The following is a 109517-nucleotide window of genomic DNA, read 5'->3' as shown; positions in this document are numbered from 1 at the left end:
CAGAACGTTGGTCATTACCAAGCAGAGTCATCTTTTTCAGTCCTTCATTCTAGATCTCTTTGGAAATTTTCTCAGAAGAATTCAAATTCACTCAATCGGTATTTGAAATCATACAGCGAGAGCATGTGTCATTTCAATTAAATCTATGGGGAAGTATTGGTCTTGTGATGTTCACCAGTGAAATGTCTTCATTTCCGGTTCTTTTTTTGAGCTATTTTTTGAATTTGGCAGGTATAGTCCACCACTCCGTAATTCAAAATTGTTCATCTCGGTGCTTGTGCTTTGCTGCTTCATTCAGTCACAGAGCTTGTCCACACTGGGTTTTAGCTAACGCAGTTTCATTTCTCTTTCTTGTCTCTCCCAATCTATTAATGACTTGTATCTAAAGACATTATCAGAAGAATTAGCATATGACCTGTCCCCAAGTCACCTGCCGTTTCATCCTGCCATTGAAAGACCAGATGAAGCATCTGCACTGATTCTTTACTGCCCTCCAACCCTGACTGAGATGCCAGCTAACCTTTCTGTGGAAAATAATTTGAAAATTCATCAGAAAATTTGGAGAGATTTCAAGCCGTAGTCAGGCAAGGTCCATACTTCACCAGACGCGTTGCATAGACAGCATATGAAACAGCCACCCACATGCCTCTGTGTGATGCAGAGTGTATTGATCAGGCTGCACAGCCTGTCACTGTTGCTGTGACAGAGCTGTTGGCTGTGGGGGATGCTGCAGCACGACTCTCCTTCTCCACATTGATGCTAAGTGTTTGTGATTTGCTTCACTGGACACGGTGGTTTGACTGTGGAAAGGAAGTGGTTTGCTGCTATAATCACAACACATTTTGAGTGAGCATTTATTTTTGTTTGTTCATGTGCTCTGCCCTGATATATTCCACTATTTATAGGAGTTTTTATCAGAACATTAAAAGCTTTCAGGGGGAAACCACGCTTATGCCCTGGTTCTCCTCTGAGACTGTGTATTGTATGTGAAGATTTATGTGATCTGTAAAATGCTGTAGCAGATGCACTTCCTACGTTCACAGGCTGTATTGACAGAACCCCTGATCTGCATTCATAGTGATGTAAAGAGGAGGTCTTTACAGAGCTACATCTTCCCAACAATGCTTACAATACTGAGATGCTGTGTATACATATATTCTCTCCTCAGATAAATGTTTTTTTAATCAGAATTTAACATAAGAATGCACAATAATGCAACTAACAACAGTGGTAGTAGTTAGAATAGTGAAGTAAACTATAATAAATATACATACCGGCAAGCATACACATACAGTACACAGGTGACTCAGTTGCGGACGAAATTCTTTGATGGAATCAGAGGTAAAAGACTGTCTGCTTGTGAAGTCGTAATGTTATTCCACATTGTTTGTTGTGGTACGGTGTGAAGTAAGAATCTATTGAATAGACTACGGGTTCCCAGTTGAATTCCTAAGGAATCATATGAACATCTCCAAAGTTCAAACAGCCTGTCGACACGTCACACTTCCTGAGCCAGGAGTTGATGTAGTTCTTGGTGCAACTGCCAGTCAATGTAGTTTTGAGCCAACTATAAATATTAAAGCTCTGCCAAATGGCATATTGCAGTGCTTCTTCTGTAAGTAACCCAATGCAGTTTATTGAGTAGATGGCGGAGGCAGTTGCTCACTGTGACCTGCTGTGCTGTTTGCAGGACAAAGAGGATAGAGATACTGTATGCAAGCTAAATACAGGGTCTCCATGAAGTCTCTCTATTTAAAATGTGAATGTAAAGAAAAATAACCAGAGAAGATTGAATTCTATATAGTTGCTGAAGAATGTCTGTGCAATAAATACTAGTGATATAATACTAGTAATGTAACCTAGTTACACGTGTATTGAATGAGGACTGTTCTGGAAGTCTTGAATAGCAACCTATGGCATCCAACTATAGAACCGCAAAGGACGTTATAATAACATCTGTCACGGTATTAAGCCTTTGAGTAGTTTCATTTGAAAGTGTCCACCTCGTGGATTTAATTCCATTTTAATTCCCAGAACGCCTCAGCCTCCTGGACTCATTAATCACTGTTGCTTAGTAACACAACGAGTCTTTTGGGGCTGCACGCGTGAAGACCTTTATAAACATTTGAGTTAAACGGATCAATCGCAGCCAGAGTTCACTTCGTTTATTTGCTTCTCAGTCTCGTTCAAATGTAAACTTTCCGTGTGTCTTGTCTCTGGACTTGAAAGGAGTCTTCCATGCTACAGAATGTATTTTTCTGCCTGTGCGAGTGTGCGCTGTGTGTCTCATGTGAGACTGAGGTGTTCATTATCACCGGATGTGAAGCAGTATCCGCTTCTGTAATTGGATTCAAGTGTGGTTTTCTCAATCAAATGCCAGGGTAATATAAGATTCTCTGTTATGAAGGGCATGCTAACATTTCCAGCTGCCAATTTAGTAGGTGACACACACTTCTGTCGTGAAGATGAGACGGATCGCAGCTCAAAATAACGACACAAACTATCAACAAATGGAGGAGATGGTGGTTGTGTATAGGCCATGTACACTATGTTAACATGTTTCTCACCGTGCAAACGTTGGCAAGAGAGAGTTGAGTTAGCCCCTCAGGCTGTGTTTCCACATGCAGCCGTGCGCCCACTCCTCTATTTACATGTTTAATTTACATATTTAAATCTCCCTATAGATTAAAATGTGTTTATAGGAGGATAGGAAAATATTCATTTATAGGAGGAGAGGGGGATGAGTGGAGATGAGGGGTGATTCATGTTTGTCACAGGTTGTTGAGGAATCACGCAGCGGCTGATCTTGTCTGGCGCAACAAAATGGAGTTTACCACAAGAAAGGATCCTAACATCAATCCTGAACATTTACATTCACAGCGCACACGTATTCACCTGGAAGAGCACAAACACCCAGGCAATTCCTAAGACTTAGCTGTGCATGATGATGATTCTTCATGCAACATGATAACAAATTGCCGATTTTAACAAGAACAAAAGAGGTACATTTACATTAGGTCATATTTAGGATTACAATCTGGAGTCTTTTGGGATTAAAATGCATTTTGTTGCATGTGATTCCGTGATTCATTACCTGCTGTTATTCTTTTGTCCTTCATCGTCCCTGTGAGCCAATGCTACAACGACAACACTGATGGTGTCGCATTACATGCACGATTCCTTTTTTGGTTCTCAGCCTTCCCGATAGCATCACAGGTTGCTCAGATGCTGGATTCTGAATACCGTATTTTCCGGACTACAGAGCGCACCGGAATATTAGCCGCACCCACCAAATCTAAGAAGGAAAATGGATTTTTTTCATACATAAGCCGCACCAGTCTATAAGCCGCGGGTGCACCGTTGCTGTCTGCGCCGCAGAAAATGCATGAGAATCACTTCTAGCGATCCTCTAGCACTAGTTTTGAAAACGGGGTCCAGTGTCGAGACTGACTCATGAAACAATCTTGCCAATGTTCTGAACTCCAGTCATGAACTCCTCACATCTTATTTACATTTAAAGTGTTCAGAAAGCGCTCCAGTAGATCGTCTCTGTTAGCAGAGCTGCGGACACGCAGGCGAAATCAGCGCAATTTGAGCACTTTAAAGGTAAATAAAACGCCCGTGATGTCATCGGTTTGATGTGACGAGGCTCAATATTTTTGCCAGCAAAGAGCATGCTCATTAGACTGTAAAAACTCGGGATGCTCCGAGAGACAGGGAGAGCACTCAGCTGAAACAGCTGTCTTCAAGCTCTTTCATGAAAGTTCTCACTCTGGACGGTTGCAAAAGTTTCAGATTCAGGTGGTGGACCGCGAACGCTGCATCTGACACACACAAGACTGCAGCGGATTCGGCCGCGGTTGATGCCATCTTTAAACGACACCTGAGAAAGGCTGCTCATCTGGCGAGGTGAAATTAATGATTATTTCTCGGGCAATATGCTTCGCATTCCGAACGTCACGCTCAGACCGGCGAGTGTCGCGAGTGACCGCTGGTTCCTGCAGTTTCACTTTCATGAGCACCAGAAAACTTGCTGTGCTCCATCAAGTGCTGGTGTTTTAAATATCGTATTGAATTCGTGGCGTTGACGCCTTTTAACGTGCATGTGCTGCAGGATGCAAACTTGACATGACAGACTGAAAAAAGCTTCCGCATTAGACACGTCGTTGCCAATCGAGCGGCGAGTTGGGAGGGAGGAGCGGACGCATCACAAACCACGAGCGGTGCCTCATCAGAACGGCTGCTGTCACATGTGATCGGATTTTGTGACCGGCAATGACAGGCAGTGGTCGACATTCACAGATCACAACCAGTTCAGCCTTTCATAATCGGTGGCCGATTGATTGGAATATCCCTGTAAAAATCCATATATTAGCCGCAACGTTATATAAGCCGCAGGGTTCAGAACGCGAGAAAAAAGTAGCGGCTTATAGTCCGGAAAATACGGTATATAACTTAATAACACACACAAACGACATCAACATTGCAATATGGCTGTTGAACTTGAAACACAATCCCCTTGTGTTCTATTGACTCAACTGTCTGACCCTTCAGCTGTCACCGCTGGAGCTGTGGAAGCATGACATCATTCAGTGCAGGTCAAATACCATGTTGCTGACCTCACACCATAGAAAGCAAGCACTTGTCTCACGCTGCGTAGCATCGTTTTGACACTTAAGATTGACGTCATCTCTGCATGCATTCATGCATTCGGTTATTTCATATGACTAATGAAGCACAGATTTACAAAGTGCAACTGAAAATACTTTCAGATTTCAATAAAAAAAAAGTTCCCTCCAGCAAAGAGAGTCGACTGGCGGCTGGTATTATCGACATGCTTGAGTGTCTGTCGCCTGCTTGTGTATACGATGACTGGTGTGATAGGTTTGAATGAGTGAGCTGAGATTGTGTAAAGAGGAGTCAGTGAGTGTGTTGTGATGATGTGCCATTACTTGCATTAATGGAACCTATTTGTGCGTCGGAATAGCAGGTCAGAAATAAAGCCTGTCCCTCGCCGAGGAGGGTGCATTATTGGCCTGGCATTCATCTGTTGAATCAAGTACACACACACCAACATATGCACTCCGCCTGCCACAAAATGATTTACTGCACCAGCTACTCTGCCAGCCATCGCAACAAGTGAAAACTGTCTCATCACTTACACTTCCTTGTTTGTCCACATTAAAGTGGAAGTAAATGAATCAATAGAATCACTGATGGGACGAGTCACGTGTGTTTAGTGCTGAAGATTATTTGAGATCATTCATTCTAGCACAGATAAAAAGTCTGGTGAGTGAATCTGAGAACATATGAATGTCTGAGATTTATAGTATAAAAAAGCATGCAGACCCTCATTTGCAGAAAACAAAAAAGATTGAACCTATTTCATAATGTTAAATAAAGTATTAACCATCAGGCCAAAGTATAATGCAATAATAGACCAGTGTGTAGGGTGAGCATGTGTGGAGCTGATGATATCACATGCCAGTGGCCACTGATGTGAGGATGTAGACAGAAGTCCCTCCGCTACATTCCCACTGCGAGCACTTCAGCCGGCGACACACTGCTGCCAAGGTTGCGCCAATTGCACGCTGCTGTCCTTGATGAGATCCCATTTCCTGAACAACCCCGCTCCCCTGGCATCTCCTTCGCCTCTCCTTTGGCAAAACAAGCTTGTCTCAGGGCAGTCTGGCTCTCACTGACCTCTGCTGACCTGTGTTTGAAACTTTGCTATACTTGTAGCTGTAAAAAAACAAAAAAAAATCGACAAAACACAGACAACAGAGCTAGAACTACAGAAAGATGCCAATATAGAGCAACATCTATTGAGTTCTGAAGGTGAAAAAACTCTTTGCTGAAGCTTCATTTTGCTCATCCTCCCGATCGGTCCTTACATGCACGCATCACCCGTTCATATGGGCTCCAACTGTGGAGTGGTCAAAGTCACAGGAGGTTCCTGAAAAATGTCCCGTGGTCAGGTGACATTGCCGTGCAACTTTAAGGTACAGTAGGAGCGTACTGGCCTGTTGGAGTGGTATGAACTATGAACACAGCCAATTGAAGGGAATGACGCCACCTGGATCACTGGCAGCAACATCTAGTGATGTGGGTGGGAACAAACAGACCAAAGCAACAAGTTGTCAAAGCAACACCACACTGTACCAAGTGTACTTGTAGGTTTATCCAGGAGCAGCTAGTCAGAGACAGAGTGGGTTAAAAGGTCGACCAGATATGGAGGGACGAGTCTGTTTGACACTTTAAATACGAACAGAAGAATTCTGAAATCAATTCTTAGGCCATTAGGCAGCCAGTGGAATGCAGCTTAAGTCGTAATACGCTTTCTTTATGATCTGGTTAAGAATCTGGCTGAGGCCTTCGGAACAAGCTGCAGACAAGACAGGGACGACTCCAGTTGAGACCTGGTAAAGGCTTGCACCACCGTTTCCAGTTGCAATTAATGACATGACCAAATTATTTAAATCCAAACAAATTCTGTCTCTGACAAAATCAAATATTGTTCTTATTGTTGAATATTGTTGAAAAAGATCAATTGTCTAATTAGACCCTCCGGGGTAGAGTCTTCTTCACAATCTTGTCAATTACGGTTGTCTTTCCTGTCGGTGTTTCCGTCGGTGCCATTGTGAGACCGTGGTTTATTGTCACAACAATCCTCCAGCAGAGTAATGACATGCCTCTACACAAAGCTGCCTCCCTGATTTTCCTTCAACTAAATGAACAGCATCTCCAAACAAAACTTGTTTTTGTCTGTGTGGCGGCGTGTTGACGCGCGGGCAGTTTTTAACGATGAAAGCGGGAGGCGAAGATGTAAACAGTTACAGGCATTGTCTCAAATCCCGCAGGATCCTCTTAGTGATTGGCAACAAAAGATGAAAGGACATTTACTGATAGCGTGTCCAGTGCACGCTGGTTTGGCTTGCCTTCATTTCTCCTTTGACACACACACACACACACAAGACGCGAAGCGACTGCTAAATGATTGTCTCTCTAATTGGCCTGAGATGGATGGGATAACTGGCGCATGAAAACACCGACTTAGAATTGCTTTTAATTTTAAATATTACTACTTTACTGCACATGTTCCAGGTCCTGATGGAAGTCAGATCAAAGTTTAGGTCAAATAGTTCCCTTCCTACCCCACTTGCACGCTCCCTCTCCCACTGATCTGATAATATCAGCATATTATTTACACATAAATATGTTAAACTGCGATTTCTCATCCGAGTAAATGAAATATATTTTGAAGCCGTGGGACTCAAAGTGGAAATCACTGTGTTGGCAGAGCAGTGTGTTTCTTTTTCTGTACTCTAAAAAAAGACTTAAGAGATAAGGACTTAAAAGCATATGATTCGGGAGGCTTGGCAGGCGATCTGTTACTGTAAAATTTCTGTCCAACAAAATAAAAGGGGCCTTCAACATAGTTTTGAAGCAGTGACGAGCCAACCTTTCCAATGGGCTGGGATGACACATTCCAGGGGGATTTTGGTACTAGTAGTTACTGTCCCACAGAATGACAAAACCTCTCCTTTCAATTCATCTGCTGTTTGAAGAGGACATCGCCAGCTGACCAGACTTTTCTTCCATACAGTATGCATGTTTCAAAAACCCATGATGCAGTAAGTCCCTCAAGTTATTGAAGTTATTGCTTTATAAAGTAGCCCCCTGTTACAAGTATTATCCCACAGTGAGTTTGAGACTGCTGCCAGCGCAGCTCTGAACCCGCCCACCACCTTATTAGGAGCCCAGCGGAGGAGGCTCTCCATCTGGGAAGATGAGAGATGTAGTACATTGTTATGATCTTAATGAATTGACTGAACAACCTGAACAATACACACTAACAGCCCTGTACATAGATGAAATGATCTCTGAATTATGCTGGGGCGGTTTGTCCGCCATCACAGGCCGATAGAGAGCGAGAGAGAGAGGCACTCAAAAGTAGTTTATGTTGTTTGTGGACACAGATTCCAGTAATGCAGAGAGCATCGACACTGCTGTCTCCTCCTCGCACATGACCAACCACAGCAGTATGATTTTAAAAGACACTCACATCACTAGATTTGGTCCTCTTTAAGTGTTAATGGGGTTTCCATCCACCTAGTTTTATTAAAAATTTCGACAATGGTGAAAATAAACATTAATGGAAATGATAGAAATTTGAAAACAGGAGATGGAGTTTCTCCGTATCAAATAAAAAAATGAATGTCTTATTGCTTTGAAACAATGACATCACAACCTTGACCGCCTCCCTGAAAGTCGCCACTACTCTTCAGGTCAATATTAACACAAAGTCTCCCACTGTCATTATAAAAGCAGCGAACAATTGTTGAGACAGCCGTGCTGCGGACATCTGGGCAACACACACTCTCTTCAGTGAAGCCAGTCACAAACACAAGTTTGAGATTTTGTTTGGCAGACCACAATCGAACTTATGGAATTGAAATTCAAGCTGTGTAGAATGACCTTTGGATTTTTGGATTGTGTTGCACTCTCTGAATGCTTGTCCAGTTAGAATTCATCTTGTTTTTCAACTTCAGCTTCAACTGTATTCGATGCAGTGGGTAAAATGTCTTTGTAAATGAATCAAACATATTGGCGATGACACTTTTGCAGTGGGCATCTTACCGCACTGAACTCCAAGAAGTCATTGCTACATCTGTGAGCACCCCACGTTATTCCACCGAAAAGTGTGAGAGATGTGAGAGTTAATGGAGAGTGGAGCGCTCTGCGGCGATGCACACTCTGTGAGCAGACTTCATCATGAATCCCAGGTGAATATTGTTTCCTGATTCAATGGCAATGTGGAGACATTCAGAGGAGATGTGGGTGTTAGGAAGCTCCAGTGGGGCTCAGTCATCATCGTCCTTATCAGTTTGAGTATTGCCATAGTTCCCCTTGCAGACGCAGCCCTCCATGGCTGGCTGGGAACTGGATGGAAAAAAACAAGCCTGCCAGCAGCAGCGGAAATTTTTAATGAGTCTGAACTGTATGCAGATCGAGATTCTCACTCTAGCAGCCAGGAAATAACGCAGACGGACGCAGACACAAAGCACAGCCATACATAAGCCTTTAACCAAAGACAGTGCAACTGGACTGCACCGTCACTAGGGTTGGGACAATATGGGTTTCTCACGATTTGATGTTGCGCGAGATTTGGCCCATAACAACGTTAATATCTCAATATCAGTGATATCTGATTCTGCATAGTGGGGAAAAAATCATATATCAGAATAAATGGAACTGTAATAAAAAAAAATACCCTTGAAAAGGAAAACATCATGTAATGATGCTTTTATTCAATGCACAATGTACACAGAAAATGAAAGGTGCATTTGCCGAGGCCCTCACTGCCTCCAGTCTTGTAAACACAAGCAATGTACAACTGGACAAAATAAAGTGCATGAACATTAATAACATGACAAAAGTGAGTAGCAATGGTTCTCTGAGTCCATATATTGCAAATAACTCTTGTGCGTCATGCAGTTCAAAGAAGTTTCCAGAAGCCAAGATGCCATCCGCAGATAGCAACAGGAAAGGGTGATGTCGCAGTGGGAACACTGCAGTGCATTGTAGGCCCACTGGAAAGTTTGTTTGCTACACCGTCAACTGCCAACTCTCTGCGCTGTTCGTTTGTTGAAGTCTGTCTGTTAAACTTTCATCATGATGGAAATGTGATGTTCTATTAACTGTCACACTCGTTTTTGGAGGAAGGGCGAAGGACCCCAGTCCCAGAGGCAACAGTGATGCGATGTATAGTCTGCGGCTGAGAGACTTCCAAACAGCACCTCAACACAGTCACTTTACACGTTGGTGTGTTCATGGCAGTTTTGGCTGGAACGTTTGAATAAACAAGGTCTGAATCAAAGCACGCGTGTTGCTGTTTCGGTAGTAGCAGTGCCACTTGCGTAAGCAATGCTAACGTTATAGTAGCCCACATCTCTTCACTCATCGAGGATTGATTTTGAGTGTGTTGAAGCTTTTTTGACATTCCCTACACGCTTTAACCAAATAATGAATCCAACCATGGGTTGAGCTGCCTCACAAGTGCCACGTGGCACTCCAGTTAACATATATGTATATACATATCAAGGCAACAGACAAATGTCTTCTTAAATTTATTGAGTGTTTTCTAAGAATATTGAGTTCATGGCATGAGTTCATCAAATTCAACCTAATGGTCTGTGTTCCTGATTTCTCCTGCTCTTTTCATTGTCCTTAATGTTTCCCTCTCAATCTTACGGGGTTCAGTCAAGCGACGATAGCCATTAGCAGTGCTGGTGTTGATCACATAACAGCAGAAAACCTGAAAGATGGAGCAGTTTCCCTCACTGGCCAGAGAATTTGGAGATGGAGGGTCTATGCAAACATGAGATACTGAGTGAACTGGCATACTGCGACGCGCTTGTAAGGAAATACAGGTTTTAAATTTGAGCTCAGAATGATGGCTAACCCACTCTGTGTGTTGTAATAAAATACGGATATTTGCGGTCAGTGAGTCGATTATTTGTATATTGCAATATCGTTTTTTTTCCTCCCCTTTAACCATCATAATATGAGACAAGACATTCAGACTTATGAACAATTCATGAGTGCAGTACTTGCTATGTCTAGCCCTAACCTACCTGCCAGTCAATACCTTATTCCTAGGCTAACAGTACAATATAGACACATGGGTGAAGGACATGTGAGCATAGACTGACCAGCTCATAGTTGTACAGGAACTGTGTTCGCAGTGTAGCGAAGAAGACGTAATATAATAGTTATACGGTCGTATAACTTGCCATAACTTGTCGTAACATTTATAATGCTCTGGAGGAGGTTGAAATAAACATTGACTCATAATGTAATCCCCGCGGTGAACTTGTAAATGAGGTGCTGAGTGGGAATCCTGAGCTGCAATGCCTCATTTGTCCATGGGCAGGAGCAGGGATAAATATTGAGCTGTTAGCTTTACGTGTCAGAGATCGCTATTAAACAGTTTAGCTCTTGGCTGAACCTGTGTTGATTTGACGGCCATGAAGAGAAAAACCAGGCTCCTCCATACACTCAGCACCGTTTTAGACAAACGCTGCACAGAGCAAACAGCAAACCAGGTACAGTAGTAGGCCTTTTAAAGGACAAGTATGTATGTAATATGTATGTATACGTGGATTCAGCAAACAAGCTCACCATTTGTGGAGGCACTCACAACCAATTTTGTTGTGCTTTTTAGCAACTATATAATATAGTTTGATCAATTGAAAACATTTATAAACATTTACAAATTTTCATGCCAAGCTGCTATTCAGGTGGGCGAGATTCACTAGTAAGAGAAAGTAAGACGCACAAAAGCTCCCCTTAAAACGGTCCACCCCTATTTACGTCAGTAATTTGAAGTAGCAGTCATTGCTGTGATGATGCATTCCAGGTCTGTGAATGGCTCATTTCTATTCTCCACCCGAGACTAACACTAAGTGGGAGAAGAAAGAAAGAGCAATGTGTCACAGACCGATGGCAATGAGGTGAGAGCGAGTATAGGACACTGCAAAAGATCTGAGTCGCCCTCCCACTGGGGCTGTTAACCAGACGATAACACAGGCAGCCAATTACAGAGGAATCACACACTTAGCACCAGCGGTGGCTCACACGTTTACAGGAAGCAGGGGAGTGTGTGGGTGTTGTCTGACTCTGCCTCGCTCTCATGAATCATTCATGTGTGCTCTCCCACCATTTCCCTTCCCAGTCACCTTTAGCTCCTCTCTAGGCCAACACTGTTCAGCTATAATTTCACTTTAATTTCGCTGGGTTGTGCCGACTCGGAGCGGAAGCATCTTCCACCACGTTTGGCCAGGATTGAATCAATCTTCTCTTCAAGCTGCCGTCATCGCAGCACCGTGGACAATCCCTCAGATGAAAGTCTGCGAGAGGCCATTAACTATGCGCTCACTAATGCAGTTAGTGAGATGACGCCGAATCCATCTCGTGATTTAATTGTGTTACTCATGACTGGTACATTTGTAAGATCCACCGCAAACTTGTTATTGAAGTAGGGCATGATTATATACGTATATAAAAAAATACTTAAATAGAATTGGGATTGAAAGCTAATCTTGGCATAGTGAAGCCAAGATCATGTACTCACTTGGCCACACCCTTTGGGCTGAATGTGAGTCAAGAAATCAAGGTAGTAGTAGTTTTTTTTTTTTTTTGTGGAAGGAGAGAGAGCATTCAGAGTGACTCTGGGAGGAGTGGAATTTGGTCAATGCAATAAGTCTTTTCAGCTATGATCCTAGGTCTGACCTCATCGTCCCCTTTCTTGCTTTGAAATTATTTGAGGCTGCTTTAGGTTTTTCCCTACAGGGATGATCACTTGTGAGTTCTGTGAAATCGCTTCTATTGTCTCATTGCTTGTCGCCTGCCTCTTTAACCAACACATTCACACTCATAAGGTGTCATAATGCATTTGGATCTTCGGCGTTCAATTGAAGCATGTTGTGCGTCGCATAGAGTAAAGACAGATTAGAGTGATGGGGTGATACTTCTTTCACTTTGAATATTCATTTGCATCACTTGCTGCAGATTGATGCTTCCTGTATACAGCGACTCGATCTGAGATAAGCAATTTAGCACAGATGAGTGTGTAATAATAATAATAATAATTCTTATTCTGATTATCAGAATCAGGAAAACTTTATTCATTATTATTATTCATTATTATTCAGAGGGAAATTGCATGATTATGATATTATTATTGGGTTATTATAAATTTCCCATGGTCAGTTCATTAATTCAAGGTATTATTCTCAACATAACAGTTTCCTTTGGACTAAAACACAAAGGTGGTGCCCTGAGGTTTTATTAATATTACTTTGAAAATAGTGATGACAAATTATCTCCTTATTGGAAATCAATCAAGTATAGACATAAATAGCACTTTTTTTTTTTTTTTTTTTTTTTTTTTAACACGTTAATCCAGCACGACACAATGCATTCTGTAGGGAGTTGTGTGTGTTCATGTTGTGGCTGTACGACAATGAAAATACAGTGTCAGCGGTAGCACTATCATGGAAGAGGCTAGGTCTTCTGTCGGCTACCAGACGTGATTTGTTGTTATTATTTCAGCAGTTTATTTTGTGACAGATAGGAATTTTTCTTTTGATTTGCTTGCTTATTCCAGTGTGGTTGATGGATCCATTTCATTTATTTAATTATCTGACACAACAAGCTGCAAGTTCAGTTCAGTGTTCAGTGTTATTGTTGCTCAGAAATATTTTTGCAATGGTTGGGCATTGTCGAAGAACAAAGCAAAAATCTGTCTGGAGCTCAAAATGATACGTATATATTAAATTTGGAGCAGCACCAAAAATAAAGTGCATTTAGTGTACACACAGCTATCAAACTTTACGAGGGTCTCAGCCGATGCAGGGCATGTTAAACCTTGTTCACAACCTCCTTTGATAGGATACATGTTGACCTTTTTCTGATGCTCTAAAATCAACACTATCTTCTTAATTCAGTGAAAAACAAGACCTTCATGAATATTCATGAGGAGTGGAAGGAGTTTAAAGTATGATGAAGCGAGACCTTTCTAAATTAAACATGCTTGTTTCATGATCTGAAGGTTGCTCTACCTTGCTGCGGGAAGCCACATCACGATGAGCAAAGCAGGGACACTGGCATGTTTAAAAATTGAATTTTTCGTCTTTCACCTTTAAAATGCTCTTTAAACTTAGAGCGCTCTCAGGGAATCAATGGTGAGCGATAAAAAGCTCATTCTCCCCAAGACCTGAATTTACTTCACCTCTCCAACTTCTCTCAGACATCACTGCTGCGCGTTTTCAAGGTGGACCTGAAGCACAACATAAATGTTTGATGAGTCAGTTAAAAGCTGTTGCTATTGAGACCTGCCGTCTGCACTGACTGGCACTGAAGTTACAATGAAGCCGGGCACTGTGGGAATCTTTATTTCCCACATGACCAGAGAGAGGAACATATGGCAGAACTCTCTGTGGCTCAAGTGGTCGCTGGACTGTGGCAGAGTGTCACTGTTATTCTCATGTGGGAATATCGGGTTTGATCTGCCCAAAATCTGGCTGCTTATGTTGGTGTGTGCCGCTTTACTTCACTGCTGCATGTGTAACTAGGAAAGAACTGGGGCAGCCAAAATTCTTGATGTTGCTTTCTATTTGATAACTGCTTAAAAATACCCAGTCAAGGTTTTCATGACAAACATCAGATCCCGTTTAGCTGGAATTGGGAACATTTTGAACTCAAAATGTTTCCTCCGCACACCATTGATTTTGATGATGATTGGTTGTCTTATGAACAAACAGATAACCAGTCTAATATTAGGGGAATGGCCGTTGTAAGTACCAAATCTGTCCCTTACTGAATGTGTCCTACCTGACGTCACATCTGGCAGATACCATAGTTTTTTTCCAATATTTTATGGAGCTAGAGAAAATTGAAATGATGGATTTGATGGTACTTTCTACGACATGCGTAACATTTCTATCTGTAAAATGCGACGTTTGCATGGGGTCGTATGACCTGTTCTTCTTTGCGGTCTGCGGAACAATGCACGTATTGGTCAGTGCTTTCATTTGATATTGCACCAAAACCAAGTCGACTAACTCATCGGCAGACAATTATAAACCACTGAAGATATTTTTATTCATTTCCCAGGGAAAAATGTGCTTCCATGAAGGAGTTTTAACCTTGACTGAATTGGTCCTACCTCTTCCTGGTTTGCTGAACCGCGCGTCACGATAGGCTGACATGTACAGGGTATTGTTTTTATTTGATATCGCACCAAAATAAGAATGGACACCTTAGCAGACAATTCTGCACATTTGAAGATAATTGTATACATTTGCCATTGAAAACAATAACCCATGCATGTCAACAAATCACGACGCATTGTTCCACAGACCGTAGAGAAGAGCAAACATATACTTCACAAACAATATGAATGTGGTACAAAGCGCCATCAAATCCTTTATTTCAGTTTTCTCCTCATCATCCCGGACAGGTAGGACATTTGGTAACCTAGTCTGTGTGGTACGTGGCAGCCAATTCTTCCTGACTGCCAACTTCTTGCTGCAACAACCATATGAGCGTTAACCTAGTCGTGGGTCCTCTGCTCATGCTCCTCATGCTCTCTCTCACACACACTCCAGATACGCTAGCTACATACTGTTATAGTACCACAGTTCCACAGTACTACAGAAATGTATTCAAGCCGATTTATTCTCGACAAAGACTGGGTCAAATTGAGTGATAACTTGCAGCACCTCCATGAAATTCCCATTATCAGGTGGTCCAAAAATTCCACTGTGTCCCCTGAATGGTAATTCACGCTCTGCCAACAGCCTCAGCCATCCTCTTTAAAACCTCCATCCACTCGCTATCAAATTGTTTTTCTTCTGATTGTATGCATCCAGCATCAGCACAGCGTGTGGCATAAGCCACCATGGCCTTTCTGGGGCTCTTCACGTTCCGCAAGGCGCCTGGTTGCATTTTTCCAGTCACTGTAGCCGACTGTGAATGCAGACTGGAAATCAATGTCACCAAGTAATTTACATGCTGAACAAAAGTTCCTTTTGAGGGGGAATAATACAGTGGCTGAGGAGTGCAAAACACAACAACTCTTGAAAATCGTTTCAAATTAATTTCCAAAACCTCTTCAGCAAACATTTTTTCCTGAGTTTGTAAGTGTATTGTAAGTTTGTAAACAAGTTTGCACATCTGTTTTTACACTTAAATGGACACATCTGCATTTAGTTGACTACCAATGGAGATCCCCCGCCATTGATGCAAGTGGAACATTGCAGCAACCATTTTTGGATCATGTCCGTAATTTGGTCCCCTCCATTTCCATATGATTCTTTGAAGAATCTCGGAAAACACCATTTACAAACTTGGAAAGACACTTACAACTCAGGAAAGAAAATAGTTCTTGTTCTTGAATTTGTTGTAATGTCGACATGTTGCAAATGTGGTGTTGTATTTTGGCATGCAGCCACATGTCCATCTTTGTTTTTGCATCTTTCAAGTCTTATTTTAGTCAAGTAGTTATCTTCGTCAATTTCCCAGCATGCGGGATCCGTGCTACAGCTATTGATGGCAGGACTGCTGGGGCCTTGTGTGCTCTCTGCTACAACAAGTGATGTGGTGGTGGCTTGGGCAGTGTGATATCTCACCACCAAATACTGATTATATTAATGTGCTTCTTTTCCTAGATGTGTTTGAAATTCAGTCTGTTGCACGCTTGAGTTTGACACTCCTTTGTTGTTGCAATCGTTGAAAAGTAGCCTGTAGCTCATGTGACAGGTGAGTGAGGCGAAGTTGTTTTTAGTTGTTGTTATTAAAAGCTATTATACATGAAGTTCTTTCAGGTGCAGAGGAGACACCACTAAAGGCCCATTTATGCACAACATTACATACAGAGGCGGATACGGCCTCCTGTCCGTGCCCTGCATTCATTTCGTCTGCATTTCTGCACGTTTCCACAGAGCGTATGGATATGGGACCTAACGTGGCAGTTATACAGAAAACTGTGTTGTTGTTACTACCCCATACGTAACTCTGCTGAGACAGAAAGAAGACATAACAATGCCGGAAATTCTCCGTTCTCCACTCCCAATATATTGAACAGCCTCTATTGTGCAAGAGGTACATTATCAATACTTATTCCGCAGACGCCATATTGGTTTTGGAGTTTGTCATAGTCTTAAACTTTTGACTGTGAGCTGCTCCTCCTGTTGGATATATTGGTGAACAGCAATACCAACGTAAATGCGCTGAGAGACCTGGATCTACCGCTGAGCTTGTTGCTGCTTCGTGGAGCACATCCGGGAGTTTTATCGCATGAGAAACGGGAAGTGTGGTTTGTGACAAGCCTAGGAAGTAAGCACTAAATCTGTGGAAGGTGAAGCGCGATATAGCAAGGGAACAAAACACTGCAATTACTATTGTTTGGCTTATTTCGTTGGTACCATGTACTTGGGTACATGTACTGTTTGAATCACCACAAATCACCAAAAGATACTAACAACGAAGCGCCTGTGTTTAGTCTATTTTTTCCCCAATCTTCCTCAAGCTAGCAGCATTTTCAGTGTATTCTGAGATCAGTCTTCGGACTCACACTCCAACCCCCACCTTCACCTCCAACTCATTCACACAGTCAGTGCACATAGTGTAACACAAACCATCTTTCCCCTGTACTTTGTACATTTTGTATACTTTGTTAGCCTTGACAGACTAATCTTCTGGGTTTGACTTCTGCTTCAATAAATACTGGCTCCAGAGAATCGAGGAGTGTATAGCAACACCGGATGGAGTCAACACTGTGGATCTTGAAATTTGCAGCCAACAGCCTGCTGCTATTGCTCCATACTGGTAGACAGGATTCCAATCAGGTTTTAAGATGTATTTTCATTTTTTTCTTGGTGTTCCATTTACTGTGGGCCATGATCACAACAACGTCGACAAACCATTATGCAGTAGTCAATGCACAATAAGAAACTTCACATTAGTACTCATAAGACTGAGGCTGATCTAACAGTAAAATAAACAGACTGTAGATGTATGTTCTTGTATTATTCTTTGAAGCTATATTTCAGAAACTTGATGAGACAATATTTTGCATTGCAAATATAAGAGCATTTACCCTAATGGAACTAGACATCAAGAGGGAGAAAAGGGAAATGTGTCTGTAATGAGAATTTCTTAAATTCTTAAAAGTTTTGAGTCGAAGTTGTACCATAAAAACTAGACAAATTACTAAGTTTTTGTATTCTATTTACCATATCTTGTGTTAGCAGGTTTGTCGTTTCGGTTTGTCAGGACAAAAACCCTCCCGGTCCACCTGAAGATGTTTATGAACCATGTGCATGTAGAACACAGAGCGTGAACTAGGTGAGGCTGCTTTTAGCATCCATTCTCAGAATCACTCTCACACCGAGAAGCACTGTAAACTAGAGCTTTTTTATTTATTCATATCTCTGCTGCTCTTTCCCTCTGTTGCACTAAGGGCACCGAACAATGTATCACTGCACGGTAGCTCTCCATTTGTCTCTCTTCATTTGATTAGATCATACCCCATTTTGTAGAAGTAGCAACTAATGAAGGGTTTAATTTCCATCATGACTAAGTAATCCAGTCTCATTTAGGAGTTAGTGCAGGCTGCATCTTGTAATGAAGCAGTGAGAGGTCCATGTAACCTCATTTATTTCATGCTGGAATTTCAGTGAACACACATTAGCACGGCATGGTGCGAGGACCAAGACAGTCAAAGCACCAGAGGATTTACGATGTAAAACGTTTCATTCATGTTGTGAAATATCACCATGAAATTGTTACACCAAGACCATCAACGTTCCATCTCTAGGTGGACAGATGTATCAGGGATTTTCTCCAACACCCACACACACACACATATATGTGTGCGAGCCAATACTTGCGCATTTGAATTTTGGCCCATTGAAGGACCCGTAGAGACGTCTTGTACTTCTATTATTCTTTTTTGAATTGCTATATTGAGCTTAAGTGCCTATTAGAGACAGCCTTGTTTTATTTCAGAATTTTATTTATTTAACTGAATGGCTGTATTTGCATTACATTTTTGAAAACGGCCTTATTTTATTTATTTAACTGTATTGCTTTTTGTTTTACATTTTTGAAGACAGCTTTATTTTATTTATTTCACTGTATTGCTGTGTTTGTTTTATGAAGCACAGTTCACCAGTAAAAAAATGGATTTCAAATCTTCTCTTCTTACTGTATTCAATTGACTACAATTTTTTAATATCCTAGAACTCAAATTCTTTATCAGGAGACCTTTAGCAGACATGACATGAAAATGCGATACATTTGATAAATTTTTTAAATCGTCTGACAGCAGTAATATATATATATATATATATATATATATATATATATATATATATATATATATATATATATATATATATATATATATATATATATATATATATATATATATATATATATATAAAACAAAGACATTGAGCAAATTCCTCTTTATCTCAAGTTGCAAACGAAGTCGACATTTATGAAGAAGGTGGAGGCACATACGAGAAACGCTTTCATGGATGTCACTAATTAATAAAACCAAAATTGAGGAAGCATCATCTTAACTTAAGTGTAACAGAGAAGCCACATGAGGTCACATGAACTCCCAACTGATGCTGATCTAAGCTGTGTGTTCCTGTTCAGATGTTCCCATCCTTCCTCTGTGTTCATATGGCTGTTGTCATTCCTATAGTGGACAACTTAAGGTTCACAGTTTTATTCATTCAAAAGGAGCATGTTGGTGTATTTGTTCGTGGAAGAGTCATGTATTCAGGTCAGTGAACACAACTTCAATGAACATTCATTTAGTTTTTGATGGCCATAGGACAGGGGTGTCCAAACTTTTTGCAAAGGGGGCCAGATTTGGTGCAGTAAAAATGTGGGGGGCCGACCTTGGCTAACGTCCTTTACGTACAACAACAATATATTTAAACAAATTTTAGCAGGCCATTACGCGTTTCACATTTGCTGTTTTATTATAATTTCAACAAGCTTAAGCATGTGTTTTGGTTCATTTGAAACATGCATGTCACATGCAGCTGAATATTCACGTAACTTAAGAAGTAATTGTACTCTTGAGTGCAAATTACATGAAACATGAAATATATCACCATGGCAGTTCAATGTTCAGTGAAAGGTCCTCAGTGAAAGGTTTGCAATGCTTTGCGATCAGTGCTGCTACCTCGTAACTAGCCTTTGTGGCATTCTCGTTTGACTCTCGGGCTCTTGCGAAATACTGCTGCTGTGAGATTAAACTAGCTTCAAGTTGCTTCAATTTCTCGCTGTGTTCCTTCCCTGTAATCTTGTCGTACATGTAAGCGTGTCTCATTTGGTAATGTCGCTTGACATTGAACTCTTTAAAAACAGCCACTGTCTCTTGGCAAATGAGGCAGACACAGTATTACGTATTTCAGTGAAGAAATAGTCCAATTTCCACCTATCATTGAAGCGTCAGCCCTCGCTGTCAACTTTCCTTTTTTTGTTTATTGTCACCATTTTAGAAAATTGGGGGTAAAGCGTCACACGCGGTGATGTCGCTCAGAGTGCTGCTGCCCTCTAGTGGGTAAATGAGTAACAGCATTAAGTATGTGAGCTACTTCATATGCTGGTAGCAGTACTGCTGCTGAATTTAATAAGTCTATGTGCGGGCCAGACGTTATTGATTTTATGACAGAGGCTGCGGGCCGGATGATATTTGACCACGGGCCGCATTTGGCCCCCGGGCCGGACTTTGGACATGTCTGCCATAGGAGGACGAGTCTTCAACAAACGCAACACCTGTAACCTCGGCTATGTCTTTGATGCTGGCCAGAGTGAAATGTTTGGTGCATAGACCTTTGGGCTGTATAGGGAGACTTAATCTGCAGAGCCTTCACAGTGGTGTTACAGCCCATTACACGCTTGTTGTCTTTCAAGGCAACGTTGGCGGTTAAAAGTCAGTCCATTAGTCAGTCTGTCAGTGGTGTTAATTAGTATGGGGCGTCTGATCCATCCCACGAGCCTTCGTGGGTTCCATGAACGTGCTTTCTAATGGCATAATGAGCCACACCTTGAACACATGAAATATTAATTTGAAGCACTATACTCTTTGACATGCAACCTTGGTGTCTTGTGTAGGTGAACTTCATTAAAATGCACCAGCTGGAACCTGCTTATCTGCTGGTGGGTGGTGTGGACAACCCAGCTCCCATAGTTGGGGTCATGCAGGCTTATGTCCTGAACCACCACAAAAGATCAAGTGGGCATCATGTTGAAGAAATAGCAATACCTAGTGGCGGCTGAGGACCTCCTCTTCAGGGTGGTGGAGAACATGCTTGTTCCTGTCATGATTGGTAGAGCAATGGACCCAAGTGCAGTCAGTGTTGGTCGACAGATGACACAGAACACATGATTAAATGTAACAATGTAATCGATGGATGGAACAAATAAATAAATAGACAGACAAGTAACTATTAACTAAAGGCACCTCAAACCAAAAACGGATGACTACACAGGGACTGGGGAAGAATCTGGAACACAAGAGAGGCGGATTAGAATCACAAGCCTGAAAAACTGGGAGAACAGAAAACACACCCGGAGTTAATCTCGACGAGGTGGCAATAAACTAAAAGCGCTCGGTGGTGGTGGTGGCTATTCACACGCACGTGCATGAGGGGTAAACTAGGCGGATATATATATAACTGAAAAGTGAGACTAATAACTGCTCACACGCGGAATGAATGGGAGTTTGGGAAGCTAATGGAAAAGAGTTGAATTGGAATTCGTGCACAGGAGGAATTTAGAAAAGTCAAGGGCGAAAGTGAGTACACGGAAGTCTTGGGAAGAGTTACCTGAGTGGAGAGTGGAAATCTACCGTCTGGCAAACGTAGCTGGCGTCGGGAGATACATATCCGTGGAGGGATTGATGAGGCGAAGAGCACCAGCTGTGTTTGCCTGTGAAGTTGGATGGAGACAGAGAAACGGAAACGACAGGGAGTAACAAAATAAAAGCACGAGGCAGGGACGCGGAGGAAATACAACAATAAAAAGAGACGGATTAAAGTGCGGACATGTCACTTCCTGTCGTACTCTACTCTTATGGTTCAGAAGTAGTCACTAGATTGTTGCCAGCTGCTTGATACCATAGCTGCCACTCATTGCACAACTGTTACAGCATAATCACTTCTTTACTAAAGATGCTTCAGCTTATTTGACGTTCCTGTTTGTCACATATTTTTGAATACCGGCGGGTTTCGTTGGGGCTGGAGCAGTGGATGAGTGGATTGGAGATTCATCAATGTTCATTGACTGTTTTCAGGTTGGTAAATTTCTCTGAAAATAAAACTGTGATATTTAAATATAAAGTGAGGAAATGGGTCGTACTGCACCTAAAATGTATGTTTACATGCCCATGTACAGATGCAGTAGTAAAGAGCTCCAAAAAATATTTACTATTGAGTCGAACAACTGCAAGCACCAATGCCACCAAATACTGTATGAGAATGTTGTGTCTAGAAAACACAGAATCCATGAAAGTGGAAATGTAAACGACGGAACAGAACTGATATGGACAAGAATTATTAGATTTGCTTATCGTTTATGGCAGTTTATACCATATAGACTATACAGCTATGAGATCAGTAGCTTCATCAGAGTGCACGGTTGTAGTGCATTCTCAATCCTTTGTCTTGAGGAGGTGGCTCCGTTCATTTTTCATGTCCACATCTACTATGCACTGATACATTGTGTTTCCAGAGATCCCAATAAGTTGAACTACTCAAGAGGCATGCAGGTAAAGATATGGCCACCGTTATCGCTCAACAGGTCTACATTCAAGCTTGAGCAAGTTTTCCATGATAAATACCTAACATGATTGAATGTGTGCAAAACGATCTTCAAGTTGGGAAGAAGAGAATATATGGATTAAAAGTATAAAATGTGCCAGGCAAGTGATGCAAAAACAAAAACGGGGGCTGGTAGTTCTGGCTGTTTTGGCACGTAGCTAGTTGATAGTGTTGAAAAGATGGGTGAGAGCAGAAGGCGAAAGGTGAGGGAGTCAAAGGGGTAAGTGGTCAAGTGGATAGGGAATGTCAGGATGAAAACTTGAGCAGGTGATACTGGGAAAGGATTGCATAGAGGATGAAGATGTGATTTCGAAATTGTTGCTCGGTCATAGCAGTCATCTGTTGAGCTCATACCCATAGTCAATTTGACCGAACGTATTAACATGAACTCGGATGGTTTGCGAGGCTGCCTTGGATGCACTTATGCGCTGCCAAAGTAGAGCTATTTATACGTCAGCCTCTGCAAGCTCTTATTCACTCTTGAACTTCTGCTCGCGGTCTAGGGGGAGGACATACGGCAGGAAAGTCTACTCAGGTAAATAATTCAATACCAGATTTAAGACTAATAGCTGATGCAGAAAACTGGAGCTCATGGTCTGGCTTAAGAAGAGAGCTTGATATTTGTCCTCATCAAAGTAGAGCTGCTGGAATTATTAGAGATGAAACAGAAGCTGATGACATTGCCACATTTGATGATCAAAGCAGACTTGTACTGAAGGAACTGATGCCAACTTTAACTGTGCACTCACCGGCAAACCGCTGCGCTTCAAGGGTGTTCTTGTGATGTCTGGAAACAGAATCCAAAAGAATATCGTACAAGGTTTACATGCATACGAGTCTGATAGAAGTACCTGTCGATGATTTCCTGTCGACATTCTCTTTTCTGCTCTCTCGTCTTTTGGACGTCTATTACACTGTAGTAACTTGACCACGTGGTGAATCCACATTAAACTGAGGTTTTCATTATGCTCTTCATGTCTGTGTTGTTGTTCGTACGTTTTTTAAACATCTCTGCATCATCGAGCCCATTACGACGCCTATCATGAGAACGACAGTAATTTTGTGCAGATGATTTCCTTGTTTACATTGTTCTTTTCTCAAAATACCAGGGAAGTGCCAAGGTGTTCTTTCATGTATACAAAAACTACAGTATGTAATGAGATTTGGGTGTGTTACTATTAGCAAGCACTCATTTTAGAGCAGTAGCTGTTTGTCAGAAGTGTCCATAAAAGTGTCAAAACATTACTACAGTTGACTCACCTAAGTTAGCCATTTTGCCCATTAAAAACCTTTATTTGTTTGTTCCTTATTTGTTAATCCAGGGAGTCCTTTCAATTCACAGGCAACATTAGTGACAACAGGGTTTTCTTGAGCGAGTGCTATTTGCAGCTTTTGACATCAACCTTAACAAAGTGCTGAAACACGCCCTGATGCCAAAGTACCCTTTGCAAACCCTGCACAACTGTGGGAACTACTACCCAGACGTTGGAACATGCTGGTTATAAGTCATACTAAAACTAAAACCCTTGTACCAAAGAAACAAAAGGAAGCTTTCTCATGATAAGGTTTGACATTTACAAATATTATTCTTCGTCATTTTGCATTTCCCAACCTGTCTTGCCACAGCAAGTCAGCATCCTCCATCGTAGTTCTCACGCAGACCCTCTTTAGTCACACCTGTCATCTGAACACGACATTCACTGCTTCTATGAACCACATTGGCTGTCTTCTTCTGCTCCTCATTACATGGGGTTTGTGAACCTCTGGCACAATGTTTTTCAGTCTTCTACCACGGCACACTTTGTTCATTGAGGCACACCACTAAAGGAATTGTGCTTTGTCGGAAGTCCTGTAGAAAATCCATTTTAATTTGTGAAAAATTGTAGCTACTGACTCTCGTTTCATTTGTGGCTAACTTTTAAGCAACTGTCCAAAACTTTGATCGTCTATGAGTTTCGAAGTGAGGCGTCACTTTAGCCATTAGCTCTGCTAGCGCAGGCAGTCTTTAGCGTTGCGATTCTGACAAGGAGCGCTCCATCTCTCTCTCGTGAAGGTGTGTGTATGGTCAAGTTACTGTAGAGGGTATCAGACATAATAACAACTCAATGTTGTGCATTTGACCGGCTTCTTCACTGTTTGTGTGCGAAGAGCCCCAAGCACAGCGCTGCTGCAACTGATGGAGGAGTCAACGCATCAGCATACATCTATAGCATATCGAAAGAATGAGTGAAGACTGAAGCCGTCTACAGGTTCTAATTGTTCAGCATTGTCATTATCATGTCTCTACCTCTGGACAATGGAGCTGAAAGTGGATAATCTCACACGGCACACCGGCTGAAAAATGCTGATCTACCGGATTTGCAACACATCCACCCCAGGAAATTATTTGCTCTGGAGACAATCACATATATTTTAGGAAATGTGTCAGTTCAGTTGATGAGAAGTATTTTAAGTGATTTTCTTTTGGCTCCACTCTAGCCTCATGAAATAAAAATACCAAAGCCGACAGACTGACAGCAGTAACAGGCACATTGGTTTAGATGAAAATTCCAATCCAGAAGACAGACCCACACAGTACTGAAGACTTCTCAACCTTGTTTATGCCAAAAACATGATTTGTCAGTTTAGAGCGGTGACTCTGTGGATGTCTGCGGAGTATATTATTAAAATTCTTCCATGAACACACCCACTCATATCTGAGGGAGCAAGCTAGTGGAGGCAGGGTACAGAAGGAGGCGAAAAAAAGAAATGCAATAATCACATTCACACTGTGTCAAAGATGATGAGTCTGGGTCTGAGTGGGTGTCTGCAGAGAAATGTGCTTTCAAGTGTCTCACCACAATTTAGCAGGTGGACGTTGAGAAGTCATGCTGCATATAAGCAACTTGCTCACAGGACTAATTTCATACAGCCTGCTAATTATTCTGAGGAGCAGGTTGTGAAGTGGACCGTTACCAAGGGGCCTGAGTGATTCCATTTCCTCCCTTAAAAGAAGGACGCACGGCGAGAAAATCTGGATGGCTGGAAATGTATTGTCGCGACAAAGCCACGCAAACCAGTCTGACACAGTGTCTTCTCGGATAACATCATATCCTGCGTGATATAGTGCTATAATCATTTCACCGCTTTAAATATATGGAATATAATATGGGAGTCAATTATATTTTATTATAGGTTTGTTTACTTTGAAGGGCAACTGATATCTAGTTCACCAAGACATAATTTGAAAGATGGAATACTGTGCATTCATTCTGTCATAATATTAATAATGCAACTTTTTATGTAATGTAATTTCAGCAAAGATTTAAGGACCTATTGTGATTGAAACCACGTCATTCTGGATGCAATGACTCACGGCTATCGGTGGATGAAGGGTCTGATGCTGCAACCTAACAGTGAATGGTAATATAAAGATGGCGGACTGGGTGTTATACTCCCTTAAGAAAGGTCAACAGTACAAACACAGTTGTGCCTGTAATAAAAACAAGTCCCACTGTTTCACCAACTGCATTATATGTTTTGTATTGCTGACTCCTTTCCCTAAGAGAGTTTTACAGTACATTTACATTGCTGTTCAGAGTTGCTGTTGTCAGCTATGTGATCTGAAAGAAAACAGTCTAAATATGTTTCGGTTGACATAGAGGTCGGTGGCGCTTGAAGTTAATTAAAGTCAACTTTCTTCACCTTCAGAAACTGTATGGGATAGATGCAGCAGTATCTTATTTTTATTACTATGATACTCCGTGAGTAGTTTCTGGGGTGACAGCACGAGGGCGGAGACCACCCGACATGGATGCACGACGTCTGAGCGTTAACGGTGGTGTGTGCTTGTGTGTGGGTGAGTTTTTCAACAGTTCATGAATCCAGCAAATTCAAACTGTAACTGCCACTACAGTTTCTTGTTGAGTTGGGGTGGCCGTGTCAGAGATACAGTCGAATTTTGAATATCGAAAAATGACCGCCCCTTTATCATATCATCTGCAGGATAAACACGGATAAATCGGTTTTGTTTGCTGATGATTTCTCTTCGGAAATTTGGAAGTAGAACCTGTCTATTATGGTCAGATTATGGTTGTCATGGCAGCTTTGCTCGAAAGAGACACTGAAGGCTGTCTGATGATCTGAGGAGAAGAAGTAGCGTCTTGAAGTCGCGCCTTAACAAAAACCTTCCTGATGTTGTTCCACATTGTTATTTCAAGCTAATCTGCAAGGTGTACAAAGAAGTGGGCTCAGTATTGATATAATTCCTGACCAAATGCTTACACACTTGTTTAATCCTTTTAAATTATTTTAGCCCACAAATACATAAAGTTTATATCAAATTCAGGACTAGATTCATTTGCAATCAAAACATGTTGTTATCAGGACCGACAAAGATTCCGGCTTTGTCCTTCGACAAGCAGTAGCTGCCATTGTAACTGTCAGGAATGAATCTGGAAAATTCCTAAAGCACTCTTGACACTCCAAGTTTCTTCCCACAGTTGACAAAAAGAAAACTGTTTTTGGACTGTGTTGACTCCAGATCTTCTGTCTGTGTATGCATTGAAACTGAAAGCCTATCCAGGATGCCCCCTATCTCTCACTCTATTTTCCTGGGAAAGATTCCAGTACTCCACAATCGGTACACATCAAATTGTACAATATAACACATTACTTTTGAGTGTGAATTTTAGTATGGAGCCCTCTGTGTGTCTCATCATTTCTCGTGCAATACACTCGCTATTAGGCTGTCAAGCAATATCTATTTATGTCCATTGACCATGAAACATCATTAAAAAGATGATAATGTCTCAACCCTGCGGTGGGTTACAATAAGTGTCTGGTTCCCACCAACCTGATGACAAGTCATTACGAGGAGGGAACCGCAGGAAACTGTAGCTGCCAATAAACATGAAGCCTGAACAGTTTGAGCTGTTGCTGACCTGACGTTTGATAACGGCACCTGCAGAGCTTAGCCGAGTGTGACTCCATGGCATCGCAACATGAACTCAGCTTTTGTCGTGAACATGTTCATTATTTCATCGACTTCCTTCACAAAAGTTCTGATAGGTCATAGCAGGGAGTGACTGAAAGAAGTTGACAGGAACGACACACATTTAACGGCTTTTTTAAATCTTATTGTTTCCTTACAAGGACATCAGCTCTCCTTATGGTGCACTTGATGCAGCTGGTCAACAGAGTCAGATTATGGAGCATTTTGAAATAAACGTGTCTTTGCAGCAGAGATAAAAGACCAGCATTTTAGCTTAACTGGTCTTGAGCAAGTTTGCAATGCTGCCATGTTTTCAGGAACTGCATATTGCTAAAAAGACCAGTTGCATAGGTTTCATCTTTACCTCAAATTTAGGGTTATTTCTTCCTGAAGGTGATCTTGCATTCAACATCTTCCTCGCAGAGACATACATAAACTGAGAAATGCTTATGACACTTTCATCCAGGTCACATCTGTGCTTTCAAGGCTATGTTAAAGCAACCACGATAGGGGAGCTGTATTTTCAGACGTTGAAGCTTGGACATGAACCGACATGAAAGAACAAGGCTCCTTATGTAGCCCGTTTAGGTTAATAAATATGCGTCCATTTCACAGGACAATTCACTCTCATTAATCCCAGGACAGTACATGTTGCCTCGTAGCTCACTCAGAAAGAAGAGAAATGTTTGGAGCCTTTACAGTCCAGTATAGATGTTGCCTCCCTGCCACGCCCGGTCTTTGTTTTAGGTCAGAACACAAGGTTAATGTATAACCAGTGAGATTTTGAGAATCCAAGACCAGCAGCGTGTGTGCATTTTATAGTTCCTCACTCATAAATAGCAGAACAGCCCATGATTCTTGTTTTCATCTGCCCTTTCTCCTTGTGTGCGTGAGTGAAGCGCTTTGGTCAAACTCACTGCAAGGAGCCAAAATGTTAAGATTTATAAAGAAGCCTGATCTTTGATTGGTCTTAAAGAGTCATTCTTTTACAGGGAATAATAGTCCATCACGTATCAGTCTTCCTTTTAATTATGGAAGGCTAATAATAGCATGAAGCTGGGGGAGGCAACCGACGGCTTCAGATCCGCACGCAGCTCTTTCAGCCTTGTGGTGCAGCTCCTGCCGTTCAGAGATGGCAAACTCAGCTTGGGGAAAAAAGGTAAGATGTGAACAACTGACACCAATGTAACTGATGTTTTTTATTTTTATTTTTTTATCATGAGCGAATAGCAATGAGTGGAATTGCATCAGTTCCTCTGCCAATGGTTTAAACCTTTCTCATTTAAACTTTGCAAAGCACCCTGATTGGTAGAAAAGGTGCATATCACTGTGGACAGCTCAATTGATGGATATAAGAATTCATGACAGAAACCAACTCCAAATGGATTTTATTCCTCAGAAGACTTCCAGGAAATTAACTGCAATTCATCTTGTCTTGCATTTATGAATTTTTTAAACACCATAACTAAACTCATTTTCATAAACTTAGTGGCTACCAAAATGTGCTTCTCACCCCATAAAAATATTTCATGGAATAATCAATACATGACATGATAAAAAAAATAAATACATTTTTGATGAAAATTCTAAAGCAGGCACTCAGAATTTCTCCTGACAGGAATGAATGGACAAGATCTTCAAGTTAATAACATTGATATACACGGTATTCACATATTATTTCTACGGTAAAAGAAAAGCAACACCCAAAAGCAACAGTTTTTGGAATACAATATCAAAATATATAGTATAAATTGAGGGTGAGAAATGCTAATCAAATCCATTATAGACATTGTAGATATTATTTTACAAATTAATTAAAATGAAATTAATGTTGAATATCTTGTGGACCTAATCCTCAATATTCTTCTCCATATAAATCCACTTGACTGATAAAAAGGTGAAAAAGCATTTATTTATTCATGAAATACTCAAATCAATATTAATTTTCTTATTGCTCTTTTGTAGTTTCTCATTGGTTGTTGTTTATTTTCTTCTTTCAAAATGTAGGTATTTTTCAAAATATGTTTTGTTTATTTATTTATTGCTCATTTGTTCCTATTGTTCTGGTCTGTTATTACCGAGATAGTGATCGCTCAGTGCGACATATACCTCATGGTAGCAATTATGACTGACTATACCATATGCTTTTTCTCAGTCCGCAGGAAAACAAAGGTTGTTTGGGGACGTGTTTGACAGAGATTGGCAGAGGTACGCACTTCACCTCTCTTTGAAAGAGTTGAGCAGACACCAGAGTTCTTAATCACTATTCAAAATGCCTGTTGGGAAATAGTTTACATACGATCAAATTCCACTTCCACGCCTGAATCTCACTTTATACATGTTCATGAGCTGCCTGAGTACATCAAAGCTCTTGCCTTCGCAAATTTTGCAAGTGATAATCTTTGCTGTCCGATCGGGTAGTTTTATTTGCTGTGTTTGCTTCATTTTAGTTGTCATTCTGAGAGCTTTCATTGAGTCAACAGTTGTACATGGCTCTTAATGTGATAGAGGTTTGTATTAAAAAATCTCAGTAGTTCACTCCGCCTCCTGACACAGCACAAGCACACGTCTGCTTTCTGTCTTTCATCAAATGCACTTCCATCTAATTCATTTTGGGGGGTTGGAAGTTTTCAGATTAATTGTTGCGACAAACTGCCAGTCCAGGGCCAAAGCCTGGACACTAATCTTTGTTGGTCAGCATGCATCCGAAATCATCGGCAGTGCACTTTCAATATCTAAGCAATGAGTCAAGCATCACTTTTAGCTAAAAAGAAAAGAAAATAATTGGTAGCAGAAAAGTTAAAAAAGATACTGTCCAGCAATCTTAGTCATACAAGCATTTAGGCAGTTTTGTGAGCTGTTACTAGGGTTTTCTTAGATGAAAGCTAGCGGTTGTCATCCCTTTATGTGTTGTACTCTGAATATATCACAAGTTTCCTAATTCCAGTGGCTTCAGAACTCAATCCCCATGATGAAATCTTACTATCTGTTCAGAATTAAAGCACAGGTCTGCTTGAATGTTCATCCTCATTTTTGTTGTGTACGCTTGTCATGATGGTGGCCGTCATTGAATCCATGAGAATGAAGGCTATTACTTTTTTCCGACATCATTTCTCCACTGTGTTTCCTGACTTAAAGACAGCAACGACTTTATTGTCGGAGTTCCTACTAAGTTCCTGTCGCTTTCATAACATTCCACTTTCTCCATTGCTCCAAGAGAAAACAGAAAATACACATAACTCATCAGTAAAAAAATCTTGTGACTCGTCATCTACTTCTGAGCTTGCGTGAACCGATTTACAACTAAGGACTCTGGCTCAAGCTTTGCAGTTTCAGCGTCACTGTTTTATGCCACTTGTCGCTTTAAACACAGCACATGTGAAACATACAGTTATGTCATGATCTGTTCTGTATTTGCTTTTATTTTGTTGTTGTATTTCCTATGTGTCCTCCCTTTCATTTGCTTGACAGGTAATGACACCCAGCTGGAACCAGTCACCTAATCAGTACCCCTGAGAGCCTTTATAAGCTTCTTGGTTCCAGGCTGTGAGGGCGTCCATGCTGGTAAAATTGACTTCTCTTACTCTCCTCTTGTTTGTGTTTTTTTTTTTTTTTTTAAGTGCTTGAGCTTTTGTTAGTTTTTTTTTTTTTTACAGTGAGTGTGTTTGTGAACCAACATGTGCCTTTTGTTCCCATATTATCTGATTCTGGCTGTAAGTGTTGAGTTTTTCCAGGATGTGAATTTTCTGTTGTCTATTGTGTGTGAGTTGTGACCACCAGATTATACTCTTTATTTCTATCAGCGTGTTTTATTCTGCTGAGGTCTCTATTCAACATTTGCCGTGTAGTTGCCAAGTTCTTTGTTTCAGGTTTTTCTCCTCAGTTGTTTGTGTTCTCTCCCGGTTCGGTGATGCCCTTGGTGCCTCCTTCTCATCAGTCTTTGTTTTATGGTTTGTATTATTGTGAATAAATTTTGATAATTGCAACCTCGATTGTCAGTCTCCCTGCCTCCGGTCACTACAGGCATTTCCGTCCAGTACCTCCATGTTCCGTGACAAGTTAAACTTCCATGTTATTAGCCACAATTTTGGTTAATCTAGTCTTTAACTGAGAGGGATGATTGCTTCATGAGTACAAAACTGCTCTGTGATATCAAATATAAGTAGCTCCATTAGTGTTCTCACACAGCAGCTGCATTTGCATCATCTTTCAGGAGGTGTGGTAATATCTGTATAATATTACTTTGTGAATACCATTCTGAGACTGTGGAAAAATACAATGAATGTGTGGCAAATGGTCCTTTCATTTCTTACTGCTCTCAAATTATGTACATAAAAGCAAAAGTATGAAAGGAATTCTATAGATGAAACAACTTATCTAACCCTATTTAACTATGGAGGTTTTAAATCTATTGGTCCATCTGACTTGATCCTTCATTCTGAAGAGGACACTTGCAACACACACAAATCCCCATATTTGTTTGCATCCATCTCTAAGTATCTTGTGCATCACGGAGGTGGTGAAGGCTAGTCTTTCATGAGTTCCTGGCCCAACAGGTGAAGGTCATTTTCTTTAAGTACTGCCTCTCATAGGCTGTAAACATGTTTGTGTCTACCTAATGAGAAGGACCTACACAAACTGGTACAGAAGAAGCGGTTTGAATGTGCAACTTTGGACTTTATCATGAACTTGCAGAAATTACTAAATGTTTGCTTCAAGGCAGCGACGTCTTTGAGGCACTGCGTGCATGGGGATAATGAGATATTCGAAAGCCTGTTTATATTTGGTTGAAGGACTGCCAGCGGAGAAAACTCTCTGATGTTGAACCGTTCGTCATAAGTGTGAGGTCCCTGCTTCAAATGACACAAAATATCTGCCTACCCCATTAAGCAGTCAACACCCAGAGAAGGAGACGAATGTGTGGACTGGTATTATTAGCAATAGCTCAATATCACTCTTGATTTCTGAAGTCCAGTTGGAAGCAGGGCCACTATCGCCTTTGAATTTGAACTGGTGTCCCACCTTATTTAATTTTCATTCAGTGTGGCATTCTTAAACCAAACAGTGTTTTTGTGTGAATAAGGACAAACGCACTGTCTGTCCATGATGTGACTTGTGACCAAATGAATGCCAGTTCTAAACAGACAAAAAAAGAGTAAAGTCAAGTCTTTACATACTGTTCTGCAGTGAGAATGGAAATGGAAAAAAAAAATCTTCAAAGAAGCATGTTTTTCTTCAATTTGACAAATAATCCTAAATAGACAGAAATATTGCTGTGAAGTTCAACAACCTTTCTAATGCATACATCAGGTGAAAGCAAGAAACTATCTTAATATTTAGAATGAAAATGTTCTTGTTTTGCTGTCTTTGAAAAGCTTCGAGCAAATTATCGGGAGAGCTTACATAAACATCTTTTTTTGTTTGAGACCTTGAAGACGCCTAAGTGCCTTCCTTCTCATACAGCATCGACATAGACAATGAAGTTCGTTTTACAGTGCTCAAAGGCGTCCTTCTCTGCGCAAATATGACTCTTATCTCTTTGAGCACTTTGGTCGCCAAAAGTCGGTTCAAGCAAAACACGCTTTTCAGCAGGAAATGAAAAATACAGAACCATGCAAGACACCTTTTTTTCTGAGCGTATCAATATGGCTGAGGACAGTGGAACAGTAAAAGACTCCACAATTCATAACCTCAATCAAATATGATTGATACACAAGACTGGGCGATACATACAAATATTACATTTGCACAATAGTAAACTCATGTACTACTACTTGGTAGCTCAGTGTCCCGCATCAAAAATAATCCATATCATGGGGAAATAGAAATTGGGAAATTGATCATTTAAAGTCAGGGATCAACAAAATAATTTAAAGCTTTATTTTTTTTAAATGGTGTTTTTATGAGGCAATGCATTTTGGGACCAATAGTGTGTCGATGGAAGACATTCCCTCTGGTTGGCCTTCATGGGCTTGACCTTGACCTGTTCTCCGATGCTGGGTAAGTAAACAGTAAGTTTAATCTATATTCAGATTAAAATAGAGGCACTTGTGAGGCATGCCTATTGCATGTCTGCTGGTTATTTTGAGCAGAACCATCATTCAAATAAACAGAATTTGTCTGTGATTCATTACATGATAACAAATACAACCTTGAAAATCACGATGAGAAATTCAGCACAATAAAAAAAAACAATGTGCACTCTTCTTAGCAAGCTCAGTACCATCTGAATAAAAATAAATAAACAGCATGTCTGAAATGGGGGTTTTATTAGATGAAATAATGGTGCATTTAAACAAACAATCACCATAGTTGGAAGGCTGTCTTCCATGTAAACAAGAATTTTCATCCTCCTCTTACGGAGTTTTGTCTTATTCTGAGTTATAGATATCCATGCAAACTAAGCACAAGCTGTTTCACTGCAATAGAGACCGTCATTTTGGATCCTGAGTCCTGAAACAAGGGCTTTTTTGTGTCTCACTATGACCCACTTGATTTTTCTTTGGCCAATCATATTGCCTTGCGTCTCATAAAGCTACCAATCCGACAGTCGTTCCGACTCAAGCATATTGCGTGATGCAGTAGATCCCTCATCATGATGATGCTTATCGCTTTAAGTTCTCCCCCATCTGAAGTCTCAGTGGACCAGAAGTGACGAGAGCGAAGCGCAAAGTAACACCACAGTGCACTCAACTCTGCCTCCAGATCAGCTCTAAACCCATCTCCACACTCTGATTTACTCCACAGCTATTAGTCCATCATCAAAGGTAGACGCAGAAGTGAGAGAACCTCAGAACTGAGCCACATCTAAGTCATGTAACCAGTATTAAACACTCAAAAGTGCCGCTATATGGAGTTTAACAGTGCAGCGACATGCCGTGGCGGACTGAAGGTTTCCTCCTGACCAATCGCAGCAGAGTGCATGGATGGGGAGAGCGAGATTTCAGAGAAACTAAGCATTTTCAATGGACGGGTGTTGTGTACATTTTCTATTGTGATTATTTCATTTGAATCAGATGTGTAGATGTTGTTATGATGAGATATTTCACACAATGCAACATGCCATCAGGTAGCTACAGTGAGTGTCTTTAAATATGATAAGCAAAATAGCCTGACACCACTGGCACCATCTGACTTTAAGACACCACGCACACCCTTCTTCAGTGAAGGTGCTGTGGCTGCACTTTCTTCAATGGGAGCAACAATCGAAGCCATAATAAAAGAGCGAAGACTCTGGTTGCTAATGATACCATGGAGCTCCTTAGAGTCATGCAGTATTGAGAGGAAGTGCTCTGGCTCGCTACTCGCAGAGGTCAATCGTGAAATAGTTCATCCCACTCGGCAAGCCACAACAGAGCCTTAAGTGAAATGCAAAAATGATATATAGCATACCTCCCATCATGACGAACACAAAGTCCATCCAAAGTAATAATTCAGCATCATAATGTTGTCTGCAGTTACTGCACTGCTCAATTGTTCACACGCAGTGTGGTCTGGATGGATATCCAGCCTCCACTGACAGATAAATGCACCTTGCCTGGAGGCAGAATTAGTTCCACTCTTCTCATCTCTTAAGGCTGGTTAACCATTTATCGTCGATGCCCTGCAAGGCTCTGAGATAAACTAGGCCAACTTGTACAGACATCCCAGTGACATCATAGATCTCACAGTTATCATCGTAAAAGCCATCGAATCTAATCTGTATCACCATCATGTACTGTACATAGGTGCACTGGAGAATAAAATCAAATATAATCTGTTGGACTGGATTGAAAGAAGAGGCTGACAGGACAAAGCCAGGTAAATACATGGCACCGGATGAATACAGTATATACTAAACTAAACTAAATTGCCACCAAGCAAAACTAAACCCCCTGGTGGTCCAGATTATTAGAATGAGGACGCATTAAGTCTGCAAGCAGGAACGGCGTACTAAGTCATTTATAAAGAGTCCATGCAATGGTTTGCATCCGTGAGTCGAAATAAATATGCATGATTGTGTCTTGTATTTATTTAGACGGACTGCAAAGTTACTTTTGTATATTTTGGTGTTGTAAGGTGATATAATTCTTGAGTATATAAATGCAAATCTGAAGCAAATACTGAGAAATATCTCATACTGTAAGGGCACTGATTTTGAATAAAGAATTGAAATGAAACTGTTCACCCCACCAGAAGCACTGCTATTCAATATTGGGGATTTATTTTAGAACGATCACATTGTATGACATAGTGTGATTAAACTTAAAACTTTAAATTGAAAGACTCACTAATGTTCACTGAAGTATAAAGATGTTCCATTTTAATGTTCGAGCTATGCCATGCATGGGGTTTACAAAAGCAGCCCGTTGGCTGAGGTTGCAGTCTAATTCAAGTTGGCAGATAGGATTGCGGATGAGAGCAATGAGTAATCGAGGAGACAGCGAGGGAACAGACAAGAGTGAGAGAGGGCAAACTATAAAACATGAAAGTGGAGGAAGCTGGAAAAGTAACTCGGGGTCGGCTTTGAAAGGTGGAAGAGGAAGATTGGAACAGAATTAGAAGCACTTTAGCTGACAGAAACCTAAGATGAGCTGTGCTACAGTGAGCTGAATTTGAGATGGTGGAGCATGAGGAAGACCCGAAACATCAAGCTCTCAGACCTGTCCGTCTCATGACAAAGTTTCCAGCTGGACAGACCACAACCAGACACTTCAGAAAACATGTGCTTGAATATCACCACTCTTTACCTAAAATGTAAGAATATATGTATATATTTAAGTGTGGGCAGCACACAAGGTTAATTGGACACCTGAGCCCCTAGGTGTGTGAGTGTGAAATGTGTGCGTGTGGGCTTGTTTATACTGCCTGTGGGGACCAATGCTTTACAAAACACTATCCTTGTGGAGACCTTATGTCTTCATGGAGACTTTTTGCTGGTCCCCACAGGTCAAAACTCAATTGGAGGATGAAGACTTCAAAATAATGAGGTGATTCTAATTGTGTTTTAGTTCGATTCAGAGTCCTGGTTAAGGTGAGCCATGTGGTGAGAGTGGAGGGTTAAGTTAAGGGTGAGAGGCTGGGGAAAGCATTAGGCAATGAGAAACCTCACAATGACCCCACAGGGATAGCAATACAAATGTGTGTGTGAATGGTGTTTGAGCCCTGCGATGGACTGGTGACCGGGTGTATTCCTGCCTCTCGCCCAATGACCGCTGGGGCTCCCGCTCTACCTGCAACACTGAAGCAGTGGTTATGTATGTATGTACTTAAATCAATTTGTCAAGAAAAACAAAGCCTTGCTCTGGTAATGTACTTTGAAAAAAGACAGAAAATCTCCCACTGTCTGGAAATACTTAACCAATCCACGGGCCTGCGAGGTGCCATGGCTTAGAGGCCTCTCACTATTCCAAATGTGCATTTCATACTACGGTAACCAGTTGCAAATCGAAACTGTTCCAGCGTTGGATACAACTGCTTGTATGGCAAAAAAGTGGAAAAGAGGCAGAGGTGGTGACTTACTGAAACGGAGAGCCCTTCGGGATTGTATTGTTCTGAGGTCGCATTTTGAGAAGGCTGTGCTCATAGACAGGAGAGACATTAAAATTAGTAATACTGCGACATTTGTAGATATATATGCTATAATAGCATGTAGCAAGCAGCTACTGATCTGTCTGGATTATTTAATGTTGCACTGATAAACTGTGTAGCGATTCCATGCAACTCTCGAACTCAGAAGATACATTAGTACCCACCGTAACCTCTAAACATGCAAATCAATCTTTGCTTAGTCTGTCAAACAATGATAAACACAAGAACCTTGTGACGCTTTCAAAGCATTGAATACTGTGATTATGAACAAGACGAGAACAATTTCAAGTCTGTAGCCTGTCCTGAGTTCCAGCACAAGACTTGGGCCAGAGTCCCAGGATAGATGGTTGGCTCACCATCCAACTTGGAGGAGTCTTGGCTTCAGGAAGTACTTTTGTAACTCTAGCCATTGCAGTGCAGCCCACACATTGCAGCCTAGGAACAGGATTCAAAATACTCTCCAGACTTTATTGCCTATAGCCAACACACTCGCTGTTTTGATACCACAAAGACACCTCAGTCTTGAAGACGAAGAGAAACAGAACTGCTTGTATAACCTGAAGGTTGAAAACACGGAAACTCCACAGCAGCAAACAAAAAGTAATTTGTGCTGACATGGGTAGGTCAGTCAGAATCATGACTGATGTTATTATTCTTATTATTATTTTGCTTTGTTCATTATTCCACAATGTACGAAGGCACTTTCCTAGTTGGTGGGATCCTCACTGACCTTGGCAATGAATCTGATTTTGATTCTTCATGTGAAATGTCATGTCAGGAAGGCTCTTAAATATTTTAATGTTTCCTTTTAAAAAAAAAAATCATCAGACCTGTAGCATGGCAAACACCTCACAGCTCAAAATAGCACCGCAGCGTTATCACCTGATTTAGGCTTATCTCTAATTCCACTGGCAAACTGCTTGCAATGTGCACAAGGCTGCCTGCTATTGAGGGGTTTAATCTGGCTGCAGGAGGAAATTAACTGGTTACGTGGACAGATGTTGAGATCCACCTTGACAAGAATGCAAGTTCACTGAGTGTTGAAGAATGTCATGTACAGATGCAGCTGTGTGTGTGTGTTGCGTGTGAGCAGGCGTGCAGCCGACTGCTGGAGAGGGAAGCTCTCAGTCTAGTCACTAAGTGGGGTCACAGCCCGCCATGATCACCATCGTCCTCCCTCCCCTGGTTTACTGGCTCCTTGTCTTCTCAACATCCCTGCTGTTTTCCCTCTTCTCGCTTTGTTTCCTCTTCATCTCCAACATCCTCTCCCTCCATCCCTGCTGTCTTTTCCATTTCGTTATCCATCACTTCTCTTAAAGCCTTTCACTTCCCCATCCTTCCATTTTCCCTCAGGCCACTCTTTTCTACTCGTGTCTATTTTTCTCTCCAATGCACCACATCCATGTTTTTCTCCCGTTTCTCCACTCACTGAGTATCACCTCCTTTTCACTCGCTATGAATTGATAAACTGTTCGAAACTGTGCTTTTCCAGCCTTCCCCATTGTGTCTGCCCACATCACATTCGACCAGCAGTGCACAACATACATCGCTCAAGGTAGACTGTATATCAGTACTTTGGAAGTGTGAGATGACATTTGTCAGCATTTTCTGAATTCAAGAAAGTTTGAGGCGCAAATAAATATAACTAACCTTGAGGAGAGAATTCTTACAGTTGAGGAGGTTACTGCAGGAGTGAAGCGAGTACTAACTGTATTCAGCCTGTGAATGCCTGAAGTTGGTTGCATGAGCTCAACAGTGATCTCAGAGGGTTTTGTTTTCTGCCAGGAGTCTGATGTCACTTTTCTGTAGAGTTGCATCGCCTCTGGCGATTTAATTGTTCTTTTTCTCTGTCCTGTCTCAGCTTCTTGTCATGTTTTAACACAGTAGGAAGCCAGGCAATATAAAAAAAAAACTTCTAAGTTGCATTGAAGCATTGAGAACATGGAATTCACCCACCACTTACTTTAATGAACGGGCACCTCTAATCCTCAGGGAGTGGGCTGCTGAGGCCAGGAGTCAATAGAGCTGAAAAGTATCCCCCAAAATCTTTTTACTTTTTTTGCTGTTAACTTAAAGCTACGCGATTAAGTGAACTGTTTAACCTACACTTAGTAAGTAAATGAATGAGATGTTATTATTAAATGATGCTTTGATCTCATTGAAATTCTGACTTTGATGTGATTCCATGGCCTTTAATCAATCATTTTGTCACGGAACATAGTAGTAAATGCATAACAGTGGTACTCTAGTATGTCAAGTTGAAAAGAAAATATATTCAAACAATAGTACAAGAGATCAAACTTTACTGAACTGTCAGTGCAGCTGAACATTACAGTACGTTCTGCACAGCCTTTGCGTATCCAGCTGTGATTTCACCCATTTTGTCACTTCCATTTAAGTGAGACAGATTTTTCCCCCAACAGTCCTCTCATGTTGTTTTCTCCAGAATGTGTTGCCCAGATCCAGGTCTGACCCTGCTAGTCACGACACTAACGTATATTTGGAAATCTGAGAGCAAGAATTTGAGTCTATATAAATGGTGTAATTCAGTTCTTAAGACTGCCATTGTGTTTGAGTAAAGACTCAAGTTGGAAACGTGTCAAAATATTGTGTATAGTAGGCGTCTTCCTATCATCATATGGGGTTATATTTTTGGTTTTCCCTAGTGGCATCTGTATTTAGTAAAAAGTATGGCTAAGAAAGAATCTGACTGCAACACACGTCTGGCTCTAATTCCTGCACTTTGCTAATCTAATCACATCTAATTAAGATCTCTGGCGCTGAGGCTCATCAAGATCTTATTCCAGAAATCATCAGGTGTTATCTTCCTTCTGTCCTCTGCTTATTACTTTTTGATTCTATTAAAGGAGCTTCTCTGCTGGAATTAAAATGGAAAAGTTGGCCTTTTCTGATCATACAGATTAAAGTGGCACTCAGAGAGCGTAGACCTCGGCTAAGACGCTCCCTAATGTTTGAGTGCTACATTTGACGGAAACACTTCATCTGGTTGTCTCACTGTAGCTGCACGCGGAGTCATCACTTGGTCAAGATGCTCCAGTTTGCGTTCAGACTTGTTTCGGCTGGAGACCATTCACAGATCAGATGTGGATCGAGTGGTGACCTGGTTCAGCCCAAGCAACCTGCCACTCGACGCTGAGAAGACCCTGGAGAACATTGTGGAATTTTCAGGAACTCCAGACAGCCCAACTCTATGGGGCTTTTAGATCATCTAAAAGATTCCCAAGACCTGAAGTTGGAGATCAAAATCCATCTCAGAAGCGGATCTTCTTCCTGCATCCACTGAGGAAATTCCACCTACTATGTTGATGCAGGTGCAGGTCTACCACCATTGCGGAGTCCAGTCAAAACATCACCTCCTTCAGTACCATATGGTACTCTCCATGCTGCAGATAATCTGAAAAATCTGAAAATATAGCTGAAGATGATCAGCTGTCCTCATCACTCAGGTCTGGTCCTGTACGTTTCCAGGACATTAAGGTGTGCACAGGTGAACTCCTTTTTCAACTGAGCTCAATCTGGACCAGAGCATTCCTGTTCAACTGGAGTCGGAACACCTGAGTTACAGAGATGGCAAGCTTAGAACAATCTTCTTTATGTTGACTGAACAACAACAGCCCATTTTGGCACCACAATCACATGGACGTTGTATTGAATAGACCGCATGCTATGTTTGTAATGTCATGTTTTTAGCTTTGTTTTTTGTTTGTTGTTGTTTTGTTTCCCAAACTCTACTACAAATTCCACTGAGAGAGTCCCAGTTGACTGAAACTTTGATTCAATATGCGCTAGAGATGCTATTGTTTAGTATTCTGTGAATCATAGATCATCTGTTGACTTCTGGCTGGTGTAATGTCAAAATATTTCAGTGATAGATGCAACATATATATATATATATATATATATATATATATATATATATATATATATATATATATATATATATATGTTGTGTAATTGAGGTAGAAATGTTCAGCGATGGTCATCTGAGAGGAGAGGTGGGAGGGACAGTGTCAGCACCACTAAGTGAAGTATTTTCATTTCTTTGTTTTTTCAAAAAAATTTTTTTTTTTTTAAAGTATTTTCATTTATTGATTCATGTTCAAGATATTATTTGATTTATATTCAATTGTGCAGTATGTGCCTTTGTGGTGTATGCTGTAACTTTCTGTATGTCTTAAATGTCACGTGTTTGTCTTAAATGTCTTCAACATTTGGTTCTGTGAGAAGTCGAATGGCCCATTGTAGGGAGAATGAAGGCTATTGAATCAAATGTGGTTATCTACAACATTATTGCAATGTATATCCAATGTTCTCATGCTACTCCTCCACCTACCTCTCCACTTATCATCTGCCATTTGTCCTCAGCATTGGTGCAAAAACTGTGTTTTTTTTGTGGTCATCGATCTTAGGCCAATAGAAGATAAGCTGAATCTCATATGTTGTTCAGTATTTCTTAATGAACAATCCTATTTGGGTAGGAGCCATTGATCCAGACACAGCAGTTGGAGGTTCTGATGCCATATTGGGCCATCATGCTAATGTTTTGAGGACTGTTTGGGGAGAACTTGTCACGTCAATCTTGAAAAGTGGCTGTACCAAGTAGTAGCCCTATAAAGCCTGCCTCAATGTCTGCCTTTGTGGTTGTTGCCCCAGAACTGTCCATCTGTTGGTTGGCCTCTAAGGCTTGCAAGATACCATACAACCCTGAAATTAAAAAGACAAGTATGACGTTTCATCTCTCTGAGAGGGAGAGTACTGATGAAGTGGTGTGAATAAAGCAGATTATTTTATGCTAAGAAATATGATCTTAATAAAGATTTATGGATATGTTTGAGGAATCTGTGGCCCTATACATATGCTCCTTCTTGACCCGTTGATGTGATTCTCATACTGTATTTTTTAATTCTTGTGCGGGCCGGAGAACAAAGAGGATCTAGGAAACCCTGTCTTTAAACTTCACTTTATTACGCGCTGTGCTTCTTACTTTGGCGCACGTGTCTTGTGACGTCATAGAGGAAAACACGCTCTTAAAAGTGTCCTGTGAGGAAAACACGTTACAACAATTAAAGTAGATCAGCTATAGAAAAGTTATTTAAATGCGGACTCCTGGAAATTCGGCTGGCACAACAAATACTATTCTATAAAGCGTGGCGAAGAGTTGGCGTTTAGACAGATATCGGCTGTTTTCGTCCGCTAGAGGGCCTCACTGAGGAGCAGGGGGCCGGCTCTCGGTGGGTCGCAGGCGGGCTGGTGGAGCGTCTGAGCCGGGAGAGCTGACAGTCTCGGAGCTGTCCTGCTGGAGGGAGGGAGGATACCTCATGCCGCCTGGGTTCTCCGGGAACTAAACTCTTTCGTGTACAGCCGCGGCGAGGACTCGTTCTGTTGTGGATAGGAGGACAAGTGGACCTGCTCAAGATGCATGTGGTCGGGATTTGGACGCTAATGGCGGCTCTGCAGGTAAAAGCGATTTCAGTGCTCTGGGCTGCGGTCCAACGGTGTCGAGACAAGGATGCGCCGTTTGTATTTGCCCATGTATCCGCGTGAATTTGACACGTTTCCATGATGTCGTTGGAGGCTCGCTTCACGACCTACTTTAGTTTTACAGAACCGGTGTGGGAGAGAGTTTGTACTGTAGAGATGGTCTGTGGAGAGACGCAGCATCCGACGGTGCTCTGCTGTTTGTCATCTCCTCTACGCTCCGGAAGTCTCGCTGTCAGGGTTTGATAACCATTAGTTTGTTTTGGCAATGAAATGTATAAAGCGCTGTGAACCTTCCTCAGCCGCACAATCGTGCTCAACTGTGAGTGTTCTCTGCCAGCAGGGTGTTTTCCTGAAGCTGGACTTTAATGTTTATCAAAATAACGCAATATTATAACGAAAAACTCAAACAAAAACTCTAAAATAAAAATAAAATATATTGTCCTCACATCATGATACAATTTACAAGACCGCATAGGACTGTCTTCTAACTTAATGTTTTCAAGCAATAGTTATGATTATTATCGGCAGAAGATTAATGCAAAATAATATTGTTTCACCGTTGTCATTTACGCAATCTCTTACTCCATATTTGTGGTACTGTAGCTGCCAAAAACACCCTCTCTGTCATTAAGCATGAACAGTATTAGTATTTTGACCAAGCCACATCCAGTCAGTCAAATGGATTTACTTCAACTGATAGGTGATTTATTCACCTTGTTCAATACTTCAATATAAAAAGCGAGGTAGAGTGAAAAGGCATTCTTGTAGTGAGGGATATTCTTCCTGCTCACTTGCTTGCTTGATGTGTCCAGTGTCTTTTCGGAAAAGACAAAGCAAAGCTGTGACAGGTTTGGAATTACTGTCGTTCCAAATCAAAATGAGCCACAAATGCTCGTTTTTTAAGATGCATTATCTTTTTTGAATTACCGATTATGTGTTAGTCAGATGACTAACCCGACTGACAGTTGACAGCTGATATAATTTATGTATTATGTTTGGATGAAGTTGTATAACTTTTGATGCCGATTGTGTAACCCTGAATGTGTTGAATCAGTCCATCAAATAGCATATTTGTGTTCATTTGTTTCATGGTGTTCTTGGGGAATCAGACTTTGTAGTCATTTCAAGAGAATCATTCCTGCCATCCATTACCTTTAATGTCGTTATGTTGTGTTTTTGCAACCTCCTTTGACACCTCATTCGCCGTCACAATCTTTCATTCCGGGGTTGGATCTGTTTCTGCTTCTCTTGTTTGGTACTTGTGGGAGCTTTGTGCATACTGTTACTTTCATGTCCATGTTTGTCATTAATGCCTTTAATGTTTGCTGTGTTGAAAGTGGAACTTTCCCATTGTGGGAAGAATAAAGGCCATCTAATCCAAAGATGACTGTGTCCAACTGTCATAAGGTGACCCCATGTTGGGCCATCACGCAAATGTTTTGAAGACTGTTTGGGGTTGAAAAGTGGCCGTACCAGGTAGTAGCCCCATAAACCCTGCCACAAGGGGTTCTGGAGGGTCGGGGGAAAATGCTGAAGTGCCTTGATGATTATATATATATTATATAGAGAGACTATTTGTATTTGTATTTTGAGTATTTATCTCTGCCTTTGTGGTTGTTTTTATTGCCCCAGAATTGTTCATCAGTTGGTTGGCTTGATAAGATACCATACAACCCTTAAATTAAAAAGACAAGTATGACGTTACCAGGCAGTTATTTTCCATCTCTCTGAGAGGGAGAGGAAGGTACTTAAACCTCACTTAGGTATTAAAGCAGATTATCTGATAAAATGTCAGCTGAAAAAATTAACTCGGGTTTATGTTGATGTTTAAGGAAGTTTTATTGAATAATCAGCGACTGTTTGTTTTTTGTGAGAGCATTTCTGAATAATGCTGAATCATGAAATGAATGACGCTGTTTTCTCTGAATCCAAAGTTGTTATATAGTGTTAAAGAGTAATATGATAAATGTGTTTTTCAGTCTATTTCAGTAGTTTCTTAGCCTTTACTTTTTCACAAAAAAGAAAAAAAAACACATTTTGAGGATTGGTTAAAATTAAAAATAACTACACCAAAGATAACCATATCCACAGATGTCCCCTGGTGGAACACATGTTAAGGTTTTTGTCTCAAAACCAAGCTTTTATCATTAGATGAATGAAGGATAAGTGTGACCTGTGTCGCCTCTGCCATATAATGTTGATGCAGGACTAACCGGCTGCAGACTGGAGCGTGCCACAATACCTAAAACAAAATCAATACTGAGGTCAGTGCCGTGTGAAGAGGTCAAAGGCCATGCTCCAAACTAATCCCCCACTGGTGTACCAGAGTTAAAATGGCAAGCAAAGCACTCTGGAGAGAGGCTCTGTGATCACTGGGATCCTGCTGAGGTTGTTGAACAGCGAGATGGATGAGAGTTCATCCATTGGGGGTGCACTGATTGAGTCATCTCTGTGGATCAATCACTGTGCCAAGTTAGCTTCGTGTTTCCTCCCTTTACATCAGGGGGTGGAATAGATTTTGGATTTGATCAGGAAGTTATCGTTTAGGCGGGTCAATGATTGTGAAAAACAGGAAGGGCCAGTGTTGCCGTGCTCATTGCACCTCCATCAGAAAACAGAGGGACTTTGTTCGCTGTAATCTATTCCCCAAAATGTGCTTAAACAGTTTCAGTTTTACAGGAAGCACATTTTGCAGTGTGCTCTTGTGCTGTGGAATTTTGGGTACTGTGCTGCTTACTGGTCAGTGATCGGTTGTGGTAGTCTCTATCTCAAGATTTATCTGAGACTCATCTAGGATACATGACTACACGCTAATGTTTTGGTCTGGAACAAGGTAGGGAAAGAACACAAAACACGTGACCGACCATGGCAGCCGTGAGCTAAGAAGAACATGGACGTGTTGATTTGAGGCCTCAGGTGTCCGTAGCACCGCCGTCATCAGAGGCTATTAGTATTTGCCTTCACCCAGTGTGATTCATTCTTTGTGTGACCTCATGGCAGAGTGTCACAACCACTCATGCCTATTATCAAGCACATTTTTGGTGTGTTAAACTGTTATTTTGTGGTCCCACCTGTGATTAGTAGTGTCACCATCTGTGAACAAAAGCTGGAGTGTTTCTGGTGCTCAGTGTGGCAACTGTTTTAGGAGTGGAGGTGGCCATTTATAATGCATCTCTCAATCTGCGCTTGTCACATCTTTCTAGGTAGCTTGTTGCATTCTTTACTTTTTATTAGTGTGGTATGTTGTGATGTCTTGCTTGTATGGTGGATGCTAATGCAGAAAAACATATGTGGGGTGAGGTGTGTGTCACTAGGTGTCCAAGTCTCTTGGTTTTTCATGTGTCAGCTTGTTGGATCTACTACCAGGGTGCCAGATCAATATTAAAATCTCCTCCATTAAACAGTACTGAGGCAGCAAGTGGTGAAGACTGCAGCTGTGATTTAAATATTCCAAATACATCTTCAGCTGCTCTGCAGCACGTCGAGAAAACTGTTAATGCTGATCGGATCTGAGGCTGCATTCTGCCAGGAAATGCAGTGATTGGATGTGTGACTGTTAATCAGATAGGAGATGTGGTGTGCTAATATTGTTGTCTGTGGGTTTACTGTTACGTTCTGCACACATTTAGGCTACATCCACATGGAGCCAGACATTTTACTATCTGAACATTGTCAATGCCTGTTTTAAAAAAAGTCGTTTCTGCCGTCCACACTTTTTCACAGGAAATGTTTTGAGTACATATGCCAGGACTGTAGAGGTGTTAAAATAAAAGATTGTATGTTAAGTATTAGCATAGGAGCATAAACAGATCAATCGATGAGACAGTGGTGTTTGCAGAAGATGCGGTTGAGCTTTGATTAGAGTCAACACTGGACTACTACTGAAGTCATCAGAGGTGTGAGAAAGTGGCCAAGGACACGTGTGTCAAATGTTTTCAGCGGCTCTTTGGTCACCTGCTTCATGCTTCATTGACACCACAGGGAGAAATCAGCTGTTAATTCTGTTCCATAAGTTCTTGTTTGGATATGCTTCAGGCTTGTGTGAAAGTTTAGAAAACATCACAGATGCACAGCTGATACACAAGTCTTGCATTAATGTATAAAAGCAGACACTTAGCTTGTAGTAAAGGAGAGAATCATTGTATGTATTTTCTTTTAATTAATCAGGGTCAGCCAAGTAAAACAACTGCCCAGGAGACTTCTGCATCTGAAAGTGTGGAAACTGCTACTGAATTCATCTCTGTTAAAGATTATTTGACTGAAAGTTGTTGTACAAATAGGTGTTTACGGTTTCTTTTTTACAAACCAACTTGTCAGTCGATGATGTGGCGTGTCGTGAGGGAATGGGCTGGGGGCGAGGCTCTGGATGCCGCGTTTCAAAATCCTTGCTGAAAAGCCTCATATGGTTTGAGAAAGCTCAAAATATTACACATCGACGCACAGATTTTGACGTCGATTAATTTTTGTTGTCGACGTTATCGATGACGTCAACTAATCATTGCAGCCCTAATGTCATGATGTTCCAGTTGCACATTTACAGTGAAATGCGAATACCTTCTGCACATGGCATTTGAAATGAAATTTTCCCGGATTCACATCACTTTTCACAGGCTGGTTTTCTGTCGCAACGATACTCAGTGGCTCGTGGAGCTCTGTAATACTGTTGCTGATTTGAAGCAAAGCCGAGGTCTGTCACCGTGCTGTGCTCACCGTGCTCGAATACCTCCCTGCCTACCATACATACCTGCAACCACCTTCATTTGGGTGAGAGTTCCAGCCCTGTAAAAACGTGCGATGAAATATAGTGAGGGAACACTGTTGTTGATATCAGGTGCTGTCATGAACAAGTAGTTGAAGAGTACCATTACTACGAAGTAGGCCAGTATCGGTGCGAGTACCAATGCTGGTATGCATATCGGGGCATCCCTACACGTGATTAAACATATTAAAAAATGAGTGGAAACATCGAAACAAGCAGAAAACACATAACGCGTCGTCAAAGCAGACATGATTATGGTGGTTGATTTTGGCCTGTTTTTAATGGAAAAACCCCAAAAGAAACATCAGAAATAACTACTGTATATGACAGAAATATGTTAGCTGCTCATGGAACGTAAGCCACATATCTGGCGGGGGTCACTGGCGGGGCTCCACAATGGTTTTAAAAAATCCTGGCAGAAACAGCACAGCCTTCTAAAAAAACCCCACATTTTTAGTAGTTCACTATTATGAAACAAAACATAACATAATGGAGGTCGAACATTGATGCACTAAATATTGTGGCGGATTACTTCACAGGGAAAAAAAACAGTTAAATGTAAACAAATGTAATGAAATACAACACACCATTTTTACAAACAAATCAGTATCATCGGAAGTGTCTCTCAGTATGCACTGCAAGTCGACAAATGCTCCATACCTAAGCCCAGTGGACTGCAGAAGAAAAAGTTGAGGAAGGAAAGTGACTGGACGCTTTGGAGAAACTGAACTGAACTGAATGCAGAACTCGAGGCACTGAAGGACTGACATGTCAGATCCCGGGAGTGTGACATGGGGAAGTGGTGGCTGTGAAAGTTCCTCTGTAGGGGGAATGTTTGGACACTTCTGCAGATAAAACTATATATAATAATTTAAAAAGTTGGAACATTGCTGTTAATATGAACATGTGGAAGATAAAAAGGATTTCCAGCCAGTCTTTGAATTTTACTTGTATTGGAAACTTGGGATGAACGGAGTATTTGCTGGCCTAATATAAAAAAAAAACACTCGCCAAAGCCGAATACCTGCATGTAACATGGTCAAACACACGCAGAACAGCCTGAATGATGATTTTCACTTCAAATGGATAACACGTTATGATAGAATGTGTTTTTAAAAACAAGAATGTGCTGCAGAGGTGAAATGAGCCCTGCGAGACCGCTGACAAAAATCTCGCAATTGACTCCACCATCCTCGAAGAACCATGAAAATCTGGCAACACAATTCTCCACTTGAGCGGTTGGTTACCGACTCCCAGGGTCGCTGCCCGGACCAAATGGGAATGGTTAAACACAAGAATATGACTTTCTGACTCATGCATCCCACGTTTCCTCTCATCTTGAATATTTCTCTGTTGCGCTTGGTGTCAAGTATCAAGCACAACCATTTCCCACCCCATCGTCATGCTGACAGTTCAGTGCAAAGTGTGATCTATAGTCTGTGTACAGTGTTGAAGTTTTTGGTGTTGGAGAGTGAGACTGGAATTCCAGTTTGTAATGAGTGTTCAACCAAGCTATCTCGAGCCATCTGTTTATACTGATGGATTTTTATTTATTTCAAAGTCTGAATTATAAAAAAAAAATCAAAAATAACATTAACATTAACTTTCTTTGACCATCATGTATGTAAAACAGACATTTGAGTCAACAGATATTAATACAAAACGAACATTTGAGTCAACAGATGATCTATGTTCATCACAGATGAACTCGGTAGCTGTTGCCACAGTAACACTTTCAGATGCAGGAGTCACCTGGGCAGTTGTTTTACTCAGCTGACCCAATTAAATACATTTTCAATAATGATTCTTTTCTTTACTACAAGCTAAATGTCTACGGTTTATGCCATATATGCCATATATTTATGTTGTAACGCAAGATTACGCCGGTAAACAAATATGGCACCCGCGATGGTCAAGCTATAACTGCAGCGAATTTTGATCACATTCTGCGAAATTCCTGGGCGGAAACACTCTTTTCACTGAAACTGGTGTGATGACTCTACGAGTAGGGCATTATACAGGCACTAATGAGCAGACATTTAGGGCGTCCTGCTGTGGATACAGGAGGGCGTCCATTTTTTCATGGTTTGCATGGACGCCTCAGGACTCAGGAGACGCCCTGCTAGCTAAAAACCTGGAGAAAAATCACAATTTGTTATCTGTCCTCATGTTGTTATCTCAACTGATATGAAAAAAAATGTTGTGATACAATTATTTTTCTATATTGCCAAGCCTTGTCTGAAACTAGCCCAACAAAGACATACATACATTACATACATTCACACATGATCCGCATAAATAGTCAAATGATTGAGTGGAAATATTAGAGATTTAATGTGTCATCTACTAAACAAAATACCTATGCATTTAATCCATAATGTACTTCCACAACTATTCATAGAACACACATTACACCTTTTCAATGCTTCATGAATTCATCAGTCTTGAACTCGGTGACGAATTAAAAGTACTCGCAGTGGATTTGTTTGTTAGATAGATGATCAAAGAATGCCAGTACAACTCATTCTTAAATGATAACAGTCAATGATGCGACACAATGACACACACACTCTGTTTTGTCCTCTCCATCTATGCGTGAACCCACGAATGACATACATACTTACACACACATTCTAAACACTCTAAATTGAAGCCTGTTGAAAAATGATGTGAATCACATTGTGCACTGTATATTGTGTGCACCCATTATGCTAATAAAGGATGAGATGAAAGCTAAAACTGTGGCACTGACGACTTGTAGAACTCAAGATTTTTAATTTTTTTGGGTCAAGTGGAAGCAAATCGCTGTGCTCATTGCTCTAATCACTTTATGACGCCCACTCAAGTTAACAGCATAACAGATGCCACTCCGGTTTTGTGTGGGAGGGGGAGAGGGCATTTAGGGGGTAGAGGTGGGTGGGCGGGTTCCATGTTCCCGAAACTGGAGACACCCATGTCTAGACACTAATTATCATTCCAATTAATTGAAGCGGTTTGCTGCTGCTCCTCTTGCTGGATAATGATGCTTGTTTGGTTATGAACTGGTGCTGAACTGGAATAATTTCCAATGTGACAAACAATGTCGGGAAGTCAGTCAATAGGCCCAATTAAAACGGCTCCGCCAATAATCACACCGTCATGCGCAAGTCTCTTCCGCATTCGTTTGAATTGCACTTTCAACGATGGCAGTGCTCCAAATTACTTCATCGGCTTCACTTTCTTCTTTTAGAGTTGTTGTGCCAAATAGTCTGCTCTCTGACCTGCGGATGCTGCCAATCCATCAACCCATCGTCACTTAATAAGTTTTATTCACGCACAGACGCAGAAGGAAAGTGGTTGTGGTGTTTTAGCAGTGGTGTGCGCTGCCAAGTTTCATTGAAATTCTAGTCGTGGTATCTCTGTGGTTTTGTGCTCAACTGATAGGATTTTTCGGTCATTTGTGCGACAGTAGCTGGTTTGTTAGACTTGTTGGACCACGTTGGCGAGTTGTTTTTGGGATCCACTGACCACTCTTCTAGCTGCTCACAGTCTGTACTCCCTTTTCACCTCCATGAGAAATGTGGACAAAATATGTGTGAGCCATTCTACCACTGGTCTCTGCCTGTGTTTGCTCATGTTTCACTGTACATGTCCCTGAAGACCTTAAGTCGTCGACACTTTACGGTAAATTTAATTGTACATGATGAACCTGCGACCTTTGCAGGGTGTCCCCCCAATCATATGCAAATTGTAATTCCTAGGATAGGCTGTCATCTAAGAACCACAGAATTACCAAGTGAATGTTGGATTTATGAAGGAGAAATGCACAATTTTTTATTGAAAAAAAAAATGTAAACATCTGATTTATCAACACCTTTTATGACCAATAGCTGTGGGGAAACAAAAAACCTGCTCATGATCAGAAACAAAGCAAATAAAACACGCTATTAGGGTTGCACCGATCGATTGGCCAGTCCATATATCCTCGCGGATATGGTTATTTATGATGTCATCGTGTTTGGCAAATATACCCTGCTAACATATATACGTCATACACAATGAGAAATGTTATTATTCTTGAAAATTTTACATCACAATGTAAAAATGCCGAAACAAAACCGGCATTTCTCTGGAAAATTGCGCTGCTTGTTGCAAACCTGCAGCAACAGACAGTGAGCTAGCAAGTCACGATGTCAGCCATTTGGCAATACATCTCTGTGAAAGAAAATAACAACCTATTTGCAGTTCGCGACATGTGCACCCAAACCGACAACATGAATTTGACGAGACACTTGGCTTCAAATAATCGGACCGAATTTCAGCGCTAGCAAGAGGCTAACTGTGCAAAAGCGAACCTCCGGTGAAACCATTGCTCATGGAGTTTGTTGTTTTGGCGAGCAGCGTGTTCTGTTGTCGCAGACCACAGCACCTGGACTCCAGTTACTAATTCCTTGGTCATGTCTGACAAGAGGAGTGTTGTTTCAGGTTATGAGGCAACATACCAGTATTTAACAAGTGTTCATTGTTCATTGGAAAGGGAGTACATTTATCTGTTTTATATTCAACACTGTGTGTTTGTGTTGTTTAATTGTTATTTAGTTGCAATGTTTTCTATACATTTTCTCTTGAGTATTATTGTTATTTAGTTGGTTTGTGTAATTAATTCATAAAAAGTGACTTCTGTGCGTTTTTTGTTTCATTCAACATTTTTATCCAAATGTTAGTCAGTATAGTAGGCTTTAATGTTTTATGGATTATTGGAATTTCGCCTTCCAACAAATAAAGGATATCTAGCCTAATTCCATTATAATCATCGTTTTGAAAGTGAGTAATTTGGTGTTGGACAGTAGTGGAAGAAGTTCGAGCAGAAGTAGATTTGGGTCACCACTTGTACATGATAGAAAATCTTCATTGTCTTTACACCAAATGTTGTCAAACTTAGATTGATATGCCTCCATACTCTTCCTCGAGCTGTTTTTGTTTCCTTTTTTTAAAAATGATTACTTTAGTCCGGCGGTGAAATAAGAGGGATTACAGACATTGCACTTCAGATTTCAGATTTTCTGCTATCCAGCTTAACTGAGCAAGATCAACTCAAATGATTTGAAGGACTTAAAAGTCAACATTGGTATTTGTGCTCTTTCAGGTTGTGTTTGGTGGAGACCCCCAGACGTGGCTGTCAAGCGAGCACAACTTGTTGCCGTGTGTGAGGGGATTCACGCAGGAGGAATACTTCGTCCAAGTGGACCAAGAGCTGGCCAAGGGACAGGCTGTCTTCAACGGTCAGTGCTTATGCTCTCAGACACACACGCGCACACACACACGCGCACACACACACACACACACACACACACACACACACACAGATGGGACAGTTCCAGTAATAATCCCCTCCCTGCTGGTGGGTGGAGATTTTAAGAGTCCTGCTGGTATTTGAACTATAAAGAAGAAGTGGGTTTTGGGGGGGGTTGACCTTTTGTGGGGGACTGAGAGTGTGGTGGGATTACACTGATGCACTGAGCCCACACACTGTTCTCGCAGTCGTTATTATTGTGTCGTAGTCTGGGTGACACAATGTTCTTGTTGCAGTTTAAGGCTTGTCCACCTCAACTCTCCTCCCGATCCCATCATGATCGGATGGATCCTGATGACAAAATTATTTTTCAGACTTTTAAAACATGTACCTCTAAATATCTAGGTAAAATATTGACCGTTCTTTTTGGAGTAAGGGAGTAATCTGTGCCTGTTATAAATACACAGGGAATAAAGCGTGCTTTGTTTATGTTAGGACCATTAGCCATCTTTCTTTTCCTCGTGAAGATAATTCTGTTTATTCAATTTCTGGAGAATACCAAGAAATGTATCATCCTATAATAGTTCACACTCAATTTGACCTCATTAGAGAGGGTTTTATCGTAAGACACTGCTTACACAGCAGTGGGTTTGACACAATGTGGAATTTTTCGCTGGAGACTCGAGCTTTTCTGTGAAATCATGCTTGTTCTGTGATGATTTTGACAAGAGCTTTAAGAGGTCATCCTCTAGTGAAACATTGATAACACAGTCTGCTCTCAGTTACTCAATGATACCGAGTCACTCCTACAGATATTTGTTTAATTGGGGGAGAGGAGTGTGGGTGATGATGATCATTGACCCTGACTCAGGCTCAGCAGCGGTCTAATCCATGAGGAGATCGATCAGCCGATATTTGCAGTGTTGGTGAGACTGGAGTGCGGGTTCCAGTCAGACTGACTCCACATGTTCAATTGTGATGCTGTTTTGACATCAAGTAATTGAAATTCTTGTCAAAGTGCTACCTACACAGTGCTCTTGACTACTGAGTGAAATAACAGAGAGAAATCTGGAGTGGATCATTTTACTGCATTTGTCTCGCCTCAGAATTTAGAACTGCGGTTTCTAGTCTGTGGATAATGTATTCATGTGGGGAGCTATACTTGGAATCTGATTTTAGCATTTAAATCGAGAATTTTTATGCATATTTCTGGGCATTTTCCCCTTTAAACAGTCTCTGCCTGTCGTAGTTTTGAAGGGGTATAGGAAAAAAGGTTGCCCTGTCCTTCTGATCAAACCAAATCTGATAGTGAGGCGAGAAACTGTGTACTCAAACTCATCGCTGATGATGTGCGTGTTTGTGCACAATCACGTTTTTATGCCTCATTGGAATTGTATGGACCCTGTGAGGTGTGAAAACATGACAGCAAGTGAAGCTGACAGTGCTGCTAGAGATTAGAGTGGGAAGGTGTGTATGTGTCTGTGATGCCTTTTATGCTTTTAGTTTAATTAAGATAAAGTCTTTCAAATGAAAGAAAAATAATGTTTTCTAGTTTTATAATTGACATTCACATGGGAAGCAGTTATTTTCCTTAGTCCATAAAATTGCTCCAAACCGTTTGTTCAGCTTTTTTCTGAATTAACATAAATTTTATGATACATAAAAAAGAAGACACTGAAATAATTGAGCTCAACTATTGTGTGCATATGTGAGGGTTTTATGCACAAGAATGTTTTAACTATGGGTTTGTCCCACTGCACAAAGTTGTTAATTCAACAAGTTGCTTCTATGTTACTATATATTTGTTTTTTCTTATGGGTACCTCCACGGGTGTCAACTTACTTCTCTGAGATGTAGTCCCAGGGGCTGTTATGGTGTGCTTCCCAAAGAAGACTTGCTTGCAATGTTTAATTGTAAAAAATATTATTAGTATTCAAATAGCAATTGCTTTTATATATGTGCAAGTTTTGATTGGATAGCGATGATGTCAAAAATGATCATATTGATGGCGATATTGCCAGAGAGAGTTTCCCACAGTGGCATACTGTCCCACCCATACAAAATCTTTGTAACTAGGATATGGAGGAAATTTCTCATCTCAATATTGCATGCCAGATATCTCGAGACGGTATTGGACTGCCAAGATCAGTTGACACATGGTGATAAGGTTGCCAAACAAAACATTTATTTAAAGTTTAGTTTTTCTCCGAGAGCTCCCGCTTCACAGTTCACTGTCTTGTTTGCCTTTCAGTCCTTGACCCACATGTGCACTAGTGATAATCCAAGAAATGTCATGTTTGATTCCGGAGGATCTAACTTGTCTAACCAGTAGCAGGCATACGAGCGACCCTCATTCGTACTATCAATGTTTATAGACAAGGGGGTTATTCTGTGATTTTGGAAGATTTGATATTGTTGATTATATGATGTTAATAATGTGAATGTTTTCAGTTTTTCATATCGCGATATAGATACGATAACAATATATCCTTCAGCCCTATTTGCAACTGTTAGCAAATGTAGACTTTGTAGTGTTACTTAGCCCCAGTTTCATTTCATGCGCAATTCAGTATTCAGTTCATTGCTGCACAAAATTCGATAGAGGTTATACCATTTAGCTGTTTGCATTTGGGATGTTTTTAAGTCTAGTGCCGAGTTTGTAGTTAATGTATTCATTATTAGCATCATGGACCAAAACCCCTTCAGGGATTTATTGACGAGTAGTAATAGCTCCATAGGAAGAAGCAATTAAAGACCCATCTTTTCTGAATAATATTAGAGGAGTATAAAGGTCAAATCACGCAGGGTTGAGAATTGATCTCTGTGGGATTCCAGATGTTGTTTAGAGATAATCTGATACATGTGTCCAATATTTAGCCCCATGCGTCCATTGGTTTGGTCATTGGTTTCCTGCTTCCTGTCATTTGAAACACAGAAAGACAAAGAAAGAAAAATGACCCTCATCTGATTTAAATTATATGGTATTCTGTTTTACTATACTGTCAAAATGATTTGAATATTGACTTCCTGGCAACTGTGGCTGTGTTCCCAGAGCTTCAGTGTCTGACCAATGTTAGTTATTGAATGTGAGCAGAGGAAATGTGAATAATTAATGCACGGATGGAGGCCAGATATAATTATATGGTGACAGAGTGACTGTCTGGGGGATCGTTTATGAAGGAAATGAGGTCAGAGTCCAGGTTGACCTCTCGGCATCTGACTGCAGGAGGAAACAGCAACATTATTTGATCATCTTGTTTTTCCCTGCAGTTTTTTGGGCTTCCTTGTATACTTCAAACCATTTTTTCCCCCACACGCAGAGATGAGCTTGGATTGACTTTCTATTAAATTTTGATAAAAGAAATGTTTGCGAGTCCAGCTTGAACTTCAATTTCTGTCATCTGCTGTTATTGTATTCAGGTGTGTTGTCTTTGAAAAGAATATGTCCCCATTGTAAAGTCATTTCAAAAGATAGACACATTTAATTAAGTTTTTCTATTTTCTCATTCTTACTTTTTAAAATTGACAATCAAACGTCGCAGTACCATTTCTTATTGTTGTCTGGTAAGTCAGACTTTGTTCCATCCTACTTGTGTTGCCCTCTCAAACTTGAATGTGACAGGTTACTTCCAAATGGGTCACAGATTTGTGTTGGGTCTATACCGCAGATTCCTGACAAACCTTATCCTCGTATCTCTGATAATCACTGTCAGTCTGAGACAGAGTCAGGAACTCATTCACACAACCACTTTGCTGTGAATATGTTAGGATGTAATCGGTCGTGCACTCTCTTATAAGTACTCATAAGGCAGCAGAGCTCTACTTTTGTTATCAAGCAGGTCAAAATACTGATTGGTCGCTACCTCCTGTCATAAATGGAATAATGAAAGTTGAGATCAAGTGTAGTCTACGGATGTTTTAATAACTTTTGTGAAATTAGACGGGCTAATTTACACTTTCAAAGTAAATAAAGATAATGACATTTTCAAGTCTACCACAGAACCTTGTCTCTATGGTTATGGTATTTAAATGTTTCAGAATTGATTCTTAAGTAATGTGGTATTTTCACAGCAAACCTTGTGTTGCCAGATTTCTACAGCAGCGCCCAGGAGAAAGGTGGAGTGGTTTGCCACAATTTTGTCAGTGGTCTTGCTGACCTCATTTCACCGCCACTGCTCGTTTTTGTATTTGAAAAACGCATTCTATTACATTGTGTTGTCGATTTGAAGTGAAAACCAATCATCGTTCAGGCTGCTTTGCATGTTGTTCGATTGCGTCACTAGTCGGCTTTGGTGGCAAGGAGTCATGTTGTCATGTTTTCGCACTGGATATATTCAGCTGTCAAGTATTCCCTAACTGTAACCTTAACCTTTGCTGTTGAAAAATAGAGCTCAGTCCTCACAGTGCTCAATATGATCAAATGTCATGTAAGAGCACGTGTGGTTTGCTTGGGAAAAAACAAACACTGGGGAGTTGATTCAGCTGCTGGAGCCTGTTAGTCACTGGACGGTCCTGTTCACTGTGTGCGTGTTTGTTAAATCTTCGTCTGAGAAGTGATGTGTTGGCCTCATCCAAACTGCTGTCTCTGTGTCATTTTGTTTGTTATCATCGCTCTGTTCTTCCTCAGTCCGTGTGACTGGATGTGAACATTCTCACATCCATTGCCTGCTCTGCTACGTGTACCATGTGTGTTTGTGGTAGGAGTATCTGTGTGTGAGTCAAGCTAAGGTCAGTTGCTATCCTGTATTTCCTGTGGAGCCCTGCAAGCGTCATTGCTCAGACTGCCTCCTCTCCACTCCCCGTCAACCTTCCTGGGAAGCTGAGTGAAGCTGCGTGTCAGCAACACAAGCTCATGAAGAAGTACAGACTGCCTGGGTACTTCATTACATTTGTGTTATTAGACGGAAAAGGGTTGCCTCTCAGAAATGAAGCTGAATGGACACTTTCGTGTATTTTGCGTATTGGGTGTTGTTCGTGGTTGTCAGTTAATTCACTTCATATTGAACCGGAGCCCTAGTCTCTTTGTCTAGGTGGACGGAGACCATTTATAAAACCACCAAACCATCTAGGCCCAAGATCAATGTGAGATGTTTTTGTCAGGGCCAGGTTCTTGAAGTTGTTTGACTCTATTTTATACAGGGTTAAGCAGGAGGCTGTCTACAGACAACATATGACCCTGAACATTTTGTTTGATAGTCATAATAAATGGTAAAAGCAACTCATATTTCTGCGCTGGTAAAGTGGGACAGCAATTTATAAATCCTACAGTCGAAAAAACTCTTTTTTTGCTTCTGAACACTGCCATAAAATATTGATGAGCACTAAAATTGTGAGTGTGACTAATACTGTATTTTTCATCTAGTTTGTTTTTCTTTGGAAACACATATAGGAGCTTAAATCTGTTCTCTCACAGTCTGTATGGTTCTTAAATCTGCTGTGGACCATGTATACGGATCATTTAGGTCATGGAGTTGTCTGTGGTGCTTCCTGACCATCACTGGCTGGGGGTGGGGGGTTGCCCTACTTTCCTGTGGCCTCATATATCAATGCTTCCATCTTTAGCAACATCCATTGGGTGAAAAGACGTAGACATCATGTGATTCCGTCACATTAGTGAGCAAAGATAGACATTTTTGTCGCACGGTAGTGTGACACCAATCAGATAGAGATAGAACCTGATGAAAGCTTTGTGCACAATTGGAAAACTTGGTGGCCAAAATACAAACTTGAGTCATAGTACCAGGTATATTTGCATTATTCTGAATTGGAATTAACTTTATGAAGCAGACTCAAATCAAAGCACGGACAATAGAATGTCTCCTAAATATATTTTTAGAATGTGATTTGAGTGTTGGTGTGTGTTGCTAGAATTTCTAGTCATTTCTCCTGTTGCGGAAAATGAAAAAGAAAACTATACCACTGTAATGGATTTCGTGTGGGATTGACAAAAGATTGCGTCAATCTTCAGAGGAATTGCTGCTATGTAAACCTGCTTGTTGACACAGTGTCAGCCAGATGACTATTTAATTCATAAAGTATACATCCATGTCAGACATTACCTGTCAAGTCAACTTGTAACACAGCTACAAGACAGAGTCAAGTTGAAGCAGAATGCTTTCCCCAAAACGATGGAGCTGTCATTGGAGGCCAGGCGTGTACTATCAGCCACAGCTTTTGTGTAATCCCTTGCTGAACAGAATTGCACTACGTCTTGAGTTAATATGCATGTGAGATTGAAATCCTGGCCAGGAGAAGGGGATTCACTATGACTCCATCTACGGCCTCTGCCAAAGTAATGAAGCAGGAGTGTGTCGAAAGAGTTTCTTGAGTGGGTTCCTACGCTGGTGAGAGAAGTGGTATGAGGTCATTATAGGTCACTAAAACAGAATGTGTGAGTGTGTGTCATTCTCAGAACACAAGAAGCTATTTGGTACCTTGAAAATATGGATGCGGGTCATGCAGAACTGTGCTTTTCCTGTGAAGGGTGTGCTGCATATTTGGTGCAGGTCATTGGCATTAGTGGGATGTTTGCTGATGTCTCAATAATGAGGAGAAAGTGCAGTGGGCTTTCATGTTTACATAGCTCCAAAATGCTATCATATTACATTACATGATATAGTTATACCAAAACTTATTTTATTATATTTTTTTAATGCGGATCAAGAAACTAGCGTGATCGACCATGAGCTTTCATTTAAGTCAAGGTTATCCTTGAAGAAATCTTTTGATTAAACTTGAACTGAGAAACAATTGTAACTCAAAATTGCAATGCTCTATTTGGCAAATTTGTTCTGCACTGCAAAATGACGTCCGTCCAAATGATTGTGAACCTGTCAAGTTAAAAACACTTAAGTACAAAGTTGTACTGGGTGATGTATCATCAAGTTTTATTTGATTGTATTTTATCAATGTGGAAAAGACAAACTTCTATTTTGTTTTCTGTGAAATTATTTTTATTTTCCCACAAAATTTGAGCCGTGTAGTGTAATACAAGTTTAATACAACATTCCCAAGTCCCATCACTCTCAACAACAAACTGAGTTACGGTCACTTTTTCCCATGATGCTTTGTAGCCAATGACAGGTTTATCACCTCAATGGATGGATAGGTTTGAGCAAACATGCTTTATGCCACCAAGAATGAGCACGTCACACCAATGAAATTAGAGGCATTTTGTTGAGGTGAAGGTGCTGAACTGCACCGTTTTTGTCAGGGCCACTCAGTCTGTTCTGCATCGCGGAGCTCAAAACAGTGGAGAAGTGGCCAGAAAACGGCTCATTTTAGCCACGTACTCTAACCAAACTTAAACCCATTTATAATGACAGTTATTTTGATGTTTTTAAAAATATCTTCAAAAGATCAGTGTCTTGTCAAAGATTGGTCCACTGAATAATATTAATACATGTACACACACACACACACACACACACACACACACACACACACACACACACACACACACACACGTATGTATTGCTATCCCTGTGGGGACATTGTGAGGTTTGTTATTGCCATGGTGCTTTCCCCAGCCTCTCACCCTTAACTTAACCCTCTGAAACACATGGCTCACCTTAACCAGAAATCTGAACCAAACTGAAACCCAATTATAATCACCTTGTTATTTTCAAGTCTTTGTCCTCAAATTGAGGTTTGGACCGGTGGGGACTGGGCAAGGGCCCCACGAAGACACTAAGTCCCTATGAGGATAGTGTTTTGTCAAGAATTGGTCCCCACGAGGCAGTATAAACAAGCCCACACACACGCACACACACACTGACCGTTCATTAGTTCGATGTTAGGTCAGCCATTCAGACATTCAAACAGGACACAGCTGAGAGGCAGAGACGAAGATGGGTGGCAGACAAATGATCAGGCACAACACGAACAACCACAACTGGAAATTCTTCAGCATGTACACAAACAAACACGCATGCAATTATACTGTACACATTCCAGCTGTATCTGTGGACCTCTGAGTGGCACTGCCGGGGTTTTGTCAGTTCAGCAGAGACATTATAATGAGAACAAGACCTCCCTCTCCTACTACACACAAACGCACGCACCAACTGAGCGCTGCCTCCACTATGTGGCTCGGCTGTGGTCACTGGATGTCTAAAGTTGACCACTCAGCCGTTTCCATAAGACTCAATCATACGAATCATTGCTGAGGACTAGGACGACTCGACATGACGACATGTGGTCAAGAGTCACAGGAACCACCACATCATATTCATGATACACGATTCTGTCACATTCAGTCGCACTTGTGCTTCGCCTTCATTTCGGGGCATCTTTATTTGGCTGATACTCCCATCACACACACACCATAAATGTGTGTATGTAAATGTGTGTGTGGGTCACATTGTACTTCTTTGTGAGAACTAGTATGAATTCTTAACTAGCAGAGTGAGGACTTTTTTGTAAAATGAGGACATTTTGGCCAGTACTCAATTAGTCAAGTCATAATTTGAGGGTTGAAACTAATATATATAATTATAATAGGGTGTTAGTTTGATGAAGTAAAGGTTAAGTTTAGCTGTTTGTTTTAGATGGTTTGGTTTATGGTAAGAGACTAGGGAAAGCATTATGTCAATGACTGTCTTCAATAAGATAAAAAACGTGTCCATCTCTTTGTTGGCTTCAAACCAATTTGAATTTTGAACAAAATTGAACTAAAAAACGAGTCCTTGTTTATTTTATAGGGATGATCTTTAGTTCTTAATATCTTATCTCGTGGTCCTGAATATGACAGCAACTGTGACAGTCGACTAGTCACCAACTATTATAACGATTTGCCTCCAAATTATGTGATATGAGTTGACGAACACAGCGACAAATGGTGATTGTAGTGTTGTAAATAATAATAAAAACAAAGAAATTTAAATAAAACGTTGAATTTGTTGTCCTCTCCTGCACATTGCATCAAACACAGTCCTTGGCTAAAATGCAGACAATCCCTGTCATAGCGCATTGTAGGAATCACACATGTCATTGTGGCTTTCAAAAAGTTGCGGAGGACCACAATATGCAAGTCATGCAAACAGAAATAAGTTGTGGAGAGAATAATCTCTTTCAACAAGTGATGCTCTGATCATGATTGGCAGATATCAATGTGATCAGTGAGTGCCGATCCCCACCTGTCATTGCTGATCACAAAAAAAAATGAGACAGCCGACATGGAAGTTTCTTTTCCATGTTGCACTGATTATGATGCCAGTACTTTTAATAATCAATTTTTGTCAATTTTAAAGATTTGTTGTTGCAGCCCTAGTCTCAGAGCCACAAATTGCGCAAACCCGTGCGGAAAACAAGATGAATATCCAAATTAATAGTGGACAATAGTTAATAGTTATCGCAACCCTAGTTAGGAGTGGTGAAGTTTTTTTTTTTTTTCATGAATCCATGCATTCATCTTCTTTCACTTCTATGGCTTATTCGTTCCATTGGTGCTTGGTAACTGGACACTGCACGTCTTTGTGGGATTCCCTCCCAGAAAGCCACACAGTCTATAATTTGATTTGACCACGGCAAGATTATTGCGGTATTTACATTCCTCACAAGCACAAGGAAAGACAGTGCCAGATTCCATGCCATGGGAAATTAAAGGATTTTTGGGACCAAAAATTTGTTTAAAAAGGGTGAGGAACAAAAGTAAAACTGTTACTACAAATAATTGATCATAATTAATGGCCAGTGATGCCATGACATTTCAGTAGTAGTGCCAAACATAAAAGCTCTGACTTTAAGTCTATGGCCCTGCAGATGATTCTCTGTTCCTCTATATTTGTCACAACTGCGGACATACATACTTCCTCCTGACTGACAGCCGGCATCAGTGCGTCTCTACTTATTCTTGAATGTTTCTACTACATCACTTCATGCTTCATGCCCAGCTGTCTCCTCAAATTCTTAAACCCAGCTGACCATGCTGCTGAAGTGACAGTTATGGCTCTTTGTGTAATCTAGAGTTGAAGGAGAATTGAATAGGCCAACATCTTGAGCGAAAAACAGGTTTATCGAAGTCTATGCTTGTTTGTTACTCGTCCAGCGATGTGGGTAAAGAAACATAATGGATGGAGAGAAGTGTGGGTGTGTGTGTTGGCATAGTAGATGTGATGGAGTGTCGCACAGTCACCCAAATGTGAACCGTGGCACCAGGGATAAGTGGGAGCGGGAGAATAACTGCTTAAAAGGTGCAGGGATGAGGGCTACCCTTGCAGGAGGATGAAGGATGGTCATCCTGGAAAACGTGGGTGGCTGTCCTGGAAAAGATATGGGTTGGTGTGTGCAATAAAATCTTGTCGTTGTGTCTGCCCACTGTGACACCATCATGACACCCAGCATGTACACATGGTCAGAGAGACCAGTTCAAGATTCAGCACAGGAAGTGACACAAAGGATGTAGCACAATTTACATTTTGCAATTATCACTGTTGCACACAATCATGTTTGCACTTATTTAACGTTAACCTGGATCAGTGTGTGTGTGTGTGTGTGTGTGTGTTCTGCTTTCGGTACAATAGTTTTGATTATACCATTTGAAACACAGAAACTCCTTTGTAAACAACATCCTTCAAAGTCCCACTGTAGTGCCAGTTACAGCAATATTGTGGCCTCAAGCTGAAAGGAACAAAGTGGGGAATTGGACCAACAAACGACTGAATGTTGTGACAGGAAAGGAAAGATTACTCCTGACGATTCACTTCATGGAGGTCAGCCAGGGGAACAGAAGGAGATTGTCTCCATCAGTTGCTCCTGATGGCTTGATTTATCAGACAGGTCTGTGTCTGTCCTCTGACTGACTGACATCGCTGTGTATGTGTGTTTCTGTGTTCTTGGGAGTACCCTTGTGTGTATGTGTGTGGAAGCTCTCTGCCTTCCGGCCTTGTAATACCGTTTACCGGTGTGTGTGCAGCATTGTGTTCTGCCTTGTAAGCCCTAGAGAACTGCTTGCTGTCTGCCTGCTGGTGTGTATTACAGAATGTGGAGGTGGGTTTTGTCTAATAGCAGGGTAATAAAACCTGTAGGGGCTGTCATGGTCGATTAAGGTTCCTCCTCATCACTGTCCTCTTTCAGGCACATCAACTCTCTCAAACTGACATCAGCTCACACACGGACCTTAATTGTAATGTAGACTTACAAAGTTGTTTCAACTACTCCGCTGTAATCCTGTTCTATTCAACAACATAAGAGACCAGTTCTCATTCTCGATACAAAATCACAACAACATTAAGGTTGCATCTTTAACATGATGTAATTGTCAACTCCACTTTACTAATATATAAAATTTGTACATAAGCAAGTAACATTCTTTTTAAATATGACTTTAATGCGACAACTAGTTCTGTTGTTCTACCTGTCACATGATGTTCATGTATTCTGTGATTTGGCATTCATACTTTGAAAATATCTTAAGAATTCAATTGTGCAAGAACAATGAAAGTCCTCTGTTTAAGAATTTGTCCCATTTTGTGTTGAGACCATATTCTGCAACTCTCTCATGCCACATGCTATGGTGGCCTTACGTTTCAAAAAAACAAGATGTCATCCAGATAGATCCACCAAATATGGATAAATTCCAAGGATTTTGAGGCACTGAGTCTATGGACATGGAACCAGTTTGTCCCGATATGGCCAGTTGACTAGTTCCTATTTTTTCATTGCACTGATATATTCCTCTCTTGCAATGCTGATTTCCATGGTGACTGTAAAGAAATACACCGTCACCAGGTCTCTGTGCTGTTGGTTTGTTGAAGTTGATCATTGTGCAAACATGCTTTGTTATTAAGTACCACACTCATTCCCATGACCGCTTTAAAAAAACATCGGCTTGCTATTGGTCTTGTTTCAAACGTGAAGGAAGAGCCAAGATGCACCAAATAGCCTGAGAACCCGTGTTCACAGCATTTTAGACAGGAAAGTTTGAATAACCAAGATCTGAAACAAGGTATGTATGTTGGTGTTTAATAAGTAGCAGTTTCATGTCCCAAACCCGCCAACGTTTTTCATGATGAGCCAATAGGAATTCCAGAAGTTGTTGGTGGTTAATATCCATACAAAAAGAAGGATACGTTTGTGAATGGCATCAATGATTTTGACACTGAACAGCTGTAAATGTTACACTGTGGCCCTTTAAAGTAAATTACCAAAAGTAAGCAAAATTTCTTTGATTTCCAAGATGGTATTATTTTAAACTTAAATCATTTGGGCATGAGCTGAAATCACCATTTTGTTCGGAACAATGACAATAAATGGACAATGACATTGACATCCACCCTGGAACATTTCACAGCACCCTCCAGCACTCTCACAATCACAAGAATTCTCACAGTTATGTGAGCGTTAATAATTTGGCCCTGAGGATCTGATCCGTTAGTGTGAGCTGGTGGGTGGCCCAGGGATTGGGGGGTTCACAGGTCAAAATATTAACAGAAACGCTACAAGGTCCTTCTTTTATCTAGGGTGACAGGTTCCCTCCGGGCTTGCACGTCCAACTTCAGATGAAGGACTTTTTCCTCTCAATGCACCAACTGCTATCCTAGACGTCGTGCTGCGTTGCAATTACAAATCTTTTGTTTGGCTGAGGGAGGTGTAGTTCCTCTATCGCATGCCCAGATACTCCTTGCCTGTTCAGAGGGTGGCGTGGTTAAAAATCCTTTGAACTACTGCACCTCTCTGGATATTTATTTACATTTATATACATTTATTCTGTAGTGAACAAGGAGACAGCAGGAAAATCATTAAATATATGTATAATTTATTTTGTTTTGTTTTTGTTTTCAGTGTTGGGATCACTTCGCGGGGTGGAAGATGTATTGAGATGTGGGGCTGGGTGGGCACATCATCCATCATTAAGTATAACAAATGCAAGCGCTCTTGACTGACATTGCAATTCTTATGAGGTCCTTTCAGTACTTTGGGTTTTTTTAGTGGTTATCCTAACAATTCTGCCAGAGATTTTTGTTTTAATGCTTCCACTTCGTTTTAATTTGTTTCATCACTTGAGATTTCATCTTTAAGAAAGAGATCATTGTTCTGAAGGCTTAGTGGCTCCCATTTAAGCCGTGCACTATGATAGTTAAACCCTGTTAAGTTTGCCACACTGTCAAGCTTGAAGCTTACTTAAGCTTTTTCTTTGGGGAATGGTCGAAGATACTTGAGCTATTCCACCATCCACCAATCAAGATTTGATTTGCAAAAGAACATGGCGGTCACTATGCACGACTCTAAGAATGCTTGAGAAAAACTGTGGACTCTGCATGTCCTCCCTAAAATTAAGGCGTCAGTTGAAGGTCTCGTCAGGACACCTACATTCCCCGTTTGATAGAAGTCTGGTGAAAAGTGATGAAATAAATGTACAGTGAAAGCAAGAACCAAATGAATGCTCTTATAGGCAGCAAATGCACATTAATAGATGCTCACACTAACAAGTGTCTTCATTTGACAGGCAATGGCATATATTATTGAGTCAGTGGAAGTACATTTTGTGTCTCGTAGCAAGAAAACAATCAATGCTGCTTGATGAAATATAGCACCCCTCAAATGACCAGAATTAATGGGTGAACGTGTTGTTATTTACATGCCGTATATTGTGTCTTAATGAGACCATCCACATATCCGTCATTTTAACTGCTATACAATCCCTTCGTCTGAGTCATTCAGTCATCTACCCTTCACTTTGTGAAATCAATAACTCCTCTTCTGTCATAGCCACATCCAAGCCTGAATCCCGGCACGGTGTGATAGCCAGTGAAATGAATCTTGGCAGCGGGTGTGGTCTCATTTAAACTCAGGGTATTATGGGATTGTGTTTAAGGGTTTTGGCGCTAGATTTTTCTGATGGATGTTTTTTTACGAGCCAGGACTGCTTCCCATAATCCCGCTGTGTGCTGCTATATGGCTTGGAACAACAGTGTGTGTATGTGGGTGTGATCAATCAGGACCAACTGACAGCTGTGCTGCTCGGATTAGCTACGTGTGTGTGTGAGTGTGCGAGCCATTGCATGTGTTTTGTCTGCTGTTCGCAGACAAACAGCAGCTTTGTAATCTGGGGCCTCTGTTTTCGGCAGTAAAGCTTGGACGTCAGACGTGTCATTACAGTAAACCCATATGTCTATATATGGAAAGAGAATCCAATAAAAGTGTGGAGACTATTTAAAAATAAGTGTGAGAGCACCACTTTAATTGGATCGACTAAATGGCCACTTAATTAGCGCTAGCCAACATCAAACTTAAAACTTAAGAGTCTAGATGCGCAGAACAGATGAGGAAAATGAATGAAGTCAGCAACTACCACTTTGAAGACCTATGCTGCCCAAATTTACAGTGCCAGACAAAGTCTGTGCATATTTATTATTGTGTATTGAATGTTGAAAAATTATTCATGTTACATTTTATTAGTAAAATAGGTATGTCTAGCCGTGGCAGATATTAAATCTCTGATGTATACACTCCGGGTCTCTGGAAGATGACTGGGCTGGTCTTGTTTCCAGATTAGACGACGTCCCCTTGTAGGATGAATCATGTCGGTCACCTGCTTCTCCACATGCCATTTAGTTTATGCCCAAAATGACTCAGGGTCAGTGTGCTGCACCATGGACCTTACAGAAGGGAGGAAGACCACATTTTTTAAAGAGATGAATCACAACTGTCTTCTGTGGTGCAGCAAAGCCAGCTCATGATGATGGCACATATTTTCCAGTCAGGACACAGCTTGATGAAACTTCATGGAAAACATTTGGGCTTAACATTTTGTTTGAACTTGGCTCAGTGACTTTTGGCTAACTGATTCTAAATCTGTGCTTTACCACAGTGAAGCATGAGACAATTTGCATGTCCTTTTGGGGTGATTTCCTTGGTACTAGTATTTCTCTCTCTTTCATCACATGATCCGTGAATCTCCTTTGATCCCAGACAATAAATGCAATAAATCATATTTGAAGTGTGGTTTTGTCTGGCTGTGGTGGTTGTGTACTTCCTTTATCAAGTGATCTAGGTATGTGCAGTTTTGCTGCACTTATAAGTAAAGAGTGTGTGTCACACTAACCTACATTTAGAAAGTAAATCACCCTGAGCTGAGGACTTAAGCCATGCTTACAGCCACCACATACCATAAACCAGATCAAGCCATTATTTCAGAGGGATGAGTGGTGAAACACTTTCTATAATATGTACTGTGGATTCACTTACTTTTTCAAGATTAAAGATTTGTATGTCACTCACCGAAGGCCACAATGAAAAGAAACGAAAGTTATTTTTTAGGATGGATTATGACGGATTAAGGATTATGACTTTGGACAATGAAAGGAAAAGTTTTTCCAAAACATAAGCAATTAAATTTTGTTCTAGGGGTTTTGAGGTGGCACAATAGTTCAGTATTATACATTGACGCATGTTAGTGAAGTGAAGCAAGTCTCACCATGAAACTCATCTACATCACATGGTGATACTGTTACATCTTTTCATCGTTTTTTTTCACCTTTTTCCGATGTCTAATGTCCAACCTAAGGGATCTTGCCTTGTAATTTCGGGCCAGTATGAATCCAGTCGAAAGACTGTCAGAATCCATGTTTTTGGCCTTTGTTGTAACTTAGTACCAGGGATGTAGAATTCTAAATGACTGACCCTACGTGCTTGCTATGCAGCTACTAGTACGCCTGAAAGGGTTTTGATTTAAATCTCTCTTTTATGTTGACATATTGGCCCTCTTCACCCAAAGGCTTTGTAGGATTCAGGAGGAGGTTTGTAGGATTTGGGCTGGGCTGGAGCTGAGGAGCCGAGCAAGTGTGAATGGCTTCATTAACACTGACGAGAGGCTTCATTAACATCCAGAGTCTGTCCTGGAAAGGCCAGGCCAACTGGTGGGCACAAAAACAAAGCGTACTAGGTGTGTGCCTGTGTGTGCACAGGCAGCTGCACGAGGTGATAATTGCTAGTATTCTCATGATTGCTGTTGCACAGATCTAGACGTGGAGATCTTCTCTGTCTTGTTCGATCCTCGCGTGGCTGGCTGTATGTTTTTGCCTCTTTTCTCTTTGCTTTCATTTCCGGCCTTTTTACTGCTGGCTGCTCTCCCGTGTCCTGCCTTTATTCTCTGTGTTTCGGCACCCCACTCACTTGTTTGCACTGTTTTAATAGATGGTGGATTTTGAGAGGTGGAAGAGAGTAAGTACTTTTTTGGAGTTATCACTGTGATGTTGAAATACATTCTCTCTACGAGGTTGTTATGCTGCTGACAGGCAAGGCTTTGTTGAAATTCTTCTGGGTGAGAAGAAATTTCAGGAGGGAGGCAGAGTGGGATTTGCGGTATTATGCTCAAGTGTATGGTCCACTTGAAATATCACATTGTATTTCACTGGCAACACTTTGATCTAAAGCATCTACACATGAGATACAATCCTAAATTGCTAAAAGCCCTGCGTATGGCTTTACGCTGGTTGCTTTGCCATCTAATTTTGGATACCTCTGCCATTTAACTCACTAGTTGTGAGCAGGTTCTTAGTTAGGATTTTGAAACAGGGCGTTCAAAACCCTGCCCCCAACCCATAACCCTGCTCTCGACGCACCATGTCAATGACTGACAACTAACAACTTGATTTGTAAAAAACAAAGCTGTAAACATCTGTTTGTACCAAAATAACTTGATAAACAACAAATAAACAAGCATCTGAGTCAAATAACGAACGTTAACGGACATCAACTCAGTAACTGGTTCCAGAGTTTGAGATGCAGGGGTCCCCTGGGCAAATGTTTTACTATATTTATGCAAGATAAGCATGCAGTTGTATCTGCTGTGAAGTTTTCTAAACTTTCACAACCCCAACATTCATTCATTCACACAATACATATATAAAGGCTTGTCACTTGATTAAATACTCAAATTTTGATCCCTGTTAAGCTATTTTGCTCTCATTCTGAAAGGGCTGTGTGTTTGTCCACTTGCCGCTGGGATGCAGGGAAGCGGGGAGGGGAGCGCCAAATATTTCTCCGATTAGAAAGCAGTGAGTTAGTTTTGTGAACCATTGTTTAAAGTTTGGAACTTATTTGTGATTTCCTCCTGTCGTCAGCATCAGACATCCCATTCATGCCGCGAGTGTCGCGACTTGCGAGATGTGGATAACCGTGAGATTACGGCATTAAACCAATATGGTGACAGCCAAAATACACTTGGCGATAGGTTCGCAACCTTCGAGAATTCGAGAATCTGCAAATTTTGATCATATTCGTCGAAATTTCCGGGCGGAAACACAATTTAATGTATACCAGTGAGATGACTAATAATACATTTCAGGCGTCCTGCTGAGGAAACAGGGCGTCCGGTTTTGAGTGCTGGAGGCCGTCCATTTTTCATGTTTTGCAGTTAAGCCCAAGATGCCCTCTCACTAAAAGCCTGGTTGTGAGCATCTCTACTGAGATAAACAATACTAACATCACAACCGTTTTAGTGTGCGGATGGCCCTGAAGGATTTCTCACGTGGCCCCATGAGAGCAGTTCTAGCCCCGTCTGTTCTGGAGCCTGAAACTGCTGAAGTCATATTCCCGCCATTCAGCAACTTGTCCTCGCTGTCTGCTATGGTCTTATATTGATGTGTAGTCGCCCAACTCTATTAGAACCGAATCTAAACTCAAGTCTGCAACCGCAGGGCTTCAGGCCACTTGGATGTCTCAGAGGACTGCTTTGTGGCTCCAGCCGTCCTGGCAGAGTTACAATTAAATGATGCAGTATAATGAAGTAAATCTCATTTAGCCACGAGGCTCCAGTGAGCCTATCAGCAGTTGTAGCAGATTGCTGCTACTGATATTGATTGTCTGTCCAGGACTGTAGGAATAACAGATGGGTGCTCAGTTTAAGAAGGATCCATCCCTGGCCCACTCATTCTCCTCTTGCCGACCTGCAAACACCCACGGCTGGAAATCTGCCGTAAAGCAGATTTATATCGCATTCATAGTGCAGATTTATTTCCCTGAGCAAGTCAGCGATTTTGTGTGAGATGGTTAAATGATGCTGATGCACCACAATATGACACAGTGAGGCACTTCATAAAACATCATGCAAAACAACAGGAAGTGATGTGATGCAATAAAAGAATGGAGAAGTGGAGACACTTTTCATTTGATAAAAATGAGACTAAAAGCTTTTACTTGTACGGCAAGTTGTCATTGACATTGTTGCATAATGTTTTCACATTTAAAAAGGACCACCATTCATTCACTGGGATGAATGGTGTTATAAAACAGGCAGGGTGCTGCATCACTCTCCCTGACTGGTCACCTGTCCATCGCTGAGTTGTAGCAGACCACTGGTATTTACTAGGGGTGTGCCAAAAAATCGATTCACCTCAGAATCTCGATTTGAAATGTCCCCAAAATCGATTTTTTTAAAATCTGGCGTCGGCCTAGCATTTTGCGACTCCACGCTGCTCCCTGACGTCTCCGCTCTCTGTATTGTGGAATGCACACACACACGGAAAATACCCAAACAATGATGGCAGAATAGCTTCCCCTAACCAGCTTCGTCTTTGCTAAATGCTAGCTCGAGTTTGGTGTCAGTTCAGATTTTACCAAATTTACCAAAACACACAGCTGGACATGAGGCACGTATTGTGCAAGCGTTGTAAAACAAAGATCAAGTGCTTCGACAACACAACAAATGCGCCGGCATGTATTGCAAGGGGTCACCCACAGACCACAGACAGGGACCTGTCAGCCGTGGTCTTCCATGCTTCTCAGACAGCGCAGTCCTTTAGTTTTTCACTTGAGACAGCTCTGCCACAACTTGATGAAGAGACTTAAAGAATGGTCGCCAGTAAAGACTTTAAATGGTGGCATGTTTAACTGTTGCAGCTCTCCTTTGACTGATGGTAACAAATAGGGCTGAATAATTTGGGAAAAAATCTACATTCTATGACACCGCAATGTCAATTTTAATTTAAAAAATCATTCAGGCCTAGTTACAAATCTTCAAAAAATATGTGGATCCAGTACAAACAGGGTTTCCTACAGTGCTATGTAGTTAAGACAACCACCTTCACAACAACGGCTCTGCCCCCCAAAAGTTAGAAGTTGATGTTGGTCTTTTTGGAAATATTAACACGTCTTCAGCCCATCTTTTGTTATAATTGGCAGCAAATTATCGCTGCATAATTATTGCTAAAATGACAAATAATGATGATTTGCAGGTCGCTGTAGCGCTGTTTTGTTTAATGTGAAAGTATGGCAAATTGGGGGGTCATGTAGATTGGACATGCAAGGGTAGGTTTGAAATTGACTGTACAGCCCGCTCTCGGTTTTCGAACGTCCCAGACTTCGAACAAATCGGAGTTCAAACGTTTTTTTTTGCTTCTGATTTCAAACGAAAATCCAGAACTTGAATGCCACCAGAAAAAGCCGGAAAAAACAACGCGCGCGGACCGATCAACTGACCCACGACACGCTTTATTATTGTGTATAATCTCTGTATGCAGACGTGTCCATTAGCTACATTTACTGACTGTTTTTTCTTCATATTGAGGTGTAAAACCTTTCCTCCAAGACTGGAGCGCGCACTCCAGGGTTTTTATGTCCTGTTCGGACAGGGATGAGGCGAGTCTGGGACAGAGCATTACTTGGTTTATGACTTTGTCACAGCCAAACTGCACAGAAGCGCACATTCAGAGCTGGACACACACCGGGCACCTCTTCACTTCTGGAGAGACGTCACTGACTCGGCAACCCCTCCCACATGCAGCGGCCACACACATAGAGGAACAGCGCACCTGCAGCAGACACTCAACATTCACTCCTACAAAAGCCTATTTTAAGGCTTGGAACGCATTCTTTCTTTTTTTCCATTAATTGTAAGAGAAAAAATCTATTCATATTTCAAACAATTCTGGAACGGATTGTGGTCGAGGTAGCCTTGTATTTTGTGTCTGCCAAAATCATAATCACCATTAAAATGCGATAAATTATGTAGCCTGATGACAACTAGGAAGCCTTGCACCGATTGGATGGTTTAGTTAGGTTGTGCCTTTAATTATAAAGAAATTGATACAAAGCTGCAAACATCTCGGAGCTCTCACTGTCTCACACACCCACACTCGAACACCAAAATAAAACTATCAGAACACGGGCTGTGACATTACGAAGGTGGAGATAAAAATAGCAGGTCATAATTATTCTCTGATATATGATTGGTCCACAAATATGTCTATCTATTTATCCATGACAGGGTCACAGCAACAGTAGTTTGGGCCACAAATTGGAAGCCCAGACATTACAGTATGTATACAGAGAGGGATAATTCATAAACCAAAAGAAGGTGCTGGAGACAAGCTGATCGGAGCATTTGTACACTGATTTTAACTTAGCATTAATTTACGACCCGCCCCCCGGACATTGACTCACTTAACACTCTTAACAACGCCTGTGAAATGACTAACCCCTTTTTGTTACCGGAAACGGATGCAAGCTACGCGACAATTGTCATCAAATCACATTGGTGTGTACATGCCTCTAGCCATATAATTTCATGTTAATGTTGCTATGGTTAAAAAAAGTCAAATTTAAAAAGATCTGTCATCTTACTGTCAAAAAGAAGCCTATAGGCATGTGCGTTTAACAGTATCAGATGACAGTTTGGAGTGTTTCTTAATGATTAAAAATGTATGGAAACCCACAGCCTGAGAGTTGGACTGCAGCCATCTGTGTTTAAAGATAGTGTTCTCTTCAGCTCACATTAAAGGGAATAAAGATGGCCAGCTGTTGAGTCTGAAAACACAGAGAGTCGGTAAATGGATCAACCAGTGAACAGCAGGTGATGGTGGTGGTTCAGCTGCAGCCTCTGGCTGAACACAGGATTCTCTCGCCTGTGAGTCATTTATCATCCCTGTCTCTTTACATGATAATAACCTGACAGAGTGTGTAATGCGGCCATGCGACTGACCACCAGCTCTGTGTAAAACTGCCTCCCTCAGTGTTTATCACCAACATATTGGTCTTTCAGCTCTGTAGCTCATCGATTCTGCACGCTACCCAATATGGTGTGAGGAGGGAGAAACTCACACCGACCACACCAAGCGGGGGTGGTTACTAGGAAAACTGGGGTGGTTGCTAGGGAAAACTGGGGCAGTTGCCAGGGGGAAAAGAGGGTGGTGTTAAAAGACTGAATTCCACTCAAGAGAATGGATTGGTATTTTTTGTTTGTTTTTTTTAGGCACTCATGTGTAAGTAGGGGAAGTAGATGGTTGGTGTTTCTGATCTTGTCTCTGACACTGATAAAATGTATTACAGAGAAGATATAAGAACCAATAACCAATTGTAAATGGTCTATCTATTACAGATGTTTATCTGATCCCCATTGTTTTGTTTTGATTTTTTTTTTTTTTTATGTTCCCGCTTTTTTGGTCACACGAAGCAGTGTGTTGATCTTGTCTTGGACATGGCGAACAAAAGCATTGACTCGCCATGCCAACAGAGGGATTTATTTATTACAACAACGCTACATCTAGGCCCTGTGGTGCATGATATGTTCTCCTCAATGTTATTACTGATAAACAATATCATTCTCAACATTATTTTGAGACTACATCAACCACTAATGTAATGATAATCTGTCATAGCAATGCAAACAAAACCTTTCAACTGTAATATAAAGTTTTATTTCCTATTAACATTTTTGCTGTGTGGGGAGCAAAAAAAATCAATTCTTACATGGAAATGCATCTCAGATAGATGCATCTCAACTCAGATATGAATGAGTTGACTCACAAATGTCAAAATTCCAATTTGGGAAATAACAGACAGACAGAACTAAAAGCAGAACTCACTAGTGGAGCGCAAGCAGACATGTTTAGATTGTATATCGATATGTATATTGTATATCTATATGTATATCTGACAGTACTGATTTCACCACTGTTTTAGATTAATTTTGCCATAGTTCATACATTCACATCCAGTAAATTAGATAAAAAATGTGCACAGCAGGTGTGATGTGTGAATTTATTTTTTATACTTTTTAATTCCGCAGTGTCAACAGCTCCTTAACTAACTTTTAAATTCATGAAATATGATTTGCTGTTAAATCTGTGTTTGAGTTGGACTAACAGAGCGACAACAGAACCATGCCTCTGGCTTCACTTCAAGACTGTTTATCTACTAACAGCCAGCTGTTCCCCAGAGACACAAACGCACACCGCCAGTCGGTGAAAATGCCACAAGTTCAGAAGTGGAAAATCCAGTATGGCTTTAATCCTGTTAAGTTCACATTGTTGACCTGTGTTTGCATATGATTGTATGCATGTGTATGTGTTGCTGCATTTACTTTTTTTTGTTTTTTATGTATGCAAATGTCTGTCTTTTAATTAAGCCTCAGCCAGTGCGGTGGAAGTACTGACAGATGGGCTTTTAAATGGTCCTTTTTTCATTAATTTATTTCATTATCTGTGTGATAGATGATGTATCTTGTGGTGCAACGCTGTGCTTTCAAATGAGAAAAATTCTATCTGCTATTGTCAGAAGAACATTCATGATGTGTCATTACCAAAGCTGGCATACCTGCGTAAACAAATCGACAACTAAAGCTAGATGTGCAGTTGAAGTAAACTGGCCGGTTTAGTGAAGCACGTACAGTACAGAGGCATTCTCCATTATGACATTATGACTCATGACATTTAAAGCGTCGGAAGCGGCCGTACCCCGTGACCAGTTCAGGAACTGGATTGTGCAGTTTGTTTTCCAGATTTAAGTGGCAACAAAACACAATCTAACCCTTGTATTTAATTTAGATCCTCTGCATTGTTGAAATCTGTTTTCAAAATCTTATGAAGAAGCGTTTTTGTTTAAATACTGGTTAAATAAAACATTTTGGTTCAAGACTGTTGGGGCACTAATTTACTCAAAAGGAGGAAAGACAAATTCTAAGTGTTAATATTTATAATTGTTGCGTTCCTGTCCCTTGCTGTACAGAAAATGTACCGAACCGAAATGTCAACACACAGATCTGTACTGAACCAAAGTTTGAGTCCACACCTCATCATTGTTAAATACTGTTTAATATTAGAAATTTCTTTAATGTTTTTCATTCATGTTTCCCATTTTCTTTTGCAGAAATGAAACTGTTTTATTTATTTGATTTTTTTAAACTGTGTGATGATGATGAAGTTCAAGGACTTACTTGAAAGTGTCACTGACGTCAACACCAACGTCAACCAATGCATAATCAATAAGTACTGGTTTTCCATTCCATGTATAGAAAACTAGAGATAGAATTTTGTTGCCAAAGGTTACCCTAAAATGTTTTGTGATACTGGCGAGATTCTAATGAGTGGGACCAATGGCGCCGCCATCTTGTGACGTCTCTGGAGGTACGAAACAACGGTGCACTGTGCATCAAAATGGTAGAAGTAGTGGCAATATCACTGAATACTGAGGAAGAAGAGCAGGTCCATGTTAAGCAACTACGCTCAGCAACTCTCAGCGTAATGTAAAACTTTGTTTATAAGGGTCAGCAAAAGAAAACATAGACTGCGTACGGGCCAATAGTGGGACTTGCTCTGTCTTACACCGGTGAAACAAAGTTTTTGATTGCTTCTATGCTCTGTTTTGATAGGTTGGTATCAGTTGCTATTTGTTTATATTTGATCTACCTCCAGTGACTTCACTTTTGCTTGTTTCCTATTCTTACTTTGATTCACAAGATTTACACTTATTTAGCATTGTAATTCAGTAGACCCACCTTTGTGGACAATATATGATCGTTTTATACTGCGCATTTATACGTTCTTCCTGAGGTATAAAATTCAATGAAATAATAAAATTCAATTATGCCGTCTGAAAGTTGCGTAACTGTTTCAAGTGCAAGTCACGCGCAAATTATTATATCTCTGCTTTGTAAAGTTACTGTAATGTAGTAAAGTTTTTACTATATGTTGTATAAGTTAGCTAAGATTTCACATACAAATTTGCGTGTCTTTAACCATTTCTCTATCCCTGTTTGATCTGTGAGTCAATATAAGACTGTGAAATGTCATGATATATTCAGCGTAATCCTGTAACCGGTTCTGGCTGGACAGAACATATTTCTCACAGTACTCTGCAAGCTACATGAAATTGGACCAAGGGCTACATGTGCCCCCGGGCCACACCTTTGACTTGCCCTCCATGCATCATCTAGTGTATTACAGATGCTACTGTCACAGTTCAATCTTGACCAGAAATGCAAGCCGTCCGTCTGAGGAATTAAGGAAAATTCATTGGCCATTTTATCGGCCTAAGTCTACTTTTTCCATTTTCTCTCCAGAATAATTGTCGAAGGCTGCGATCAAATCTTCAGCCCCTGTGAATTATAGCGCCAGGGAGAGACAAGCTGCAAGAATTTCTGTGAGATAAATGAGTGTAATTAAGTGTATGAACCCAGTCGGAGGGAAGTGCTCAGCAGCGGCCGAGGAAAAATTCTCAAGGAACCGTCTCTGCATTGAATGTGCCTCCCGACAAGAGCAGCAATGATCAATACCACACAGGGATGTGATCGATAAAGTTGTGGGGGGAGAAAAAGCTCATCATAACCGTGCTCTGGAAAGCTCCATGGACAGACGTGCTTAGCGTGCTTGCGTTCATTGCTGTGATTCATATTGATTATTATTTTCTTATTTGTTAACAGGTGAACAGTAATTCATTATTTCTCTGTATTATTAAGTAATGCTGTGTGTATGCACTGTTCAGCTGTTGAAGTATTCATACTGCTTCTCATAAATGTCACTGGTTGATGCAGTGAGTAGATGACCAGTCTCTATTGTGAGAAGATTCAGCACAGCCTTTAAAGCGGAGATGTCTGAGTGAGATAGGGATTTATAAAGGGAAAAAAAGATCCTCAGATCAGCTTATCTAATGGTGTTTACGTATCTGTGCTGTTTTGATAGTGCTTCTTTACTGTAGGATGTTGGATGGGGATCCACCCACAGCTGCCCAGCAACTGAATCTAAGGCTCACACTCAGAAATGTTCTGCCCCAGTTCCTCCCAGTGCCAGGAGAAGGGGGGCGTTAAAGCAGACAGCTCTCACTTCACACAGCAGTGTTTCTGAGCATGAGCATTGATAATGTATGAGGATTTACACCAAGCGGTGGAGAGCTGTCGGGGAGGGGTGGTGATGGAGGGGGGGTGCAGTGCTGCGTGGGTGCCATGGCTGCTCCGACCAGAGTTTGCGAGATATTAATGGCCCTTGAAGAGGCTGTATACCGTGCCCATTACTGATAAGTCAAAGAGGTAGCAGCTGAAGTAGAAACAGAAGTTTGTTGATGGTTCATTTGAAACTTGTGGATGTTTTTCATGAACACCATCAACCACCGTGACCCAATTGTTTACTTGAATATGCACAGTACGCGATCATAGCTACTAACGAAAAGAAGTCTGATGGCTGTGGGACGCCCACATCTCTGCACCATATGTCTGTTTCTGCTTCTCGACATGAAGCTGAATGATATAGATTGCGAATCAGGGGCCATCAACATAAGTAGCATAGACTTGTGTACTGTCAAATGAAATAAATGTTGTTGGACTGTTGAGGAAAAAATACATTTTATATATATATAATATATTTATGTGTTTGTGCTAAACGTACTCTGTTGTCAAAGTAACGTTCCGCATTCTAGCTTAACCAGTACCTCACAGAGTAAACATGTTTCAACAAGAGGAAATGTAATATTTTACAATTATCAGCACTAATGATGACTTGAAGCTTACATTTTAGGTTTGTTTGCTTCTCTCATTCGAAGCAATATTGTAATTAGACCTTATTTTCCTGCTCCTGGCCAGAATAATCTCCCCCTTCTTGCATGCTCACCAAGACATTAACTAAAACAAACTCAGTGTGCGCAATGGAGAGGCTTTTTTAGCCCTTGTCCAAGCAATAACAATAACTGCCTGGACCCAATGGGGCGCTTCCTTGAGACAAAAACATATGTGGGGAAAAAAAGATTTATGTTTCAGTAGGAAATCTACTATTTGTCTCTCTGATGTGCTGAACGTTGATACATAGTTTGCATCACACACAAATATAAGCACCGAGGTGGAAGTATGTAAATTGTATTTTGCCTAGACGCGCACGCTTCCACCCACAGCAGCAGCAATCACAGCAGCTCTTCAAACCTCGGTGTGTTGCTGTTTCACGCTTAGTTTTCGCTCTCACTCTCTTCCTGTCAGTCTTCATCTCACGCCTGCTATTTCCATCCCTTCATCAACTCTGTTTTTCAATCGAGTCTTCAGTCACCCCCTAAAATAAACTGAATCACAAAGGTGTGTTTCTATCTGCTATGGAGATGGAATACATTTGCATCATCAATGCCCAAATAGAAGACCGAGAGGATCTTCGTTTTATCTCATTTGGTTATTGATCAGCACTTGTAATGAAGCCACTGCCAAAAATACAAACTGTAGCGACAGTGTTTATTTTTAAATTGTGATGCATAAAGGAATCTTATTTTCTCTTACATATACGATCGTTTTCTCTGTGAAACTTGGTTCTCATGATGTCTATTGTATTGTATCACCAACATATGTTATAAAATATGGCTGCACAATAAATCATATTTAAATTGTTTTAATTGGCTTGCACATAGAAACTGCACTGGTTGACGATATAGCCATTTACAGGGCTCAAGACTACAACCAATTGATGAGATTTTTGTGAGCAATGTCGAGGCAGTGCAAGTAAATTTGAAACTTTGTCCAGTTTGTACGCAAAAACAACATCATGAGATCTGTCAATTCAGGGAGGAAGTAAATATACATTCTGGAGAACCATATTACTGAACTACTGTTGCTAGCCGCATTTATGCTCACAACTTCACAGGCTAACTTTGTAATTGTACTCTTAACAGCATATGTATTCTGTTTTGCATTTTGCATTTAAAGCTGTTCACACATTTTTTTAAATAAAGCTAGGAAAATACAGATGTCTTTCCCTCTATGGAAAATGGTTATTACCGTATTTTCCGGACTACAGAGCGCACCGGAATATTAGCCGCACCCACCAAATCTAAGAAGGAAAATGGATTTTGTTCATACATAAGCCGCACCAGTCTATAAGCCGCGGGTGCACCGTTGCTGTCTGCGCCGCAGAAAATGCATGAGGATCACTTCTAGCGATCCTCTAGTACTAGTTTTGAAAACGGGGTCCAGTGTCGAGACTGACTCATGAAACAATCTTGCCAATGTTCTGAACTCCAGTCATGAACTCCTCACATCTTATTTACATTTAAAGTGTTCAGAAAGCGCTGTTTTCAGTGTTTCCAGTAGATCGTCTCTGTTAACAGAGCTGCGGATACGCAGGCGAAAACAGCGCAATTTGAGTGCTCTAAGGTAAATAAAACGCCCGTGATGTCATCGGTTTGATGTGACGATGCTCAATATTTTTGCCAGCAAAGAGCATGCTCATTAGACTCTAAAAACTCGGGATGCTCCGAGCGACAGGGAGAGCACTCAGCTGAAGCAGCGCGGTGTCTTCAACCTCCTGAAAGTTCTCACTCTGGACGGTTGCAAAAGTTTCAGATTCACCGCGAACGCTGCATCTGACACACACAAGACTGCAGCGGATTCGGCCGCGGTTGATTCCGTCTTAAAACGACACCTTAGAAAGGCTGCTCATCTGGCGCGGTGAAATTAATGATTATTTCTCGGGCAATATGCTTCGCGTTCTGAACGTCACGCTCAGACTGGCGAGTGTCGCGAGCGACCGCTGGTTCCTGTAGTTTCACTTTCATGAGCACCAGAAAACTCACTGTGCTCCGTCAAGTGCTGGTGTTTTAAATATCGTATTGAATTCGTGGCGTTGACGCCTTTTAACGTGCATGTGCTGCAGGATGCAAACTTGACATGACAGACTGAAAAAAGCTTCCGCATTAGACACGCCGTTGCCAAGCGAGTGGCGAGTCGGGAGGGAGGAGCGGACGCATCACAAACCGCCAGCGGTGCCTCATCAGAACGGCTGCTGTCACATGTGATCAGATTTTGTGACCGGCAATGACAGGCAGTGGTCGGCATTCACAGATCACAACCAGTTCAGCCTTTCATAATCGGTGGCCGATTGATTGGAATATCCCTGTAAAAATCAATATATTAGCCGCATCTTTTTATAAGCCGCAGGGTTCAGACCGCGAGAAAAAAGTAGCGGCTTATAGTCCGGAAATTACGGTAATAATCGTCATTGAAATATTGATCAAAATAATCGGGATTATTTTGGCCATAAACGTGCAGTCCTAATGTAACATAAGATTTGTATATATAATGTGATGTAATACTGCGTCCTAATGTATTTTGGCTACTCTGGATTCCAATAACATAGAGGTTAATGAAACATGCAATTCCTCATACTGCATGTGAATGCGGATGAACAGCACCTTCTCAGGACTCCCAGGATGTGAAGAGTGAACATGAGAATGACAGTCTTAACATCTAGTAAAGCATCACTTAAGACCGCAAGAGTTTTTAATATCTACACTTAGCTTTGTACTGAATTTGTTGGTAATTTAAAGGTCACCAAAAAAAACCAACTACGAAGTTTGGCATATTCAGGTCGCAGAGCCCATTGAAAAATTTAACCCCCCCTAAATTTAGTTTTCTTCGATTTGTACCTTCCTGTAAAAGTTGAAGTAACTGATCTGTTTAGTTCCTTGTTTTTCCTGTTAAGTCCACTCAACTGTCCACTCAACAGCCTTTTTTCCCTTGCTGTTTACAGAGTTTTGAGCAATGGTATTTTGGTGTAAGTTCCTTACATAAAACCCTGCCTCTCTTTCCTCTGCAGTGAGCTTCCGGGACTGCGATGCAGGGAAGGTATGGTTGAAGGCTGGAGATGCTAAAGACTTCAGCGTGAATCAGGACGGCGTTCTCGTCACCCTCCGTCACCTCACACTCGCAGGAAAGGACAGAGTGGTGGTGGTCTACGCTAAAGACCAGCAGACAAAATATGTCTGGAAAACCAGAGTCCATATGCTGGTTCCGCAAAAAGGAAATATGCCAGACCAGGTATGTCTGTTACTCTCCACTAGGGATTTGCGATTTTCATTTCATTTGCAATTTTCATCAGATCAAGCATTGGTGCAATATTTGCTGTACAGTGCAAAATCATTGGCAAAAAACATCATTTCTCTCGCAAGAATGCAAACTTAAGCCAACAATCAATTTCATGTTTATTTTATAAGAAATATGAAGACTAATTTGCAATAATTGATTACTAGAAATCTGGTTTAATGGTGTAGGTGTGGGAGGGCATCACCTGCCTCTGGTGCAGGTCTGCAGCACCAATCCACTCTTAAATGACTGACACTGTTTTTCATGGAAATGAATCCCCCATCTCTGCTTCTGGTGCAGCTGAATCCACGTCGGAAATTGAGCAGTAACTGAGGCGAGTTATACAAACTGTTGGCGCAACCAATCCATGGGTGAAGTGGAACTGATTGGCCAACTGCACCGGCCGACATATACTGTAGGGCTTGATGAGGCATGTCATATTGAAGTGCATTGTGGAGCACTGCTGCCTCTTTCACTCTTAGTTTACATCCAAAATTACCGCGGTGCAGACGGAGAGTCAGACGTCCAATTGCGGTTTTTACAATCTCAAAGTCACGTTGTGTAGAACAACCAATTTCTGTAAGAAAATGATAACTGGCACTCTGCATTATAATCCACTGATCCTCGACTACCATGTCGCGATACAAATGTGGCTCACAAAGTTGCTTTTGGCCTGGACCAAAACATTGTCCGTTTTTAGGTAATTAAACTATCATTTAACTTTGGTGTTGTGTTACTTGTGATGTTCAAACTGCCCATTTTTGTCTTTAATGGATATTTTAACGGTCCAATGGGAGTCACAAAAATGAGGTGAGCATCACGATTGGGCGTGGGACACAAGCTCTGGGTTGAACACCCTGTAGCTGGCCACCCTAGGCTGAAAACCTGTGTGGTACACTGCTGATGATGTGTGTCCCAAAACGTTCCCATCGCAGAAGCACAACCCACTCTCAATACTAAAATGTTATTTGAGTCACAGCTTGAAATTTAGATCATGGGTCCCAAAGTCAACTTAACTCACACAGTATTTTTATCTAAAATTGCAACCCCTGCTTTAATTTATGAGCTTTTCTATGGCCTTTTCTATGAGCTTTTCTATGGCCAGACGAGCATCGTGCTGCTTTGAAGTGAACTGACATTTCCATGACATTTAAGTGCATTGTTACACAGGGAAATTTTTATTACACAAATCACAACCCTCAGTCTATCTAGCTTTTCCTGGCTCAGAACCGTATCAGCCAAGACTCAGCGCCACATCGACTTAGATTATTGAATACTTGTGCCGTGTGTTTCCATGGAAGCGCCTCCTCTGATAAACGGCGTGAATCCTGAGACCATTAACATTTCCAGTTGTAATTACATACCTGCATCAGCCAGAAGTGGAGACTCATCAAGCAGTCTGAACATGATGGGCTTCTATCCCCCCCGAGGCGCTTGCTAATGCTGGATGAACTATGTGCAGACATCAAATCTGGGCTCTTGCCGCCCCGCGTGCTTGGCCAAGCACTGATTACGGAGACAAAGCAAGTCAAAAAGCCATCTGTGAGTTAGTTTGTGAGCGATAATAAGGCCCTCTGCTTTTATTTAGACAAGACGGTGGGTTTGATTGGCTCTCCTTCCAAACACTGCTGAGATATTGCCAGCTGGCATATGCTGGAGCTGAATGAAGGATTCAGCTAGAGCAAAAGACGCTGTCAACAATCCTTCATGAGGAAAAGGCATCTCAGGCAGAAGGTAATAGTCATTTGGCAGGAGAGTCATCCCGTGTCCTTCAACGGTGAATGGAACAGGTTTGAAATCAGATGTTCAGGCGACACTCTTACACCGTAGTGTTTCATTTTGACTGGTGATGATCTTATCTATTGTTGTGACCGAGGCGTTGACCTTTTAATTTGGTTAACTGGTCGCTGTTTCTGCTGATACAGTGATGCCGTAAATGACAGAATATGCTATTCAGAGCTTTATGTGACTAGTTAATGATGGATGATGCCCCTGCTCACCCCAACACCTTCTATGACCCAGCCATATGGATGAAGCAGGACACTGATGTAATCTGACCGTGTCTGTTTAATTTCAGTGGATGGTTGGAGTCCGTACTAGTTTGTTGTGTTTATCTGAAATGCATCTAAAATAAGCATGGTTAGTGCATGATAATGTTACATTTTTGTTTAGTTTCGTCCATATACTTTCATCCATATTTTGGCATGATTCTGGATGTAATATTTTTACTGTTAAAGACTTGGAAATGTGCTTTTTTTATGTTTTGTCACATTTTGTGTTGCCTCTCTTAATGCTTTTTAACAAATGCTAAGCTTAATGTCTGGAATGCAAGTCCCTGTTTTAATGAAGAATATAAATTGAATAAAATGACTCAGTTGGTTTTATTAAAGTTTAGAAACCAGAACCAACGGAGAGTTGAGCTGAGCAGCTGTGCATCTCTGCAGTGTTTCAAGTATGAGTCGCTCATAATTCGACTTCATTACCTGCTTCTCTGTGAATGGTTTTAATGGTCAAACCTGGGTCGATTGGAGATCAACAATGTCTCCCTTTTGCCTGGCGGATGGAGTGAATTGCAACAGTGCTTTAAAAAACTTGCATACATTCTTCTCATCACTGCGTGTGTGTTTGGAAAGTCAGTGGTTGGTCGCGGCCTGGACAGAGATTTGGTTGCTGCCTAATGTTTCTGTGATCACCTCCATGACCTGTAGATTTTAGGATATGAATCACTTGATTCTGCCTCACCTATTTTTTTTAACAACTTCACCGTGCATATTCGGCTTTGCTGAATTTACTGTCTCCAGAAGCCCGGCACATTGGTGCTGACCTGTCATGCGGATCAGTGGCCCAACAGAATACACACGCAGTCACGAAGGAACAAGGACAGGTGGTGGCCATTTATCAGAAGCGCTATAATGAGCGCATTAATCCGTGCCTCTGGAAGGAGGTCAGAGATATCCTGACTCACTATGTCTTGTCAGCATGTTGTCTCTGGAACTGAGCTACTACTGCGAGTGTGTATGTGTGTTTACGGCTCTGTTCTTGTTTACTGTCTCCGCAGGTGAAGCCCAGTGATGCAACAGTGACTCAGCAGGTACCAGAGATCTTGTTTCCATGGCGCAGCGTGGTTGTTAAGGGTGATGGTTCTCTGAGGCGAGTAAAAAGGGACTGGGTCATTCCGCCTATCAACGTCCCGGAGAACTCACGCGGACAGTTCCCTGAGGACTTAGTGCGAGTAAGTAACAAACACACTCACACACATACTGATCATACAGTCACTATGAAGCCCTATTTTACAGGGAGTATTGCACAGTGTGAATATATTTATGTAGCATAGCTGAGTGACTCACTCTCATCACATATCTGTTCTGGATTCAATTATGCAGTTCAGGGCTAAACTGTGGCAGACTAAGTTCTGTTTGACCCACTTCAGGATTTGTGTCAGGTGCTTCTTTCTCACCTCACTAAAAAACATTATCGCACAACCACATGGGACCCCTTGGGATTTTGCCCAGAACAGCACGCTAACAATGGTTCACAGTCACAAATGATTACACAGTTGCAAGAGCACAGTTCTTGTTTTTGCACATTTTCTTTTGGAAGAATGTTCATAATCCATTTTTAACCAGATATGGTCTCCTTATTTGTTTGTTTTTGAAAAATAATACTAAATAAAATGTAATAGTTCAAGGATGGAAAACCTGAAATAAATGTCTAGAAAATAAGATAAACTACAGTCGCGTGATCTTTGCATCTATGTATCTCTTAGGTGATGTGCATCATGTGATGTCATTTTGCATTTGCGTGAATTGATTGATGTTATTTTGAATTTCCTCACTGTAGTTACATAATGAAAAAAAACTGATCTGTCACTGAGTGATGAAAATATTACGTAACTGTGTTTTAGGACAAACAAACTGGCAATGATAAATTATTGCTCACTATTTGACAGGAAATGTCAACAGCCTATTAAACCCAACATTGTGCTAAAGGTGTCAGTGTGACTTAAAGTCAATAGTGGAATAGTTCTACCGTTCTACCTCTGCCATCCATCAATTAGTTGTCAACGCTTTAATTAAAAAAAGGAAGGGCACAGTATTGTGATGAAGCGCACAACTTTGAAATATGACAGCATGATCTCAGGCAGAATGTCAATTTAGCAATAAACGAACAAATAGTGATCTCAGTATCGCATCAGAGCATTGTTCAACCAGGATGACTAAATAACCTGATCAAGGATAAGACCTGTCGACCTACACTATTTGTCCCTATTCAGACTTTTGTCAGCCAAATAAAAACATATTTTTCTTTTAAAAGATATGAATAGAGATATACAGATATAAATAAATAGACCACAAATCATGCATGAAACATTATGGAAGGCTACACATGAAAAACTGTCTGTGAAAGACCGTGCCAGACAAGACCCTAATTGAACTACACTTAAACTACAAGTAAAAAAATAAACTTTTTAGCTAGACACAAATATTGATGTGATACTATGGCTGATATTTCTTCTCATGAAAATGTTGTTGATGTGTGTGTAATGTGTCATGATGGTAAGTTGCGGTGACTTGCATATATGAGTGCGATAAAGGATGTCTTCACTGGCTTATTGCCTTGTACATTTATGCCCATGTCAGCTTGTACTTCAAGAACTGAATGTCTGTGTGACTCAGTTACAAGATCTGAAAGAATTCAAATCGAATTAAACTCGTGGTGTACTTTTCCCTCGCTACATCTCATATGGATTGACACCCGATCCCCTGTTTTAACACCAACCGCAGAGTTTGTTCTAACAGACACATGAAAGATAGCTTTGGTCCGTCTTTTGATGTGAGTGGAGCTGCAGTCTTCTTCCTTCACTTTCCGAACACAAATCCCTTGATAAGATTGTTTTCCCTGTAAAATGGATAAAATATTGAGGTCAGATAGACAAATGTGGTCTGAAGGGACGGATTGGATTTTCTGCTTAACTCTGCTTTGATCCTCTGTTCATATCGGTTCTGTAAACATGTTTGCGTGTGTCTAGACCTGTCGACATGACGCTGCCTTTCTTTCTCTTGCTATAATCACGCCGACACTGTGAAGGATGGTGTCATTGCGTCTGGCATCAAATCAGATTTGGTCCGCTCACAGCCGGAGGTGTTGACCACGCAACCCTGCAGTCAGATGATACATGAGACAATGATTGTGCTTTTAAAGCTTTTGATATCTGTGAGACATCAGTAACACTAAAGTGATTTATGTCAAGATAACACCAAAGCTTTGAAAGCACTTTCATCTAACCCCCCGTTTAGTCATGTAACTTTTTGCAATAAGAAGTGCCTAACAAATGTATTCTGAACTCACAAGTTGACGTTCTCGTGTATATGTTGTACTTGTTTTAAGCACAAGTTATGAAACAATCCAATTATAAAATTTAATTAAAAAAAATTAAATACAGCCTCCATCACAGGGGCCTTACTGGCAGATTACAATCTACCATTAGGTCTGATCCTTTGGTCATTTGTCACTCGTGGCTCTTGTGAAGTTGATGTTGTAAACTTAGTTTGATTTATTTGGCTAAGTGTGGACATCATCATCCATTATGATCAATGACGTCCACACTTACATTCATTGATTACAGTCATTGATAGATCAGGAATTCTCAGAGGACTATTGCATTCACAGGGAAATTCATTTGGGGAAATTTACTTTGGCTTGTTTTTGTGTGTCTGGCTTTCCTAGCAGTTTCCCCAAGTTTAACATGAATTATCAGGATACTTGACAACCAACCTGCGGGTGACTCCTGTGGTGACTCCTGCCTCTTGAGCTTAGAGCATCATAAAAAAGTCACATAAAAATGCTTCAAAATGATTTTTTCCCCTTCAAGTGAATGCATGCTCTGATTTTTCCTTCATTTTTTTCCTGCTGCAGATCCGTTCAGACAGGGACAAGAACAGGTTGCTGCGCTATAGTGTGACCGGGCCTGGGGCTGACCAGCCTCCCACAGGCATCTTCATCATCAACCCCATCTCGGGTCAGCTGTCCGTCACCAAACCCCTGGACCGAGAGCACATCTCCAACTTCCATGTAAGACCTCGTCAAATCACCTGCGGTAGCTTCTTCAAATGCCATCCATAAACTTTGGGCCCACTTTATGGAGTGGGAGACAGAGGGATCTGAGGAAGGCTGTCGTACAAGAACCCATCACACCCTCTACATTAGATCCGTGACAAATAATATACTTATGTAATATACTGGAGAAATATACTCTTATTTTCTACTAAACGTCTTGTTCTACTTACAGAGAAGACTTGCCGTTGTCATGATCCTGCAACATCGCATGGCTTGATGGCACAAAGTTTATCACTGATCCAGCTGAACATTACATGTTCAGAATAGATTCATAAAGACAGCTTAGTACAGAGGTGAACACAGCCACTCTATATGTAAAGGGACAACTATTTTCTTCTAGTGCTTAATGTTTTAGTGTCAGCGAGGGGATGAAGGGTCCAGGTTGATCAAGGCCTCTTGCTTGAACAGAGCAGTTTCAACATGTGCTCTTAAAAATGCAGGATTTTTATTCTGATTAAGTCATAAATCCACTGGTAAGGTTATAAATCCCAGAGAGATGATTTAACTCTGGTGACAGATGAGTCCTCCCCCGCCAGCACATGTCAGCCTCTGTGTTTGCTTTAAGTTTCATCTCTGCTGTCACCGTCTCCTGGATCTCTGCTCTCCCTCTCATCTCTGTTGGTAGATGAAGCAGAATGTTACTTTTAAACCTGTGGTGGGTGTTTGGTCCCCATATCTAATACAGCCCAGAGTGGAAGTCTAACCTTTTTGATCACAAGGCACACACACACACACAGATGCACGCATGACTCAAACAAGGGGAAATATCTGGAGTCGCGGTAGGGCATTTGTATTTAAGCCTTGATAAATATTCATGTGATTGGATGCAGTTGTCAAAACAAGGAAGTGTGCTGGCGCCGCATCTTTATTCATTAGGGGATTAAAAAAAAGGTGCCTGCTTCATCGTGACTCTCACTCCAATCTACAGTCATATCCTCGACGTGGAAGTACAAGTGTGACCTGGCTGGTTTAACATTGGTGATTATTAAGATTTCCTAAGGAGGGAAATTCACTGCATGGGAGACAATGTTGAATTAAATATCCACTTTCATGATGTTGAATATTTCTATAAGCAAGTGGACTGTTAAGAAACATTACAATGAGGATCTGAAAAAGACATAAGCTTTTGAAAGTGGAATTCAAATGTCATGCTGCCAGAGTGGCTCTCATGCAGCACAGGGCACATAAGAACCGGCTCTGTTACAGTCATGGGCAAACCACAAATGTGCAGCTGTTGTGTGTACAATGACGGCTCAATGAATCATGTGACCAAGCAGACTTCTGCCCACTGAGATCTAGCGAAACATTTTTCTCTTCTGTGTCCTGCAGCACTGTTTATACTGCAGAAATAAATCACAAGAGATTGGCAACTCCGTCAAGAGCAAGAGCTTTTAATGGACAAAGTGGTACATTCCCTGTGTTTGACAGGTTGTGATATGGCAGTGTGTATTGTATAAACCAGTTGGATGCCTGATAGACTGAAAAATAACAGAAGAATAAGATCAGTTTCCTCAACTGACTTGTTAGTTACACATTTAAAAAAGGGAAATGAATCAGTGAAACTGTTATCTTCCTTCTTCTTTGCTCTTTAGTTGAACAATATCATGTGGTAATATGTGTCAGCCGTTGAACCATTTTTTATTTTTGTAGTTTCAACTGCAGTTATTTAGGTTCGTGAGGAGTAAAATGTACTATAGGATTCAATTCAATGGCAGGTTAAAAATTAAATAGAAATATTTGTGCAGTAACTCAGATTAAAAGCTCCATAATTGTGATTTCAATAATATTTTATTAGTCTGATTGCAATGTAAATATTTTTAAAAATTGTGTATATGTGTGTCTGTGTGCAGTTGCGAGCTCATGCTGTTGACCTGAATGGGAATCAAGTGGAGAACCCTATCGACATTGTTATTAATGTCATCGACCAGAATGACAACCGACCAGAGTTCACCCACACCATGTTTAACGGTTCGGTACCAGAGGGATCCAAGCCTGGTAAACGCACACACCCACACTAAATGACACACACTGAATTTGACACTCATTGACGCATATTTGCTGTGATACCCTGCAGGCTCTTTTGTGATGACGGTAACTGCTGTGGACAAGGATGATCCAAAAACTGCCAATGGGATGCTGAGATACAAGATCCTGTCCCAGAATCCCCAGAGCCCCTCCTCCAACATGTTCACCATTAACAACAAGACCGGTGACATCATCACCGTGGCAGCAGGGCTCGATCGAGAGGTGGGTGTGTGGGGCTCTCAATGGATGATGAAGTGTCTGTCTTGTTCGCAGCTGGACCCTTTTTATTCTACATGGAAAAGATTTATCAAACCAGCCGTCTTCTAACAAGCGTTTGACATCTGCACGTGAAAAGAATTGTTACTGATTTAAATATTAAGTGTCCCAGTTAGTAGCTTTATGCCAGTCTGCTTTCTGCAGATAAGCCGCTGTCATTCTGTGCAATTCATGCAGCTCCGCTACACTTGTAATTCAATGCTGCTTTTTCATGACTTCAATTTCTTAGGAGAGGTTTGACATGTGCGTTTTATAATTGTGTCTGCAGCACTTAACTCTCCTTTAATGTAGCATCACATGTAGTAGTTTTATGAGCACAATTTTTTGTGATATAAGACTTTCAGCATTATATTTGTAAAGTGTGTCAAACACAATTGTACAATTTGGAGTAGTAAACAACAAGACCGGATGTTCTTGTAGGTATAATTTCTCAATATTTTTGTTTTTGCAGAAAGTGACCCAGTACACTCTGATAATCCAAGCTACAGACATGGAGGGGAACCCTACTTATGGTCTGTCCAACACTGCCACCACTGTCATCAAGATAACTGATGTCAACGACAACCCCCCTGAGTTTACCACAGACACTGTAAGTCCTTCCACACACACTCTCAATACAATGCAGGCATATACAATCCCTGAAGGCTCCTTAACAGCATAGCAAGTCGTCCGCACAGAGATGTTACTGACACTGGCAGATGGTGTGCGAGCCCAAATCCCCCACATTCAACTGATATTACTAACTTTCCAGCATAATAAATCAAGAGGCATTGGCTTGTGGGAAATTGATTTGATATCCAGTTTCAGTGTTTTATTAACTAAACAAAAAGTGAGACAAGCAGATGAAAGCAGCAGCAGAAAGATGAAATGTACATTAAGACTCCTTTAAGTGACAGGTTTTTCTGTCTGTTTTCCTGTTTGTTTGCCAGTACTTTGGAGAGGTCCACGAGAACCGAGTAAATGTGATCGTGTCCAACCTGACGGTGACAGATAAAGACCAGCCTCACACTCCAGCCTGGATCTCTGTGTACCGCATCATAGCTGGAGATCCCACCGGTCGCTTCTCCATCCCAACGGACCCAACGACCAATGAGGGGCTTCTCACTGTAGTCAAGGTAGGTCTGATATACACCAGTGGAGCACATCACAATTATAGTCGCTCAATAAAACGTAGCTAATAATTGTTGACATCACAGTGAGAAATTGTGTCGTTGTATCAATGTAAATTGTCATGGCTAAAATAAACAACTGATGTTCTGTAGCAATTTCAGTGTTTCAGTGTAGCCTCCAAAGTGGACAGGCTGAAAAAGTCAAAACCGTCATTCAACCTGCAGGTAAATCGTTGCTCCTTCAAAGATATAACACCCATCTGTACATCCAGCCCATAGATTTTGAGGTAACACGGTCGTTCATGCTGACCGTGGTGGCAGAGAACGAGGCACCATTGGCCCGGGGGATCCACCTGCCGCGCCAGTCGACAGCCACAGTGTCCGTCAGAATCCTGGACATCAATGAGAGCCCAGAGTTTAGCCCCAACCCAAAGCCCATCAAACTGGAGGAGGGTCAGGCCGCCGGCTCTCTGTTGACTACATTCACTGCCCAGGACCCTGACCGCTTCATGAGGCAGACTATCCGGTGAGGATTCACCTGCTTTACTTTGTGTGAAAGAGTAGGATATGTATATATATATATATATATATATATATATATATATATATATATATATATATATATATATATATATATATATATATATATATAGATGGATAGATATAGATTATAGATTATAGAGATAGATAGATACATATATACATACATACACAATCTGTACCGGAACCTTTATTGTTTGATAGATGAACTGGTTAGTGACACCATCCTGTTTCTTGACTGCTGTGATCGTAACCATGTCTGTGCTACCTCTTCTTGGCAGCCCCATGCTTCACATCAAAACAGCAGGAACATTTACCTTCTCCAATTATGAAGGTTTCCCACTGATCTCTGTGTACTCTGATATAAGAGAAGCTTGTTCATAGAGAAACGATGGGATTTTGTCTGCTCATTGATGCTCACAGCAGAAGCAACAAAAGGACGAGTGTGAGGCAGACAGCCTGCAGGACCGTCTCTTTCTGTCCCCATATTCCTTCCTTGTACATCCCACCATTTGTTTCTAAATGTGGTGCCCATGTCTTTGTAGCTTAGCAACAGCCAATGATAAGCTCTTAAGCACATGCACGCCTTTTGTGAGTGTATTGTGCTCAGTAGATTATTTTGAGCTTTGCGTCCATTCTTTACATTATATTGCAGGTCGTTTAGCAGAAGTGTTGAAAAGTGCATGAGACATCAGACATATTCCAAACAGGCATATCTGCCATTTTGTTACCCGATTTCTTATCTCCTCTTTTCCTCATATCTGAAGGTTTTTATGCTCCAATTTTTTACGTTGGCTCAGATTGACACGAAAAGCAGAAATTCAGTCATGAAGTGAGATACATTTATTAATAAATACGGTTGATACTCTGAATCTGTACATACAAGTTTAATAATAATTTGATAATAATTTCATTGCTTGATCCCCAGTGTGGTGATGCTGTTATGGACAGAGTCAAAACCTGTAAAATGCATTGAACAGAGCAAATGGAGTCTGACATAGTTGCTGAGTATTCTTGAAAATTGAAGTGATTGAAGACTGAAAAGTACGTAAATGAATTAGCTGGGGCTGCATGCTGAGGAGCGCTGCTCCTCCATTCATCAGCTCTGACTTTGGTCCGCAGCCAGACAGCAAGATAAAGAACTTTCCATGTCTGATTCGTATGCTCAATCCCTCTTTCTCCTTCTTTCTCTCCCGCTTTCTCACTGTCCCTGCAGGTATGCTAAGATCTACGACCCCGCCAAGTGGCTGGAGATCGACCAGCTGAATGGACGCATCTCTACCATTGCTGTCCTCGACCGTGAGTCTCCTCACCTGAAGAACAACATCTATAACGTGACCTTCATGGCCTCTGATAACGGTGAGTGATCGTACAAAGTTGGACGCACAACTTAATGAAACTGTATACAAACATATTATTAAAGCTTGACTGTACTCTTGCACAAAGAACATACTATCACAGACACCACCAAGCAGATGCTCATAAATTCATACAAACACAGACATAAGAGCTTTAATTCATTCAATCCAACAGAAATACTTACTGCCCACACATTTGCAGGCATAAACATACACATGTATTCAGTCAAACATATACACTCAAATATGTTTGCACAAGCACGACTGTTACATGGAGACTGTCCCAGTCATGCATGAAGAACGCACGTAATGGACACGCATAAAGCTGATCTAAGTATAGAGTATTTGCTCAAACTCTTCACACATGTATGTATGTACTCTTCTACACATGTATTCTCTTTGTTCTTGATTAAATAGCTAAATGTGCAGAAATGCAAACACAAAAACCTACACACATTGACACACACCCACTTGCACAACGATCCACAAACAGACTGAACAGGCATGCAGCATTCATTTGCTCCAAGAGAACCAGAGGAAGTGGCACAGAAACCTGACCCTGCTGCAGGTTCATCTGGCTCCAGCCTCTGCTGCTTCATGAGCTCTGAGGTGCATCACTTTTTGTCATGTTGTGATGGAGGAAAACTCTCCAATACTGGTGCGATGAAGCAGTTTGGCCTGACTCGTTTTAACCACATATATACTTTCTCATTCTTCAGGAAACTGTGTTAATTTTGTATATTTAATCAGCCACAACACTCTCAAAAGTAATTGATAGTTTACTTTTATTAAAGTATGCATCTTTTATAAATGATATACGGTTGTTCTTTGGAATTCTTTGCAAAGAGAATGTCATTCATCATGCTTTGAAATCTTGAGAGCGATGTACATTACTGTTGTTCACTACACAGAGCTCACAATTCTCTGGTGCCCAAATTCACCCCTTTGTACTCGTCCCACCGTATCCAGTGCAAAATTAAAGAGGATCCTCTGTGTTAAGTGGAATATTGATGAACATGAATGTCATTGGATCCACATTAGCAGTTGCTCAGTCAGCCACATCCTCTCACCCCTGTCACCCCTCTGCACAGAGACCCCACTGTGCTCCAATCCCCCTGTTCCTCTCTGCACATGACTCTTTCTCGTCAGAATGCAAGATTCAAAACCAAACTAAAGGGCAAGCGTGCTAATGCTGATCCAGTGCAGATGCTTCCATTACATAATGGATACACAGACCACTGTTTGTAACCATTGTGCAGCTGCCTCTTTCCTGTCAGCTGTGTGAGGATCTATGATAGACGCAACCCAAGAGCATGTGTGTGGCGAAAGGAAAGCAGGAAGACTTGGGCTATGGGAGCAGAAGTTAAGAGGTTTATTAATACTTAAATAAATAATGCAAAGACCAGAAGGAGAAATGAGGACAGACAACAGAAACCAAAGATAACCCGAATGGAAGCACACCCAGACAAAACATACACTTTGTGGCACAGAATGGACATAAGTATTTAACTAAAAAAGGTCAAGCACCATCCATAGAGAATCAGGAACACAAACCTGATGCAAGGAGACAACCCATTGGAGCCAGGCAGCTTGCATGCATTAGGTGGATCGCTGTTCGATTGAAGGCATGTGCCATTATGTGCCTGGTGAAGCTAGGCAGAACACACAGAGATGAGTGCAACGAAGATAAAAACCAAATTAAAAGCAGAACATGACAAGCGAAAAGTTTGTAAAGTTTGTTTTTTTTGTTTTATCTACGCTGTTGATGATCAGTGGGAAGGAGATTTTATTAAACTCTCTGGTTATTACCTTCATCCAGGCATTTACAAGGGACAGGGTTTCCTCGCTGCATCGGGGGTCCAAGGACTGGCGATTTAAAAGAGAGTAGTTAAAACTAGATAAGAAGTGTGTAATCCAAATGCTTGATGTGTTTTCGTATATTTCTTCAAGTTCTTCAAATGTTTCAAATGTGCTCAAGTGCTTCAAATCTTTTTTTTAAACCAGAAGGTGGTTTTCACAAGACCTACATTTTAAACTGAAGTAAACTTAAATACTTTTGCCATGTCTTCAATACACATTCACTCAGATTTTTGGTCTTAAAAAATGCAGACTCTTTTCCAGTCATGAAACTGTACTGTGATCATAGAATGTTGACTGAATGAGCTGCGGCCCCACAACAGGTACTGTCTATTGATGGAGATGCACTGTTGAATAAGCTGTCCTCGATGTAGAGTTAGGATATCTCTCATGATCGTTGATCAGAAGTGAGGAGAGGGAGGGATGTTACAGTGTGTTCCCACCAAACACAAACTGTGCAGTGTGCTTTCAGAAATCTGAATCCAACTGCAGGACTTTTGTTATTTCATATTTTACATACTCCCCAAATCACTTGCATAATATAGGCTGTTTGACATGTGTGTCAATTAGTGTTTTCATGTTTCAACGTCAGTGAATAATTTACAGTTAAGTGTTAAGTAGTGGTTTCGCAATATAATGATTCATATAATTCTGTTTGATTCATGGATGGACACAAACCGGATGTACCCAAGACTCTTAGAATAACAGAATAGCTTCCGAGTTGGTGTTGACAGTTTTCATTGTGATTTACTTCTGACACAGCAGGTGGGCCACATGTTTTCTTTGGCTCAGGTTTCGCAGCAGATGCCCTTCCTAATGTATCCCTCCAATTTTCTGAAACTAGGTTCAGGCCTCAGCAAAAAGCCGCAGCATGTGCGTGCGGCACAGTGGATTAAATCAAGTTTTGCAGTTTACAGTTTTGACTCTGAACCTTGTGAGTTACTTTTGAGCCTGCTGTGGCTAATGAGAGCATCTGTTATAGATGGCCTCACTCAATAAGGGCGTTTAACAGCTTTGCTGGTGAGGATTCTGTTGTGGTTTTCACTTGGCCAGAGTACAGCTGCAGGGCTCATGAAGGTGTTGTTGGGTAATCTGTGCCAATTTGAACCCAAGGTCATCTGAGGTGTGTCCTTGAGCCCCAATGCTTCATTATCAGGTGACCAAACAATCTCCCATTCCGTCACTTAGATTCATGAGTGTCCTTGAACTACACCTGATGCTTTTAACCGCGCAACCTCATACTCTTGTTAGTCACTTACAGCCACGTTTACATAATGAAACTCAGAAAATCAGTTTTGTTGACGTAAAGCCGTTTGTTCAGTCCTGTCATACATTTCATCTTCCTCTCCAGGAAACCCACCTGCCACTGGCACCGGGACCCTTCAGATCCACCTATTGGACATCAACGACAACGCGCCACACGTGTTCCCCCCAGAGGTGGAGATGTGCGAGAAGCCAGATCCCAACGCCATCAACATCACAGCCAGCGATCCAGACCTCAGCCCTAATGCTGGACCTTTTGCTTTTGAGCTGGCCAACTACCCATCGGATGTCCGCCGTAACTGGACTCTAAGTCGCCTGAATGGTCAGTTTTTAGTTATTTTCAATGTGCGAAGTAGGAATTAAAATTGTCAACACAAAAGCATTAGGCCAGTCCATAACATTGTGACCACCGTCCCAGTGAGTCCAAAGTTTTGTTAATGCTCAAGGACTGAATACTGTTTATGTTCCTGTCTGCTGTGTGGTTGGGTAGTATCCCGACTACATTAGGCAAAGGTGGGGGTGTAGTTGTCAAACTTTGTTGAACAAACACTGTGCTGACATATTTGTGGTCATGTTTTGTCAAGGTGAGTACGCACAGCTTCGCCTCCGGATCAACTCCCTCGCCAGCGGCCTCTACGAAGTCCCAATCATGATCACTGATTCTGGAAACCTGCCGATGTCAAACACCTCCTACCTGCGGGTCAAGGTGTGCCAGTGTGATCACCATGGCGACTGCATGGACATGGAGCGCATCATTGCTGCAGGACTGGGCACTGGGGCCATTATTGCAATCCTCATCTGCATAATCATTCTCCTCGGTGAGTCCCCCACACAAAGTCTAGCCTCATTTGTCGCATTTTGACTCTAGCTGCAGCAGAATTGCTCAAAAGTGTTGCAATTTTCCAGAACATACGTTACTTTCGCTGAACACAAGAGACCACTGCCACCACCTGACCTGACCAGAAATGCTTCCATTAATTGAGTTACTAACACAGTTTTAGTTTGAAATTAATTGTATCAGTGACCAACAAAGAGCTGATCAAATCAGGCAAAAGAAATGGCGTAAACAAGGGTCAGTCTGTTTGCTTGCTGGTTGGCCGAGCTGTTCTATTTAATTTGATGTTGTCTGTTCTGCAACACAAATGTATGAAAAGGAATATTTTACATTGCGAGCCAGACAAGTGCACTTAATGTTGTAGTTCATCAGAGTAATTCTTCAAGGTTTGAAGGACAGACTAGAAGAGTGATGGCGCAGCTGCGTCCCTGACACCTCTTAGCTTTAACGATTTCACCAGGGCATCGATGTGGAACAGTTCCGTCGACAATTGCATGACCCTTGTCCTTAATTTATATTGAATTGCTTGCACGCTGGTGTTCTTGTCCTTGTGACGGACAAGGTCCTGCTTCAATTTGCTACTTTTTCTCGATGCCTGTGGGGGAAATTGTTGGCTTCCTCTCTGTCACTTCCATTTCTCTCTGATGTTTGCTTGTCCACAAACACACGTTGTGAGACTGGCTCCTTTTAGTCGTCGTTTCTTTGCCATGCTTCAATGCCATCACACTGACTTTGCTTGTATGTAGATAAGATCCAGGATACTGGTGGTGAGTTCAAGCCATTGAAGTGCTGGCACAGAAAAGCTTTGTCATCACCTTTTTTGCATTGTGTTCAAGAAATAATGCTCAGTCATCCTCCAAATACTTGAGGTTGAGCCTCAGTGCAGCATCACCAATCACCAGTGCGCAGGAACGTCACTTTGTCTTTATTTCATGGTCATGTTGGGAGGGGAACCTGGATCAAACCCACAACCCGAAAAGTCATGTGGATATTCTCCCTTGGAAAATGTTGAGCACCACGTGGTCCTCACAACAGTTATGCAGCTGAAGAATGTTTTTTGTGCAGCACATCCCTCTTAAACAATGGAAACACAGACAATTTGTGTAAATGAAACATAGTAGAAAGTAACTCATGTGTTTTGTGGTTTTACGTTATTTGCAGAGAACACCTTGTTTGGCATGGTTGCTAGACATATTAAATGGGGCATTTGCAAAATTCTAACTTTTGAGAAGCAGATGAAAGAAGAGGGACCAGAGCGAACCCTCTGGGGCAGCAACTTACAGACGTAAATGTTGATTCAAGAGGACTTATCGTTAAGGGCAGTCATGCCAGACCCAGAAAGCCAATAGGTGTGTTGTCTTCTGCTGCTACAAGCATTCCTTTTAAGCTTCAAAGAAAAATGTTAGTTATGATGACGTGCCTTTTTTTTTTTTTCTAAATCTCGTCTTCAGGGTTTGTGGTGTCTTCTTTCCACTTCACTCTGTGGAGTTGATGTATTTCACCCTCAAGGTTCAGAATCACTTGCATTTTCACACTCTGTCTCCTAAAGTCAGGCAGATTATACAACCAAATAAAAAGACATTAACACGGTGTAACATGCCGTTTTTTAAGATGCAAGATTCTAAGATGTTTGGAAGTATTTTTTATATGCTGCCTTTCTCAGACTTGATATGAAGCTTTCTTTATTTCAAATTCTTAACTGTAAGTTTTGAAGTCATCTATGAAGACAGTCATAGTAGGGCTTTTTGGTATTTTCTCATCTTTTAATCATTGGTATTATTAATCACAGCTGGAGCTTTTTTCATGAAAAACATTCTAGCATTTAAAAAAAAAACACTAACTAATCTGTGCATAATTACATCATTTGCTGGTGAGTCGTCTAGTTTTATTTTTATTGTAATGTCATTGCAAATTATGATGTAATGTGGCATTTAAATTGATAGTATTGAGGAGGGATGTCCCACTTTTTTGCTGACCAAGTACGAGCACTGACATTTGAGTATGTGGCGATACCAGGTACAAATATAGGTAATAAATAATACCATAACAGCCATTTCAAATAATGTTTTTTTTTCTTCCCTGAACAAACATAACACCCCTGCCATGGATTTCACTTTTCAAATGTAGCTTGGGCAATCCATGCATACTGTTATATAATATACAGGTATAAGATCCTGGTACTGCCTACTGGTTTACGTACAGTGTTCCCTTGTTGCTTGTGGGAATACTGTACGCTCCGGTACCACATGCGATTGTTGAAAATCCACAGAAGTAGCAGCACCATGATGTAACCCTGGTGCGGTTCACCCCATCAAAACGTGTCCAGAAGGAGATAAACTTCATCTGTATAATTACTGGCCAGACTTGCAGTTGAGGACTGCACTGGCAGTCATTTTGTCATACCTCTGCTGTCCAGTCAGATTCTTAAACGCTGATAGTTCTCTCATTGAGGTTTGTTTGGAAGTGTTTTCACAGGCCCTTGGAAAAGTAAGTCGTAATCAATACACATAAAAGCGTTTATATTCGTTCATTTATAACTTCCATTTCAGAAGGTAATCACTGTTTTAATAACTCATATCTTAGGCTGAAGACCTTAAGTGCACTTTGGTGGATGTTTCAAGGCTCATCCTTCATAGATCATCATTCCTCATAAATCATACAGTGATACTGTCTTTCTACTTCTAATGAAGAACAAGTTCAGTCAGACTGTGATAAATTGAGTGTACATTAGTAGTGTCTTCTGGATGCATCGATTCTTTCGGTATTGAAGCTATATATTCTGTTCAATTGTCTGAGAAATTAGTTTCCAGTCTGGAGTTGCCATCCACCTTCTAAAAACTCAGCACTCCCTGATCCCTCCACTCATTTTCTGAAAGTTAGTATCTGTTTTCGACTGTTTCACAGTGCTGGTGCTGGTGTTTGTCATGTGGATGAAGAGGAGGGATAAGGAGCGCCAAGCCAAGCAGCTCCTCATTGACCCAGAGGATGATGTCCGCGACAACATCCTGAAATATGACGAGGAAGGAGGTGGAGAAGAGGACCAGGTACACACAAAAACACTCGTACTTACATTCCTTATACTTTTATACAGTATATCCTTATATTGCCATCATGCTTTCCCCAGCCTCTGGTCCTAAACCTAACCATCCAAAACAAATGGTTAACCTTAACCAGGAATCTGAACCAAACTTGAACCCAAATATAATGACCCAGTTATTTTTGACATTTTCACCCTCAAACCTCTTATGTGAAGTGAAGTGTCCACATAAGATCAGTGTCTTGTCAAAGATTGGTCCACACAAGAATATTAATACATGTGCACGCATGCTGCTTCATGCTGTCCCTTTCATTGCAAACTTAGTGCTGATTTGTGAGCTAAAAGTGGACCGTTTGTCTATTGACAGATTGAGATATAAATATTGTTAAATATAGATAACATGCTTTCATCTTCTTCCACATGCATTCTCACTGCCGCACGCAGGCATGCGCACACACACAGTTCCTCCAAATGAGCCATGAAAGACGCAGAGTGTTGATACAAACACGCTCGTCTACAGTTTTCAATCATCTGTCCTTCAGCGGAGATTAAGTACGCCTCAAAAGAGGACCTCGAAACCGGATTAATTGCTTTCTGTTGGAGAACAATTTCCTGTGTCCCTCTACAAAACTCTTCGGCTGCTGCCAAACACATAAGCTGCTGCTCACGTCTGCGGGGGGAAAGATGTAACTTGTATTCAACCAGCGGACTCCGCTTTGTGATTTTAACATTAGAGGGCAACAGCTTGTTGAGGTCGCGCAGCACTTTATGGATTTTGGCATAACCTTAAAGAAGCTTTCAAACTTCACTCAATCTTTCATTTTGTTAACTTTGTTGCCATGGAAATGGAGTTAACGGTAGACAGTAATCGAAACATTTGATGGCACCAAACCGCCTGAGTCCAGCCTCCCTAACTTCATATCCAAACTTCTCCACTTAGTGATACACTTCTTTTCTCCTCCTGGTGAACCCTGCCTGCACCCTCTTTTTCACCTTGATTTAACCCTGCCCAGTACTCACTGCTTTGCCAGAATGAATTATCTTTGCCTTCACTGTTCCTCTTTAACTCACTCATGTCCAGCTCCAACTGCTCCTTCCTCCAACTTGGTTTTACTCTCATCGGCAGTCATTGTTCATGGAGACTAACGGCATAAAAGTAACGGAGAAGTGCAGAAGAGGCTCTTGAGAAAGTCACCCTTTCACATTCTGTTGTTACTGAACACAACATTCTTCTGAAATACAAGCAAGGATGTCTGTATTTCTTTTTCTCTGTGCCAGGCTCTAGCAGTTCTCACAGGTCTGTTGTTAATGTTGTGAACAAAGCTCAAGGTCAGTCACAGCATGCTGTTCCTGAAAAGGCTGCTTCAGTGGCTCTCTGGAGAGTGGCAGGCATGAAATGGTCCGTGGATGGTTGCTGCAGTGTTACCGAGTATGATCTGAGCACAGGTCTTGACCCTTTCTTCACCTCCGTGCTCTGACTCTCGTCATTGTGCGAACGATGAGAAAGACTGACAAGGTTTGGAGCCGCTGATGATCAGAGGGCAGTGGAAAGTGCGGACAGCTCCTCCCTGAGGGCAGATGATGCAGGAGCGAAGAGACGTTGCATGAAATGATATCGCTGCAATGGACTGAAATTCTGACCTTTACACAAATAGTACACAAAGAGCATATGTAAAAATATTGATTTTCTTAAGCCTTTATATATATATATATATATTTGTGGTGAGGCTTTAACAAGTTAATTACGATTAATTAATTACTACTAAAAACACGTTAAAATATTTTATTTTATTTAATTAACCAATTTTTTTTTTTTCAAATTGAAAAAATGTGGCTTCCGATAGCAAATATTATTATACCATTAAACTGCAATTAATTGAGATTAATTAATCACAAATTCTGGAATTAATAACATTATTTGTATATATATGTGGTTGTGTGTGTGGGTGTGGCAAGGTATAACCCTCTAGCAATCCCAAAATGGAAAGTTACTGTGGAGTTACAGCTGTATACAATGCGATCTAAAGACAAGGCCCAACAAAATGAACAAATAACATGTGGAAGTACAAGTATGTTGTCAGGACAAAGTGGGAGCAAATTGGTTGATCTCAATGTTGCTGGTGTTGCAGCTAGTCTCTAAATTAAGTTTCTAAATTAATGAATATATTTTTGTTTATTAACCATGTATGATTTGGGTCATGTACACTTGACATTTCAGCAATCTTGGGCTCAGCCCCATATGTTTGCCATGTCTCAGTCAGCCCCCAGCGTTGAGCCACCTCTAAAGGAAGCACAGTGCTAAGGATCAGTGGCGTGGCACTCACTCAGAGCTCCTGGACAGGGAGCAGCTGACCCATCATCTGGCTCACTGAGTGAAATAATGAAACAAGACGAGGTGGTCTGGGATTCAAGGAGTCGAGGAGGACCAGATTGAGACAGATGTTCTTTTACTAAGTGTTATTGTTAAATTAATCATGCTGGCCGACTACCTGGTTGGTCTGTCAGTGTCGGGTTTTTTTTTTTAATATAATGGTACAGCTTGGATGTAAATGCAACATATGTGATTAGATCTTGTTGTCTTTTTTAGGACTACGACCTGAGCCAACTGCAGCAGCCTGACGCCCTTGAGCCAGAGTGTGTGAAGGTCGGCATCAGGCGTCTGGACGAGAGACCTCTGCACCATGACCATCAGTATCCCCTGCGATCTGCTGCCCCGCATCCTGGAGACATTGGTGACTTCATCCACGAGGTAAGCCCATCAGGGACCCTGCACTGCAGCAGCATATGAATCACCAGTTAGTGAGACCACAGCAGTGGACCGTGCTCCACGCTCACTCGCTGAGAGACAATCTGTTCACCCTGATCACATTCTGCTGCTGTTTTTCTGCCTTTCCAAGCTCTCGCAATCTGTTGGACAGCAGCTCTTTAGGCAAGTAATGATGCCTCTAACCTTCAGCGCTAGGCACTTGCCAGGAAGGAAGTGGAGGCGCACAATGGTGGATCTGGAAACCATTGTTAGTGATTGTAAATGCAGCGAAGGTGTTATCAAAAAAAATGGTTGTGAGATGAACACAGTGGGGGCTGAAACTCAGGAGAGAAGGATGCTGCGAAGAAAACTAGTCTCCCAGTTACCTGCTGCTTTCACCTTTGCTGAGTAAAGCATGATGAGGAGACGTTGACTGCTGTTGCTGAACATAAGGCACCACATGTATAAAGGAGAGGTGGAACTGGATCACAAAAATGAATCAAGTTATTTAGTCAATGTTAGGTGCATTTTAATGTTTGACACCAGAATGACCAAATTCAAGTCTGCACACATAAGATTAAACATCATGGTGGAAGTTCACCAGGGATGAACATTGGTGCGTAAATCCTTTAAAATGAGTCGTGTACCAGTTTATTCACCAGAAAAATAATGACAAATAATTTTTGACGTTTAAAACATTGAAATTTAGCGTGTGAGGTCAGTGCAGTTGCAGGAAGGGTGATTTCTTTCAAGTCTTGATCTTCACCAGAAAAATATTAACAAATATTTTTTGACATTTAAAACATTGAAATTTTGTGTGCGAGGTCAGCGTTGCTGGCAGGAAGGGTGATTTATTTGAAGTCTTGATCTTCATCTTTGCTGCACTTTGTCCCTGATCCTGTTTTCAGGGACCAAAGATTTTCTGGTTCAGCGCCCATGAAGATGGCTTTTTTGCTATTAATATGCTTTTATTGGAAGCTTCATCGTTTCATGACCCAGAGCAAGCTATTGATCCATACTCACTTCAGACCTCAGTTCTGTGAGGAAAGCCAGTCAAATCATTCCTTTCTGCAACAGATAGGAAAAAAAAATCACAAAAAACGTTTTGAGATCTACTTTGGATGATGGGATGGGACAGTGACCAGCAGAGAATCGGAGCGGTAGAGAGGTGGTGAAGGGTGTCCTCACACTTCCTTCTTCTGTCATTGAGGTGTTCGGTGTAGTGGCTGAATGTGAATAATCCCACATTGAAAATATGACCATCATGTGGCTGGGTTAACTGTCAGCAGACTTGCTTTAAAACGGAAAACGGAAGTTGAATTCCTCAGCAGGTCAGTGGAGGGTTTGTAATCTCTGAAAACTTTAGCTGCTAGTCTGGATTATATGGCCTTCGACAATTCTCAGTCTGGATTACTAATTGGAGGTTGAGGTAATCCCACCAGCGTGGAGTTATTCTGGTCTCTACCAACACCGTGTCCCGAATCACAAATCAATGTTGACAGGATGTAAAAGAGGATGTGATTCACTGCGGTCTTAAATTGAATTAGCATGTGAGCCCAATTGGTGTGGAAACATTTAAACCGTGACCGAAGCCGCTCCTGCACCGTTCATCCCAGGGAGTCATGAGGCCTGTGTTGTATACGTGTGATGAGTCACAACTGTTGACTTTTATTGTACGTGTCTGAATTAGCAGCTGCAGCATGTGTGTATGAGTTTGTGCCCCATAAAGGCATCTGCCAAGGAGAGCCATGAATAATAGATGCACACTGTCAAACACGGCAAGATGACGGAGACGGCTTAATCTGGTCAGACGTGACAAGCAGACGCGGCTCTCGCCGCTCTGGCCGGCTCGCCTCTCACGCCACCTTCCACCGACTGTCAGATCAACCTCCTTCATGCTCTGACAGGAGAACGTTTAGGTGCTGTTAGGTAATTCATGCTGGCGACATGTGTGTGTATGGGACGGGGGGTCAATGCTCAGACAACGTAATCTGCTGAATCGTCTTTCTAGAGATGGAGCAGCATCTGTCTCGGCTGACCCAAATCCCCCCCCTCACCCCTCTTCAGTGTAATCTTTCCCCAGCACTCCCTGCTGTCCACCATTCCGCCCCCTCCTCTTGCTCTCCCTCCATCCCTCCTGTCCTCTCTGGACTTCACCATGGGAGCAGAGGCTAATGTGGAGGTACGAGAGGTTGCCTTGCTGGAGGAAGTTTGACATTTCTGCTTCCCAACGGTTTGTGAAAGTGAATTTTCCTCTCTTCAAACATTTCTAAAGGTCCGCACGGGTCACCGGAGCTGGTTTGAAGGGTTTAACAAGGGTCTTACTGCGCTCCGCTTTGCTGTGAAAGGACAAGCTTTCTATATTCCACATACTGTACACTTACTACACAAGTATTACAGGATTATGGTAATCCCACTCTGGATATCGTCCTCCAGCTCTCTCAAGCGTAAAAATCCAGCTCCCTTCAATCTTCAGCGTGTTGCTCTGCCAACTGCTAAATCTCCTGCATCCCAATTTAATGAAGAGAAGGTTCCACGGTACCGCTTAGCAAATATTTAACACAACTTTGGAGTTTCTCTGGTGAAGAAATGATGAGTTGCAAACTCTGGGGATTATTGTGTGATATCAGTCGGCCATGAATGCCTCTGATCATTATCCAACATCAAACTGGCTGCGTGTGGAAGATTTGCTCAGACTCTCGATGTGACGACCCAGAAGGCAGTGTATCACAGTGGCACCATGCTGCTGCAGGTCTGCAGAAGAGATGAGTCATTTACACGCAAGATAGGTTGTTGAGGATTCAAGTAGTTTGAAAAAGGTGGGTGGGTCTCACTTTATAGGTGGCTTGCTTGCCGACAACGTCATTTAAGGTTCTCATGAAACAGACCCTCCTGACCATCCACTGGAGAAGTGGAGCGCGGGTCATGTTGCAGTGCTTCTCTTTACTTGTTTCAGTTGTTCATGCATATTTGGATGGTGCCAGTTACGGACATGACGGTTTGTGGTGCTTCTCATGGGGAAGAATGAGTCAACAGGGTAGTAGGGCAGTCGAAGCTCACATGGCCGCAAAATAGTCGAACAGTGTTTTTCAACCTTTTTCAAGCCACGGAACCCTGGGTTCATTGAAAAAAGTCTTGAGGCCAAAGCACACTTGTGCTTAAAGTCCCATAAAAAAAATCCCTGTTCATTTTGTGTTGTCATTTTGCCAGGGTATTCGCAGGAACAAATTGCAGAAAATGTTTTTATTTCAAATGTGTCCAGAAAGGGGTGGGCAATATGGCAAAAATATATTGTGATTTATTTATTTATTTACTTGCTTTAAATAACTGTTTAGATTTTATCACTTCTCATTTGCATGATTTTATTGTAGTTTTGAGTTTCCAGACAAATCCTTAGCATTCTTTGCCTGAACTTGCTTCATCAAAACAATTATTCTTTCTCTCTTCACATTTTGGAGCACATTTATTTTGTTGTGCATTTAGTTTTTTGTCAGCTTTTAAACCCCAAAGCAAACTTAGACAGTCTATGAGTATCAATAAAGACACTCTCTCACGGCACACTGGTGGACCGCGGCACCCTGGTTGTAAAACGGTGGAGTAGAACCCTGGAAGTGAATGCTGCTTTAGCGCCCGGCAATCATACTGAAGCGACATTTCGAGCTTCCAACCTAAAACTGCTGTGCCGGTTATCGGTGCGTCCTGAGTACGTCGCATGAAGGCATCACGGATGAGTTCAGAAACATGCTCAACAGAACAGGAAAAAACAAAAGCACAAGTTTAATACTTGTGACAAACCTTTATTTTCATGTACAAATAAAACCTAAGGCCAACGCTAACCACGGGTCTGTTGCTCAATACACATATACGGTCATCCCATGCTTATTATCATTCCACTGAGGTTGTAGATGCTGGATAAACATGAGTGTGATCGAGGGTCTTACTGAGATGGAGAAATGCAGAGAAATTAGTTGGATATCGGTTATTGATCCAGGCAAATGAGGTCTCTGTACATAATACAGGCTTACGAATGGAAGTACCGTGCTGTGCTACACTGATAGACTTGGACCTGCTGCTGTGTCTTCACATTGCAGAGAACATTTATCACATGTAAAATCACTCGTCCAGAAGTATGAGGAGAAACAAATGTAGCAGATACAAGCCTCATTTTAGCCCCCTAGTTATCTGGACCAAAGGTGTTCTTACCTTGTTATCGCACATGAGCATCTTGGTATTTTATAAGGAGTAAATAATACTCAACAGTTACAAAGTTTTTGAGAGTGAACTGAGGGGAGACTGGGGAGATTGTGCACTAACCAAAAGCAAGGTGTAGAGGGTTAATTAATTTCCGTTTTTGCCATAACTGTCCTGCCTTGCCTAAAGGACACCTAACAGCTGCTATGTATTCAACTTTTTCAAAAAAAATTTTTTTTTCCATATTGTGAAAACAAAAGATCTGTGTGCGTGAGATCATGTACAACGGGCATGTGATTACTCATAAAAAGCAAATGAATTGCTGTCCCCCCTGCTGTGGCGGTTGTGTTTCACCCACCGTCCTCCACCCTCATCACCCTCCTCTCTGTGTCTCCAGGGCCTGAAGGCGGCAGACAACGACCCCACCGCACCTCCCTACGACTCCCTGCTGGTGTTCGACTATGAGGGCAGCGGCTCCACCGCCGGCTCCCTGAGCTCACTGCACTCGTCCTCCAGCTGCAGCGACCAGGACTACGACTACCTCGGCGACTGGGGGCCGCGTTTCCGCAAGCTGGCCGACCTGTACGGCGGAGGTGACGACTAGCGTCCTGGCCGCACCACACCCCTGTTACTCCCCTTGACCTACACCAGGAGGGTGACTCCTGTGAAGAGGAGTAGAGGTTGTGAAAGCAGCACTTCTGTTTGAGTGTAGAAACACGTGGAACTCTTGAGGTTGGTTGTTGACACTTTTGGGACCACTCTGACCCACCCGGCCCAGGTGTGGTCAGCAACCAGGCATAAAGACCTTATGATGTTGACAATACGACAGCCATGATACATAACACTTGAATCTCACAGTCCAGGAGCACCGGGGTCAAACGTGCCTTTTTGTACATTCTTTTGATTGTGTTTAGTCTTTGGTTCTCCCTGTTGCTTTAAAGCTCCCAGTGATTTTCATCAGGAGCACCTCGCCACAGTCGGCAAGCGTTTCCTTGTGGGATTCCACCTCATCACCTGGAGGTGTCTTTGTGTGCGTGTGTGTGAATGTGAGAGAAACGCGTGCAGGTCTGTCCCTCAGAGACACACTGGATGGACACGACATGGAGCAACCTGCACGAACTCATCCAGGGAGACATGCAGCTTTGTTGTGCAGCTCTGGGTGAATAGCAAGTGACCTGAAAAGGGAATCGCAAATGTAGATATTTTACAAGTAAAGCTTTTGTCAGTTGTGTCATCGTAGAGGCCATTTAAGTCCATCTCCTCCCCTCCGTCTTGACAAGGGCGGTCTCTGGTCTTAAACCCTGCTGAGATCACAAGCTGTAATTTCCTTTCCCTCAGCTCTGATCACTTGGCATCAAGTCACTTCAAAGATTGGGATGAACAGAGATAAACACCTCAAGCTTTCCGCTCAGATAACGCCTGTCCCCCAATATATTCTTCCACTTCCCACGCAGAACACAATATGAGACGCGGCATTAACACAGTATGGTTTTATTTCAATTGAAAGTGCTCTACTCCAGTGCAATGCAACAATGGAACACACTCACAGGCATAATATGTTTGCGCTCTTGTCATTTCACCACTGCAGCCTGACGTTATGTCCACAACTGTCTGTGGTTGTTTGTGTCTTGTGATTGGCAGGCGATCTGTCAGAGGTGAGTCAAGCTTCTTGCCCAATGTTAGCTGCGATTCGCTCCAGCATATCTCAACCCAAAATGTCAAGCACAGTTCACTGCTGCAGTTGGACTGGACTGGTTTGAAAACACAGTGTGGTATCCCAAATCAGGTTTTGGTGTTAAGTGTGACTGGTACATGTGGTGAGAAAGTGACGGCTGTGTGGCTAGGTAATGACGTTTGAGTCAACTTCATATGAGTCGACAAAAACTCTCTTTTGAGAATTCACGTCGCCAGGTTCTACTCACTTTGATGAAACACCTTGACTTTCCTGGGATTCACCTGCCAAATGCAAGTCGCGTGTGATCGCATGTCAGATTCAGCCTTGCCAATGCGTCACCGTGAGTCAGAGCTGCACAGAAGAGTTGCCATGCTCCTGCTAACGGGCTTCTGTGAAAGAGAAGACATGTACAGTTCTGCTCCACTGAACCGCTCAGTTTTTTTCAGCGAAAACGCTCTGATCACATTGTAACTTATGCAGCCGATGGCGGACGCGGAGAGTCAGCTAGCCCAGTTCTGTAGCACAGATTCCTCACGACACTTGGCTGTGGTGGATTCAGGACTCATCTGGCTGCTGAAGACCTGCCTTAGTGTGCTCTGGTACTCCCCAGTTGGCTACTCACTGTAAACTCAAATGTACAGATTGTTTTTTTTTTTCCTCTCGCTGTTCTTTTGGTTGTGCGTTTTGATGATGACATGCTAATATTCCTTGTATATGTGTCATTTGGATTACAATTAAACAAATTTTGCATGTTTTTATCTTTTCATTGAGAAGCAACAGTGTTTTTCACGCTATCATGTGAACCTTGTACACGCAGCACAGATCCACACTCGTCGATCACAGGTGCAACAGTCCATCCAACGCATGACTTACGGCGAGAGAAAGGAGTGAGAGTTCACAGTTGGGTCAGAGTGGTGTTCAGGCGTATTCAGATTGCTACACACCCAAGAGCAAACA

The 109517-nt window shown here is 41.4% G+C and overlaps 1 protein-coding gene across 1 annotated transcript; it reads left to right on the top strand.

The window, feature by feature from the left end:
* Positions 1 to 42028: 42028 nt before the first annotated feature.
* On the top strand, positions 42029 to 109312 carry LOC128752792 (cadherin-2-like). The gene is made up of 16 exons (XM_053854412.1): positions 42029 to 42432; positions 52341 to 52476; positions 81266 to 81486; positions 84590 to 84763; positions 87448 to 87603; positions 89499 to 89643; positions 89723 to 89895; positions 90401 to 90538; positions 90879 to 91064; positions 91331 to 91584; positions 92815 to 92957; positions 96165 to 96398; positions 96661 to 96894; positions 99816 to 99955; positions 102536 to 102697; positions 107283 to 109312. Exons 1-16 carry the CDS (start codon positions 42391 to 42393, stop codon positions 107487 to 107489), a joined length of 2745 nt encoding a protein of 914 aa, XP_053710387.1. The 5' UTR covers positions 42029 to 42390; the 3' UTR covers positions 107490 to 109312.
* The last annotated feature ends 205 nt before the right edge of the window (positions 109313 to 109517 follow it).

The sequence above is a fragment of the Synchiropus splendidus genome, chromosome 1 (assembly GCF_027744825.2).
Source record: "Synchiropus splendidus isolate RoL2022-P1 chromosome 1, RoL_Sspl_1.0, whole genome shotgun sequence".
Lineage (NCBI taxonomy): Eukaryota > Metazoa > Chordata > Actinopteri > Syngnathiformes > Callionymidae > Synchiropus > Synchiropus splendidus.
The sequence above is the reverse complement of the archived record's forward strand: the minus strand, read 5'-3'. Positions and strand labels throughout refer to the sequence as shown.

Excerpts from the sequence above, each read along its gene's own strand:
- LOC128752792 (XM_053854412.1), top strand. The coding sequence starts at position 42,391 with ATGCATGTGGTCGGGATTTGGACGCTAATGGCGGCTCTGCAG. Across the intron at positions 52,477-81,265 it reads GGGACAGGCTGTCTTCAACG|TGAGCTTCCGGGACTGCGAT; the intron begins GTCAGTGCTTAT and ends TTTCCTCTGCAG. Across the intron at positions 96,895-99,815 it reads CTGCATAATCATTCTCCTCG|TGCTGGTGCTGGTGTTTGTC; the intron begins GTGAGTCCCCCA and ends ACTGTTTCACAG.